Source organism: Xyrauchen texanus, chromosome 48 (assembly GCF_025860055.1).
Source record: "Xyrauchen texanus isolate HMW12.3.18 chromosome 48, RBS_HiC_50CHRs, whole genome shotgun sequence".
NCBI classification, from domain to species: domain Eukaryota; kingdom Metazoa; phylum Chordata; class Actinopteri; order Cypriniformes; family Catostomidae; genus Xyrauchen; species Xyrauchen texanus.
Window position 1 is genome coordinate 6,425,624 of NC_068323.1, and position 144,179 is coordinate 6,569,802.

At 39.0% G+C, this 144,179-nt stretch overlaps 4 protein-coding genes across 4 annotated transcripts; 2 read left to right on the forward strand and 2 right to left on the reverse strand.

Annotated features, from left to right (window-relative positions):
• Positions 1–28,564: 28,564 nt before the first annotated feature.
• timm44 (translocase of inner mitochondrial membrane 44 homolog (yeast)) lies at positions 28,565–36,666 on the reverse strand. The gene is made up of 13 exons (XM_052121784.1): positions 36,569–36,666; positions 36,045–36,152; positions 33,959–34,126; positions 33,732–33,812; positions 33,295–33,444; positions 33,076–33,212; positions 32,891–32,976; positions 31,599–31,691; positions 30,584–30,708; positions 30,445–30,495; positions 30,171–30,260; positions 29,872–29,982; positions 28,565–29,065 (listed from the first exon to the last, which is right to left on the reverse strand). Exons 1-13 carry the CDS (start codon positions 36,596–36,598, stop codon positions 28,946–28,948), a joined length of 1,350 nt encoding a protein of 449 aa, XP_051977744.1. The 5' UTR covers positions 36,599–36,666; the 3' UTR covers positions 28,565–28,945.
• A 137-nt stretch (positions 36,667–36,803) lies between these two features.
• LOC127639653 (TIR domain-containing adapter molecule 1-like) lies at positions 36,804–40,021 on the reverse strand. Its single transcript, XM_052121782.1, has 2 exons — positions 39,882–40,021; positions 36,804–39,027 (listed from the first exon to the last, which is right to left on the reverse strand). The coding sequence occupies exon 2, from the start codon at positions 38,897–38,899 to the stop codon at positions 37,151–37,153; it is 1,749 nt and encodes a 582-aa protein (XP_051977742.1). The 5' UTR covers positions 38,900–39,027; positions 39,882–40,021; the 3' UTR covers positions 36,804–37,150.
• Positions 40,022–42,896: 2,875 nt separating this feature from the next.
• On the forward strand, positions 42,897–57,228 carry LOC127639610 (E3 ubiquitin-protein ligase UHRF1-like). Its single transcript, XM_052121719.1, has 17 exons — positions 42,897–43,009; positions 44,853–45,015; positions 46,866–47,126; positions 47,228–47,361; positions 47,587–47,802; positions 49,260–49,375; positions 49,523–49,709; positions 49,872–49,995; positions 50,065–50,172; positions 50,367–50,471; positions 50,558–50,664; positions 51,478–51,640; positions 51,748–51,885; positions 53,656–53,773; positions 53,855–54,006; positions 54,078–54,176; positions 55,498–57,228. Exons 2-17 carry the CDS (start codon positions 44,863–44,865, stop codon positions 55,642–55,644), a joined length of 2,328 nt encoding a protein of 775 aa, XP_051977679.1. The 5' UTR covers positions 42,897–43,009; positions 44,853–44,862; the 3' UTR covers positions 55,645–57,228.
• Positions 57,229–58,030: 802 nt separating this feature from the next.
• LOC127639609 (lysine-specific demethylase 4B-like) lies at positions 58,031–117,686 on the forward strand. Its single transcript, XM_052121718.1, has 22 exons — positions 58,031–58,148; positions 60,195–60,630; positions 65,020–65,195; positions 65,452–65,566; positions 65,682–65,875; positions 74,702–74,751; positions 78,223–78,326; positions 83,205–83,342; positions 88,565–88,761; positions 90,337–90,566; positions 90,681–90,850; positions 90,964–91,087; positions 101,849–102,027; positions 102,201–102,402; positions 108,183–108,259; positions 108,388–108,443; positions 108,555–108,663; positions 112,688–112,873; positions 113,249–113,416; positions 113,500–113,619; positions 114,116–114,208; positions 115,630–117,686. The coding sequence occupies exons 2-22, from the start codon at positions 60,214–60,216 to the stop codon at positions 116,002–116,004; spliced, it is 3,480 nt and encodes a 1,159-aa protein (XP_051977678.1). The 5' UTR covers positions 58,031–58,148; positions 60,195–60,213; the 3' UTR covers positions 116,005–117,686.
• Positions 117,687–144,179: the final 26,493 nt, after the last annotated feature.

Consider the following 144,179-nt stretch of genomic DNA (forward strand, 5'->3'; position numbering starts at 1 on the left):
GACGGAGTAGCCCGACCGCCCGGATGCGGGGAATGGCTGCCGTCCGCGGGGCAAGTGGGGACTGGATACCCCGACCGCCTGGAGCGAGGGAGCCGCTGCCAGGGGCGGAGGAGTGCCCTGCCGTCCCCAGAGACGCGGAGGGGTCAATGGAGACCGCCGTCCGCGAGGGCAGGAGGGAAGAAACTCTCCGACCGCCCGGAGCGGTAGGGCCGCTGCCAGGGGCGGAGGAGTGTCCCCATTGCTGCCAGAAAAGCGGAGGGGCGTTCTGCCCACTGGGGGTCGAAGGTTTGACTCCGGTTCGCCCGGGGTTGGAGCGGCTGTCGTCCGCCTGAGTGTGGAGGAGTGTTCGAGGACCACGCAACGGTACATCAGAGAACCGGCTTGTCAATATAAATGATAATTTTATTAAACTCAAACCAAAAGCACAAACATAAACACACATGACGGACATGCCCGTAATTCTCTCTCTCTCGAACCATCGTCACCGGCCGCCTTTATCCTCCGACCTGGCCCCGCCCCCCTCCGCTCCACAGTTATAATTATACCTAACCTAGCATACCATCCGAGAGCATACTGAGAAATGTTTAATTTAGTCTTACAACAGGTTTCATTTGGATACTGTTCTGTTCCCCCACACATCTGCGGAGTGTGCGTGTTGTAAAACTGCTGACCTCCATGACGGGAGAAAAGAAATGCTAGTTTTATATTCATGCACTCCTGACATATGTCTGCTCTGGTGTTTAACTGAAGCGGCAGATTGTTGGCCCATCGTACATTTGATAAATGGGCCACACAAGGTTTGTAGGCGAAAGAAAAATGGGCCATTATCGTTTATAAATTGTATATCAGCTTTCCGAGTCTCGTACATCTCTACATTATTCTGATTCACGATGCGTGTCCAAAGAGGACAATCTTATTTGTCAAGGTTATTTATGTCTGGCAAAGACTCAAGTAAAATTGCACGGAGACAATGACAGAATTGTTATTTTTGAACTATTCCTTTCCAAATCTCTGTATCATTGATGAATTATCACCATAATAAATCACAATACAATGCACGACTCTGACTGGCAGTACGTAATAAGACAGATATTTTAGACCCAGCTGCTTGTTCGTAAAAATGGACGTGCCATTTTCTCTTAAGTGCCCATGTCACCAATATCTGTTGGACAGGGGAACCCAGCGGCCCTCTATAAAGACGGAGTGCTGATGAAGAGAGTGTTTTTTAAGAGCTGGACAGTCCTCACTGTCAAACGCAAATGTCTCTCATCTAGGAGATACTAAAGCGGCCTCTCAACTGCCAAGAAGACTTGCTGTTCATAATTGCTAATTTAAACGATTTAATGCTGCTGAATCTACAGTGGCACCACAAAATAATTCTCATTTGGGAATTTCCATTGTGTTGTCTTTTCTGTCTGCGCACAAACGCAAATCAATGCAATTCGCAAACAAACGACGGTGTACAAAAACATACAGTGTGACCATTTACAAACAAATTACTTATTTTTGCAATTGCGTTTGGTGACATTTGTGGTGCAGAAATGACATATTTCACTCTGCGAAAGAAATTATATTTGGGAGTTTGTATTTGCAAGTTTGCAGCCTGATTCAGGGTTAGGGCTAAACTAACCCTAGCCTAACCCTAACCTAACCCTAACCTAACACTAGCCTAACCCTAGTCTAACCCTAACCTAACCCTAACCTAACACTAGCCTAACCCAACCCTAACCCTAGCCTAACCCTAACCTAACCCTAGCCTAACCCTAACCTAACCCTAGCCTAACCTTAGTCTAACCCTAGCCTAACCCTAGCCTAACACTAGCCTAACCCAACCCTAACCTAACCCTAGCCTAACCCTAGCCTAACCTAACCTAACCTAACCCCTAACCTAACACTAGCCTAACCCAACCCTAACCCTAGCCTAACCCTAACCTAACCCTAGCCTAACCCTAGCCTAACCTTAGTCTAACCCTAGCCTAACCCTAGCCTAACCCTAGTCTAACCCTAGCCTAACCCTAGCCTAACCCTAGCCTAACCCTAACCTAACCCTAGCCTAACCTAACCTAACCTAACCCTAACCTAACCCTAGCCTAACCCTAGCCTAACCCTAGTCTAACCCTAGCCTAACCCTAATGTAATTTTTATGAGATAAAAATACATTGAAAAACAAACAAAAATAGACAATAGATATCACGTTTTTGTATTGCGTTGTCTTCACTCAATAAAATAAACAGTGCAGTCCAATTCACAAACAAATTACTTATTTTCTTTTGTTCAATTGGCCAAAAGCAATCAAAAACGTGCAAGTTATCAGTTTGACTTGAACCATCGAAGTGTGATTAAAACAAATATACAATGCAACGAATTGTGAAAGCATAACATTGGCTCAACCAATGCTGTGAGTTTGGGGACGAGATTTCCCGTTTGAGGAAACAAACATACTGAGTGACAATTCGCAAACAAATTATATTGGTTCAACCAGTGGTGTGAGTTTGGAGCGGGACTATTTGATCCAACCAATGGCAGACTGGGAAGTGTTTGGGAAACCCGTTTTGAAAGTCGTTATTTTTGCGATTACATTTGATGTAGATCATGGGGCAGAAATGATACACTTCACTTTTAGTAAATAAAACAAAATATTATGAAACTGGTTGGTATCGTTTTGTTTAGAATGTACTCACGATCAATTAAAGGGCATTTGCGGGGGTCTCCGTTCTAGTGGTTCAAGTTACGTTTTTTTTTTAAGGACTGATGGTCCTAGATCAGTCTAAACAGGTAACCACTAACCTGGAAATGTATAAATCGCTGCTGGAGGAGGAGGAAATCTATTAGCCCTCCTGACGTCTTTAATTCACATCTCAAATCAAAGCATGAATTATTAAGCGTCATGAGGGAGTGATGGACAAGGCGAGTGGTTGTAAGTGAGTGAGTGGGTTGGACATTGCGGTCCTTAGTGGGACATTCTCCACAGTGCAATGTGTCAGAAAGATCGGACACATTCGCACAGTGTCAGTCAGACGCTCCAATGGGGCTTACTACAGCGTCAACCTGTACTGAGGTCTCACTGTGCCCTGTATAAGGTGGCATAATTGATGTGGCAAAACTGAATACTGTACAGCAGCTGCCCATTGGGGATGGATGCGTCACGTCAAACCTCAGCAAATATGAGATGAAAAGTGTGCCACTGTTGGGAGGGAAAGACTGAGACACCAGAAGAGATAAAGCGATTTAAGTCAAATCTTCATAACGGCAGATTCCAGCGTAGATGTACAAGAATGGTTATTAAGAATGGATTATTAAATCACGGCAGACGAAAATGAAAACGCTGATTCCAGGAAAAAGCAACAATCTCTTTTCCAGCATCCAGATACTTCACTGAAAGCTCATATTTATCTTTTTTACACGGTAAAAAATAAAAGCTTTAGAAAAGACACAAATAGCTTCTGAGGCAGCAGCACTGGGGGGCAAAGGAGAGGACAAGGTTAAAACTTGAAATATATCAGAGACTTCTTTTTCCACAAATTCTCTTGCCTTATGGAACATCATTTAAAAGAAAAGGACACTAAACAAGCTCAAGAGTCTTTGTGCAGCTCTTTGTCATACAATGGCAATTTAAAGTGACCTCATCTGTTTAGCTCCAAAAAGGACAAAAACACAATAAAATCACAACTGAAGTAGTCCATATGACTTATGCGATATATTTAAAGTCTTCTGAATTCATACAATTGCTTTGGAACAGACCTAAATAGTCCTTACACAAAAATTATTTTCATTATTTAGAAATCAATATCTAGAAATGATCAAGTCTATCTAGAAAGTTATCAAGAAAGTTATCAAGAAATCAATATCTAGAAATTATCAAGTCTATCTAGAAAGTTATCAAGAAATCAATATCTATAAATGATCAAGTCTATCTAGAAAGTTATCTAGAAATCAATATCTATAAATGATCAAGTCTATCTAGAAAGTTATCAAGAAATCAATATCTAGAAATTATCAAGCTTATCTAGAAAGTTATCAAGAAATAAATATCTATAAATTATCACATTTATCTAGAAAGTTATCTAGAAATCAATATTCCCAAATTATCACGTTTATCTAGAAAGTTATCTATAAATCAATATCTATAAATTATCAAGTCTATCTAGAAAGTTATCAAGAAATCAATATCTAGAAATTATCACGTTTATCTAGAAAGTTATCAAGAAATCAATATCTATAAATTATCAAGTTTATCTAGAAAGTTATATCTATAAATTAGAAATCAATATCAAGAAATGATCAAGTTTATCTAGAAAGTTATCTAGAAATCAATATCTATAAATGATCAAGTCTATCTAGAAAGTTATCTAGAAATCAATATCTATAAATGATCAAGTCTATCTATAAATCAATATCTATAAATGATCAAGTCTATCTATAAATCAATATCTATAAATTAGAAATCAATATCTATAAATGATCAAGTCTATCTAGAAAGTTATATCTATAAATTAGAAATCAATATCTATAAATGATCAAGTCTATCTAGAAAGTTATCTAGAAATCAATATCTATAAATGATCAAGTCTATCTAGAAATTTATCTAGAAATCAATATCTAGAAATGATCAAGTTTATCTAGAAAGTTATATCTATAAATTAGAAATCAATATCTATAAATGATCAAGTCTATCTAGAAAGTTATCTAGAAATCAATATCTAGAAATGATCAAGTTTATCTAGAAAGTTATATCTATAAATTAGAAATCAATATCTATAAATGATCAAGTCTATCTAGAAAGTTATCTAGAAATGAATATAAATGATCAAGTTTATCTAGAAGGTTATCTAGAAATGAATATCTATAAATGATCAGGTTTATCTAGAAAGTTATATCTATAAATTAGAAATCAATATCTATAAATGATCAAGTCTATCTAGAAAGTTATCTAGAAATCAATATCTATAAATGATCAAGTCTATCTAGAAAGTTATCTAGAAATCAATATCTATAAATGATCAAGTTTATCTAGAAAGTTATCTAGAAATCAATATCTATAAATGATCAAGTCTATCTAGAAAGTTATCTAGAAATCAATATCTATAAATGATCAAGTCTAGCTATAAATCAATATCTATAAATGATCAAGTCTATCTAGAAAGTTATCTAGAAATCAATATCTATAAATGATCAAGTCTATCTAGAAAGTTATCTATAAATCAATATCTATAAATGATCAAGTCTATCTATAAATCAATATCTATAAATGATCAAGTCTATCTATAAATCAATATCTATAAATTAGAAATCAATATCTATAAATGATCAAGTCTATCTAGAAAGTTATATCTATAAATTAGAAATCAATATCTATAAATGATCAAGTCTATCTAGAAAGTTATCTAGAAATCAATATCTATAAATGATCAAGTCTATCTAGAAATTTATCTAGAAATCAATATCTAGAAATGATCAAGTTTATCTAGAAAGTTATATCTATAAATTAGAAATCAATATCTATAAATGATCAAGTCTATCTAGAAAGTTATCTAGAAATCAATATCTAGAAATGATCAAGTTTATCTAGAAAGTTATATCTATAAATTAGAAATCAATATCTATAAATGATCAAGTCTATCTAGAAAGTTATCTAGAAATGAATATAAATGATCAAGTTTATCTAGAAGGTTATCTAGAAATGAATATCTATAAATGATCAGGTTTATCTAGAAAGTTATATCTATAAATTAGAAATCAATATCTATAAATGATCAAGTCTATCTAGAAAGTTATCTAGAAATCAATATCTATAAATGATCAAGTCTATCTAGAAAGTTATCTAGAAATCAATATCTATAAATGATCAAGTCTAGCTATAAATCAATATCTATAAATGATCAAGTCTATCTAGAAAGTTATCTAGAAATCAATATCTATAAATGATCAAGTCTATCTAGAAAGTTATCTATAAATCAATATCTATAAATGATCAAGTCTATCTATAAATCAATATCTATAAATTAGAAATCAATATCTATAAATGATCAAGTCTATCTAGAAAGTTATATCTATAAATTAGAAATCAATATCTATAAATGATCAAGTCTATCTAGAAAGTTATCTAGAAATCAATATCAATAAATGATCAAGTCTATCTAGAAATTTATCTAGAAATCAATATCTAGAAATGATCAAGTTTATCTAGAAAGTTATATCTATAAATTAGAAATCAATATCTATAAATGATCAAGTCTATCTAGAAAGTTATCTAGAAATCAATATCTAGAAATGATCAAGTTTATCTAGAAAGTTATATCTATAAATTAGAAATCAATATCTATAAATGATCAAGTCTATCTAGAAAGTTATCTAGAAATGAATATAAATGATCAAGTTTATCTAGAAGGTTATCTAGAAATGAATATCTATAAATGATCAGGTTTATCTAGAAAGTTATATCTATAAATTAGAAATCAATATCTATAAATGATCAAGTCTATCTAGAAAGTTATCTAGAAATCAATATCTATAAATGATCAAGTCTATCTAGAAAGTTATCTAGAAATCAATATCTATAAATGATCAAGTCTATCTAGAAAGTTATCTAGAAAACAATATAAATGATCAAGTTTATCTAGAAGGTTATCTAGAAATGAATATCTATAAATGATCAGGTTTATCTAGAAAGTTATATCTATAAATTAGAAATCAATATCTATAAATGATCAAGTCTATCTAGAAAGTTATCTAGAAATCAATATAAATGATCAAGTTTATCTAGAAGGTTATCTAGAAATGAATATCTATAAATGATCAGGTTTATCTAGAAAGTTATATCTATAAATTAGAAATCAATATCTATAAATGATCAAGTCTATCTAGAAAGTTATCTAGAAATCAATATAAATGATCAAGTTTATCTAGAAGGTTATCTAGAAATGAATATCTATAAATGATCAGGTTTATCTAGAAAGTTATATCTATAAATTAGAAATCAATATCTATAAATGATCAAGTTTATCTAGAAAGTTATCTAGAAATCAATATCTATAAATGATCAAGTCTATCTAGAAAGTTATCTAGAAATCAATATCTATAAATGATCAAGTTTATCTAGAAAGTTATCAAGAAATCAATATCTATAAATGATCAAGTCTATCTAGAAAGTTATCTAGAAATCAATATCTATAAATGATCAAGTCTAGCTATAAATCAATATCTATAAATGATCAAGTCTATCTAGAAAGTTATCTAGAAATCAATATAAATGATCAAGTTTATCTAGAAGGTTATCTAGAAATGAATATCTATAAATGATCAGGTTTATCTAGAAAGTTATATCTATAAATTAGAAATCAATATCTATAAATGATCAAGTCTATCTAGAAAGTTATCTAGAAATCAATATCTATAAATGATCAAGTCTATCTAGAAAGTTATCTAGAAATCAATATCTAGAAATGATCAAGTTTATCTAGAAAGTAATATCTATAAATTAGAAATCAATATCTATAAATGATCAAGTCTATCAATATAAATGATCAAGTTTATCTAGAAAGTTATCTAGAAATCAATATAAATGATCAAGTTTATCTAGAAGGTTATCTATAAATGAATATCTATAAATGATCAGGTTTATCTAGAAAGTTATATCTATAAATTAGAAATCAATATCTATAAATGATCAAGTCTATCTAGAAAGTTATCTAGAAATCAATATCTAGAAATGATCAAGTTTATCTAGAAAGTTATATCTATAAATTAGAAATCAATATCTATAAATGATCAAGTCTATCTAGAAAGTTATCTAGAAATCAATATCTAGAAATGATCAAGTTTATCTAGAAAGTTATATCTATAAATTAGAAATCAATATCTATAAATGATCAAGTCTATCTATAAATCAATATCTATAAATTAGAAATCAATATCTATAAATGATCAAGTCTATCTAGAAAGTTATCTAGAAATCAATATAAATGATCAAGTTTATCTAGAAGGTTATCTAGAAATGAATATCTATAAATGATCAGGTTTATCTAGAAAGTTATATCTATAAATTAGAAATCAATATCTATAAATGATCAAGTCTATCTAGAAAGTTATCTAGAAATCAATATCTAGAAATTATCAAGTTTATCTAGAAAGTTATATCTATAAATTAGAAATCAATATCTATAAATGATCAAGTCTATCTAGAAAGTTATCTAGAAATCAATATCTATAAATGATCAAGTCTATCTAGAAAGTTATCTAGAAATTAATATCTATAAATGATCAGGTTTATCTAGAAAGTTATATCTATAAATTAGAAATCAATATCTATAAATGATCAAGTCTATCTAGAAAGTTATCTAGAAATCAATATCTATAAATGATCAAGTCTATCTAGAAAGTTATCTAGAAATCAATATCTAGAAATGATCAAGTTTATCTAGAAAGTAATATCTATAAATTAGAAATCAATATCTATAAATGATCAAGTCTATCAATATAAATGATCAAGTTTATCTAGAAAGTTATCTAGAAATCAATATAAATGATCAAGTTTATCTAGAAGGTTATATATAAATGAATATCTATAAATGATCAGGTTTATCTAGAAAGTTATATCTATAAATTAGAAATCAATATCTATAAATGATCAAGTCTATCTAGAAAGTTATCTAGAAATCAATATCTAGAAATGATCAAGTTTATCTAGAAAGTTATAACTATAAATTAGAAATCAATATCTATAAATGATCAAGTCTATCTAGAAAGTTATCTAGAGATCAATATCTAGAAATGATCAAGTTTATCTAGAAAGTTATATCTATAAATTAGAAATCAATATCTATAAATGATCAAGTCTATCTATACATCAATATCTATAAATTAGAAATCAATATCTATAAATGATCAAGTCTATCTAGAAAGTTATCTAGAAATCAATATAAATGATCAAGTTTATCTAGAAGGTTATCTAGAAATGAATATCTATAAATGATCAGGTTTATCTAGAAAGTTATATCTATAAATTAGAAATCAATATCTATAAATGATCAAGTCTATCTAGAAAGTTATCTAGAAATGAATATCTATAAATGATCAAGTCTATCTAGAAAGTTATCTAGAAATGAATATCTATAAATGATCAGGTTTATCTAGAAAGTTATATCTATAAATTAGAAATCAATATCTATAAATGATCAAGTCTATCTAGAAAGTTATCTAGAAATCAATATCTAGAAATGATCAAGTCTATCTAGAGAGTTATCTAGAAATCAATATAAATGATCAAGTTTATCTAGAAGGTTATCTAGAAATGAATATCTATAAATGATCAGGTTTATCTAGAAAGTTATATCTATAAATTAGAAATCAATATCTATAAATGATCAAGTCTATCTAGAAAGTTATCTAGAAATCAATATCTATAAATGATCAAGTCTATCTAGAAAGTTATCTAGAAATCAATATCTATAAATGATCAAGTCTATCAATATAAATGATCAAGTTTATCTAGAAAGTTATCTAGAAATCAATATAAATGATCAAGTTTATCTAGAAGGTTATCTAGAAATGAATATCTATAAATGATCAGGTTTATCTAGAAAGTTATATCTATAAATTAGAAATCAATATCTATAAATGATCAAGTCTATCTAGAAAGTTATCTAGAAATCAATATCTATAAATGATCAAGTTTATCTAGAAAGTTATATCTATAAATTAGAAATCAATATCTATAAATGATCAAGTCTATCTAGAAAGTTATCTAGAAATCAATATCTATAAATGATCAAGTCTATCTATAAATCAATATCTATAAATGATCAAGTCTATCTATAAATCAATATCTATAAATTAGAAATCAATATCTATAAATGATCAAGTCTATCTAGAAAGTTATCTAGAAATCAATATAAATGATCAAGTTTATCTAGAAGGTTATCTAGAAATGAATATCTATAAATGATCAGGTTTATCTAGAAAGTTATATCTATAAATTAGAAATCAATATCTATAAATGATCAAGTCTATCTAGAAAGTTATCTAGAAATCAATATCTATAAATGATCAAGTCTATCTAGAAAGTTATCTAGAAATCAATATCTAGAAATGATCAAGTCTATCTAGAAAGTTATATCTATAAATTAGAAATCAATATCTATAAATGATCAAGTCTATCAATATAAATGATCAAGTTTATCTAGAAAGTTATCTAGAAATCAATATAAATGATCAAGTTTATCTAGAAGGTTATCTAGAAATGAATATCTATAAATGATCAGGTTTATCTAGAAAGTTATATCTATAAATTAGAAATCAATATCTATAAATGATCAAGTCTATCTAGAAAGTTATCTAGAAATCAATATCTAGAAATGATCAAGTTTATCTAGAAAGTTATATCTATAAATTAGAAATCAATATCTATAAATGATCAAGTCTATCTAGAAAGTTATCTAGAAATCAATATAAATGATCAAGTTTATCTAGAAAGCTATCTAGAAATGAATATCTATAAATGATCAGGTTTATCTAGAAGGTACTCATTGTATATCAAACAATGTGTGTGTATATTCATAAACCCCTGCAGACAGAGATGCACCTCTAGTGGTTCAAGCGGAGCGGTGCTGCAATATGGAGTAATTTATTATTACAATTCAACTCGCAAAGTTTGTCAAAACGATCTCTTGCCAAATGTTGTCTATAGATGTGTGACACTTGAAACACATCACAGAACAAAGCAATAATTATCGATCTATCTGAATTATCATGGCAAAAGGAGCGCTGGATGTTTGATTCTCGGTCACGTAACAAACGCTTTTTTATGGGTTAAAAGAAAAGGAAACCGTTCATCAACATGTGCACGCCGAGGCCAGTTATGGTCTTAAGCCGGTATATACTTGCATAAATGTGCAAAATCTCTATTTAAAATAAAACAATAAAAAATCGTGTCGAAACTCAAATGAGAATGAATCGGATAAGCCGCCCAGTCCTAGTTACCACAACCTCTGGTTGCAATCACTTTACATTTCGAGCAAAAACGACAGAGTTAGTTAATAATAAGCTGCATTAGCAAAGTATTTAGTTTTCTATCAAACACAAACACGGGATAACTTCTCCGGAGAGGAGATTAGCAGCGAATAACAATTTGAATTTCCAATATTTATTTTTGCGTGAACAATTCTATTAAAATATTACGATGGTGATAAATGACTGAAAAACTCCTCTGAATGAACTCGAAAGCCTGTATGTGCTTTTTTCTGAGGAATTAATTATTACAGGGTTACTAATTTCCAAGTAGAATTACCTGATGCTGTATTAACAGTGACTGAACATGGTACTATTTCTGTGCTGGAAACCTCATGAATAGTTTCCGTCACACACTCGCTGACTAAGATTAATAAGCCTGAACTTTCCGTTTGAAATATGGATATACAGCTCAGAATGAGATATAAATATCTGCTCTGTACCAGAATATCTCCATTATACTATCTAATATAGTCTTCTTTCATTATTAGCTCATAACTGCAGTTTAATTTAATATTTTATCAGACTTGTCATAGGCTATATAGTTAGGGTGACCAGATTTTTAAAGCCTCAAACCGGGACATTTGTGTATTTTTCTAAATTAAAGGGATTATAAAAATGTGTTTTGATTTAGTGCTGCCCTGAAGAAGCTTTTCGACACAACAGACACTCACATACTCCATATTCCACAAGACAAAATACTGAATTTACACCAATGATCCTGTTCAAAAGTTTACATCCCCTTGGTTCTTAATATGGTGTGTTGCTTTCTCGATGATCAATGACTGTTTGTGTAATTATTGTTCATGAGTCACTTCTTTGTCCTGCCCACCTTACGACATCCAGCTTTTGACACTTCGGAAAATCGATGTACTCGTAAAAAACTATTACAAAAGGTGCAAACATTCATTGATGCTCAAGAAGGCAACACCAGATCCAAAGAGATGCAAACTTTTGAACAGGATGATTTGTGTATATTAGAGTACATTTTGTGTTATGTAGATTTTGTAGGGCATAATTACATTTTAAAAAATGATCTTTTATCTCTTATATTTGTATACATTCTAATATTGCTGTGAAAGTGTATATAAACATAAAGGGCATGCAAACTTCTGCACTTCTATAGTTGCACATACAAATTCCATGCAGCCCATTCTATCCTTATGATGTCATAATGCATGTGTAATTATGAGTAGACTTGGAACCTAACATTCTAAATACAATCCCCCCCATCTCAACATTTGATGTAAAAAGTGCAGAGACACGCTGATTTACTGAAAGACTCGATATGAAGGTATCGTCTAATCAACGTGCGACGCAACGAAATTGCAAGATGCACAACGAGGATATTAAAGAAGAAAAACATCAGTGAGGTTACCAGCTGAAACCGGGACATAAGAATTATCGTGACACACACACCTCTTCGAACCGGGACTGTCCTGGGTAAACCGGGACGTCTGGTCACCCAATATATAAGTCATGTACATTTTTTTTCATTTTATACCTTAGGTTTGTTGTAGACTACAGCTGCAGATTAGTTTTATGAATCACTAACAAGGTTGTTTACATATAACAGCATATTGATTCTCTCATTAATCCTCAATGCACTAGTATTATAATGAACTTTATAATGGCGATTGTGTGAGAAAGAGTGTAAATATTTAATGCACTGCATGATCACCACTGTAGATTGAATGAGCGTTCACCCTGACATCACTATAATGTGCTTTACAATAATTGCTGCTAAATATGTTAATATTGTACAGAATGATTACTATACTAGTGTACCACTGTTTTATATTATATTGCATTATATTATAGTACTCTATAGTAGCTTTTTATGTAATAAAACAAACATGATATTCCCTTTGTACTAAACTTGCATGGATATTGTTCATAGATCTCCCTGTACTTCATCCAACCACAACTGCGGGGGCACGAGGAAAATCTAGGGGGTCAATGTCCCCACTGGCCCCCTCTTAGACCCAGCCATGCGCACGCAGCATTATAATGCCAGTCTTTAAAGTGCATGTGTAAAACAGTACTTTTGGTTGGTCAAGATTGGCATACTCATTATACCCACCCTTTCGTACCAGCAGAAACATCCAGACATTTTCAACAACTTGAGTTAAAGATGAAACCAGCATTACTTTTAATACAATGGACGATTTCTAAGTTCATATTTAGCACCAACTCTCATTAAAATCACAAATATTTTACTCATTTACTCACATTTACTCATCTATGTGCTTTTTAAAACGCCTGTACAGATCTAAATCACATCCATGCATTGTGTAATATTCGTGAAATTAAATATAAAGTGTAAAAACTCACCTGTGTGACATGATCTGTGCTGAGAATCAGCTCCTCGCTGTCACTCGTCTGAGTGCGTTTGAGCTCTGCGCGCTCCCGCTGCAGAGACCAGTGAATCTAGCTGTGAGAGCGCGCAGGCGCGCGCTGCTCTTAAAGAGCCCGCACACACACAACAAACCATTTACAGCAGAGATTAAAAAAAATAATATTTGAATTATGATGATGGATTCATTTTAGTGGATTGCAAAATGTGCATTTGTTTTAAATATTGCTCGGTGAATACTTGGGGAACGTCATTGGGGCATGATGTCACAAGGGTAAACCTTTTTTCCTGGGCACCCAAAATGACCATGTTACCAGGACTGAGTATGTTTGTCTCATGTTCCTGTGAGCTAAACCATAATTTGGGTTTCTATAGATTAGCCTACTTATGAAGCTCACTTATGAACTTTGTCAATTAAATTAAACATCTATTTATAATTAAATTAATTATAAATAGATGTATAATTAAATTAATTATACATCTATTTAAATCATCAGGGGTTCATGTGCACTGTCAAAAACATTATGTTTTGACTGCACAGAAATAAAAACATAACGTGTCCCTGTGTGATCAGCACACCCCCCATCTGTTCAGAACAGCTTCGGCCAACAATAACAATATGTAGTCAACTACATCCATCTTTTTCAGATCATCAAAATAAAATAAAGGCGTCAAAACAAACTTGTTTTGAACAAAGCTTTTAAATTAGTTAAATGAAATATTCCTACTGCCAATAAGGACAATTTAGACGATCTTTTTGGGAAAATTGCATATTTTTGTCAGGCTACACTGCATTAAATAAATAAATAAATAAAATTAAAGGTTTTCCAGTGTTTTTCTTATCCCATTAGCAATTTATTTTTCTTATTTAAAGTATAAACCTCGCCAAATTGTGTTAGATTTCTTTGAAAACAAGAGGTTTGTCGGGTTTTTAGATATTTTGAACAGAAAATTAGACAAAAATAAAAAAGTTAATTATTATGATTTATTTATTTGGCCATCTATTTAAAATCTCCTAAGAGTTTTTAAGAGTTTTAATCAGGAAATTAAGGAAAAATGGGAAACACAGTTTGATATTAAGAGTTAATGTACAATCAGCCGGTTGATAAATAAATAAATATATATATATTATATATATAAGTAATAAATATATATAAGATAAATTATATTACTAGCATAATTGCATTGATTGCGCAGTGATCCGATAAAGTAGTAAAGACGGCCCACAATACCCAGTCTAAAATATGTGGATGTGCGGTTGTTACTCTGCAATATCAGACCACTAGATGGCGCCATTTACCAATCAGAATTGAGTATTCCAGAGAGCCGTGTAATAAACCTTTCTTAAACTATCTTAGGCGAAGTAAAAATACGACATCCAACTCTGCGCAGCGACTCTGCCATCTGTGCCACATGCTGCCATCTTGGCTATATTGTGCCAGTCCTCACATGTGCATGCCAGGCTCTCCCCAGGTCAAGCTGTCCAAAGATGGCAAAATATGTCTCTGGGACCCCTCAACCAGAACAACTTTTAGTATTATGAAAGACTTGTTAGAAATGGTCGCTGCATTGCACTGGAAGTACCTTCGGTTAGCACATTAATGCCATGGTATTACCATCCGATACCATCACTGTAACAGTACCATCACGGGACTCTTTTAGCACAGTGCTTCATGTGTTTCTTAAAACATGTCCAACAAAACAGGCCCATTCGCCATCCAACTGAAACTTGGGGGGCACAAGGAATATCTAGGGGTCAATGTCTCCGCTGGCCCCCCCCCTGTGCACCATGATAATGCCATGCCAGTTTTTAAAGTGCCACGATGCCCAATGGAAATATTCTTTGCGCTGTGTCTAGTTTTTTAGACACATTCGGTCAACGTCCTAACGGACCGAACATCTTTGAAACGCTCTACGTAGGCAGTAATTTAAGTACTCTAAGTAATCTATGAAGGCAGTACTGTTAGCTTTTTACAGCCTTCGCATCAGGACCTTGCCTATAAAGTGCTGCTCACTAAGTTTTGGACAGAGCCTGTGTGTGTGTGTCGGAAATGGACGGTCGAGATGGACTGTCCCTCAGAGGCAGGTCTGGCAGCTTGTTGCCTGTAAGAAGAGAAACTGGATGAAGCATCAGTGTGAAAGCAGGAGGTCCGATCGAATCAATAACCTTGATAATGAGATCCGTGGGGCGTCATTACCAACACCCCCCTCTGGCAGTGTATGCCCCTTCTTTCGTAAAGAGCGCTCTTTTCGCTGAGTGCAGGACACGCCTCATTAACCATTACGGTTTTCAGAAATCTTTCTGTTTGTGCTGGAGATATTCTTCACTATGTTTGTGTTATATATTGAGTAGTTAGCTGAGTTTATCTCTTTAAAAAAGTGGAAACATCTCCTCCTCCAAAGGAGCAAGCTTTGAGTTATTTGGGCAGGCCAGTCGTTTTTCTCCAGATTCTTGTCCTGGAAACAATATTTTTGACAAATGTATGTAAACGGCTTTCTGCAAGTTAACACTAATTAGCTCATCACTAGCTTGTTCTGTATGTTAGATGAGAGTGTTTTGTCATGCATGCAGTGTTCATTTGAGAAAGTTAATAAGGTCATAAACTTTCTGTACTTCCAGTACTGTCACGTAATGTCGCCTATGTGGTTGATAACATGATCTGTTTCCACAAGCTAACCATTATTATTAAAATGCTAAGTTGTGGTCGGGCACGTCTCTGCTCCAAATATTACGATAGATATGTTACAGAGAAATCCTGTTTTTGTTTGACTTTAAGTTCTGTTGATGAGGGCTTTACCAGATTGTGTTCACAGCATTTCAATTCTTGTGCAAGCTGTGGCCATCAGTAAACTATAAACAACTCAAGGGCCTATTTTTTGGTTGTCAGAAATGTTTGCTAAGGCAATCATCACTCTTCATTTTGTACATACTTGAGGATTAAACTTTGGTGCTAGAGAGCCATTCACACAGAATGTTATTGTGGCTGTCTGTCCTGTCGGCTTTAATTTTTCACTGGCAGACAATAAAACAGAGAAAAAAAATTCCCATAGATTTACATACAAAACACTCAGAACACCTTAGAAACCACTTAACGACATTCTAAAAACACTCAGAACACCTTAGAAACCACTTAACAACATTCTAAAACAATCAGAACACCTTAGAAACCACTTAACGACATTCTAAAAACACTCAGAACACCTTAGAAACCACTTAACGACATTCTAAAAAACACTCAGAACACCTTAGAATCCACTTAACGACATTCTAAAAACACTCAGAACACCTTAGAATCCACTTAACGACATTCTAAAAACACTCAGAACACCTTAGAAACCACTTAACGACATTTTAAAAACACTCCGAACACCTTAGAAACCACTTAACAACATTCTAAAAACACTCAGAACACCTTAGAAACCACTTAACGACATTTTAAAAACACTCCGAACACCTTAGAAACCACTTAACAACATTCTAAAAACACTCAGAACACCTTAGAATCCACTTAACGACATTCTAAAAACACTCAGAACACCTTAGAAACCACTTAACGACAGTCTAAAAACACTCAGAACACCTTAGAAACCACTTAACGATATTCTAAAAACACTCAGAACACCTTAGAAACCACTTAACGACATTCTAAAAACACTCAGAACACCTTAGAAACCACTTAACGACATTCTAAAAAACACTCAGAACACCTTAGAATCCACTTAACGACATTCTAAAAACACTCAGAACACCTTAGAAACCACTTAACAACAGTCTAAAAACACTCAGAACACCTTAGAAACCACTTAACGACATTCTAAAAACACTCAGAACACCTTAGAAACCACTTAACGACATTCTAAAAACACTCAGAACACCTTAGAAACCACTTAACGACATTCTAAAAAACACTCAGAACACCTTAGAAACCACTTAACGACATTCTAAAAACACTCAGAACACCTTAGAAACCACTTAACGACATTCTAAAACACTCAGAACACCTTAGAAACCACTTAATAACATTCTAAAAACACCTTAGAAACCACTTAACGACATTCTAAAAAACACTCAGAACACCTTAGAAACCACTTAACGACATTCTAAAAACACTCAGAACACCTTAGAAACCACTTAACGACATTCTAAAAACACTCAGAACACCTTAGAAACCACTTAACGACATTCTAAAAAACACTCAGAACAACTTAGAAACCACTTAACGGCATTCTAAAAACACTCAGAACACCTTAGAAACCACTTAACGACATTCTAAAAACACTCAGAACACCTTAGAAACCACTTAACGACATTCTAAAAACACTCAGAACACCTTAGAAACCACTTAACGACATTCTAAAAACACTCAGAACACCTTAGAAACCACTTAACGACATTCTAAAAACACTCAGAACACCTTAGAAACCACTTAACGACATTCTAAAAACACTCAGAACACCTTAGAAACCACTTAACGACATTCTAAAAAACACTCAGAACACCTTAGAATCCACTTAACGACATTTTAAAAACACTCAGAACACCTTAGAAACCACTTAACGACATTCTAAAAACACTCAGAACACCTTAGAAACCACTTAACGACATTTTAAAAACACTCAGAACACCTTAGAAACCACTTAACGACATTCTAAAAACACTCAGAACACCTTAGAAACCACTTAACGACATTCTAAAAACACTCAGAACACCTTAGCAACCACTTAACAACATTCAAAAAACATTCAGAACACCTTAGAAACCACTTAACAACATTCTAAAACACTCAGAACACCTCAGAATACACTTAACAACGCAGCCAAGCACCGCTCAGTTTAGCCAGATTAAAAAAACAACCCCAAGTCTTTGATGAAATCCTATCCTTTTACAGAATATTCAAACAATGTTCACATTACTAAACAGCCAGCCAAAAGGCTTCATTCAGACACGATTTTATGAGCATGCTGTGAACATGTTCTTGGAGGTTTATAATGTCCTGCTGTGAAACATTGTGCCGGCTATCAGATCTCTAGGAGTACTAAATTGAGTTGGACTAATGGTCACTCATTTCCTGTTTCCTGAAGGCCAGCAGGTATTGATCAATATCACACAGACATTCATCAATCCCAATACTCCAATGGGAATGGTTCTATTATGAGTGAAACAGCCAGAAGATAAACACATTATGTCTCGCAATGATCTTGGGAGTGAGTTTGGAGGATTTATGCATTTCCTTGAGCCAAGGAACAAACCAAGGCACTCGTTTGAAGGCATAGAGCTGGCGTAGCTCCATTATATATGCATAAGATCTTAATATTGCATGAATGCTTAATAGAGGTAAACAGTCCATGCCTGCAATAACAATAATTGGCTTTTGTCATTTGTAGAAATTAAATTAATTAAAAACTAGTAGTTGGTTGTGGGTTGCATGTGCAGAATAATGCAGAAGTACATCCAGTATCAGTAAAATAAGCTGCCTTGCAGTCAACAATACTGCCTACATAGGCAGCTACCTTTAAAGGGGGCTCGATTAAAACCATCTGAAAGCAATTTATACCCCAAACTTTAAACAGTCCAGTGAAATAATGAAACAAAAATGTCTTGGTAATTAGCACTCTGAGAGCAATAATGCACGAATCCTTCGCTTACGAGGAGCGTGCCATTAATCCACATGGATTTCTGTACAAACTCAGTTATGCTTTATATTGATTGGCTCTTATTTAATTACATAAGAAGATTCATTGACTTTTGTTCTCAGAGTGACATATGGGATTCCTTGAGTTTAAACAACAAGTGAGGATATGTAGAGGTTAAATATAGAGGTTAAATAAACTTCAATTGGTTCAAAATGCAGCAGCCAGAGTGCTGACGAGAACCAAGAAATATGATCATATTTGCCCCATTTTATCATCGTTAACGGCTACCCATTATATTTCATATTAACTTTAAAACTCTGTTATCTACATGCAAAGCATTGAATGGTCTCCGCAGTACTTAAGTGACCTTCTACCATGCTATATCCCATCACGTTCATTATGATCACACAATTCTGGCCTGTTAATAGTTCCTAGAATATCAAAATCCACAAAAGGAGGTAGATGCTTTTCATATTTGGCTCCTAAAATATGGAAGAGTCTCCCTAACACTGTTCGGGGCTCAGACACACTCACTCAGTTTAAGTCTAGACTAAAGACTCGTCTATTTAGCCAGGCATACACCTAATTTATCCTACAAAACACAGTTAGGCTGCTTTAGTTAGGTCTGCAAGAACCAGAGACAGTGATTATGATCTATAACTCTATTATTTTCTTTGTTTCCATGTCTTAACCTCGCAACTCCTATCCTGAGGCCAACATAACCGGTGGGATCCAGCTCCATTCCTGCTTCGTGTTGGACTCCACTGCTACGTGTCGCTGAGTGATGACTACTAAATGCAGCCTGTGCCAGCCAACCATCACCTCAGTCAATTACGATGGACTTCAGAGGATGAACTGATGCCAACACCAACCATAAGACATGGGATACTTCATATGCCATTGTCTGAACCTTGGATTTAGGATAGACCACACCGAACCTCTCCAAAATGACCTGCCGGTTGGACTGCGATACACCTCATTAATCTCTGCCTGCATCACATTGGTCTAATGATGGACTACACTCTTATAATGGAATACGTCGACTATCAATTAATTGCCAACAAAACCCTTCATGAGCCAATTAACAAGGACAATTGCATCTATGTGAACTTCTGCAGTTAATCCAGGATGGACTTCAAAGACATTGGTCATTAATCTTACAGCTCCTACAAAATCGTTAAGCACTGACCCTTAACACTTACTTAGTTTAATAATTTTAAACCATGACTTGCACTATGCATAAGTAATATTGTCATTATATTCATGATGTCAGCCAGAGGGGAACTGGCCCCCACAGTGAGTCTGGTTTCTCCCAAGGTTATGAGTTTGTGTTCCTTGCCACAGTCGCCTTCGACTTGCTCACTGGGGTTTTAAATACAATTATTATTTAATTACTTATTTTTAAATTAAAACACAATTCACAATCATATGAAATGATGACTCAAAGACATTATAGATATCATAGTTTTATCTTCTGTAAAGCTGCTTTGAAACGATGTGTGTTGTGAAAGGCGCTATACAAATAAATATGACTCGACTTGACTAGCGGTTACAAATCCGAACGATTTTATGATTACAAAGCAGATCTTTATTTAGCATCTACCTGGACGTGGTGCATTAAAAATTAAAATGAGATCTGCTCCTTTCATCAGTCGTTTATCAAGAGAAAGAACAAGGGTTGAGTTTGATATTTTTGCCTCGGTATTCATTTCCTACCTTTTCATATTTTAATTCTGGCTTCCTAAATATCCCAATCTCCCCCTCTGCCTCTCCATCTTGTTATCTATCATGCGATTCTGATTTAAATACGCTTAGCAGAAGACTATAAATCAATTATTTTTAATATAGAGCAGGACCTTGCAGATTTCATAGGCCAGTAAGCGGCACTCAGTAATGCGCTTTTTATCCCGCCGGGTGCGCCAACGTGCAATCCGTCACTCTCCTCCTCATGCCCAGAGACACATGCACATACTCAATAAACATTAAGACTAGTCCTGATGAGTTTTACGCCTGGAGTGTGTGCTTGAATTGGGGTGAGCGAGGGCAATGCGCTTTACTGTGACAAAATGCATTTTGAGTACATTTTTATATATTTGATCTTAAAGATGTGCACTAAAGAGGGTCTCAATGTCTAATTTTCCCAAATTAAAGGCCATGCTTTACAGTGGGTTCACCCTTTTTAAGGGGGTTTAAGCCCTTTGATCATGGTCAAATCACTGTAATGCACATCCTCAAAATGCCTTTAGCTTTAAAGGAATGTTCTGGGTTCAATACAAGTTAAGCTCAATCGACATGTTTGTGGCATAACGATGTCACCTATACCAATTAAAAATTCTTCCATTAGTCTGACAATCCACAGGGGATCTCAGAGCTCAAGCCCCTCCGTTATGGTCAGTGCCCCAGATCCGTTTACCTTAATGTGCTCCAGGACTATATGAACCAGTGAACTTGTAAAATTAATTTCTGTGGTACATTCCGGTACATTCCTTTAAAAGGAAGTGTTGAGAAGATTGCAGATTATTACAAAAATGGCTAATTTAGATGGAGAAATTTTCCAAAAATGTTGGTAGCATCTGTCCTTGCCAATACTTAATATTGCCCATGGTTGCTAGGGTGTTCTGGGTGGTAGCCAAGGTGTTGCAATGTGGTTGCTAGGGCAACAAGCCATATGATTGGATGTATCATTCATATCTGTAGCACAGACAAAGTTTAATAGTGTTTGGGGGTTTCGAAAAATCCCTAATGCAACCTTCAAGCATAGTGCTGTAAAAGACACACTAACAACATTAAAAGACCGATTCAGAGGCTCTTAATACCATTTGATGGAAAGTAAAGAAAACAAAACAAAAAAACAATGGTTTTATTATAGAAACAATAATTGTAGTAACATTGGAAGAAACTCCATTACCGTTGAAGTGACATCGTAAACTTTGTAAGTGATTGTCCAATTCAAAGTTTGAGACAGCTGGTAAAGTTCTTTAGCAGTTTAATGACTTTAATTAAAGCACGATATTGCTTAAACGCAACTATTTAAATGCAAGAAAGCAGGCTTTCATTTGTCAAAAGGACAGTTTATTACGCCTACAAGTTTCTCTGTGATGGCTCTCTGTTTCCATTCTGATAATTACCCAGTCATACTCAAGACTTCAAGCCGTGCCATTAGCAGATTTTTTCCTGTGAAAGTTTCTTGATTCCCTTTTAATCTTAAAGTTCCTGTTCCTGTATGTCAAAAATACTCCCATAGAAAATCAAAACACAAATGAGATTTCTTCTTTAACAGCAATGAGATTAAATGGAGAGCAAATGGAGTCGTTTTCCTAGATGTTTCTCCGCAGATGGTCCAATGGCTGAACGAACGATGCAATGCTTGATTTAATGCAACCTGAAAATCATAATAAAAAGTAAATTGCTGCCAGGCAGTGAGAGTCTACAGAGACTTGTGTTACGGTTTTCAAAACCCCCGTGTTCTGATTAACACGTATAGATTATCTGTCACTTCGGTCGAGCAAACAAATGCTGGAGCTGGCGTAAGTAACTGCCCCTGGGGGCAGATGGGAGGCAATCGGTCATCGTGGTAGCTCAGGGTGATCTCATTCTGCCTTCAAGTGCATCTGGAAAACTCCTGTACTCGAGTCTGGTCTCTGTTATTAATACAAGAGTTTTTGGAAATAAAATACAGAAGAAGCCAAACTTAAAAAATACACAAAATGGGGGTCTTGGTATCTTAGCGAGTATTGACGCTGACTATCACCCCTGGAGTCGAATCCAGGGTGTGCTGAGAGACTCCAGCCAGGTCTCCTAAGCAACCAAATTGGCCCAGTTGCTAGGGAGGGTAGAGTCACATGGGGTAACCTCCTCGTGGTCGTGATTAGTGGTTCTCGCTCTCAATGGGGCGTGTGGTTAGTTGTGTGTGGATCGTGGAGAGTAGCATGAGCCTCCACATGCTGTGAGTCTCCGCGGTGTCATGCACGACGAGTCACGTGATAAGATGCGCGGATTGACGGTCTCAGAAGCGGAGGCAACTCCTCCGCCACCCGGAACGGGGTGAGTAACCACGCCACCACGAGGACCTACTAAGTACCACAAATGTCGAGTCATTAATTGAGTGTCATGTATAACAAATTAATACTATTAAAATAAAGCACTGTAATTGAAGTAACTTTGCAAAATCATTGCTTTCCGTTAGCATTCGTGTTGACATGCCCCTTCTAACGTCACGACTCGGGGATAATCTAGAACTTGTAATTACGATATTTCTGACTCCAATTGAAGGTGCATGATTTGTGTTTGTACATAGTGACCGGACAGGCACTTAAGCATACAATATCAACAGCATGTACAACTTTACGACGCACAAATCTTTACAATACTGAGTGAAATTATCACAACAACAAACTGAAATCATTATGAAGTCAAACTATGTAAATGCGTTGAAAGGTGTTAAACATATTTAGATTAGGGTCGTCAATCGATTGAAATTTGTAGTCAAATTAATTACATGAGATGCAGGTTAATAAATTGAATTTCTGTCGGGAAGACACGCAGGTTTGAGTGAAGTTTAAGATGCCATTTATTTGATAAATGTGAAACGGGAGGTGATGTCTCTCTCTTTGGCGTAGGCCCCGTCCGGCGGTCCGAGGGAGTTGTACCCGGAACCGTCATGTCCTGTTGGAGATAGGAGGCAGGGGCGAGGAGCCTACCCCTATGCGGGACAGGGCTCAACTGGTGGTGCTGGGGTGGTGGAGGTTGCCTGTGTTAGCACACTGAAACAGCAATGTGATAGATTGTGAGCAGACTTATAAAGCAATGGCTTACATGCGATTGGCTAGGAGTTACCCAGCTAATGGTGCGATGATGTACAGCTGCTAGTGGATTGGGATAGTGCATTATCCAGTTATTACAAAGCCACTCTTCCAATTAAAGGGACTCTTAAAGTTTGTAATTAGCAAAGTGTTTTACATTTTGTTTGTTCAAGGTCTTCTTGATGTTGTGGTGGTGATTAGTGGTTCTCGCTCTCAATGGGGTGTGTGGTGAGTTGTGTGTGGATTGTGGAGAGTAGCATGAGCCTCCACATGCTGTGAGTCTCCGCGGTGTCATGCACGAGGGTGGCCGAAACGTCATGCATTTTTAAAGAAATAAAGTTGTAGCTGGAAGAGTGAGTGTCGCACCTCCTTCTTATGAGAGTATGGCATTTTGATTATTGGTTGCACCTCCGGAGGCTCGGTTGTGTTAACATTTAAATATGAAGATTAGGGAAGATGTATGGGCATCCTTTAAAGATAGTACAAAGATGTTTACATGTATAGCAAAAAGCTGATAACCATTAAAAAAAATGGACAATGCAAGAAAACTACATTTACATGAGATTTTAAATCAACTGGTTATTCTCTGCTTTTGCATCAAAACGTAAACAGGCATGTGCACAACACATGCGCACATTGGATAAGCCGGTAAGAATGCCTGGAAAGGTGTTTACAAGCCATGCGAAATCGGGACAGTGTGCATAAGTCTTGCTAAAACCAATTATGACTTTACCTAAAAGAAATGGATCTTAAGTCATTGTCTGCATAATCAATATAAGAATGTGCATGTAAATGCACTCATTCACTGATAAGCATAAGAGAGCGCATGTTACACCACTCCTTGTCTCTCTCCACTGGCTGCCGGTTGACGCATGTATTAAATTCAAGGCTCTGATGCTGCATACAGAACTGTCACTGGGTCTGCTCCAGCATATCTAAAATAATTTCTGCAGAGCTACGTTCCCGCCAGAAGCCTGCAGTCAGCTAAGGAACGTCGAAAGTCTGTAGGGGCTAGGGGTGTGTCAGTGTCCATGGCATGGGTAACTCGCACATCTGTGAGAGCACCATTAATGCATACGGATATGTACAGATTTTTGAGCAGCATATACAGCCATCCAACACCGTCTTTTCCAGGGATGTCCCTGCATTTTCAGCAGGACAACTTCAAACCACATACTGGCCAAATTAGCAGAGAATGCGGTGTGGGATTGGCCCGCCTGCAGTACTTAACATCTCCAATTGAGAATGTGTGGTGCATTATGAAGCGCACAATACAGCAATGAAGACCCCGTACAATCGTGCAGCTGAAGAACTGCATTATGGATGAATTTTTTGGAGTGTGTTGCAATCATCTGAGACATTCACAAGGTAAAACATCATATAATGTGTAGCTGTAGTGCTTTCAACATAGCAAAGGGTGAATATAATTAACAAATCACTCCTTTTTGTTTTTATTAGCATTTTCCACACTGTCCCAACCTTTTCAGATTTGGGGTTGTATTTTAAATCATTTTTAGAAAGCGTCCTCAAGTTGAACAAGGTTTCGACAGCCTAAGAATCTGTTTGCAATGTTTTAGGGCTGGAAATTAAATTTTACTCCTAAACTCTAGGCCAGTCGAAATCCCTGACAGAGACAAGTCTTCCTCCGCATTAAACCCAGTGACAAATTGCCTTCCTGAAAGCCACTAACAGGGAAACCGCAGGCAGAAAACTTGCTGATCAATAAAAAGCGGATTTGCCATTGTTTTCTTCCTCTGAAACCCAGCCATAGATTCTCATAAGGGATCTGCCGTTGGGTAGAGGTGATGGCCGTGTCAGCAGTGATCAGTCATTTAATTTCGAGCGAGGATACACCAACACAGCCCAAGATGACCCTTTAAAACCACTGTGCTCACTCGCTCCAATGTACCAATCAATGTACCGCTAATTTCGTCTTGGAGTTTTGTACATCTTCTTTACATTCCATTGTAGATATCAATCTTCAACAATAGTCATCCTTACACAAATTGAGAAACCCATGTAGCAAATTTACTACTTATCCTTATTTTCATGCAAATAAGCTTTGAGGTAAACTCTTTATTGTTGCCACAGGTTTGCCAGAGAAGTGTTTGCCAGCAGCAGCAAATTGTTCATTGTTACCAAAGGTTTGCTGCAAACGTCTGGGAATAATTTACAGCAAATTGCAGGTTCATTTGCATGTGAAAATAATAAGAGAGACTTCTAGATTTTTGTAACCATAGATACTTTTAAATACATTTGTGTTTATTGTTTACAAGCTACTGTCTTACATAGGCCAATCAAACTACTCTAGTCATGAAATAAAGGGATCACTATCGCTGAGGTGTTTTTAGCATGTTGCTATGCTAGGACGTTGCTTACTGGCCAAAGAAATTAGAATGTTGTTAAGTGGTTTCTAAGGTGTTCTGAGTGTTTTTAGAATGTTGTTAAGTGGTTGCTAAGGTGTTCTGAGTGTTTTTTTATATTGTTAAGTGGTTGCTAAGGTGTTCTGAGTGTTTTTTAGAATGTTGTTAAGTGGTTTCTAAGGTGTTCCAAGGGTTTTTTAGAATGCTGTTAAGTGGTTTCTAAGGTGTTCTGAGTGTTTTTTAGAATGTTGTTAAGTGGTTTCTAAGGTGTTCTGAGTGTTTTTAGAATGTCATTAAGTGGTTTCTAAGGTGTTCTGAGTGTTTTTAGAATGTCGTTAAGTGGTTTCTAAGGTGTTCTGAGTGTTTTTAGAATGTCGTTAAGTGGTTTCTAAGGTGTTCTGAGTGTTTTTAGAATGTTGTTAAGTGGTTGCTAAGGTGTTCTGAGTGTTTTTTAGAATGTTGTTAAGTGGTTGCTAAGGTGTTCTGAATGTTTTTTTTTATATTGTTAAGTGGTTGCTAAGGTGTTCTGAGTGTTTTTTAGAATGCTGTTAAGTGGTTTCTAAGGTGTTCTGAGTGTTTTTTAGAATGCTGTTAAGTGGTTGCAAAGGTGTTCTAAAGTGTTTTTATGAATGTTGCTATGCGGTTGCTTGGATGTTTGTGGTGGTTGCTAGGTAGTTGCTAGGGTATTTTGGGCTCACCAGCCCATGTCAAAAAATCCCACCATCAAGTCTCTATGAATACAGTTTGCATGATCAGAAAACAAAACTCATTTTGGACATTTGATTTTAATACCAGATGTATTGGGGTGAAAACTGAACTTGTTCTGAAAGGCTGCATTTTTATAATTTTTTGGTGGGACAGAAACGTAGATACACACTCACAGATGTAGAAAATGTCCAGGAAGACACCATATTTACAGAACTGCACACCTCAGCGCTCAGCTCTTGAGATTTGTCATTCAACAGGCGGGCTTCACTGGCATGAATGAACGATTGAAAGAGAAGATCTGTATATCAGGCCTTCTCCATGTTTGGAGAGTTCAAGCTATAAATCTGACCGTGTCAAAACATAAGTCCTTTTAAACCATTCGATTGAATCAAACCGTTCAAAAATCGATTAATCAGTTTTTACATCGTGTTGTCATCGCTGTATAACATCGCTGTATAACATGCTCTCTGTCCTTTTCTGCATATCGCAGCGCCGTTTTGTGGTCCGTTCTGCATAACGCGGCGGCTCATTTGAGCTTATCGCCCATTTGGCACATTTCGCGGCTGACCCACCGGCCTGCTCAGTTCTCCCGATGGCCAGTCCACCCCTGATCGCCCCCAAAGTGAGACGGCCCACCAGGAAAATTAATTAATTAATTAATTTAACTCATTAAAGATTCAATTAATTCGATAACCGCTCAAAGCGTTAAGATTGGCGAATGAAAGCCCTCAGCGATTCAGTTAATTGAAAAGCACCCGCACAAAAGAACAATTCATGGGTGAAAATCCCAGAAATACTCAACTAGTCCATGTGATTATCTAATCAGCCAATCGTGTGGCAGCAGTGTATAAAATCATGCAGATATGGGTCAGGAGCTTCAGTTAATGCTCACACCGACCATCAGAATTATTCATTACTCAGAATGGTGCCAAAAACAAAAAAACATCCAGTGACAGTTCTTGGACACATGCCATTATGAATAACGAGGCATAAATCCGAACTCAGTAGCATAGATTGGGAGAGTGCGCGAGATGCCCTCTGTAACACATTGGTATTATAATTTATTATTACATTTCATAATGTATGCATTGAATTGTAAGCATAATATTGATGCATTTTACACCCCTACATACTATAAAGCGTAAAACATGCATTTAATTTCAGTTAAGTGAGCACGGTCACGTTTTGGGTGGCAGTTGCACACCCTGGCACACCCGTTGCTACGCCACTGACGTGTGCTATCTAGGTAGCTAGATAACAGGTGACCATTCAAGGCACCAAAATCATATTTCAACCCCTCAGTCTACGAGTTTTTAGCTTTTTTTTGTTGAAGATCTTCCTGAGATATCTTTCAGTTATGTGGAGTGTGGAATACTTGGCATTTATATGATTCATCCAAATGGAAAAATCCATATAAGCAAGTTATACATCAGCTAACATCATCGGGCCATTTCAAAGTTAACCTCCAATTATAACTCAACATAATTGAGGCTGAACTGGAAAAAAACCGATTTGATGGCTTGATAAACAATCTGTTGAACTCTTCAAAGCACTCTTAAAGGAGACATTAAGGCCAACCTTTAAGGTACACTCTGTAATTGATGGGTTGCAAGACCGTTTTTCGTCCACAAGTTTACACATGATGACAAATAAATAGAGGCATGTGTATCACACTACTCTTGACGTCCCGCTGGTTGGAAAAAATTAAGTACTTTTATTATAATTATTATATTAGTGATAGCTTTGCAGACTTTGACCATTTAGATGGCACTGGGTAAACACTCAACATGACATTCCTTTCAGGACAGTTAGACAGATGATACAAACACAACATGAGTCTTTTCTTAGTATGACTGATGGGGTTTCGGTCCAGTGGCGTGCTTCCAACCCGTGTCAGTGTGGTCGGCCCGAACAACCCTGCGGTCAAGTCAGGGTTCTTCGGTGAGCTCTGGAAGTAACCACCAATGGGGTCGGGGTTATGTAAAACAAGATGATGTGTGAGGCCACACCCCCTGGCTGAGTCACACCCCCCCCTGTAACCCCTTCCTCAAGTCCCCTGGGGTTTCTCAGCATCCCTTTCAGAGGATTTGTTCAGTGCTGGAAGCAGAGATGTCTAATAGTCTCCAGGCGGCGTACGGGTTCAGCTCTTCCTGGTCCCGGCACAGTGCCCACACGTACATCATCCTGAGAACCTTTTCCTGTAAAATACACACACACAAATGCAATTGAGACCCATTACTAGTGTTGGGTAAGTAACTAGGGTAAAAAAAATAAAAAATGTTTTTTTGCATTACAATACTGAAAGTCATGAGTTTGAATCTAGTGTGTGCTGAGAGACTCCAGCCAGGTTTCCTAAGCAACCAAACTGGCCCGGTTGCTAGGGAGGGTTGAGTCACATGGGGTAACCTCCTCGTGGTCGTGATTAGTGGTTCTCGCTCTCAATGGGGCGTGTGGTGAGTTGTGTGTGGATTGTGGAGAGTAGCATGAGCCTCCACATGCTGCGAGTCTCCACGGTGTCATGTGATAAGCGAAGGCAACTTTAATCAGACACTTTGCAGAGGAATCTCTCTTTAGGAACCGAAAATTAACCTTCCCACCACCAAATTTAATCAAACGCATGACAGTTACTACAGCTGCGTAAAATAAAACAGCATTTGTCAATAGGAAAACCCAGAAACTGTTTGAAGATGCTCCCTCCAGGGCAACAGACTGTGATAATTACCACAAACTTATAACTTCGACAAATCCCGAGTGTACCATTACATTTATAGATTTATTACCGGCCATTTTTGTAAACTGTCCACTCACAGCCTCTCCGGGTCACATCGGTTCTTTAGGAGTGAGTGAGCTCATTTAAGGGCCCTCAAGAGGGGCCAACAGAGGCGAATCACACCACTGATTCACAACGATCAACCATCTTTGACTCAGCACTTAAAGACGTTAATGGCTAATGGTGATGATTTGTATTATGATGTGTCGCAGCCACCACATGGTGCTTACTCACCGGATTTCCCTCCACGACTTCACCCTTCACGTTGCGAATGACCATCACCAGTTGAGCTTGAAAAGTGATTATGAGCACGGGGCCTTGCTCCATCATCTTCCCCATCGCCAACTAGAGAGAAAAGACGTGAAAGAGAAATGAATGTGGGTCGCACTATTAGAGAAATGGCGAAATAGTCTTTCGCTTTTCTTGATTACATGAAATGGCATTGCAAAGAATTTCGTAAAGTGACGCATATCTAAACTAAACAGCTTATTAGATACAAATAACATGGGTTTGCTCAAAAGGAAGATACTTACATCAATATTATCAATGTCTAGTATCTTGGAGTTGAACTGTAGACCCATTGCCTTTGCCTGCTGGATTGGGTGAGCCAACTGACTGTATGTCTAAAAACCAAAGAACAAGTCAAAACATTAGTCAATGTGCCATTTTTCTGTCACATCGGTTTTCTCCCCCCAAGGATCACCAAACGAATCAATCAAACACCAATGTCTGTGAAGACTCTCAGGATAGGTCATCAAATATCATATGTTACTAAAATAACTCCAAAAGTGTTTCCAGTACACTCACAGCCTCATAACACCAATCTCTGAGCACGTCCAGTTCTCCTTGAATCATGGCCTACAAACAGAGCAGAAGTTCAGCCACTTGTATTTCTGTCGACGTCTCTTGACATTCCCAATTGACACTGCTCGGAACGCTTTCTCACCTCTAGGACATTGGGAATAATGTCTCTTTCACACTGTTTGAGGAAGGAATCCTTGTCGAAATTCGGATCCACCTTCAGGATCTCTGTCAGAACCTCAGACATCTCTGTTTTGGAGAACAGCCCACCTGAGAAGAGCAGAGGAACTTTATAGTGATCTGCAGTCACATGCATTGAATTTAAAAATGAAACCGTTTCTCTATTGGCTGCAAAAGCCTTCTTGGTTCTAGAAGTATTTTTCCCATTCATTTTGTTCCATGGGGATTTCATAAACGTTGTAAACCATGAACCCAACCAACAAGCTCGGAGGTGAATGGCAACATCACAAACTTTGATTTGAAGCAGGAAAGTCGGGCAAAAAGGCAAAAGCACAAGACTGTGTACTTACCGTCTTTAATGAGGGAATGGACTACAATCTCATGAAATATTGCGAACTGTGAAATTGAATTAAAAAGTAATCTTTGATTGAAAATGGTTGATTATAAACATAGAAAGAATATATTTAATGTTTGTGGCAAAATATTTAGATATAAAAGTAGTTTGAGAGTGTAGGGAGAGCGACTTGATTGCGTCATGGGAGTGTGCGTCCGCTGAAGGGCTCTTGTGCGACTCTCTGATTGGTGGATCTCTCTTCAGGATCACGGGAAGCGTAGTTCTTCAGCAAATAAAGTTACAAATAAAGCGAACAAATGGTTTAAACAGAAGAATATTCCATTAACAACCTCTGAGATCACGGCAGGTCAGTCTTTAAGATTTATAAGTTATCGTTAAAACTTATTTACTCTAAGGAGAAAATGAATGGGTTTTTACTTCTGGAACCAGACTGATGCGCTCTACTACCTACCTACCTACCTACCCATCCACCTATCCATCCATCCATCTATCCACCAATCCATCCATTCATCTACCCATCCACCAATCCATCCATCCATTCATTCATTCATCTATCCCTTTCAAATTCAACAGTTCAATAAAATCATTCTCATACTTTTAGTGTGGTAAACTTTATTGGTTTTACCAATGATGTCGGTCATCTTGTCTGTGACGGCGCGGGACGCTCTGATCAAGGCATTGTCGCTCTCGTCATACTTCATCTTCATCTCAAAAAATCCTGGGAGGGGGAACCACAGGAAGTGATTAGAGTGTAAATATGCAACAGCATAGACTATCACCACTGGAGTCGTGAGTTTGAATCCAGGGCGTGTTGAGTGATTCCAGCCAGGTCTCCTAAGCAACCAAATTGGCCCGGTTGCTAGGGAGGGTAGAGTCACATGGGGTAACCTCCTCGTGGTCGTGATTAGTGGTTCTCGCTCTCAATGGGGCGTGTGGTGAGTTTTGCGTGGATCGTGGAGTTTTATCACGTGGCTTGTTGAGCGTGTTGCCATGGAGACAGCGCGTGTGGAGGCTTCATGCCATCCACTGCGGCATCCATGCTCAACTCACCACGCTCCTTACCGAAAACGAACCACATTATAGCGACCACGATGAGGTTACCCCATGTGACTCTACCCTCCCTAGCAACCGGGCCAATTTGGTTGCTTAGGAGACCTGACTGGAGTCACTCATGCCCTGGGATTTGTACTAGCGAACTCCAGGGGTGATAATCAGCATCTTTACCACCGAGCTACCCAGGCCAGAATTTGAATGGGAATGACAATGAGGCTGTGAGGGATGAATGTACCATCTCTTCAACGGGCTGTCCTGCAGTTTAAAGTGTTTTTGGATCATTCCGCAGACAAAACATTGATACAATATCCGTCCTAGAACATTCAGTATACAAAGAACTCCAGACAACATGAGATGTGGAAAATCAGATGTGATCTATGAGCTTTATACCGTCTATCCCTCACAGCCTCGTTTTCATTCCCATTCAAAATTAAAGATGGCGCTATCCCGAATAAGGTCTATATGTGGAGCGTAGCGGCATCTACTGATCAAGCGTGTGCATTACACCATGCACTGACCAGCTGTTGAAGTTGCTTTGAAACAATTTACAAAGCAACCTGCTACTTATAATTTAAAGTAGTTAAACGAGAGTCAAAACACCCTTTTGATAAAGTAGTTAAATATAATCTGGTGATATAACTTCTCGATTTTAAGCAGTTTCTATTGGCATAAAAACAAGGATCTTGAATAGAGCAATGACCTCAAATTACCGTAAAACTCGCTACTGCAAATATTTTACTACGAAAACGATTCGACTTTGCTACGCTACTTTTTAGGACATTTTAGGGGGAAAAACATGTTTGAAAATCGCTTCAGCTTGTCTGTAATACTGTGTGCACAATACATCATGACAAAAGCACTCACTGTTGAAAACAACATTGTTGTCCTTGAATTCCTTCCATTGCTGGTACCACTTGGAGTCCTTGTGTAGCACAACACCCATCGCTTCCCTTTAAGATATGGAAATATTTACTACACTAAAACATTTTTGATTTCAGATGCACAAAATCAGACATCAGCCAGCTAAATGATAAGAGTAGATGTCGTACTCATTGGCCTCGTAGACTTTGGTGTCACTGCCTCCTGCTTTCGATGAGAAGTCGCTTCTCTTTCTCAGCGTGGTGGGCGGTCGATACGGGCCGGTCTGTCCAAGATCACCGATCTCTTTCTTAACGCTCTCTACGCCCTGAGGAGAAGATTTCAGAAGTGTAAATACTGTTCAACCGTTACCCCGTTCAGTCTGGAAATTCACGACGGCTTGTTCTGACCTGTGAGATCGCCCGAAACGCTCCGGTCTTTCCGAATTTCTCTCCACTCTTGGACACCGTCTCAGCCGAATGCTTGGCGGTTTTGGTAGCTTCTTCCACTCCTTCTTTAATTTTCTTTCCGATGTCCGAGCGACCCACCTCTTCCAAACCCTACGAGAGAACGCATGAAATCAGCGCCTATAAAATTCTGAAGGACTTCAGAAGGATAATATGTCAAATTTTAAGGTAAACGGAGGCAATATAACTCTTCAATACTGCAACATAAAACTTCTGTGAACATTCAACCTTCAGCAGTTATGTTAATGTAATATAATACATCACTGAAATTCAAGTCGGAATAAATAAATGTTTTTCGAAATGCTAATTAATTGTGGATAAATTGCACGTGTCAAAATGTGCCACAACACCCAAAATCTGGTCATTAATATGCGACTCACCTCCTTCACGGTGTCTGATAGTGTGCCGAGAGTTTTCTTCAAAACTTCAGACGTTTTAACGGTTTCCGACTCGATGGTTTTCTGGAAGACATCAAACAATGTCGTGACTAAGCTGATGTGCCGTTTTTTAATTAGCAACATAATGTTGACAATTAATATCAAAGCTCAAAACACTTGTCATGTTTTGCTAATAATATGGCCGATTATAAAACTGATTATGTGCATACATATTTCCTCCTGGCCTGTTTCAGGGCTTCTGATTCTTCCAGCTTTTTGGCTTCTTCTCGAAATTTCTTGATGTTCTCTGTCATCTCTTTGTTCTTGCTCAGTTCCTGCTTCAGATTGTCCAGAAACTCGCCCAGGAATCCTTTCCGACCGCCAGACATGAACCGCACCTGCATGACACACACACACACACACACACACACACACACACACACACACACACACACACACACGAAGACTTAGATGGCAAAATTCAGACTGGCTCTCAAAACCTAGTGAGCTTCCCACTCAGACAGCATTGAGGTCATCAAAATGTAGTGAGTTTTCCACCTAGACAGATTTGATCGAAACCAAGTTAGCAGCCTATCTATCTAGACAGCATTTTTGGACACTGAGACCTAGTGAGCTGCCTATCTAGACAGGATTTTGGCAATGAAATCTAGTGAGCTTCCTATCTAGACAGCATTTTGGCAATGAAATCTAGTGAGCTTCCTATCTAGACAGCATTTTGGCAATGAAATCTAGTGAGCTTCCTATCTAGACAGCATTTTGGCAATGAAATCTAGTGAGCTTCCTATCTAGACAGCATTTTGGCAATGAAATCTAGTGAGCTTCCTACCTAGAAAGCATATTTGGGCATCAAAACCTAATAAGATACCTATCCAGACAGCCTTTCAATCATCAAAACGTAGTGAGTTTCCTACTCGGACAGCATTTTTAGCACCGATACTTAGTGAGCTGTCTATCTAGACAGCATTTCGGTCATCAAAACGTCAGCACAGCCTATCTAGAAAGCATTTTTAGGTCACAGAACACACTGAGCTGCCTACTTAGACAGCATTTTTAGGCACTGATACCTAGTAAGCAGCCTATCAAAATCTAGTGAGCTGCCTATCTAGAAAGCATTTTTAGGTAGCAGAACACACTGAGATGCCTACCTAGACAGCAACTTTAGGCACTGATACCTAGTAAGCAGCCTATCAAAATCTAGTGAGCTGCCTATCTAGAAAGCATTTTTAGGTAGCAGAACACACTGAGATGCCTACCTAGACAGCAACTTTAGGCACTGATACCTAGTAAGCAGCCTATCAAGACAGCAATTTTAGGCACTGATACCTAGTAAGCAGCCTATCAAAATCTAGTAAGCTGCCTATCTAGAAAGCATTTTTAGGTCGCAGAACACACTGAGCTGCCTACCAAGACAGCAACTTTAGGCACTGATACCTAGTAAGCAGCCTATCAAAATGTAGTGAGCTGCCTATCAAGACAGCAATTTTAGGCACTGATACCTAGTAAGCAGCCTATCAAAATCTAGTAAGCTCCCTATCTAGAAAGCATTTTTAGGTCGCAGAACACACTGAGCTGCCTACTTAGACAGCAACTTTAGGCACTGATACCTAGTAAGCAGCCTATCAAAATGTAGTGAGCTGTCTATCTAGAAAGCATTTTTAGGTCACAGAACACACTGAGCTGCCTACTTAGACAGCATTTTTAGGCACTGATACCTAGTAAGCAGCCTATCAAAATGTAGTGAGCTGTCTATCTAGAAAGCATTTTTAGGTCGAAGAACACACTGAGCTGCCTACTTAAGACAGCAACTTTAGGCACTGATACCTAGTAAGCAGCCTATCAAAATGTAGTGAGCTGCCTATCAAGACAGCAATTTTAGGCACTGATACCTAGTAAGCAGCCTATCAAAATCTAGTAAGCTGCCTATCTAGAAAGCATTTTTAGGTCGCAGAACACATTGAGCTGCCTACCAAGACAGCAACTTTAGGCAATGATACCTAGTAAGCAGCCTATCAAAATGTAGTGAGCTGCCTATCAAGACATCAATTTTAGGCACTGATACCTAGTAAGCAGCCCATCAAAATCTAGTGAGCTGCCTATCTAGACAGCATTTCAATGTAGTGGGTTTCCTACCTAGACCTAGAGTTTTTGGGACATCAAAACCTATTGAGTTAAGACATTATTCTGGGCACAAGTGAGCAGCCTACCAAGACGGCATATATGATTATTCAAAATGTTATCTAGTTAGGCAGCTCACTACTTTTGCAGGCTCAATCGTCCCACACATCGGACACTCACCTGTGCTGCACTGGCGGTGGAGCCACATATCCTATAGACATGAGATCTGTCATATAACGATGCACACTGACGAGTGGCAAACAGCACACAACCTCTCCTCACACACAGCTGTGCAGAGAAAACACATCACATAATAACAGAGATGTCTTCAGCTACTCAAGAGTCCAGTAGAAAAAGCACAGTGTTATTATTATTATTACCATGCTACATACCCAAAACACAGTTAAAGTGAAAGCACTGCAATGCATTTTTTGGTATTTGAAAATAAATAACGCAATGTCTCATCTCAAATCACAAAAGCAGAGAGTTTAATCAGTGATATGATAATATTTCATAATTTGTTTTATTTTCCATCATGGCCAAAAACATGCTTCACCAGCATGACTAATCAATGTAAACACACAGAGATCTCGTGAACCGCTCACGTGCTGGTGCTGCATTAATCGCGAGCATCATGCCTATCGCGGTTAGATTAAGTGTGCGGTTAGTTTTAGTTTAATAAACAGTTTAAAGGATCAACTCACCTGGTAATACTGACACAAGGAGGCCACCATCGTGCCTGCGCTGCGAGTGACCTGTTTGGCTGGTGACCTTGTGACGCACTTCCGGGGGAGGGGCAGCGACAGGGGACAGCCAATGAACAGGCCTATTATATCTCCATGGCTACAGACAGCGCCGTGCCATGTGCTTTTCATTTTGATCGCGCTATCTAACTGTTTTATAAAATAATTGATTACAGTTTGTTTTGAGAAGACAAGTAATACAAGATAGTAGTAAAGAAAGAGTAATCATCTTTATTTGCTCAAATAGTAATGATTCATTTGCAGTTTAACAATTAACTTTACAGTTTCAAGACCAAGATAGTACATTGCCATGCCATTGTAATTGTCATTTAACAGTCATTTGAAGAGACAGTTTACCCAAAAATGAAAATCCCGTCATTATTTACTCTTCCTCGAGTTGTTCCAAACTAGCCGAATACAGATCTGAGTTTTCATAGCGAAATTACTGATAACTGAGAACCACAACCATCATCATGAGACATACTGACATACTGATATCCTTTATTGAAGCTAAAATGTACTTTAGAATTACATTCAAACATCTCAATCCTCTGAACTATGTTCAGAATGATCAATAATCATGGTCGAGTTGTTTCCGATTATTATGTTCTGTGAATTCTCAATATGGATGCATGATGGTTGCCATGCGGGATGTTGTGGAGCCATTTGCATTGGTCCATAATTCAGAGGTGGTCCTGCATAAAACGTTCCATCATGCTGCTTTTCGGATTCTAGCATCATCCGCTCTAATCTTTCAGTCTGTCGTCGTAGCTCCACATTTCTGCTGTTTTCTTCTAGCAGTCGTCTCTGTTGCTCGATTGCCTTCTTATTACGTTGCTCTTTCATCCATTCTACCTTTTGAGATGCCACCTTATTAGGTGCCATGACCTTCAAGGCTTTACGTTCGAACGCACTGTTTTCATCAAGACAGACCTTTGTGCGAAGAACCAACGGAAACCTCTGCCTAGGCAAACGGTTATCTCGCGGTAGCAACGGAATAACCGAATTAGTTTTGTGACATTTTTCTAGAGAATTCATGAGCGCTGAATCAGTGGTAGTTGCGCTGAGGTTTGTGTCGAAGTTCTTGGTGAGCAACAGTAGCGTGAACGCCGAGTTGTCGATGGCGTCTTCCATGCAACGCAACGCTGACCTTCCAGGTTCCTCAAAGTCCTCAGAGAAAGTCGCGCCTTGTCCTGACGTTATACTCTCCAGTTTATCTCTGAGTCTTTGCGCCTCGTCCGCATCTTCAGGTCCATGTAGGATCACGAAGGCGTAAAATGTTTCGTCTTCTTCGCTATAACTTGGTTCTGCTGGGGGAACACTCTTAGCTTGAGTTGGCGGTTTGCAGTCGTTAGCGCAATGGCTTGAGTTTACAGGATGTGCTTTTAGTTTGGTGCCGCTATTTGGGGCGGATGAAAAATCAAGAACATTTTCTGCATTCGTGCTTTCCGATGTCACAACTTGAGAGCTTCCGTTATGATCGAGACATGGTTTGGGTGCGTCATTGATGTCCTGCATTTTAAGCGTCTTTGGTGAGGTAATTGCACAACTATTTGATGATCTGTCAGGACAATGTGGTGTTTGGTCTTGATTGGTTGTAGTTTCGCTCTCTTGGGGGATGTGCAGAGTCATTGGCTTTGATTCTTCGGTATTGGACTCTGGGCCTAGAATCGTTGGCGAGCTAATTTCGAGACTATGTGAGATACAGATCGAACTGGTCCTTAACGGTGATGGACAGCTAATGTTTGTCCCCGATATGTCTAGAGAGGTCAGACAGTCTGTTATGGAAGCCATTTCTGTGGTAAATCTTGGGAATTCGTCAATAACTTCAGCCCCGCAAACTTGTCGAACTTCCTCAAAGATGTCAACATCTGTAGATTGTGAACCAGCGTTCTTGCTCTTCGCAAGAATTGTGCGGTACGCTTGATCTCGGAGCGACTTGTCACATAATCTTTCTTGCACCAATACCGCAAAAATCCGTGCAATGTCCAGTAAAGTCTCCGTGTCTGATCTTGATATCGTAAAACCACCAAAGTGGCTACTGTTCAATCCTTCTCCATGCATCTTCACCATTTCGGCCAAGTGGTTCGCGACACTGCTGTTGCAGTTAGCCATTAGCTTAGCATTCGCATCTTTGTTTCTCTTCAGGAGAATCAAGCACATGGCGTGCACCAATTCCTCAGCCCGCAATTGGCCCATTTTGCAAGTCAAGCTGACCAGTCGCTCCGGGGTGGCTTTAGAGAGAACTTCAATGGCCATGGCGAGACCCGGCTCCATATGTTCTCTCTCCATAAGCTGTATAGCACCTTCTGCCTTTGTTTTAAGTATGTATAGGTGATCATATGTGAATATGTATTCTTATACGTTATGTTCAAGCCATTCCATACAATATGAAGTCACTTCGAGAAGCATGATTGCACCTAAACAATGAAAGAAAAAGAGAGTTACATGGGTGTATGTGGATCATGAATCAGTCAAATCGTCACCAGAAACCCCACACAAAACTATGAGCTTATTCATTGTTTTATATAGTATGGGGCATAGTTTCCAGGGGGGATGGGGGGAGGTAACCCCCCCAACAAACAAAACAAGCAAGTACAACCCCCACCTCCTCCCCTCCCCAATGATCAATGGACTCATGTAGATGCTTCACACTGCAAACCCCAATATTTAAGCCAAATCTATGCCCTTGTATATAGTGTTTGGGCTCTTTTTAAACATTTTCACTACTGTAAAGTGGTGTCACTGACGGAGGTTGCAGTGCTAGTGCAAGATATTCAGCTAATCATAATTGAATTCACTGTTTATTATTATTTCATCTTTGATTTTAATCATTTAAATGATATTTAGATTGTATTAATTAGTTATTGACGCCCTCTGAGAGTTTAGATATGTAGCCCATCACATTACCGCATATATTTATTGTAATATATATATATATTGTACTTAATTTAGCTGCATTATGAAACACATTTGCCTTAATTCCACTTATAACTCCAACACATTGTTCCTTTGTTGTCGTGTTTTGTCTCCGTGGAACAGTCATTTTGCTACTCCTGTCCTAACTAAGTTAAGATACCTCTTAAACAATTTAGGAAATGAGAGCAAATCTTAACACTTATGACCCTTAATGAATCACACTCATTCTTAAGAGTAGGAATAAGAGTATTATGACGTCATTCTTAGAATTTTGACACGTAAGACTAAAATGTTTACTCTAAACGGCCCAGAACTCATTTAAATAAAATGATCATATGTGGAATAAATCTCTTACCTTTGGTAATAGTTCTCTTCAAAACAGGAACAGGCAATATATATATTTCCCTGCCTTATATTTCCCTTGTCCCGTAACTTATTTTCCTTGTCGTGTAACGCGGAAGAAGGAAAACAAATATGTTGATTATTAAATGTCCAGTTGGTGGCAGTACAAAGTTCATATGTGGGAATTCTTAGGGAAGACAAAACTATGGAATCAATTCCATGCCACATATATTTGCAAAAATATAAAGTTTTGCAAAAGACAAAAAGTATTGAGCAAACCAAAAAAAAATTTTTGAAACAAAAATTAAGTATCACAAACGTAAAATAAAGTATCGAGAGAAAAAAGAAAGGTTTGCAAACAAAAATAAAGAATTGCAAAATATAAATAAAATATAGCAAAAACCAAGATGTAAGTAATTGCAAAAATCAATGACTGTTGTAAAAGAAACTAAAGAACTTTGATCCTTTTTTATCTCTGCAACAGATTTTTAGGCAGCAATGATTTTGCCACACATCTTTTTCTTTGCAATGCTACTAATTATTTTGCAACGCTCCTTTTAATCTGCATTTCCATCACGTGTGAGCTCGTGATACCGTTTTGCCTTTGCGCTTCACTTTTCTCTGCGTTTCACTTTATGGCACTGTTTTGACGTGGGGGTGGAGTCAGGGGATTGGGGCGTGTACAACGGGCTCAGTGATGCCTCCCTGGAAGCATAGACGTTGGAACAGGGGGGGTGGCGCCCATCGCGCATACAGCCGAACTAACGCGATCGTTATAAAGGTGTTTAAACAACAATACACTTCCACTTGCATGTATTTGACAATCGGAATATCAGATATTTCATGCCATAGCGAACACATTTGTGAATATTCTGAATAAAAAAGGAAAAATGACATAAAAGCAGATCATCATTCATTCAGCGCTGTTGCTGCTGCGGTGTGTCACGTGACAAGCAATGATGCGTCACCATGGAAACCATAAAGTGACACATTCTAAATAACGGTCGCCTAGAAAAACTCAAGCTGGGGGGGTCAGTTATATGTTGTATGCGCAGCCGCAGCGGAGACATAATTTAAGGACGCGAGTCCCGGAAGAATATGATTTTATCCTCTTAGTGAAGAAAGCAACATTCCGGTAATGACACAAAAACAGATTTTAAATTTCTTTTCAAAAGCTCCCACAGCAAAGCGAATAAGAGAAGGGGGGGACAACATCACTGGATCTGACATCCGATTCATCGTTATGTGTCTCAACGCACACATAAAGCTTGCCACAAAGAACCGGCCTATGCATTAAACATTTAAATTGTTTATTAATAAACTAGTGTTTTCTGTCAGTTTTCGGTTCATTTATGAGACGCGCTCCGGTTCACGCGCCGGCGCCTCCGTGTCCTAATTATATTGTCTACTATATTTGCTTCTTATTTATTAATCCAGTCAATTTGTTGATGAAAACATTGATTAAAATGAAGATACAATTTATACAAAACGAAATTCACTTAAAACAAAACAATAAGTGGTCAGAATTATGTCTGACCCATTCCAAATGTTTTCCGATATATGGTGACTGATGGAACAAAGAGCATTTCGACATTTGCAGTAAAAACTTGAAATATAAATTCTCAGAAAATGCATTTAATACCAATATATTGAAACGTCTGTTTATATACTCCATTAATAAAGGAGTCCAGACATTGGAAAAATATCAGTCCACATGCGTTTTATATTTAATATTTAGGTACTTTTAGGTAGCAAAATATTTTTTAGAAAATATATTTTTCACAATATAGTTCCCACGTCCCTGCCTGGAAGTTATTTATTTATCTATTTATTTATTTATATATTTTTAAATATGGAGTTTACATTTTTTTTTAGAAGACAACATACTATGGTATAGACAATTATAATCTATAAAGTAAACATAAGAATCGATCAATAGTCCAATCAATTGAGAGAGAAAAAACTGCAGATGCTGGCTATGTTAGCGAGTATGGCTAATAAATCCACCGCTTTAACTGATCTCTAACTTCTTTATCTGAAGCAAACGCTGTTAAAGCACATTTAATGCTAATAAAATAAAAGGAAACAATCAACTTTATATACCTGAGATCCACCTGCATGCCTGTGCTCAGCCATGATGTTTGATCCGTGTCTCAAGCTAATGACGTAACTTCCAGAGAGGCATCACTGAGCCCGTTGTACACGCCCCAATTCCCTGACTCCACCCCCACGTCAAAACAGTGCCATAAAGTGAAACGCACAGAAAAGTGAAGCGCAAAGGCAAAACGGTATCACGAGCTCACACGTGATGGAAATGCAGATTAAAAGGAGCATTGCAAAATAATTAGTAGCATTGCAAAGAAAATGATGTGTGGCAAAATCATTGCTGCCTAAAAATCTGTTGCAGAGATAAAAAAGGATCAAAGTTCTTTAGTTTCTTTTACAACAGTCATTGATTTTTGCAATTCATTATATCTTGGTTTTTGCTATATTTTATTTATATTTTGCAATACTTTATTTTTGTTTGCAAACCTTTCTTTTTTCTCTCGATACTTTATTTTACGTTTGTGATACTTAATTTTTGTTTCAAAAAATTTTTTTTTGTTTGCTCAATACTTTTTTCTTTTGCAAAACTTTATATTTTTGCAAATATATGTGGCATGGAATTGATTCCATACAAAACATCCTTTAGAAAAAGCGCATGTATACAATTTGAATAGCTTGTGACTTCAAATAATTTGTAGTTTGTTGCAGATTTGAGATTATAGTCCATATATATCATACCATAAATTAAATGATATATATAAACTAAAAATAAATCCAAAAGCATACTCCTAATATAAGAGTTATTCTATTATATCTCGCGAGATTACAGGAAAGGCAAGCGAGTGCGATAACGAGAGTAGAATTTCGCGCGCTGAGCCTAAGCTCCGGCAGTGGGCGTGATTAGCGCGCCTCCCAACCAATCAACGACCGGATCTGAACTCCCCTCAGCCAATCAGCAGCGCGGCAGGATGGGAAACACGTTGTTGGAGACTTTTATTGATTCGCGAGCTCAGTTTCGCGGTAACGTTTTCACACTTTTATCATATTTATTGTATTAAAAGCACGTCTTCGTTTTCCAAGAGGAAGTTAATACAGGTAAAGAGCTGCTTTTAACCTATATTGAGGTTGATATTTAAAATTGTTGTGTTTAAAAACGTGCACGCGCCTTTTTATTGTATACATGGTCGTATGTTTGCATATTTATGATGTGTATGTTAATATTTAGGCAATAATTAATGTATATGAAATGTTTGCTTCTTTGCATAGTGCACTATTTAACTATTTAATTTGAAGATCCAAATGAAGTCATATATATATATATATATAAAAATAAGGGGTTATGTGATTAAACCTGCTGTACATTTTTACATTTGGCTTTTAATGTTAAATATGTTAGAATAAGCTAGTAAAACAATCTAAAACGACCACATTAGAGGCTATTAAATGTTTGTTAATGTTTGACTTGTATTAGTGCAGGATTGTTGAAGGGGTTAAGAGTTAAATCAACATATTTTACTATAACAAAATGTTAAATTGTGAATATTTTAGTATTTTACGTTCATCTTTGTTTATGTTTTGACATTTTAAGAGCCTTTTTCAGTGCTGGGTATGAGTCTAAAAATAAAGTAATTAATTAATTACTTACTACAAATGACATTATACATTGTAATTAGATTACTGTACTAATTACCCTGTTTGAATAGTAATTGCATTACGTATTACTAATTACTTACTTTCTAAAAACCTTATCAACCAGATGAAAAACACAAGGATAGACTTGAAACTGTTCTTTTAATTCTCTCAAATAAATCATATAAAATCAAATATAATATTTACTAACTGGCCAAAGAATTGAAGGGGGCAGCGCTAAATTGGAAAACATACATTATATCGATTTTAGATGTATAAATTGTTCTATAGTCTGTACAGTCTTTAATGCAATTACATCAGAAGTAACTGTAGTTAAACTGCTGAACAATTAAGAGTAATCCATCACATTACTTTTCAATGAAAAGTAACTTACAGTAATTAATTACTTAATAATGCATTCCACCCAACACTGCTTGTATTATACAATACCACCCAACCGACATGCAAATACTCATACGAACACATTTGTTTAGTTTTCCGTTCAAACAGATTGCTTTTAACATAGAAGCGCTAACTAGAGTCATATATGATGATATATTATTCTGTTTTTGGATTGACATAGAATATTTTAAAGACTGATCTTACTTTAATGTTGCAGAACCTGAGTAGTAGATATGGGGCGATGGAGTGTATTTCCGGCAAAAATAGGCGTGGTTTGAATAGCTGAGATGTCAACAAGGGCGTTTTACACCATTGCATATGATTACTACTCTTAGGAACGGATACAAATATCTGCTACCCTTTTGAAGTTCAATCCGGACATGTACCGTGGTAAAACCATGGTGTATTTAAAATTACTTTTGGAGTTCTGGTTAATTTAAAATGGCATCAAAATAAATATAATTTCCTAAATGCATGGTTATAAAAACTTCAAAATAGTTTTAAATCATGTATAGCAAACTGTAGGAAGTCAACTTCCCAAAAGCATTTCAACTACCCATATTAAGTACCATGGTACTACCATCTGATGTCAATCACGGTAAAGCCACTGCACTAATGGTAGCTTGACCCCAATTCGATAAACTTTATTTCGCACAATGCCGATGGTCACAAAGCAGCAACTTGTCAGGCCTAAAACCACCAATCAGAAGGCTTCTGTGACCGTGACAAAGAAGAAACCCCTCCTCCTCTTGTTGCTCGAATCATCCTGAAACGAACACCTCCTTCCTGCTTGTGTGCAAGTTTTGGCTCTGGGCCATTGTTTAAACTCTGCCTATAAAAATAGAGGAAGGTGGAGGGAGTCATTTGTGCATGAGTCACTCACTTTGTAAACGGCGAAACATTTCAGGTTTGCCGCCATGTGGATCCAGGTGCGCACTATGGATGGCAAGCAGACCCATCGGGTCGACTCCCTGTCCAAGCTCACCAAGGTGGATGAGCTGCGTGGGAAGATATTGGAACTCTTTAACGTGGAACCGGACAGGCAAAGACTCTTTTACAGAGGCAAACAGGTAACGTATGAAGTGGCGTTCATTTCCATTTTACTTCTGGAATGTGAAACGGATACTGAATGAAAGAAATGTGGGGTGAGAGTTGATTGGATGAAGTGTGCATAACATACCAGAATGGAGCCGGGTGATTGGCGGGGGCTTAATGGAAGTCGTTTTAGAGGCGGACTGGAAAATGACACGATTAAAAAACTTGTTATTTTGATTAATGTATGCTGAATGGTTCACAGTGACCATGAACGTGTGTTAAGAAATGTAGCTTGTGTTCAGCTTCACACTAGCAATAACGCAAGACGTTTTTTTATATTGTGATTAGTCGCAGCAAAAAGGTTTAGTTCCTTATCGCTTTTACAAATGGTTCCTACGAGAAATTAATGGCACTAATTTTCAACAAATTGCTAAACAAATTTATTCAGCGGCATTTTTCCACTAGGCTTTAGTTTACATCAGCATACTTGTAAAGTTTACTTCGGTTTTCCTCGTGACACATATATCTTGTCAGAAGCGCATTAGCCGAGGATTGCACCCGCGTGCAGACTAGTTTTTCAAGAAGCGTCTCTCTAGACAGTCGTACGCGCATGCGTCTTGACTTAACTGTGCTATAGAGAATCGCTAAGCAGTACACATGCATTGAAAGTGACGAGCTCATGGACAAAAGTGTATATATACATTGAAATGTTAGTGTGCAAATCTGTGCGCGAGACATCACGGCATGCTGAAAAAAGAACGTTACAGAGATGCTTCGAGTTTTTACATTATTGATGGAAAATTATGAAGATGGAAATTTCTTTGCAATTACTTCCACTGAATCGTTCAAAAACAGACCATGAATGTAAATAGTTTTTTTAGTTTTGTGTTTACGCTAGCGATAAGTTAAGTGAAGTTGTGCTATATTGCGAATAGTCGCCTTTTAGTTCTTTATTGCTATTACAAAATGGTTAGTATATAAATTACGCGCATCGATTTTCATTAAGATGCTAAGCAAATTCACTAAGCGGTATCCTTTTGCACACTTCGGTCTAGTTATTCTTGACTCGCGGACAGTTTGCATATGCGCCTCGTAGTGCACATGCGTTGAAGGCGTCTTTACGGGTTTGTGGTCAAACGAGTTTACTTCAAAACGCTAGAGTGCTTGACTGCGCGTGAGACGTAGCGACAAGTGGAAAAACAAATGGTACCCTAGCCTGTAGTGAAAATGGTTAATTTTCAAAAATGTCATATTTTCTTTTGGATAACGTGCACTTAATCGTTCACAATTTGGATTTCATGTTGACTAGCAATAAGGTATGGGATGTGCTATAATTTGAACATAGTCGCAGCGCAAGTGCCTCAAGTTCTTTTGCTTTTACAGAACAGTTACTACATAATTAAGCGCACAACTTTAAATGCTAAACAAATTCATTAAGCGGCATCCCTCTGCTAGAAGACATAGTTCCTGACGTGAAAACCAAGGGCCAAAGTATACTTGGGTTTTCCGCATGCTGGCACATTTCACGCACTGCACTTGATGCTAATTTTGTTAGCCTACTTTTTCTGTAGGCGCGGACAGTTTGCATAATTGTGCGAGTTGAAGAATCATTTAGAGGTCGTAGTGCCTATGCATCAAACACGTCCGTATTGGCTCGTGGTCTGAAGAGTGTACTTCAGGACGCTTGAGCGTGAGCCGTAGCGGTACACTGAAAACCGAATTATACCCTATCCATTAGCGAACGTTATGTTTAAATGAAACTAAGCTTTTATAAAGATGCCATATTTATTTAGAGTAGCATAGATTGAATCGTTCACGACCTGCGTGTTAAGACATTTATTTCGTGTTTTGGTTTTATTTTGAGTAAAATATTTGTTTTTTGTAGATGGAAGACAGTCACACCCTCTTCGACTATAACGTGGGCTTGAACGATATCGTACAACTGCTAGTGCGACAGAGCGCTCCTTCTGCACCGCTAGCGAAGGAAAAAGAGGCCGAGCTGTCCGACTCTGACTCCGGTTGCGGTTCAGCCCAGAGCGAGTCCGATAAGTGCTCGACGCACAGCGAGAGCGAAGCTCAGAGCGCCGGAACCGCGGTCCAAACTGACACAGCGGACCTCGTCGACCCGGGCTTTGGGTTTTACAAGGTAAATTAGAGGATCATAATGACATTATTAATGGTTATTGCAGTTTAGTGGGAATAATATTTATGTAACTAACTAGCATAAATTTTAAATGGTATTTTCAGATAAATGAGTTTGTGGATGCTCGAGACTTGAACATGGGAGCTTGGTTTGAGGCACAGATCGTCAACGTGGCAAAGTCCTCTGGAGAAGGTGGAACTGATGGAGAAGAGATAATTTACCACGTCAAATATGAAGAGTGAGTCTATTTTAATTTAAACATTCATGGCGCTATAGATATTAGTCTGTCAATCATATTTAATTGAATCGTTCAGTTAATCACGCAGAAATTAACAGTGAACCATTAATCTAACGTGTACTTTAGAAAAAATTATTTTGGCCCAAATGTAATGTTTAAATGTTTGTATTGAATGTGGAACACCTGTATTTGTCTCTGAGCGTGTCCCACCTGTGGTCTGTGCAGTTACCCAGAGAATGGCGTAGTGCAGCTACGTGGTAATGATGTTCGACCGCGAGCGCGCACCATTTACCAGTGGCATCAGCTGGATCAGGGCATGATCGTGATGGTGAACTTTAACCCTGATGAGCCCAAGGAGCGTGGCTACTGGTATGATGCTGAGATCCAGAGGAAGAGGGAAACGCGAACCCAACGTGAAGTTTTCGGCAAGATTCTGCTTGGGTACGGTGATTAAACATCTGTTTGAGCTTCATGAAAAAGCTGCCGCAAGCATAAAGATGGCTACGACTAGGCCCTACGTTTTCAGGAGCTAACTGGAGTGTCGACGATTTAACGCAAATTTATTGAAATTCTAAAACTTTTGTTCGTAAATTTGTTAAAATATACAGCATTTTATTTTTGTACATTTTGCATAAATATGTACAGTTTGTTCATATATTTGCACAAGAAACTTTGAATTTGTTTAACTTTCTAAATCTTTGTTCGTACATTTTCTTAAAACATTGTAAACTTTCATTTGTAAATTAGCGAACTTTTTTACATTTGTTCGTACATGTATGTAAAACTTCGTAATCTTTGTTCGTACATTTATGCAAAACTTCGTAATCTTTTGTTCGTACATTTATGCAAAACTTCGTAATCTTTTGTTCGTACATTTATGCAAAACTTTGTAATCTTTTGGTCGTACATTTATGCAAAACTTTGTAATCTTTTGTTTGTACATTTATGTAAAACTTCGTAATATTTGTTCGTACATTTATGCAAAACTTCGTAATATTTGTTCGTACATTTATGCAAAACTTCGTAATATTTGTTCGTACATTTATGCAAAACTTCGTAATCTTTTGTTCGTACATTTATGCAAAACTTCGTAATCTTTTGTTCGAACATTTATGTAAAACTTCGTAATCTTTTGTTCGAACATTTATGTAAAACTTCGTAATCTTTTGTTCGTAAATTTTCTTAAAACATTGTAAACTTTCATTTGTAAATTTGAGTAAAAAAATGTACATTTGTTCATACATTTGTGTACATCTTTGTAAAAAAAAATCTGTACATGTGCGCAAAACGATGTATATTTGTTCATACATTTGCACAAGAAACTTTCTAAATCTTTGTTCGTACATTTTAGTAAAACGTCGTAATCTTTTGTTCGTACATTAGCGTAAAATTTTTTTTCGTACATTTATGTAAATCATTGTAAACATTAATTTGTAAATTAGCGTACTTTTTTTATATTTGTTCGTACATTTATGTAAAACTTCGTAATCTTTTGTTCGTACTTTTTCTTAAAACATTGTAAACTTTGATTTGTAAATTGGCGTAAAAAATGTACATGTGCTTAAGAAATTGTGAATTTGTACTTTCACTTGATATAAATTTGTTTGTATATTTGCTCAACTTTGTACAATTTTGTTTATAATTGTTTGTTAAACCATGCTTGCGTACATTGACAAACAATTTGCACATTAATTCCGCTAGTGTTTCAGGATGGAGACATATTGAAAACAAATTCTATTAAATGTGCTGGACTATCATCCCTCACAGATCTGTTTTTAAAATTGCTTCAAATTTAAATATGGGATCCGTTCCAAAGTCGTTAACACGATAACTGTCTTGCTTGCCTTTTTAAAATTTTTTTATATGTAATCGGTGTAAGTTTAACTGTGATTTTACAGGGATGCTGGCGATTCTCTGAACGACTGTCGTATAATGTTCGTGAATGAAATCTACAAGATCGAGGAACCAGGAAGTTCTGAGGGACTCGGAGCCTCTTCCGACAGCCCTCTAAAGAGTAAGTCCACCTTTTTATTGATATTTAATTTAATCTTTTTAATGATGTTTCCATTTTAATTTTCAAGTCTGGTCCAAATAAATGGCCTATCCGAAATGCATCACAAATATTTAGGTGCATTATTTTTCCTCGTGTGTCTGCAATCAGGGGCAAATGGACCGGAGTGTAAAGTTTGCAAAGACGATCTGAAGAAGAACTGTCGCACGTGTAATTGTCACGCGTGTGGCGTGAAGCAGGATCCTGATAAACAGCTACTGTGTGACGAATGTGACATGGCGTTCCACATCTACTGCCTGAACCCGCCGCTAACCACCATCCCAGAAGATGAGGACTGGTAAAGGAGTTCGTCTAATTAGTACTGTTTGCTATGGAACCACGCATCTCTTATTTTTAATTGTCCTTTGTATTCATTTTAATCTTGTTTTAAATGCTAAACGGCAAAAATGCATTTCTACCATGTTTTTTTTATTTTTTATTCTTTACTTCAATTTTGCAGGTACTGTCCAGAGTGTCGCAATGATGCCAGCGAGGTGGTTCTGGCCGGAGAGAAGCTAAAGGAAAGCAAGAAGAAATCCAAGATGGCATCAGCGAGCTCGTCTAGTCAGAGGGACTGGGGGAAGGTGCGGTTTGATTAAATTGCTAATAAACCAATGAGATTTCTCACCTGATTTAAACACCTCATTTTGTAGGGTATGGCGTGTGTGGGCCGCACCAAACTGTGCACCATCGTCCCATCCAACCATTACGGTCCCATTCCCGGGGTGCCAGTGGGAACTCTGTGGAAGTTTAGAGTGCAGGTGAGCATCTCCTTTTTGTTCCGGTAAAAATATTGTTTTCTTAATTTGTTATTTAGTAATCTTGGACAACTGGAAAAGTCATGGAAAGCCATTGGATCCATTTTTGTTTTGGGGTTGTGAATCGAATGACGTGATGTTGACGAGGATGTGTTTGAAAGGAATTAATATGAAGGTTTTTTTAATGTAATTATCAGGTGAGTGAATCTGGAGTTCACAGGCCTCATGTCGCAGGAATTCACGGCAGGAGTAATGATGGTTCGTATTCTCTCGTCCTAGCCGGAGGCTATGAAGACGACGTGGTACGTTAACACCGACTCGCCCCCAAAGCATCCGTTCAAGAGTGCAAACATTCCCTTCTGTTTACCTACGACTTCTCTCATTTCAGGATGACGGTAATCAGTTCACATACACGGGCTCTGGGGGTCGCGATCTCTCTGGAAACAAGAGAACAGCCGAACAGTCCTGCGATCAGAAGCTCACCAACATGAACCGGTCAGAAACTTCAAGTGAACTCATTTAACTTCCTTAATGTTATGTATAAATGAGTGAAGGAGATGGTGGAAATGTTGGGTGGAATTTTCAGAATTTGATTGGATGGTGAATTTAGAGTCTATTTAATCTTGTTGGCTTGATGAATCCAACATACTGTTAAGGTGGTCGCACACCGCCGCCACTCGGCGTCTGACGGCAGCGCTCTGCTACGACTCCAGAGGCTGCTCATATTTCTGCCGTGCCGCGGAGTGCAACTTGCCTATTTCCGTTAAATTCAACCCAAATCATTATCAAAGGACATAGATTATCTACTTTAGCATTCTGTGTCATAGCCGCCAACGTGGCGCTTCTCATCCGGTGTGCTTTTTTTAAAAAAAAAATTTATGAAGACTAAAATGCTAACTACTCCAAGAGCTTTCGTGCTGCATCCACCGAACTTGGTGTAGACCGTCAGAATGTTCTGGAACAGTCTGCCATGTTTGTTTCTGACTGATTGGACTTACGGTTTTTGCACAGCTGACAATCAAAAACCAAAAAAGCTCAATAGACTCATTGACGGAATGTTCAAATGGGCAAACGGAATGTTCGTTAATTCAAACGTCTGTCAATAATTCTAATGTAAACAAGCCCACAAAAAGCCTTTGATCTGCTTTAAGTTGGTCTCACTCTTAATGTACAATCATCTTCTAGTTGTTATTGCACATAAAGTCCACAATATTCTCCATGCATAATGACTGAAATTGAAAGCTTCAAGCTTGGCTAGATTTCGTGGCATTTCCTGATTTAAGTTTGTTTTTGGCGGTATATTTGTAGGGCGCTAGCTTTGAACTGCAACGCCGCAGTGAACGAGAAGGAAGGGGCGGAGGCCAAAGACTGGAAGGCGGGGAAACCCGTGCGAGTGGTGCGAAGCTCCAAGGGCCGCAAACACAGCAAGTACTGTCCCGAAGATGGCAACCGATACGATGGAATTTACAAGGTGGGAAATTTACAAGTGCTTTTGTTTTTGAGAAAGATGGGACTTGAGCAAAGACAAGGAATATTGTTTCAGAACACTTTGGGAAGTAATTCAGTTTTGTTTATAAGGTGGTGAAGTACTGGCCAGAGAAAGGCAAGTCTGGCTTCCTTGTTTGGAGATACCTACTGAAACGAAACGATGACGAACCGGCGCCATGGACGCGTGACGGAAAAGAGCGCATTAAGAAACTGGGGCTCACCATGCAGGTAACATCAGCGCAGATAGTTTATGGGACTCTTATCTTGTTTGTACATTTCTGTTGAGACCACCATCCCAGGACAATAAGATTTTTTGCATTGTGGCATCACTTTACTGGGTCTTGAAAATCTGTCTTTACTGAAACGAGTTTTTGCTCCTGTTTGCATTTCACATTTAAAAAAATATTGTGTTTGGACACTTATTACAGTAAAATTGTTGTGCTTAAATGTAGATGATGCATAATAGGGGTGTGCAGCGAAGCCATTATCTGTTCATATGACAAAATTTTCTATATCTGTCGGATAGAACCGGGGGTGGGCGGTGCTTAAACCACAAGTCAAGTCATTTTATTTATATAGGGCTTTTCACAACACTGCAGAAGTTCTTGTTAGTTGGCTGATGAAGGTAGTTGGTAATTAAGTGTTGGTAATTCATTGATAGTCGATGTATTCCATTATAAGAGTGTAGTCCATCATTAGACCGAGGTGATGCAGGCAGAGATCAGTGAGGTGCGTCGCAGTTCAACTGGCCAGTAATTTCGGTGAGGTTCGGTGGGGTCTATCCTAAATCCAAGGTTCAGGCAATGGCATATGAAGTATCCCATGTCTTATGGTTGGAGTTGGCGTCAGTTCATCCTCTGAAGTCCATCGTAATAGATTGAAGTGATGTTTGGCTGGCACAGGCTGTAGTTTGTCATCACTCAGCGACACGCAGCAGTGGAGTCCGACACCAAGCAGGAATGGAGCTGGATCCAACCGGTTATGTTGGCCTCAGGATAGGAGTTGCGAGGTTGAGACATGGAAACAAATAAAATAATGGAGTTATAGATCATAATCACTGTCTCTGGTTCTTGCAGACCCAACTAAAGCAGCCTAATTGTGAGTTGAAGGATAAATTAGGTGTATGTCTGGCTAAATAGACGAGTCTTTAGTCTAGACTTAAACTGAGGGAGTGTGTCTGAGCCCCGAACAGTGTTAGGGAGACTCTTCCATAGTTTAGGAGCCAAATATGAAAATGATCCTCCTCCTCTTGTGGATTTGGTATTCTAGGAACTATTAACAGGCCAGAATTTTGTGATCATAATGAACGTGATGGAATATAGCGTGGTAGAAGGTCACTTAAGTACTGCGGAGACCATTCAAAGCTTTGCATGTAGATAACAGAATTTTTAATTAATATGAAATTTAAGAGGTAGCCAATGTAACAATGATAAAATGGGGCAAATATGATCATATTTCTTGGTTCTCGTCAGCACTCTGGCTGCTGCATTTTGAACCAATTGAAGTTTATTTATTGATCTTGCTGGACATCCTCCCAGTAATGCATTACAATAATCTAGTCTTAAGGTCATGAACGCATTAGATTTTCGGCATCAGCAATCAGATTGTGCAATATTTCTGAGATGGAAGAATGCTGTTCTACCAACATTGGAAATGTGATTTTCAGAGGACAGATTGGGATCAAATGTAACACCCAAGTTATTTTAAATGCGGTGTTATGGAGGTGAATATGGTTCAATGAAGTTGTCGTGTTACGACACAAAGTCTACGGACATTGCACAGTCTCTGATATGAGGCATTAAAACTGAATACAAATGAAAGAAATGGCAAAAATATGGTTTTAAGTCGTTTTAGTTGGGCATTGTCAACTTTCCACAATTATTTCATCTCAACTACCTAATTGTCATGAAAACGATACACAATGCAAAACGTCTTAATGGTAATTTCTCATATTACACCCCAAAATCTATCACCTATATGTTTATTTGTGCAACTCAGTATCCTGAGGGTTACCTGGAGGCTGTGGCTGCGAAAGAAAAGGAGAAGGAGAACAAAAATGAAGAGGACATCGAAGAAACACCCACCAAGGGCAAGAGGAAGCGGAAATCTCAGACCGGTATGTGACATGCACAATTTGCCACATGTGCTTTTAGACACAAGATCTGCGTTTTTGTTACACTTTTCCATTTTTCTGTAGTGGATGAGAAGAGTTCTCCAGCCAAAGGCACACCCAAGAAGATGAAGGTGGAGGCGTATACACTGAGTAAAGAGCAGAAAGCTTTGATCAAAGAAGATGAGCTGAATAAGAAACTGTGGGATGAAGCCATGGAGTGTATCAGTCTCGGACCGGTACGTACTGCGACACGTATCTGTTGCTCTCTGGCCTCTGAATAGTGTAATTACATTGTGTTTGACTTTAGCGGTTCCTGAATAAAGTGGAGGAGGTTTTCCTGTGCATCTGCTGTCAGGAAGTCGTCTATCAGCCAATCACGACAGAGTGCCAACACAACGTCTGCAGGGTAAGGCGAATACAAATGTTATCCGGGGCGTTCACAACGAATGCATAGTTGCATCCATTTGCAATGTAAACATGCACAAGACAGACATTTGACCGTTGCGCAGGTTCTCTTTTGTGCAGGTTAAAAAGAGCTTCAATCGGTCTGAACGGCCCCAAATTATATGGAGTAACAATTAATTCATTTTTTCACAATCCGATTCATTTGACATTCATTTTGGTTTGGGTTGTTCGTTTCATTGGAACGATTAAAACAACTCGCTGCGTTATTCCTCAAGTATTCCCAGGTGTCCCCGTCTCCCATTTTACGTTTCATGGAACTAGCGGTTATCGGCAAAAATCGGTCTATTTTCGTTTATAATTATTTGTCTGTGGCTGGATCTGGAGGATGCTACAGTTAAAACAGCTTGCATCTACAGTATCAGTGGCCACTAGAGGTGAAATAAAAACAATCACATTTGCTGCATCTTTCATCAATGCCAATATTCATCCCCATTTCTATCCTCACTGTCACCTGTGGTGGTGGCGGTGTAGTGGTCTACAGCACATAACTGTTAATCAGAAGGTCGCTGGTTTGATCCCCACAGCCACCACCATTGTGTCCTTGAGCAAGGCACTTAACTCCAGGTTGCTCCAGGGGGATTGTCCCTGTAATAAGTGCACTGTAAGTCGCTTTGGATAAAAGCATCTGCCAAATGCATTAATGTAAACTTGAATGCTTGTGTTATTTTGATGAGATGGTGTTTTATATTGAAGCGATGGCATGCAAAGACTAATATATTTATACGGGAATGTTCCCCATCAGCACGTGCATTGTGTCTCCAACTTAATATCTTAATTTCTTTAACAATAATGAAGTTTATTTCTCATTAAACCCTGATATATGTTCTAAAAAGCTTGATTTGTTATACTTAAATATAGAGCATTGTAACTGAGCATTGCATCGTCTCCATTTCCAAATAAGAATCCTTTTGTGTGTTTTGGGCTTGTTTATAATTAACTCTCATCGTGCACCAAATAGTCCCTTTTTTTAATTTTTTATTTTAAAAAATTGTGTCTGGTTATTGGTATTTTATTCATTTTGGATGCTTGTTTACCTCTATGTCTAGTAAGGAAAAGCTAAGATATTTTTTTGTTTTTGACAATTTTATATGAGTTGATATTAAGAAAACTGTCCTCTGATTAATGGTACTTTTCCACTACCGTAGTTATTGTATTAGAAGAATCCACCATCGGTCAACCTCCGAATATGATTGTTTTTAAATAAGACGGGCACAGCATTAAAGGCCAGATAAACTTGAAAATAAAGCATGTTCTCCCCAAAGGAATGCCTTCAGCGATCTTTCAAAGCCGATGTCTACACTTGTCCAGCTTGCCGACACGACTTGGGCAAAAACTACCAAATGGCGGTGAACAAACCCCTTCAAGCTTTCCTCACCCAGCTCTTCCCCGGATACAGCAGTGGCCGGTGATGATACTCCTGCTGTCTGTGAACTACGACGGCAACAAGACGCAATTCCACAAATGAAAACAGATTTCGTTTTTTAATATATTTAATGTATGTTAAGACGTTTCGGGTTGTAGGATTGATTTGGCCCTGTTTTGTGATCTGCCTATTGTCGATTTTTGTCCGTAGTCGTTTTTCCGAAATGCAAGCTTTGTGTTTACGAGTAAAGGTGATTTATAACGTTTTGGTCATGTTTTAGTTGTAGTTGCTTTCCTTAAGATGTATAATTACCTTGTAATTTACACCAGCACGATGAACTGTAGCTATGCACAATTACGATGTTTGCAATGTTAATCTTCCGCTTAATTATTTCTCACCAGCAGTAATTTGTCGTTTTTATTTCATGTAACAAATGTTCGTACGAATGCACTGGCTCCCATTAAAACTGACCACTTTTGCGCAGGTTTCCTATCTTTAAAATAACATCCATCGACGTTTGGCATTTAATCATACTACTGGTTTTGATAACTAACTTACTATTAATTAAAACGAACTGCGGTTATGCACAATTCCGACGTCTTTTTGACGAATTGTTTTTTTTGCCAGCAGTAATGCATCATTATAACGTTAACAAATGATTGCACTTGCTCCTGTTAAATCCGATCCCGTTGATTTCAAGATCCGAGAAGTAACGGTGACGTTATAAATTAATCTGCGTTTGGCTTTAAAAGCGTTTTTATTGTAGCACCGTTATTGAACCGCCGTTATTGATAACTAACTAAATGTAATCTATATGAACTAGTCGTGCCCAAGTATGGTGTTTTGTGTATTATAATTTTTTTGTTCGTCATTAAAGACGTTAACAAATGTTCATACAAATGCGTTGGCTCTAAAATCCCGTTTAGGGTGGCATTTCTTTTCTAGCTCGGCCTTATGAGACGTTTTAATCGTAATGTCGTTATTGGTAACTAAATGCATTTTAATCTCATAGTAATTTATGTGAAAACATTTGAACTTATCCTATTTTTTTCCCCTCATCCATTTGAAAAGCAACATTTTGAATATGCGCAGATTAATCGATATACCACCCCTCTTTTTTTGCTGTATGTGTGTCATTTTTCCACTAACCCCTGCCGTTATGCAAATAGAGGTCATGCGTATTAAATCTATAGAGTTCTTATTCAGGATTTGTTTTTCAGGTTATATTTTGCATTTTTATAGATGGATGAGTTGATCCTGGATAATGTTTTGTACGCACCTGGTCTGCCTTGACTTTGCAACGGTTTTCGAGGTAAATCCTTGAACCGTTATTCGCACAAACCCCAACAGTTTCTCATTCAGGAAGTATTTAATGTATCGTCTTGTCGCCCAATGATGTTCTTTGTTTGTTGTGAGTTATTATAGTATTTGCTAAATAAATGCCAATTGCTGCAGGTAATTGCTTTTATTATTGTGTTCATTTAGTTATACCTCAACTATTTCTAATATTTGTGTAGACTGGAGCTGTATATTCTGAAATTGAAATTGTATATTTTTAGCACTTGTATTTAGCCGTTTTTGTAGTGTTTGGTGCATGGCTATTTCCTTGCACGAGTGCTATATTTTTCAATAAACTATTGAACATTTATATAAGATAAAACCCAACAGGTGTGGTGTTCTTTCCCTAATGTTTGGAGATATTTGTACACTTATTGACTTGGTGCCTTTCAGTAAAAAAAACTAAAACAACGAACAATTACGACAATATCCTTGACATGTAAAAGACAAGTTTGATCTTGCTTTTAACTTGATTTCCATGCTTTTAACTTGATTCATTTGGGATGTTTTAGGGAAGCCTATTGACCTAAGAGATTAAGTTAAATGTTTAGTTTCATAAAACTTAAAGTATTTTGTGGAACATATGATTTATGTGTAAAATACATATTTATATTATTGTATAATAATAGTCTAATGAAGTAAACATGCTATACTACATAGGTTAATTCTGGCCTTTTTTTAATTAATTCTGGCCAAATTTACCTGAATTCACCCTATAGTCTACATAGTGTTATTTGGCTCTGTAGTGCATAATTTGATCATTTTATACATCGTGAACTGTAAAAATCTTTTTGAAAATGTGTTCTATGTTTTATATTATGAGCAATGAAACCGAAATAAATTTAAAATGGGAACAATATGGGACATAAACCGCATTAATTGAATCTTAAAAGCATTAGCCAGTCGAACGAGTGTGGTTAAATATGGCTTACCGGAAGACATACTACTATTGCGTGTAGTACGTGCTTTCCGTCATAATAGTATATACTAGCACAACACTATTGGCCACTCAAAGCATCAATCAAACACGGCAGCCAATGGAAGACTACGTTGTACATCAATGCAACCATTCACAGCACACGTCACGCTGCAGTGGGCGGAGACAAGGCCCAGCGCTGCTGATAGACAATATCGAGCCTTTGGATTCGTGAAAACGAACAGAATCGTGAAGAAAACTGCGAAAAACTAGTCAATAACGACGCAGAGCGGCAGGTAAAGCGACAAATGAGGCTTATATTGTGTTTTGTGTCGGATCTGAGTACGCTGGCGGTGTTTTTATTGTTATTTGTGGTGTTATGGAGCAGCTGTGTGTTGATGCTTGTCAAAACTGGAGTAGAAATGCTGCAAATGCGAAATAAAGCACGCGCATCTACATTCACACGCGTATTTTCTGCATAGAGCGTTGTATTAGATGTTTTTGCATTGCTTTATTGGTATAGTACGTGTTTTTCTAGTGCATTTTGTCCTTGTAGACATGATGATTTCAGCTGTAGGCTGGACATATACACAAAGGCCATTTAAACCCATTCTCAATCTGTCTCGTGCTGTTTGAACTTGAGCTGGGTTGACGAATGCAGGAAATGGGCATGTTGTTATTTATTATTTTCAAAATGTCAGGTCAGTCATCAGGCTTTATGTGGTTGTTGAGATCAAATTAAATGCAATATGGGAATTGAAAGTTGCATACTCGGCTGGGATGCATTTTGTATGCAATTGTTGATTTTTCACATTATTTCTGGTCTTTATGGTGACGTATAGGGCGTGGTGTGATTAATAAATAAATTAATAAATGTATATATTATTTTTTATGAAATAGTAATTTTTTTCAGGTGGGCTTATTTTTGCATGCAATTAATGATTATTTTATGCATGCATAATCTTTAAATTAAAGCACGCGCCATAAAGTAGTTTGTGAAATTGTAATTAAAAGTTGAAGAATGCAGTAGGAATTTGACTATTGGTTTTAACATGAGCTGGGATTCATTTTTGAAATATGAATATTAGTATAAATATTATTATTATGTTCTGAACTCCGACAAATGCTTGATAAAGCACAGAAAACATGGATAAAAATGTATACATTACAATCTTTAAATTGGTCATATTTACCTTGTTGATTTTGACAACATTGCTGCATCAAAATATGGCAGAAAAAAATGATTGGTTTAGATCAAAAAGTATGCTAATTTGAATAAAATTGTCAAATGCAATCTAGAACTGTAAACAACAACAACATGTTTTAAGTATATTGATATTTGTGTGTGGAATAATCTGTGTATAATTTATTTTTCATTGTTGTTTTTCTACATTTTTATTGTAGTTTCATCTCACAGTTTCTATGTTGTTGATAAAAGTGTGTGTTTCCAAGTTTAAATTGTGTTTTTCAACCTTTTCTCAAAAATTATTTAAAATGGGACCTTTTTTAAGTTTTAATTTGACGGATTTTAACAACTTCAATTGGATGTGTTTTTGATAAACAACCTTTATTTGAACCATTTTAAAGTTAGTTTATTAATCAAAAAGTCTTTCATGAATTTGTGACGGGTACTTTATTATAACTGAAGGGTTTAACATAATTTCTTTGCTAAAAAGCTAAAAAAAAAAAAAAGGTTATTTTAAACCAATGACTTCAGAATGAATGAACAACAAATTATATAAAGTAACATTAAAAAATAAATAAAAATCTTGTACATAAAATTAAGAAATTCAGTAGTTGAATCTTTGCCTGTGAAATGTCATTTGGCATTAAATAAAGTTTTAGAAATGCTATTTTAAAGATATGTAAAATAAATAATGAAATTTAAAGTGAAGCCTAAATATTTAAAATAGGCTAAACTAATTTTTGATTGAACTTTCAGTAGGATTTTACAAAGATAACATTATAAACATTGGTGAAGACACACATATTGCAGTTTTATTGGTACACTTGGCACTTTAATTCAATTTTTAACTCTAAAATGCTTTTCTTTTTGGTCTGTATGAACTTTATGATGTGATCTACCAATCATTGCTTGACTTCAGATGCTATCAGCAATTATAATAAAAAGTAGTCCTTTATTAATACGTTATAAAGTTTTCTTGCATAAACATTTTTGTTTGTTACTTGATGTGATGTACCTTATCAATTCAGTCTCCCGTTGTAGAAATATATGGCGCATATCTGATATTAAACATTTGAACACTGTTTGCTCACAGTGTTGTTGATTTTGAAGTTGGTTTATTGTTAATCTGTGATGGTTTTTGTATTTGCGTCCACAGCTTTAGCTGACTTGCAGTCATGGACCGGACTTCACCCCCCGACCCGAACCCAGAGGTCACGGCAGAGCCCGAACCTGCATCAGACGCGACTCTACAAACAGACGTTGCTCAGGAGTCGCCTGTACAACCAAACCTGGATTCAAATCTACTGCCATGCGAGGAACTGCTTGCAGGTCTAGACCAGGAACCATCTGCAGAACTAGGAGCTCCAGAACTAACCCCAGAGCCGCTGTTCCCAGAACTAAAACTTGAGCCATCGTTTCCCGAACTTAAACCAGAGCCACCGTTCCCAGAGTCCGTCCCAGCGCCTCCACCATCAGCAAACTCCTTCTGCAAGATCATGACCTTCAGACCCACCATGGAGGAGTTCCAGGACTTTGGAAAGTACATTGCATATATAGAGACCCAGGGAGCTCATCGCGCTGGTCTGGCGAAGGTATCAAATAAACGTTTACCTTTATATCTTGTTAAGCAACAGGCGAATACTCCTAAATTTGTCCTTTTCCAGCTTGATTATAAATAAAACATTTGTAGGTTGAGTTCCACTTAAGTTGTGAACACTGACTTTTTGGCCATTTTAAAAATATTGTTTATTAAAGCTTCCCGTCACAGCAACAGCAGCATTCTGCTTTCTTCTTTGATCCCTTGCTGACTAAGTGCCAGGGTTGCCTCCGTAGTCCGCGTGCTGCTGTGGGTGCCACTGGACTTCGAACCTCATTCATAATGCCTTTCCATGCTTGTCGCTCTATTGCGATGGCCTTGGCATCATAGGGGTTGATTCGCTGGTGTTTCAAGTCTTCTTCGATTTGCTTGTATCAGGTCTTCGGCGCATATCTTTGTGGCTGTGGCTCAGGTGGTAGAGCGGGTTGTCCACTAATCGCAGGGTTGGCGGTTCGATACCTGGCCCACATGACTCCACATGCCAAAGTGTCCTTGGGCAAGACACTGAACCCCAAGTTGCTCCCAATGGCAGGCTAGCACCTTACATAGCAGCTCTGTCGCCATTGGTGTGTGAATGGGTGATTGAGTCCCAGTGTAAAGCGCTTTGAATACCGCTAAGGTTAAAAAGGTGCTATATAAGTGCAGACCATTTACCATTTGAACCCTCCAATCTATTTGTCATTGACGCCCGAGAAGTGTGTATATAGTATCCGGTCGGTGTTCATTCGGCAGGCGTGCCCGAACCACCTCAACCGTCTCGATTAAATCGCTTATTCAGTCGTTGGTTGTTTATCACATCCTGTACGGATGGTCTCGTTTTGAAGTTGGTCTCAAAGGGAAACTCCCAGGATCTGCTGCAGGCATCGAATTTGGAAGACCTCGAGTTCGTGTAGGTGTGACTTGAGCAGGGTCCCCGTTTCTGAGCCATATAGAAGAATTGGTAGGATCAGTGTCCGGAAATGACATATTTTAGTCTTGATGGAGATCTGGTTCTATTTCCAATAGGTACCGCTTGAGTGATGCGAATGCCGCTGTTGCTTGGCCGAGTCTACTCTTCGCCGGTAGGTGCCACTTTCTTCTCCTGGACCAGGGATCCTAAATATTTCAATTCTTGGACTTGTTCAATTTGGACTCCATCGAGGTGAATGTTGGCCCACGATCCATCCTTTGGTTTTGTCTGGATTAATCTTCAGATCTTACGATTGGGCAATCCGGGTGATACCGTAGAGGATGTTGGCGGTCTCGGTCTTGGTGTCCGTGTCTGCAAATATGTCCTGTCATCGGAGAGCATCAAATTGGAACATCAAGTTGTTGTCGTCATACTGGACTCCTTGTCTGTCTTCGAATGCTTTTCTCATGATGGCATCGATCACTGTATTGAACAGCTGAGGGGAAGCAACATCTCCTTGGCAGACTCCATTTTGGACAAATTATTTGGATAGTTCGCTGCGGATCCACAAACTCCTGGACGAGCCATCATATGACATTTGAAGGAGTTGGATGATTCTGGGGCACATGTTCAGCCTCCAATGTCCTCCACTGGGCTGGCCAATGGATGCAGTCGAACGCTGATCTGATGTCAATAAGTTGATGATGGTACAGCTGAAATCAGAAGTTTACACTCACCTCAGCCAAATACATTTAAACTCAGTTTTCCACAATTCCTGACATTTAATCTTAGAAAACATTCCCTGTCTTGGGTCAGTTAGGATCACTACTTTATTTTAAGAATGTGAAATGTCAGAATAATAGTAGAGAGAATGATTTATTTCAGCTTTTATTTCTTTCATCACATTCCCAGTGGGTCATAAGTTTACATGCACTCTGTTAGTATTTGGCAGCATTGCCTTTATATTGTTTAACTTGGGTCCAATGTTTTGGGTAGACTTCCACAAGCTTCTCACAATATGTTGCTGGAATTTTGCGCCAGTCCCTTCTGCAGCAAAGCACCCCCACAACATGATGCTGCCACCCCCATTCTTCATGGTTCGGATGGTGTTCTTGGGCTTGCAAGCCTCACCCTTTTATCCTCCAAACATAACGATGTTCATTATGGCCAAACAGTTAAATTATCGTTTCATTAGACCAGAGGACATTTCTCCAAAAAGTAAGATCTTTATCCCCATGTGCACTTGCAAACTGTAGTGTGGCTTTTTTATGGTGGTTTTGGAGCAGTGGCTTCTTCCTTGCAGGTTATGTCGATATAGGACTCGTTTGCTGTGGATATAGATACTTGTCTACCTGTTTCCTCCAGCATCTTCACAAGGTCCTTTGCAGTTGTTCTGGGATTGATTTGCACTTTTAGCACCAAACTACATTCATCTCTAGGAGACAGAATGCATCTCCTTCTTGAACGGTATGATGGCTGTGTGGTCACATGGTGTTTATACATGCGTACTATTGTTTGTACAGATGAACGTGGTACCTTCAGGTGTTTGGAAACTGCTCCCAAGAATGAACCAGACTTGTGGAGATCCACAATTTTTTTTTCTGAGGTATTGGCTGATTTCTATTGATTTTCCATGATGTCAAGCAAAGAGGCACTGAGTTTGAAAGTAGGCTTTAAAATACATCCACAGGTACACCTCCAATTCAGTACACCACCTATCATATATATATGATAAAGGCACAGTTAACTTGTGTATGTAAACTTCTGACCACTGGAATTGTGATTATAGTCAATTAAAAGTGAAACAATCGGTCTGTAAACAATTGGTGGAAAAATCACTCATGTCATGCACAAATTAGATGTCCTAAACAACTTGCCAAAACTATAGTTTGCTAATATTAAATCTGTGGAGTGGTTAAAAAATGAGTTTTAATGACTTCAACCTAAATGTATGTACACTTCTGACTTCAACTGTACGCTTCCCACATCGGATTCTTTCTTTCATCAATTGACGAATGGAAAAGATTTGATCGCAGCAGCCCCGATTTGGCCTGAATTCTCGGCTCGTCTGCTCAGGATATTTCTTCAGCCTGGATTGAACGATCTTCATACCGATAATGGAGGGCTTAACAACTTGTGTTAATTTGGGGTGGGACTATCTGTTTATCCAACTAATAGAAGATGGAACGAGTGTTCGAGAAACCCAAATCAGTATTTTTGTCGCATAGTGGTACAGAAATGGCATACTTCCCCTTAAAGTGTAATAGATTTAATAAATCACTAATCACAACATAATTTTGTAACGTAATTGTATTATTTAATTGCGCACCAATAAAACTTGAAATAAAAAAATAATAATGCATAAAACATATTAACTGCATTGATGCATTTATTCTTTAAGCATTTTATTACATATAAAAATGTAATATTTGATTAAACGTAAAAATGTGTTACTTAAACAGTCAGTCTATAATAATAAACAAATTATAATTATTTGTATTATTTATTTGCATACTATTAAAACTATAAATAAATAGTAATAATAATAATATATTTTAGGAACACGAAGGATCTGAATAATATCAGACAATTCAGACTTTAATCAGGATTTTATTATGTAAATTATTTTTGTATTATTTTAAATTATTTTGTAACTAAATTATATTATTTATTTGCACACCAATAAAACTAGAAATAAATAATAATAATAATAATAATAAATCTTTAGGAGCACCAAGTATACGAATAATATCATCAATGCTGACTTTTTATCAGCCTTTTATTTCATTAAAAATTAAATGTATTATTAAATGTTAAAATTCAGTCTATTATTAAAAATAATGTCATTATTATATTGAATGATGTAAATAATAATGTATAAAATAAATTGAACAACATTAATGCATTTTTTAGGAGCACCAAGGAGGTGAATAACATATAATGCTAAGTTTTATTATCATCATTTAATTATGCAAACAAATTTATGAATTATTAAAAATAATGTTTTAAATATGTTGTATTTATTTGAAACCCTTGAAATAAAAAAATACTAATTTATAAAAAAAAAATCGAATTGTTATGATCACCATGGATACGTATAACATCATTAAATGCATTTTATTACGTAACAAATTCAACGTATTATTAAAAATAATGTCGTTACAAAATTGTATTATATGTATTTGCACAAAATAAAACTTGAAAAAAATGATGTACATTATAAAAGATGAATAAACTGTTTATATTTACATATATAGAGAGAGAGAGACTTTTTAATCAGCATTTTATTACTTAACATTATTTTTAATAATACGTTAAATTTGTAGTTACTTAATTGTATTATGTATTTGCACACCAATAAAACAAAAAACTAAATGTTTAAAAAATAAATGCAAATTGAACTACTTCATTGTTTTCTGTTAGGAGTACTAAAGCGTTTCATTCCCTGATTCATCTTGTTGTTGCTGTTTTTCTTTCTCTGTTTCTGATACTCAGGTTATTCCACCGAAAGAGTGGAAGCCGCGGCGGACCTATGAAACGATCGAGGAGATGGTTATCCCCGCCCCCATTATGCAGGTGGTGACCGGCCAATCAGGACTCTTCACCCAATACAACATCCAGAAGAAGTCCATGACGGTCGGAGAATATCGCAAGCTGGCCAACAGTAAAAAGTGTGTTTCTGTTTGATCAGAAATCATGTTGTTCATTTTATTTATCCACAGTAAAGTTGCTGATAAAACCTTTTGTTTTACCTAAAAATAGTCGATCCAATGAAGTAGTTTAGCCATGTCGATTTTGAAGATTTAGCCGTTTCGCTTTATTTTTTGTTGTTGTTTTTTTACAGGCAATTTTGCTCGACTTCATGATCCTTTATGCATTTTCTAATTTATAAAATAGCAACTTTTTAATTGTCTCGGCCGATCACAGGTACTGCACCCCTCAACACAAGGACTTTGACGACTTGGAAAGGAAATACTGGAAAAATCTGACGTTTGTGTCGCCCATTTACGGTGCCGATATCAGCGGGTCCCTCTACGATCCGGTTAGTCGCAGATTGATTTATCCGTGTGTTTACAGATAAAAACGGGCCATTTTGTATCCATGGAAAAATGGCATTTTATTAGTCATGTAAGTGTGCTTGTGTTTCCACTGTGAAGGACATTACGGAGTGGAACATCGGCCATCTGAACACTCTTCTGGATATGGTGGAACAGGAGTGTGGAATCGTCATCGAGGGTGTGAACACTCCTTACCTGTATTTTGGCATGTGGAAAACCACTTTCGCCTGGCACACGGAGGACATGGACCTCTACAGCATCAACTACCTGCACTTCGGGCAACCCAAGTCCTGGTGAGTGACCAACGCGACCACAAATGCTCTTCTCTCAGAGGACATGCTTGATCATGTTTGATTTTCATAGCATCAAGTGCTGCTGTCATTTTACATGAGAAAAACTAAACGTAGTTCATTTGGTGGCCACATGGGGGCACTGTTGTCATTCACATGTGTTGTAAGGATTCTAGATGATGTCATAGTGAAAAGAGAGAGTTACATGGCTTGTGCTTTGTCTCTCGCTCTCTCGCACGGCATTTGAACACAGAACATGTTCTTTATGATAAAACGGATGCACTTCGTTATGAAGTAACTCCACTGGCGTTTTAAGAGACGTCTGCTGGAAAGATATACAGAAAGGAACAGTTCTTAAAGCAGAAGGGTAAATTGTCATTAGTGATGTGCAAAAGTTCACATTTCCAAAACCAGCTAGTTAATGTGTGGTCTGAATGATTAGTCGACTAGTTAGCATAAGGAAGCCCTGTGTAATTGGGCTAGTTTAGGGTCATTTCCAGCAGATCTTTTTTTTTTTTTGCCATATATTGAAGATAAACGTAGCTACGTTTTAAAAGTGTAATTAAAAGCTTTTAATTGCACAACTGGCTGATTTTCACACAAAAGGCTAAATGGCTAAACTAATAAAAAAAGTTGAAATGAAATTGTTTGAATTACGCATGATTACAGGAAAGTTGCTTATAGCTTACGATTTGATGCGTGACTGTAATTGTCTAGAAATGGCAAACTATTTCCATTCTGCTCTCTAGTCACTGCTTTTCCCCTTTAAATCTTCACTACTATGGAGCTATAACTATGACAAAAGTATCTGAAAATGTATTTTGTTAATTTGATTTGTTAAAGGATTTTAGAATGAATGCTTTAGAACGGACCAATCAGAGCAGAGTAGGCTCTCTGAAAGGAGGAGTTTAGAATGAATGCTTTAGAACGGACCAATCAGAGCAGAGTAGGCTCTCTGAAAGGAGGAGTTTAGAATGAATGCTTTAGAATGGACCAATCAGAGCAGAGTTGGCTCTCTTAAAGGAGGAGTTTAGAATGAATGTTTTAGAACGGACCAATCAGAGCAGAGTATGCTCTCTGAAAGGAGTTTAGAATGAATGCTTTAGAACGGACCAATCAGAGCAGAGTAGGCTCTCTTAAAGGAGGAGTTTAGAATGAATGCTTTAAAACGGACCAATCAGAGCAGAGTAGGCTCTCTTAAAGGAGGAGTTTAGAATGAATGCTTTAGAACAGACCAATCAGAGCATGGTATGCTCTCTGAAAGGAGTTTAGAATGAATGCTTTAGAATGGACCAATCAGAGCAGAGTAGGCTCTCTTAAAGGAGGAGTTTAGAATGAATGCTTTAGAACGGACCAATCAGAGCAGAGTATGCTCTCTTAAAGGAGTTTAGAATGAATGCTTTAGAACGGACCAATCAGAGCAGAGTAGGCTCTCTTAAAGGAGGAGTTTAGAATGAATGCTTTAGAACGGACCAATCAGAGCAGAGTAGGCGCACTAAGAGGAGGAGTTTAGAATGAATCATTCAGAATGGATCATTGAGTCATTTTTGACACTGGAGAAAAAGGTTTATGCTGCAATTGAAATTATGAGCAAATGAAAGTGTTTTTCAACCTTGGATGCATGTAAATCTACTGCATGAGACCTTTAAAACAAAATTAGGCACATAATAGGTGCACTTTAATTTTACCTTCGGCCTAGTGTGTTTACGACCTGAATCTCTGAGATCTGATTAGTATTTGGAGTTCTGAATTTCTACTAATCGACCGTTCTTGCATGACTATTCAACTGTCCTGACTCATCCATCATTTTCTTTCTAACAGAGTACGACCTTGACAACAACAACTCGTCAAAGGTTGACTTAAAAACGTGTGAACCAAGCACAAAATCCTTTGATCGTAAGAGAATGGCTTTGTTGAAATGACTTGGTATACTATCAGTTGATGTTTCCTGAATTTCAGCATGGCTTTTACCTTCCTTTCTCGCAGAGAGAAAGTTTAACATTGTTTTTAGATGTTCCAGACACACTATTTTCCGGCATGTGGTGGAAACCGTTCAAATAAGCCATGAGTCACCAAAGAAATCTCTCGCGTATCTAGTAGCTCGTTTGAACTCCCTGTCGAATTTTGTCTTGCATGTTTTGTACCTTTGTGAAGGATGCACGCGTGAGGTGTGTTTTGCAGACCTGCACACTAGCCCTTGACGCCCTTGGCTTGAGTCCTCTCGAAAACCCCCTGTTGTTTTCAAACTACTCAACGTTCATTAGACGCAGCTGCTCCGTCAGTGTCTTCATCCGTTACATTGAAGGATATTCCCTCAGTCAGCGCACCTTGCATTTTTAATCAAGCTGCAAAGCAGGGGTTAGTCTAGAGTTTGTAAATTCAGAGAGAAGAGAGAACTGAACCAAGAAAGGGCTTTTGAACATAGACGATAGTTAACAAAACATGAAAGTAAAGACGTTATTTATGCACCCTCATGTTGTTTCAAAATCCTGCCTCTGATTTTGAGGATCAAAAAGAAAATAATAAAATATATAAACCTTTAAAGGAAATGTCTTGGTCATTTTTTACTCATTTTCAATGATGATTCTCATTACCGCAACGGTCATTTTTTTAACAATATTACAGTAAAAAAAGATGCTGTTATACAGAGTTATTTAAAAAATGTAAATTGGCGAAATAGCAAGGCAATAATGGAGCACTACTGTGATGCATAAGTATTTTACATCATTTGGTAATAAGAATATCATAATCATCATCTTTTTTGGCATAGCTTTTAGGACACTTAAGCACATTTTACCTCCCAATTCTCATTACCGCAACGCACCGGACGTTTGGTTTTTACAATTCCCATTGTTGCCATTGACGATTCTCAATACTTTTACCCTATTACAAGAAAATATACTATTGTACAATAATGTTTTAATATTAATATGAGCAAAAATTAAAGGCAGTATCAAGGGAGTGATACTATGTTGTAAAATTATTGTAAAATTGAAAGAAAATCATTTAAAAAAAATGTACGTTGTGGTAATGAGAATATCATAATGACCATGTCTTTTCGTATTTTATCCCCCAATTTTCATCATCGTAACACATCTGGACGTTCCATTTTCAGTGATGATTCTCATTACCGCAACGGTCGTTTTTTAAAAAAATATTACAGTAAAAAAGATGCTGTTGTACAAATTATTAAAAAAAAATTAATTTGCGAAAAAGAAAGGCAATACTGTGATGCATAAGTATTTTACAGTTTTAATATAATTTGGTAATAAGAAAATCATAATGATTTTTTGCATAGCTTTTAGGACACTCAAGCACATTTTACCTCCCGATTCTCATTACCGCAACGCACCGGACATTTGAATTTTACTATTTCCATTGTTGTCATTGACGATTCTCATTACTTTTACCCTATTACAAGAATAGATACTATAGTACAATAAATTAAAATGTAAAAAAAAAAATCCAAAAATGTACATTGTGGTAATGAGAATATCATAATGACCATGTTTTTTCATATATTATCCCCCAATTTTCATCATCGTAACACATCTGGACATTTTTACTTTTACTGTTTCCATTTTCAGTGATGATTCTCATTACCGCAACGGTCATTTTTTTACTTTACTACTGTAAAAAATGCTGTTGTACAGTGATTTTTGTAAAAATTTTTTATATATATTAAAATGAGCAAAAATGAAAGACAGTGTCAGGTGTAAAACCATGATGTGTGTGTATATATATATACTGTAATACGTCTGGACATTTGACTTTTACCGTTTCCATTGTGTGATGCTTCTCATTACCGCAACTCAGTCACAGTTACCATTGAAGTAATATATATAATGTTTTTCTTCTTCTTCCAGTAATAACATTATCAAATACCCCTAATTCAGATTAATTCAGCACCCCCCCGGCCAACCCCCAATTCAGATTACCGTAATGTGTTTTACTTTTACTATTCCCATAGTTTCAATGATAATGCTCATTTCCACTGCACAGAAGTTTATTTAATATATTACGTTGAAAAATATGCTGTTGAATGGCAGTACCAAGGGACTACTACTGTGATGTATAAATACTTTACTATTTAAATATAAAAAAACGATAGTATATATATTTTCATGTTGCGGTAATGAGAGTTGCGCTGTAATGTGTGCACGACTGTCATGAAAATGTCACCATGTAAACGATCTTAATGGCCCTAAAAATAGGCTTAATTTTCTATATTCAAAATGTAATTTCATTTTGTTTCTGTGGATTTTGGACTTAAAATTGGGCCAGGCCATTTTCATGACTTTGGGACAATCACCCTTCGGGGAAACGTTGACATAAATCGTGTGAAATGGCCTGAAGTGTCAAGCCGGGCATGGACGCGGTCCGATGCGCACAGGTGTCCGAATGGATAAGAGTTCGAAACCTTGATTGTTTAAGAGGTATTACACAAGTCCTACCCTCTCTCTCTCTCTCTCTGTCTCGGTCTCTCTCTCTCTCTCTCTCTGTCTCGGTGTCTCTCTCTCTCTTCATCTGTACCCTCTTATGCCTTTGAAATGTTTGCGCTTGGTGTCTCTAGCTTTGTGTTCTCTCGCTCACTCCGGAGGTCTGTTCTCAAGCTAACTTTCCACCACTTCTTGGCATAGCTACGAATCACACGGAAGAAGAAAACGTGCTCACCCTTCAATTCAGCTTCATGCATCTGTGTGTGTATTCGCCCCTCCCCCGCTCCTTCGAACACCCCCTTCCAGTTTGAAATTGAATCCGTTTTACTTTTCTGGTAATTACAGTATGTTAAAGTGTGTGTGGTAACTGTTTGCCGCACCCTCTGTTCAGCCACTGTGAAATTAACTTCATTCGCCTCCAACTCTCCTCCCATCAAAGTCATAATTCTCGCCGCCTCCCGAGATCTACTGTCAGATTCTTAAAGAGTGGCCCAAAGTGGCGCGCATGCTGCCAGAAATAATCGCTATGAGAGGGAGTGGCGCGGCCGAGGGGATTGCTTGATTCTTATTGCTTGTTTTCTTGTTCAAGTCCTTTTCAAGATTGACAAATAAAACCTTTGCGCCGCCAGTAGCGCGAACGCCGTTTGGCAGGTATGGGGTTTTGTGTTGCCGTTGTGGGAATAAAGCTACATCGCATCAGGAAAAGCGAGGTGCGTAATTGTTTTATGGTAAACAAGGAAAATGGGATTTGTACCTTACATAAGTACCCTCGTCTCTAAACCTCACAAGGGTTGATTGAAACAACATTTTTGGGTGTTTCTTAAACTTCAGGCACTTTTAGCACTGGGGATTTCTTAAACGTAAAAGTCTCGTTAAAACATTTTTCTCACTTAAATTTGGTTTAACAATGTCCAACAGTGTATGTACATGCATCACAGGAGATTTATGCCATTTTTGCCCCAGTGTCATTTCCAGCACATCTCAAATTCAGTTATGGAAATGACGTTTTTAACGATTTTGAAATAAATAAGCACACGATGTTGACTTGCTAAGGCTAATTACTTAGCTAACATGTTACAGTATGTATCCTAAAGACACATTCAATTATGTTTTCACACATTTTGCTTAAGTTTGGCAAAATTACAGCTTGTTTGCAAATGACGCACAAGTGATATTTACCCTGATTTTTTTCAAACATCACTTTTCTTATATTTCATCTCAAGCGTGGTCTTCGCTGACAATTTTGTCCACTTGGTTAACAATTACACAAACTTTGAGGTGCAAAATTGTTGGGTGTGGTGGAAATGACGTCACAACAGTCGTAGGACAATTGACATAATTTTTTATTTTTTTTTTTTTAAACTTTATTACAGATTTAATCATGTAATAATTTGTATTTGTATTCTGGATTGTCATAGTTTAGTAATGAAAGTCTGGGATCAAGACTAAAATTGTAAAAATGTACACATTAAGCTAGACAACGACTTGTCTGAAAGTTAGCTTTAAAAAATTGAAGATGGATTGATGGATGACAGACAGACTGTGTTTGTTTACATTTGAATTTGTGAATTTGTTTGACCGTTGGATTTGGAATATTTTTGGCCAGTTTGAACATTCCGTCAGTATTCATCTGTGCGAGTTTAAATGTCTGCTGTGTGAAAGCCGTAATTCCGATCAGTTAGAAACTTCAAAGCAACTGTCGTCAGAACATTCTGAAGGTTTGTGCCAATTTTGGTGGATGTAGCTTGAAAGCTCCTGGAGTTAATATCTGAAATGTTGGTCATGTTCTAGGGATGTATGTGTGTGCATATATATAAAACCTAAACAAGGCCTGCTTAAATGTTTCCAAATCAGTTTTAATGAGACACTCGTATATCAAAAAGAAACCAATTTTAAATTGGTTTGGAAAGTTATTAAAGTGCCCAAAGTTGAAGAAACGGCCTTAAATTGAATGCTTTTAGTTTGTTTCGTTGTCTGGCGCCACTTAAGGAACATCTAGACACCTAGAGGCATTCCTCCTAAATGGGCGTATCCTGTCAAACCACTTGAATTGGGCTTCACACAGATTCTTGTTTCCCTGGTGTGCTTTTGTCAATACCTGCCTTCCATCTCAGACGAGGTTTGATTTAATCGAGCTTCCGCAAGTTTGGGTTGCCAAATAGCATTCCTGTCAGTTTGATCTTGGGGTGAAAAGATACCTAGTATGAAGTATCAGTACCCTAATTACAGCCATCCATCAGTTCCGGCTTTTATCTGAAAGAAAAGGAGGGAAAGAGACATCTAATTATCATTGATTTGCAGTGGCACCTCATGCACCGAATCGAATTTACTTCCACCGATGTCATTAGAGTTGTTAGCAGTAGGGGCACTTTCTGGCCATGCTTCAATTTCTAGATGGTTCTTGAAGTTGTGCTTTAGGGCAATGCCAACCACGTGCAAATTTTGCAATTCGTTAGGATGGATGGTTGTTGCAGATAGGTGTGAATTGTTCTTGCAGTTGTTCAGGAGTGGATTTTTAGTCCGTGGTGGAGAGCAGCGGTCAACCGGTTCAGGAGACTATGACATTGTGCTGCTGCCATGACAACAAAGTCTTGCTTCACATAATGGGAACGCGGGAAGCATTGACTGTTTAATTAAACGATTGCTGTTGTGATCACGTCATTTTTTGTTTTTGTTTTTTGTCCACCTACTTGTCACTTTTAACCATATATTCTTTCTGCTTGATTTTCAGACCTTCTTTCCTCTGTGTAGAGAAATCAATGCTATAAAAATGGGCCTGTATTTAACTAGAATGAGCCACTTGGCTTCAAGATCCCAACGTACTCTTCTGCAACCAGTAGAGGGCAATGCAGTGCTTGACTAAACCCTGAAATAGTGGCGTTCCCCTCATTTGGATTGTGTGATTTCTGAGCTGGAGCCCTGGGGAAGGTGATGCACCAGATTTACATTTGCACTCCCGGCTCTCAGGAGGGTTCGGCTTTCCTGGAAGCTTGAGGAAATAATTAGGCTAATACAGACTATGTCAATACCAACGTGAAGCGTATTGAACCTTTAGCGGAATAGAGGATGTTGTACATTCTCTCCAGAAAATCTTTTCAAATAAGCAGCACAGCCACCATCTGTGTAATGAATTCCTCATATGCAGTTTCTGGTTGAATAATATTATCGGGCTTGTTTGAACCGATTAGGTTAAATTGCCTTTTGCATTGTAATTTTTCGAGCTTTGTACTAGTGCATGCTTTTGTAAGGCTCAAGAAGGAAAAAAATATTGTTTTAAAAAAACAAAAACAAAAACGTGTGAAACCAACAATCATCCATGCGATTATCTATTCAGCCAATCGTGTGGCAGCAGTGCATCAAATCATGCAGATACGGGTCAGGAGCTTCAGTTAATGTTCACATCAACCATCAGAATGGGGAAAAATTGATTGTTGGTGCCAGACGGGCTGGTTTGAGTATTTCTGGGATTTTCACACACAACAGTCGCTAGAATTTACTCCGAATGGTCCCAAAAACCAAAAACATCCAGTGAGCGACAGTTCTGCGGATGGAAACTATGCTATTCTGAGAGGCGTGTTGGCGCTGTTTTGGTGGCACTAGGGGGACCTACGCAATATTAGGCAGGTGGTTTTAATGTTGTGGCTGATCGGTGTGTGTGTATATATATATATATATATATAGGTGGAGCGGTAGTGTAGTGGTTAGCGCGCTGCGCTATGAACCTGGCGACCAGAGATTGATTCCTGCTCATGCCCAACACCAGTGACGATTATCTGGCCTGGGCCTCCCCTAGGTCGACTCAGCCTAAATTGAGTACCTGGTGCAGTGTGTAAAACATTGCCACTGGGGAGACAAAGGCCGTCGGGCATGGTGCTGGCCACCCACCCCATCGTGTACCGTTCCGGCCTTCATAGGTGCTCGCTAACAGCACTAGCCCCTACAGTCTGTCAAGGCTAAATGGGGATCTTTGTATATTTATTTATATATTAGCATTTCGTTTAATAGTGAGAATTGCGGCGAGCAAAGTGTGCCAAAAGAGCTCTGCGCACACTCCCATGATGCACTGCGAATGGTGCAATCAACTTGCTCTCAAACTACTTTTATCTTTGTATGTGTCTGAATATTTTGCAGCAAATATAAATATAAAAATATGTAATTTCTATATTTATAAACATATTAGATAAATTCTTCTAATCTTTAAATTAGTATTTGCATATTTTTGCCGTCGTTTTTTCCAATAGGGCGAGTGACGGCTCCATTAACCGATTTCAAGGGCTGTAGAAAGATTGTGTAATTATCAGTTTTCTCCATGCACCCCTCTAGTGTTGTTTCCTCATTTTGTTTTCCATCGATCACATTAATTGATCCCTCGCTTTTTGCCTCCCTGCAGGTATGCGATTCCTCCCGAGCATGGCAAGAGGTTGGAGAGACTGGCGCAAGGTAAGACCTCATTTCCGATCATATTCATGCCTGTTAGCCAATCACAACAGGGATATCTTGAAGGTACTGCATACTATCCCAACTTTTTCGGTATTGGGTTTATTCAATAGCCAAAACAGTATTTAACAAAAATAAAAAGTCATTTTTTCCTTCCTTGGTATCTTCTTTTTTGTCGACAAAACAAAGGGATACACTTGAATGAATTGTGAGCCAAGGTTGGCAGAACATCCTCTTCATGCCCTCCCAAAATCTTGATACTCTGTCTAAGAAAGACTTCCTGCATCTCCCTCTAGTTGTTTGGATTATGAGATGGAAAGAAGTTTCACGTTCCTCTCTGACATCTTAGACCGTTTGCTCTCTTGTTCTTCAAAACACGACTGCATGAAGAAGTACCATAACCCAAATATAGTCCTGTCCCACTTAAACAAACAGCTCCATTGAATGAGTGCTCAAGCTCAACACAGATTTCATTGATCAATGCTGAAACATCGCACAGAGAGAGAAACATCAGCAGCGGTTTGGCACCGTGACTGTATCAAGACTCTCATGTCTTTTTCCTCTTTTGCGCTCTACTGATCATTGAAGATTGTCTCATGTTGTATGTCACCCTCTGCCAACGCGCAAATGACAACACAAAAAGGCAATGCGCGGTAAACAAACCAAGCTGTAGAGGGTAAGCGAAAGAGGCGACCACTGAAGAGAGACCCCGCTCTTAAGTTCAGACCTTTCTGTCAAGATGTGAGCACAACTATTGCACTAACAAAAATACATTTGATCTCTTCTTTGCATAAGAGTGCATCAATTCTGCATCAGCTGCCTCATTTTAAGCATTTAAGTGGCTGTAAATCGTCTTTACACACCTGTGGGAATATAGGTGATCTCTTTCTAGGCATTGCATGGAACTAAATGACGAAATGTGTGAAGATATATTATCAGTCATATTTGGGTGCAAATCTCTGACGACGTTTCTTCGGAAAGTTTCGCTTCAGTTGGGCTATCGCCTTCGTTTAGCTGGCCAATTGACTTTTTCTAAGGGTTTGTTTTTATTTCACATACTTTTTGTTTTTACAAAGTTGCTGCACTTTATGTAGTTTACGAATTAAAGGACGTATTTGTGCGTCAGGTTGCGTGAGATCGTCATTAATGCCTTTCTTGCTAACAGGAGAAAATGTTCGGGACAAGAGTGTCGTGTGATGATCGTACCTTGTGGTTAACTAAAATGGCTGTAAACGTGAACTTTTAAAGGTTAAAATTGTACGCAATTGGCTTGTTTCCTTAGACCGTCAATATTCGCATCTTGTCGCGTGGCTTGTTGTGTGCGTTACCACGGAGACGTAGCACGTGTGGAGGCTTCGTGCTATTCTCCGCGGCTTCCACGCACAACTCACCACGTGCCCTACCGAGAGCGAGAACCACATTATAGCGACCACAAGGAGGTTACCCCATGTGACTCTACCCTCCTTAGCAACCGGGCCAATTTGGTTGCTTATGAGACCTGGCTGGAGTCACTCAGCACACCCTGGATTCAAACTCGCGACTCCAGGGGTGGTAGTCTCCGTCAATACTCGGTGAGCTGCCTAGGCCCTGGCTTGTTTCCTAATGTTGACTTCCTTTTGAAACAGAAAGTTGGGGTGGGACATATCAAAAGATAACTATTTACAAATATCCAATTGCATTTAGTTTACTTCAAGGCCTGGTAGAAATCTGATTTGCTACTTGCTATTGCTAATCGGTAACAAGTGGTATTATGGGGAAGGACTGTTCTCAATCTAGAGAGCGTTTTATAGGACAAACAAGTATTTTAGGCTTTTTAGAAAGACTGTCAAAATTAAGCAGTATTATTAAGCAAGTAGTATTCGGCTGGTCATGTGATCCCAGCATGGCAGCCCCCATGAGGGGACCCTCTCGATGTAGAAGAGTCGTCGTCTCACGTGAGTCACCACAATTAAATAAATATGTTTCAAAACTGCAATTAATTTCTTCAGGAGTCAAACTTTTTGTTATGAGGATAAAATGACTGAGTGCTCCCTTAAAGCTAATAAACACAGACTTAAGCCACAAAACTCTCCAGACTCTCTGGTCTCCAGATATCACCAAAAAAAAGCAAGTACCCAAAGGTTGCATCTGTGAGGCTATCATTGGAGATAGGTGTCCACTAACCAACTATCCCCCAAAATCTAAGATATCTACCCCCTAAGAAAACCCACTTAACCGTGTGTCGATGGTAATAATAGACAAGATGCATGAATCATATACATTAAAACAGGGACTGTCAGACATTTTCATGGCCCGTGTCATAATGACCCATATTGTGCTCGGTGGGCTGGAATGAGGATGATGATTATAATAATTAAAGGCTTTCAGAATGATTCAGCATGAGGATGATGTTCTGACCCACACCAGACCGGGCTGACGCACGCAGAGCTTTTACCGATAACCTCCAACTGACAATTACACGTTACGTTTGCAATCATGTCACGCTTATCCGCCGTAATGACAATCTTAAATTTTTTCACTCGCTCCCTTTTTCTGAAGCTCCAATGATGGTTTTATTGTGATTTCACAAACTCAAACAGTGTTGGTAGTTACCAAAAGTTGCAACACTACAAACTTACCGATGTTTTAGTAGCGTGACCATAGCTCAGTAGTAGCTTTTCAACTAGCATGCTACTTTTTCGACAGAGCGTTACATCTTTGTATTTTAGTTACATTGTGTCACGAATGCATCTCAATGGAAGTAAATATGTTTAGTTGTTACTTGAAATTCGCACTGTTTTTGTGCCAGATAAATATTGCTGTAATTGTGACATTTGAAACTGTCCATTAGCTACTTTTGTTGAACTACAGTCAAGCTAATCTTTTGAAAATGTAAATAAACTACTTTGTTTAAATTCACTTCTGAAGGGGGGTCTGGAGTCACACCTCACACCTGGAGTCGTGAGTTCGAATCCAGGGTGTGCTGAGTGACTCCAGCCAGGTCTCCTTAGCAACCAAATTGGCCCGGTTGCTAGGGAGGGTAGAGTAACATGGGGTAACCTCCTTGTGGTCGCTATAATGTGGTTCTCGCTCTCGTTGGGGTGCGTGGTGAGTTTTGCATGGATGCCGTGGAGAATAGCGTGAAGCCTCCACACGCACTACGTCTCCGCGGTAACACGCTCAACAAGCCACTTGATAAGATACGCGGATTCTCGGTCTCAGACGCGGAGTCAACTGAGATTCGTCCTCCACCATCCGGATTGAGGCGAGTCACTACGCCAACACGAGGACTTGGAGCGCATTGGGAATTGGGCGTTCCAAATTTGGGGAGAAAATTCTACATTTTCAAAGTAGCTTCCTCAACACTACGACATTTTAAAGTCCAAACATTTGGTTGTTTTATTTGAAATCCGACACATTTTGGACTCAAAAGATGGTCAGTATGTCGAGTTAAGTGTTCATTGAAATAATGATTCCTGTTTTCGTTTTTTGCAGGGTTTTTCCCAGGAAGTTCTCAGGGATGTGATGCGTTTCTCCGTCACAAGATGACACTCCTCTCTCCATCCATCCTGAAGAAGTACAGCATCCCCTTCGACAGAGTGAGTTGTTCAGGAATTACATCACTTCCTGTCAGGGTGGAAAAGGACACAGCGGCTCTATTATCAAAACCAACATTCATTCAAATAATGTTAAAGCTTTTATGGGATTTGGTTCATGATGTTATATAAAAATAATAATTTACACATTATATATTGCACAGCAGTGGTTCTAAGTTGACCTTCCCAATCATAAAATGAATAATGAAACAAAAAATGGACACCCGTACAAATGCAACCTGGATATGTAAGCATTCAACAACCTTATGTAAACAGCAGAACAAAAATCTACAGTTTTACAGCATGTTTGAATTATCAGCCGTCTAAATATAGCTCGGTTTATATAAGACATTGTGTGTTGTGAGGCTGGCGTAGTCGTCACCACAGTAATCTGCTGGGACTTATAGAGATCAGTGCATCCATAGCAACCAATTTATATTGACTTGGGCATAAAGACAATCTATAAAAGCCATATAAATCTGTAAGAGCTTGTCAGATATTTAAGAGGAATGGTTTTGATCCAGAGATCCGATATCACTTTTCATTTCCCATCCGATTATATCGTAAAGGGGAAGCTGACCCCAGAATTGGCAAAATGGGATTTAAACCAACACGTTCAGGTGAATTTAGACAACAAAAGAGCAGCTTTAATGGTGTTAACTACTAATTACAGCTTTGAGAGGAGATGATTGCTACATTGTATCAGGTTGTTGATGTGCTTATGCATGTATGATTTCATTTGAAACAGTTCAGCCAGTCGTACTTTGTACTTTCCGGCCTCGTTCATAAAACGTTCGCAAAACATATTTGTAAAGTTGTTCGTCAAACCATTCTTGCGTTAATCATTCCGTGAACTTTTTAATGTGTTTTTGAATGATTACGTGTTGCATGAATGAGACTCTTGCTGACCGTACACACTTTTTAAAGACTTTTGCGTGAACAACGATGATGTTCAAAATTTAAAAAAATTCCCCCAATTCGGAACGGCCAATTCCCAATGCACTCTTAAGTCCTCGTGGTGGCGTAGTGACTCGCCTCAATCCAGGTGGTGGAGGATGAATCTCAGTTGCCTCCGCGTCTGAGACCGTCAGTCCACACATCTTATCACGTGGCTTGTTGAGCGCATTACCGCGGAGACGTAGCGCATGTGGAGGCCCACGCTATTCTCCGCGGCATCCACGCACAACTCACCACACGCCCCACCGAGAGCGAGAACCACATTATAGCGACCACAAGGAGGTTACCCTGTGTGACTCTACCCTCCCTAGCAACCGGGCCAATTTGGTTGCTTAGGAGATCTGGCTGGAGTCACTCAGCACGTCCTGGATTCGAACTCGCGCCTCCAGGGGTGGTAGTCAACGTTAATACTCGCTGAGCTACCCAGACCCCTCAAAATCACAGTTTAATAAGAAAATTGTATCTTCGTTTTTTGTATATTCCTTTAATTTTATCCAGATTTGTTGAATGGTATGTAAAAATGTTTGTACAAACAGTTTTATGAACCATTTACACACATGAGTTCTGTTTGCGTGTCAAGAATGAGGTCCATTTAAGAGAAGCTAAAACAGTTTTCAACATGCAAACGTCGGTAACCTAGCTAAGCTTGTGTGAGCACACAGTTGTGAGGGTGTCTAAACACGCGTTCTCCACATCGTCCATGGCGGGCCGGAGCGCTAATGTCACAGGCTGCCTGTGGGCAGAGATTGCAGCTTTAGCGCATAGCTTAGCATACAGAGGTGGATGAGTGTGCTAAACTAAAGCCAGTGACTTCACATTAACAGTTAGTTGAGTATATACACATTCACTCATGGCCCTTCACACGGCAACAGTGACCACACTTTACACTCCAACCACGAACCCCTGCTAGCGCCGTGGATAACATTTCAATTTACTCCACTGCAGATTTCTGCGAGCGCGAATTAGTCACCACACTCGTATTTTTCTCCATGGATAATTCCCATTGTTAGAGGCCTGAAACCCTCATGGTGATTTCAGACAGGAGATTAAAAATGGAATAAATCTCTCTTAATGAAGCTAGATAAAGTTCAGCACCATCTGCAAAGACTCTTTCGCTATCGTGCTCAGTTGGGCCTCGTATTAACATATGACGGCGCTAGTATCACCAGGTTCTTTAGATGGTGGAACGCCAAAGTGAGGGTGAGGAAATGACTTTAAGCATGAATTGCCTGTATAAACGGACCGAAAATGCAACAGTTGTGTTCTGGAGCCCTGCTCAACTGTCGTTGGTCGTGATTTTCACTTCCTCTTTCAGTTTGCTGGTGAATGTTTTTGTCATTTTTGAGGTGAAGTGACTCACGTTGGATTTGGAGTGAGATGTATCGGAGAGAGAGACAGTTAAAGTGTTGATCTCAGCAGGTTACCTGTCTGTCTCTCTCTCTCTCTCTCTCTCGACATGTCTAGGGACGTGATTAGAGCCTCCAGCTTCAAACTCCTGCCAGAGAACAATCGAGAAATTGAGGACATTTCAGTCTCTTCCTCTATACCATTGCGCTGATGTTTAAGACCATTAAATGGTTACAAAAAACATGCGGAGAGACCGGATACTGGATAGGACCATGATGGGTCCATAGCATAGGATGGTGTACCTTACATTACCATTTAGTGTCAACATTAAATAAAAATTAACACTATTTACTTTATTGATGCATGTTCCTGGTCTTATTTAGTTTTATAAGTACAAATCTTCATACTCCAATCATTCATTCATTACTCTCATTTTCGTCAAGTACGCTTTGAAATTTGTTTCTGAGTCATAATTGACACACCATCAGGTGCAACATAATATACTCTCATTTAGAAGAGGACCACGTCTGAGGACTAACTCATAGAAGACACATAAAAGTGAAATATCGACTTGAACGGCGGTTAATGAATCCAACTTTCTAATGGACGCCAGCGAGACGAAGTGTGACTTCTTGGGGAGCTTCAGCAATTGCAAAGCCGGAAAATAGAGTGAAATTAAAATATTCATTTGCTAAGGCTGGCTAACCAGACGCCATGCTCTGTGGCTCCACCTTAATTGCGCTTGTACCGCCTGAAATAGCTTTTTAGCTTTCGTTTGCCAATGGGCAGCTCAGGAGAAATAGATTTGTACAAGCGGATGAATGAAGAGGCATTATATGTGTGTTGGTACGAGAGAGGAGGGTAGAGATTTCTCACAGCTAATTTCTTTTCCCATCAGGCGTTAATGGTTACAGATATTAACATTTGAAGCCAACATGTTTCCCTGTCTCGACAGATTTTCCTTCTCCAGGTTTTTTCGCCCTCTGAAGTGTCGTTTACAGCTTAATTCAACAGTTATTGGCTCTTCCATCAAAGTACAGTTCAGTGAATCCTTTAAATGTTTCCTCCTCTAAGATCCTAATATTTCAGTAAAGCTTGACAAAATGAATTGTATTTTAGGTAACAGAGCAATATCTAAATAAATTAATAAATTAATAAATAAAGGTCAGCTGCTCTTCCAACTTAAGACACGCTGGTGCGACGTCTACGCATGGGTGTAGTTGTTTAGTTACTGTTAAATGCAAACCATCTCCATAATGTAGTTATAAGCTTCAAACGAGCAATGTGAAGTTACAAAACATGATTTTTCTCATTATAATCGACAAAAAACTTCAGCATTGCGAGTGCTGCGATGTCCACGCAAGGGTATAGTTGTTCTAAATAGTAGATGGGGGGAAAAAATGTATGAAATGTAAAAAATGTATTACTATATTTAGAAGTGACGTTTTGTAATGAAATGCGCTATTTTTAAAAATAACTTTCTCCAACACTGCCACAAGAATGCAGTACTCTTCTATGCGTTGAAATGCGTTACTATCAATAATAGCCTTCCCCATCACTGCCGCAAGAATGCAGCGCTCTTATATGCGTTAAAATGTGTTACTATTAATAATAGCGTTCCCCAACACTGCCGCAAGAATGCAGCGCTCTTATATGCGTTGAAATGCGTTACTATTAATAATAGCGTTCCCCAACACTGCCGCAAGAATGCAGCGCTCTTATATGCGTTGAAATGTGTTACTATTAATAATAGCGTTCCCCAACACTGCCGCAAGAATGCAGCACTCTTATATGCGTTGAAATGCTTTACTATTAATAATAACGTTCCCATCACTGCCGCAAGAATGCAGCACTCTTCTATGCGTTGAAATGCGTTACTATTAATAATAGCGTTCCCCAACACTGCCGCAAGAATGCAGCGCTCTTATATGCGTTGAAATGCGTTACTATTAATAATAACGTTCCCATCACTGCCGCAAGAATGCAACGCTCTTATATGCGTTGAAATGCGTTACTATTAATAATAACATTCCCATCACTGCCGCAAGAATGCAGTGCTCTTATATGCGTTGAAATGCGTTACTATTAATAATAACGTTCCCCAACACTGCCGCAAGAATGCAGCACTCTTATATGCGTTGAAATGCGTTACTATTAATAATAGCGTTCCCCGTCACTGCCGCAAGAATGCAGTACTCTTATATGCGTTGAAATGCGTTACTATTAATAATAGCGTTCCCCGTCACTGCCGCAAGAATGCAGCACTCTTATATGCCTTGAAATGCGTTACTATTAATAATAACGTTCCCCGTCACTGCCGCAAGAATGCAGCACTCTTATATGCGTTGAAATGCGTTACTATTAATAATAACGTTCCCCAACACTGCCGCAAGAATGCAGTACTCTTATATGCGTTGAAATGCGTTACTATTAATAATAGCGTTCCCCGTCACTGCCGCAAGAATGCAGTAATCTTATATGCATTTAATAAATTTAATCGTATTTAAATTTGCATGCATGAATAAAAGTTAGAATAGTACCGTTATTAATTACTGATTTCTTTCTCTATACTTGTAGATCACCCAGGAGGAGGGCGAGTTTATGATCACGTTCCCGTATGGCTATCATGCCGGATTCAACCACGGATTCAACTGCGCCGAGTCCACGAACTTCGCAACCCTGCGCTGGATCGACTATGGCAAGATGGCCACCCAGGTGAGTGTGATTGAGTGTCGGGACTGTAATAAAAGCTTTGAAGTGGGTGAAGTTTAATGCGACGGCGCACACACTCTCGGTCTCTCTGCATGACTGATCATCACACTTATGAGCTGACGGATCTCTGTAGTTCAGTGGATGACCAACTACTTCTTTTCTTTACTCTCTTTCTCACACTTGATTTCTTTCGTTTGTTTACATGTTTCTCTTCTTCCTGATTTTTGTTTGTTCTTTTGGTTCTTTCACTCAAATTCTGTATTGTTCATTTCTCTGTATATTTTAATCTCAGTCGCTCTGTAACAGTAAAGGTTTCTGCATTCCTCTGTGAAACACACCGAGCGGATGCTGCATAATGATCAGAGATCTGTAAAAAAGAGACCTCAGCGATGGTGAATGTCGGAGCACGACAGGGTCAGAGTTGTTTCATGAAGACACGCGGCACACCGCTGCCTAATTAAAGCACAGAAGCGAGATTATCTGAGTCTCTGCTGCTTCAGCTGTTACACAGGAAACACAAGAGTCTCTGTAATACAGCAGATCATTAGTGACACACACACACATCTGCACTGCTGTCAACACACTCATTACTCATTTCACCATCACTCATCAGCGCCTTTTGCTCTTTTCTTCACTCGCTTTCTTCACTCTTTCTTTTGCTCTTTCTTTCGCTTTGTTCTTTCTTTCTTTTGCTCTTTCACTCTTTTCTTTCGCTTTGTTCTCTTTCGCTCTCTTTCTTTTGCTCTTTTCTTCACTCGCTTTCTTCAGTCTTTCTTTTGCTCTTTCTTTCTTTTGCTCTCTTTCTTTTGCTCTTTTCTTCACTCGCTTTCTTCACTCTTTCTTTTGCTTTGTTCTTTCTTTCGCTTTGTTCTTTCTTGCTTACTCTCTTTCGCTCTTTCTTTCTTTTCCTCTTTCTTTTGCTTGCTTTTTCTATTTCTTCTTTTTTTTCTTTTTCTATTTATTTTGCTTTCTTTTTCTATTTCTTTTGCTTTTTCTATTTCTTTTTCTATTTCTTTCTTTTGCTTTCTTTTTCTATTTCTTTTTATTTTTCTATTTATTTCTTTTGCTTTCTTTTTCTATTTCTTTTTATTTTTCTATTTATTTCTTTTGCTTTCTTTTTCTATTTCTTCTTTTTTTTCTTTTTCTATTTCTTTTGCTTTCTTTTTCTATTTCTTTCTTTTGCTTTCTTTTTCTATTGCTTTCTTTTTCTATTTCTTCTTTTTTTTCTTTTTCTATTTCTTTCTTTTGCTTTCTTTTTCTATTTCTTCTTTTTTTTCTTTTTCTATTTCTTTCTTTTGCTTTCTTTTTCTATTTCTTCTTTTTTTTCTTTTTCTATTTCTTTCTTTTGCTTTCTTTTTCTATTTCTTCTTTCTTTTTCTATTTCTTTCTTTTGCTTTCTTTTTCTATTTCTTTTTTTTCTTTTTCTATTTCTTTCTTTTGCTTTCTTTTTCTATTTCTTCTTTTTTTTCTTTTTCTATTTCTTTCTTTTGCTTTCTTTTTCTATTTCTTCTTTCTTTTTCTATTTCTATTTCTTTCTTTTGCTTTCTTTTTCTTTTTCTATTTCTTCTTTTTTTCTTTTTCTATTTATTTCTTTTTCTTTTTCTATTTCTTCTTTTTTTCTTTTTCTATTTATTTCTTTTGCTTTTTCTATTTCTTCTTTTTTTCTTTTTCTATTTCTTTCTTTTGCTTTCTTTTTCTATTTCTTTGGCTCTTTCTTTCTTTTGCTATTTCTTTCTTTTGCGGTTTCTTTCACGCTCTTTTTTTTCGCGCTTTCAGTTGTCTCCGCGTCTGAGACCGTCAGCCGCGCATCTTATCGCGTGAGTCGTTGTGCACGACACCGCGGAGACTCACAGCGTGTGGAGGCTCATGCTACTCTCTGTGATCTCTTTAATATCTTTCATGATTTTATTTATTCTTTTGTTTGTTTATCTTAGTTTGTCTGTTCCTTTGTTCTTTTACATTTCTTATGTCCATCCATCCATCCATCTTCAACCGCTTATCCAAAGTCGGGTCGCGGGGGCAGCTGCTCCAGCAGGGGGCCCCAAAATTCCCTATCCCGAGCCACATTAACCAACTCTGACTGGGGGACCCCGAGGCGTTCCCAGGCCAGTGTGGAGATGTAACCTCTCCACCTAGTCCTGGGTCTTCCCCGAGGCCTCCTCCCAGCTGGGCGTGCCTGAAACACCTCCCTAGGGAGGCAGCCAGGGGCATCCTTACCAGATGCCCAAACCACCTCAACAGACTCCTTTCAACGCAAAGGAGCAGCGGCTCTACTCCGAGCTCCTCACGGATGACTGAGCTCCTCACCCTATCTCTAAGGGAGAAGCCCACCACCCTTCTGAGGAAGCCCATTTCGGCCGCTTGTACTCGCGACCTAGTTCTTTCGGTCATGACCCAGCCTTCATGACCATAGGTGAGGGTAGGAACAAAAATTGACCGGTAGATCGAGAGCTTTGCCTTTCGGCTCAGCTCTTTTCAGTGACAACGGTCGCGATAGAGCGAGTGCAATACCGCCCCTGCTGCCCCGATTCTCCGGCCAACCTCCCGCTCCATTGTCCCTCACTCGTGAACAAGACCCGAGGTACTTGAACTCCTTCACTTGGGGCAAAACCTCATTCCCTACCTGGAGTACGCACTCCACCGGTTTCCTGCTGAGAACCATGGCCTCAGATTTAGAGGTGCTAATCCTCATCCCAGCTGCTTCACACTTCGACTGCCAAGCGATCCAGTGAGAGCTGAAGATCACGGACCGATGATGACATGAAGACAACATCATCTGCAAAAAGCAGCGATGAGATCCCCAGCCCACCGAACCGCACACCTTCCCCACCCGACTACGCCTCGATATCCTGTCCATGAATATCACAAACAGGATTGGTGACAAAGCGCAGCCTTGGCGGAGACCAACCCCACATGGAATGAACTCGACTTCGTGCCGAGGACCGGACACAGCTCTCGCTTTGGACGTACAGGGATTGGATCGCCCTAAGAAGGGATCCCCCCACCCCGTACTCCCACAGCACCTCCCACAGTATCTCCCGGGGGACCCGGTCATACGCCTTCTCCAGATCCACAAAACACATGTAGACCGGATGGGCATACTCCACATTTCTTATGTGTCTTTTTTTATTTGTTCATTTGTTCTTTGGATCATTCATTAATGTAATTGACTGTTCTGGGTGTTCTCAGTGTCTGTTGTAGGTGTGCATTTGTTCTGTAGTCGGCATGCTTGAGACCCCCGAGAATCCACTGAACAAATGAACATAATCATAATTCTAGTAATAATACACCTGCAGCACAGCGTGCCACCTTCAGCTGATGTAATGGGAACAAAATGTCTTGGAGAGTGACACACTGGCATCATTAAATCTTGAGATATGAGCATCATTTCTTTTGTGTCTTAAGAGGCCTGTGATTGTGTTTGCATTCGGATTCTCATCATTGCTGTAATGAACACAGTAGTTGTATTTTGTTGCCAAATTATCGTAGAATCTGTTGTTGCAAAAGCTGCTACCGGTCTCTACCTTGACGGCATCTGAAGACACATTTTGTGCGTGTTTCAAATGGACCGTGGCGTCTTCTCTTGTAATCTCGTATATCCAAACCGTTTGACCACCAGCGTAATGTCTGGTGCACTGGTTTCAAATGCATGCATGTAGTATGGATGTGGCCTAAATGCCATCTCAAGCATTCCCATGAGGGGTTAGTTGCAATACTTTCAGTCAGACTTGAATTTAGTTTTGCGAGGTCTGGGCAGAATATACCAAATGTTGACATTTGTGCATGAAGACTAGTGTGTGTTGTTGCAGTTATTGTGCCACACACAGATTTTGTAGCGCGCTGTTGATGCTGGCGGCCTGTCTTCACTTGCTGAAGAATGTTTCTGGTAATTGAACATCGAGCGCCGGTGCAGATGTAATACACCAAACTGCAGCTCGCAAGAAATTGAGTTTTATTTTCATCTCTCTGTTGATTGAGAGATGATGCACGAATAAACTCCCCGATTAAAACGGCATCTTCACCCCAGTCTTCATCTTCCTCCTCCATCTCATGCATCGTATCAATGAAAAATACACCATTTCCTCCATTTGATTTTTCTTGCATCGATCACAAGTACCTGATTTTCATTTTCCTCCAAGCAGATTATTTGTTTGTTAATAGTTATATTCGTTCAAACTATTTTAATTTGCTTATTTAGTTGTTGATTGCACCAAAATGGCCTTATATGGCTTTAAACAATCAAATACAAATACGCTGAAACGGCATAGCTTGAGTGCACAATTTCAAAATTATCATTTTTTTATGTTGTCAATTATATGTTTGTTTGTTTATGTCATCAGAACAGCAATAAGACACTCAAGTCTGTGCATTACAGTCATTTTACCAAAGTTATGGGATACATTGAATTGAATTAAAGCTACATTATGTAACTTTTGATTGAAGCATAAAACAAGTAACGTGCGGAGGAATGCTTTACGTCAGTTGTGATTCTCGTGGTCTGAGCAAGGACTCGGACATGAGCGGCAGAGCGTAATCATGACAAGCTATTCATGTGGATATTATGTTATTCGGTTATCTTTTATAAGCGATTATATTACCAATTTTATCCCCAATTCCCACTACTTACTAGGTCCTCGTGGTGGTGCTGTTACTCATCTCAATCCGGGTGGCGGAGGACGAATCTCAGTTGCTGAGACCGTCAATCCGCGCATCTGATCACGTGACTCGTCGTGCATGACACCGGAGACTCACAGCATGTGGAGGCTCATGCTACTCTCCACGATCCACACACAACTCACCACACGCCCCATTGAGAGAACCACTAATCACCACCACGAGGAGGTTACCCCATGTGACTCTACCCTCCATAGCAACGGGTCAATTTGGTTGCTTGGGAGACCTTTGAAATGCCACAGCCGGACCTTTTTCTGAGCTTACCGACATGACATAAACACGCAAGGAAAAATTACGTATGTCTGCTATTTTTCGTGCCAAATCCGTCCCGACGGCTCCAAAAATAAAATCTCTATTGACTTATCGTAGTGAATCGGGGAAAAGCACAATGACATGGTTTGGAAGACGGGTTGATGGTGTACTCGCGCAGTCACATTATCATATTTTAGAGCCTCAAATGATAAAACCGTGTATTTATAAAACGGTGTTTTCTCATGTTTATTTTGAACGTTATCTGCACGTCATGCATTAATCAATGTTTTTCCGCACAGTGCTCGTGTCGTAAGGACATGGTGAAGATCTCCATGGACGTGTTTGTGCGCTGCCTGCAGCCGGACCGTTATGAGCAGTGGAAACAGGGCAAAGACACCACCGCTCTGGACCACCTGAAACCCACGGTCCTCACCAGCCCCGAGCTCGAACACTGGAGGAAAAACAGAGTCACCTTCAGAGAGAAACTCCTGCGCAGGTCAGTTCTGAGACGCCATACGGGCCTTCTGTAAATCAAAGCGGACGCCATATTTAATTTGACACAAATGAAAATGAGGCTGCGAGAAAGAGACGTCCAGTCGTTTAATATTTTGTACTGTTTTTAAAATGCAAAAGTGCATAAAATACTCCTACTTGTTTACAAAAAATACACAAATTCACTCCAATAAGACCCAATAAACGCAAATGTATTTTGATCATATTTCATAAACAACAAATATCAATGTAAAATTCAAATAAAAAGTACAACTATAAAACCTTACGTAGATTCGTGAGAATAGTTTTATGGATAAAGTACATAAAAACGTTTTATGAATGATGTGAAATCGAAGGATGTTCAATAAAAAAAAATGTACAAATTTTTTTTAGTAAAATCATTCTTACGTTAATTGTCACATTCAAATCAATGCAAAAATGAACGCATTAATAGTTTACAAACAAATTAAACTTTTTTTAATAATTTCACGAATACATGCTCGTGTTTCTTGAACGAGGCCCAATAAATTATAATTTGTTTCTCTCATATTTAATAAATAATAGACATATGAAATTAAAATAAATAGACGTTCGCAAAAACATTCTTATGTAAATTGTAACGCAGCGATTGACGTGCAAATAGTTTTATGAATGATTTACGCAGAAAATTTGTTTTACTTGCGTTTCATGAATGGGACTGTAAAATGTAATGTAGTTTTAAAACTCATTCTTGCTCAAATTGTCACATTTACTTCAATTGCGCATTAATTGTTTACGAACAATTTAAACGTTTTATTTTCACAATTTCATAAAGGTATGCTTCATGAATTTATGTTTCATGAAATAAAATTTTTTTCATGATATTTCATGATTCGACATCGATATTAATTTAAAATTGAGACGTTCGTAAAATAATTCGTAACTAAATTGTAACATTCAACAACTGTCGTCCAAATAGTTTTACGAATGATTCACACGGAAATGAGTTTTGCTTCGTTTTTGTGTTTTGTGAATGACATTGTTAAATCGAATGATGTTTGTAAATACGTGTCAAGTAAATTGTTGCATTCATTGTTACGATTTGTGCATTAATGGTTTTACGAACAATTAAACAAAATAGTAATTTTTATTCATTCATACTTGTTGCTTGAATGAGGCTCAATAAACGCACATTTATTTTGTTCATATTTCCGAAATAACAGACATTATTGTAAAATAAAAAACGAAAGATGTTCGAAAAACCATCCTTACGCAAATTTGCGGCAATGAACAGTTTTACGAATGATTCACACAGAAGTGAGTTTTACTTGTTTCATGAATGGCATTGTAACAATCAAAAGTTTGAAAAATGCTTCATGCATTGTCACAATCAATTCAATATGAAAATGTACGCCAACATTGTTTTACAATTTTTTTAATTTTTTTTTTATACTTTCATGAATTTGTGGCGCTGTTTCATTAATGAGGCCCAATAAGTTTTCAAGAATCGAGAACAATAAAACCATTCATATTGCATAAAAAAGTCGGTTTTAACTGTCCATCCGCAATTTTCGCAACACTTTTATATTGTTTATCGTAGAACTCAGGCGAAGGTGAAACAGTTCCGCCGTCTGAAGCCGGAGGAACTGAAGGTTCTGGAGGAGGAGGGAATCGAGCTGGACATGACCGAGTACCTGCATAAGGTGGAGGAGCGAGAGGAGCAGAGGAGGAAACAGCGAGACGAGCGCATGGCGAGGGAGGCACTCCTCACGCTAGAGGCGCTGGAGAGGGAAGAGCAGGAACAGGCCGAGGCGGCGCTCCGCGGAGCAGGTGAACTTAAAAACAGTTAAACATGTTTTACGAATCGTGTTATTTTTTTCAGCACTTTTCAAAGCTCTGAAAGTTTGATTTCAGACGCTTTCCTTTTTCTTCGTTCTGTATCAGGTGAAGATGGCAAAACAGATTCCCAGGATTCACCAGTAAACGGCGAGCAGAAAAAGCGAAAGAAAAAGAAGCCGAAGATCCCAGAGGACATGACCTTCCAGCAGGCGTTCGAACAGTTTGCCACAACGAGCAATCTTCAGAGCCAGAATAATGTTGCGGCCGGTCTACAGGTGATGTAACGTTCTGACAAGAACTGGCCACGGCAGTTTTGAGCTAAATGATTCATGCGTTGAGGTAAATGTGAATATTATTGCCATTGCTAAATGTTTTTTGTTGTTCTCAGGCGAATCCCTTCACAAAGCTGAAGAAGAAGGTGGAGGTGAAGAAGAGCAGAAGACATCCATTCAGCAAGCCGCCCATGCGCTCGCCTCTCTCTATAGTCAAACAGGAAGCCTCCAGCGATGAGGGTTGGTACCGTTTTCATTACATCATCAATGTGAGACACTAGAATAAAGAGTAACTTGTAGAACTGAATGCGGAAAACCTTTGTTACTTTTCAATTCGACAATTTACCCAAGAATAGTTTTACGAACAATTAACGCAAAATGTTTTTCTTGTTTCATACATGTACATCAATGTAAAATTAAAATCGAAAGGTTCGTGAAAGCATTTATTTAAAATGTCATGCATCAATTTACATGAGAACAGTTTTATGAATGATTTACGCAGAAATTAGTTTTGCTTGTTTTTCATGGACGACATTCGAAAAATCAAATATATTCAAATCGAAAATTTGTGAAACCATTTTTGCGTAAATTGTCAGATTTAAAATGCAACAGTTTACATAAGAATAGATTTACGAACAGTTAAACAGTTAAGGTAAATCTGTTTTGGCTAATATTACAAAAATCAATGTACAATCGAAAGACATTAATAAAACCATTCCTTTTATAAATTGTCGCATGCGACAATTTGCGTAAGAATATTTGTACAAATGATTAACGCAAAAATACGTTTTATTGGAGTTTCTTAAAAAAAAAAAACGTTCACAAAATCGAACAAAGTTCCTAAAAACATTAGTAAAACCATTTGTTCATTAATTGTCACATTCAATTTAATGAATTTAAGAATAGTTAACTAAAAATTTAACATTTTGAAACTACAAAATTCGAAATTTGAAACAAAACAAAACATTTTTTATAGATAATATTTTAAAAATTATCTTGCGTTTCATAAATAAGCATTCCAGTGTTCCTAAAACATTAGTTAAAACCACTTTTCATTAATTGTCATGTTGAATTTGTTTACGAATAGTAAAAAAAAAAAAAGGAAAACAAAAATATTAAAACTAAAAATTTGTTTTGGCTAATATTACTATAATGATGGACATCAATGTACAATCGAAAGACATTAATAAAACCATTCCTTATATAAATTGTCACTTGCGAATAATTTATTATTAAACTCATAGTTTTACTTGAGTTTCTTAAAAAACTTTCACAAAATCGAACAAAGTACATTATTAAAATCATTTGTTCATTAATTGTCACATACAATTTAATGAACTTAAGAATAGTTAACAAAAATGAAAAAATTTGAAACAACAAAATTCGAAATTTGAAAAACAAAAATGTGTTTTTATTGATAATATTTACAAAATTCACTTGCGTTTCATAAATAAGCGTTCCAATGTTCCTAAAAACATTAGTAAAACAACTTGTTAATTAATTGTCATGTTGAATTTGTTTACGAATAGTTAAAAAAATGGAAAACAAAAATATTAAAACTAAAAATTAGTTTTGGCTAATATTACTATAATGTTGGACATAAATGTACAATATTTACATTAGTAAAACCATTTCTTATATAAATTGTCACATGCGAATAATTTACGTAAGAATATTTGTACAAAAGATTTACACAAAAATACGTTTCACTTGAGTTTCTTAAAAAAATGTAAAAAATCTAACAGTTCCTAAAAACATTAGTAAAACCATTTGTTCATTAATTGTCACGTTCAATTTAACGAACTTAAGAATAGTTAACAAAAAATGAAACATTTTGAAACAACAAATTTTGAAACGAAACAAAACAATTTTTTGTGATATTAAAACAATTCACTTGTGTTTCATAAATAAGCGTTCCAATGTTCCTAAAAACATTAGTAAAATCACTTGTTCATTAATTGTCATGTTCAGTTTAACGAACTTAAGAGTTAACAAAAATGAAAAAATTTGAAACAACAAATTTGAAATTTGAAACAAAACAATTTTTATTTTATTGATAATATTTAAAAAATTCACTTAGTTTCATAAAAAAAACTTTCAATGTTCCTAAAAACTTTATTAAAACCATTTTTTCATTAATTGTCACGTTCAATTTAACGAACTTAAGAATAGTTAACAAAAATGAAAAATTTGAAACAACAAAATTTGAGAAATTATTTTTGATAATATTTATATCTAATAATATTTAGTTCTAAAAACATCAGTAAAACCATTTGTTCATTAATTGTCACGTTCAATTCAATGAATTTGTTTACGAATAGTTTTGAAAGGAAGTAAAATTTGGTTCTTAAACTGACAGTTCTAGAAGAGTCACGTTAGGATAGAGAGTCTTCTTTACCAGCCTGGCACAGGCTTTAACTTGATGCCCGTTCATCATTACACTATACATTAGGGTCTGTCTCTCACCTATTGCTCTTTTTTCACATTTTATTCTGTCAACCTTGACTGACATTTATTGATCGATGGATCACATGCTTCCAATTATCTACTGTCAAAGGCACTTTGAGACCGCAGCAGCGCGAGTCTACAACATCCACTCTGTCTGAAATAGAGAGTATTTTATACACATATATACAATTTAATAAATGAAACGTATGTATTTATTTTCTGAAAAACACATCGACACACCTCTAGACCGCTGCTGAAACAGGCATCGCATTGACTGCGCTGTCACGTGACAAATGTTACTTTTGGCAGCGCTGTTCAGAATGGGCCAATCACAATCAATTGTTACTGGAGGATTTCAAATATATATTTTATAGATACTGCTGTGGCGGATTTAACAAGTATGAATCCTTGCAACTATCAGTTTTAATTACAATTTACTCTCCAGAGTGAAAAGATGTAAAACGATTTGAGATCTGAATGCAGATCAAAGGAGGATTCAGTTTTGCGAGTCGTCTAGCGCCCCCTGCTTTAAAGACAGCTTTGTGCTTCACAATATCAGTTATTTTTGACAACATTTGGGTCAATATCAAAATATGTTGACAAACAAGTCTGTTTAATTTTTTTGTCATGAAAAAGCTTTAAAATAGCCAAAAAAAACTAAACGAAATGTTTATAATTTTATAACCTAACTTTGAATTAAATGAAATTGACTTGACTCTGTTTTGCTAATTTTTTTGAAAATATTTTTGAAATTGTCAATTGCCTGAAAAAAATCCACTTCTATGACATGTAAAGTTATTTACGTGTTTATTTTATACTTATTTTTAATACAAGCATTAGTACAAGGCTGAACAAGTGTGCAAAAAAGCAAAACAAAATTATTAATAATTTTAATAATTTAAAAAGTGTTTGATTTCATGGCATTTGGTGTTATCAAAGTGAAAAACCTGTTTTTATTATTATAATTTTTTTTTTTAATGTAATACAAAAAGTTGTGGAAAATAATTAAGGTCAAAGTTCAGAGGCTGCTTAAATATGCATATAGTGATTTTTCCCAGCATGTTAAAAAGTTATTAATTCACATTTTAACTAATATTTTCACACACAAATATTTAACCCATTGTGTTGTTCCTATTGAACTCTCAAAATGTGGCGTTGCACCCCATCGAACCCTCAAAATGTGGTGTTTTAACCCATTGAACCCTCAAAATGTGGTGTTGCACCCCATTGAACCCTCAAAATGTGGTGTTGTACCCCATTGAACCCTCAAAATGTGGTGTTGCACCCCACTGAACCCTCAACATGTGGTGTTTTAACCCATTGAACCCTCAAAATGTGGTGTTGCACCCCATTGAACCCTCAAAATGTGGTGTTGTACCCCATTGAACCCTCAAAATGTGGTGTTTTAACCCATTGAACCCTCAAAATGTGGTGTTGCACCCCATTGAACCCTCAAAATGTGGTGTTGTACCCCATTGAACCCTCAAAATGTGGCGTTGCACCCCATCGAACCCTCAAAATGTGGTGTTTTAACCCATTGAACCCTCAAAATGTGGTGTTGCACCCCATTGAACCCTCAAAATGTGGTGTTGTACCCCATTGAACCCTCAAAAGGTGGTGTTGCACCCCACTGAACCCTCAACATGTGGTGTTGCACCCCACTGAACCCTCAAAATGTGGTGTTGTACCCCACTGAACCCTCAAAAGGTGGTGTTGCACCCCATTGAACTCTCAAAAGGTGGTGTTGCACCCCATTGAACCCTCAAAAGGTGGTGTTGCACCCCATTGAACCCTCAAAAGGTGGTGTTGCACCCCATTGAACCCTCAAAATGTGGTGTTGTACCCCATTGAACCCTCAAAATGTGGTGTTGCACCCCACTGAACCATCAAAATGTGATGTTGTACCCCACTGAACCTCAACATGTGGTGTTGCACCCCACTGAACCCTCAAAAGGTGGTGTTGCACCCCACTGAACCCTCAAAAGGTGGTGTTGCACCCCACTGAACCATCAAAATGTGATGTTGTACCCCACTGAACCTCAACATGTGGTGTTGCACCCCACTGAACCCTCAAAAGGTGGTGTTGCACCCCACTGAACCCTCAAAAGGTGGTGTTGCACCCCACTGAACCCTCAAAAGGTGGTGTTGCACCCCATTGAACCCTCAAAAGGTGGTGTTGCACCCCACTGAACCATCAAAATGTGATGTTGTACCCCACTGAACCCTCAACATGTGGTGTTGCACCCCACTGAACCCTCAACATGTGGTGTTGCACCCCATTGAACCCTCAAAAGGTGGTGTTGCACCCCACTGAACCCTCAAAAGGTGGTGTTGCACCCCACTGATCCCTCAAAAGGTGGTGTTGCACCCCACTGAACCCTCAAAATGTGGTGTTGCACCCCACTGAACCCTCAACATGTGGTGTTGCACCCCACTGAACCCTCAACATGTGGTGTTGCACCCCACTGAACCCTCAAAATGTGGTGTTGCACCCCACTGAACCCTCAAAAGGTGGTGTTGCACCCCACTGAACCCTCAAAATGTGGTGTTGCACCCCACTGAACCCTCAAAAGGTGGTGTTGCACCCCATTGAACCCTCAAAAGGTGGTGTTGCACCCCACTGAACCCTCAAAAGGTGGTGTTGCACCCCACTGAACCCTCAACATGTGGTGTTGTACCCCATTGAACCCTCAAATTTTGGTGTTGTAACCCCATTGAACCCTCATTAGAGTTAACTTGCTTCGTTCGTGAAACAAATTGAAATCAAAGAAAGAACAACAGTCATGTTTTCCTTAATGAATAAAAATAATGTCAACATGTTACATAATGTTTACCTTCAGTGTTTATAGGCAAAAACTGAACTGAACGCAACATTTCAATATTTTGTAAGTTGGAAATCAACAGTTTTTGGAGAATGACCCATTTGCAGTTCGGGTCAGTTCCTCACATAAATCTGTCGTGTGACTTTAGAAAACATGGAACACAGCGCATGAGTCATATGAACTACTGTTTACTACTGTTATTCACTTTTGTTGGAAAGTGAAGTGGATTTTAAGGGAGCACACTACAAGCGCACATCAATTTCATCATGAATGAACAAAGAATTGTTACTGTGAGAACGTGTAGTTAAAGATGTACATTGAGATATGTTGTACTTGTAATAAGTGGTTTTATAAAAATAAATTAACTGAATAGTTAAAATATTTGTATTTAAAATTAACAAAAATAATTTGTTGTAATGACATCTCAAGCATAGTCTTTGAAAACAAATAAAAGTGCGCTTGAAAAGTCCTTGACTTTAACTTTGAAGTGTGTGTGTGTGTGTGTGTGTGTGTGTGTGTGTGTGTGTGTGTGTGTGTGTGTGTGCGGTGAAGTTTGAAAGAAAACAGCCACAAACAATCGGCAGTTTATAAAATGGAGCGGCTAAAAGACAGTTTATAGATTTGTCAATGCTGTGTGTTATGAACAGACAGACAGCTGTAAAACCTTACCGCGGTACCACTGAGCGCCTCCCGCTGTCACTGTGGGGGAACAATAATAATAAAAAACACATCTGTACCCTTCACTTACCTGCCGTCTATATAAAACTCAATTGAAACAAAGGGGAGAAAAATAACATGAATACAATTTAACAATTTATATTGAAATGCTTTCTACACTTTTATGCAATTGAGCTCAGTTTAACAGACACTGTTCATTTAATACAGTCCCAGTTTTGTAGATCATTTCTATGAAGCCTCTTAGAGGACATGGAGGAAATGTATTTCTGAAATAGTTTTGAGTCCCTCACAATAGTTTATTTTGTTGGTAAAATAAGGTTTTGCATTTATTTAAATACAAACATGATATTTGTTGTAAAACCGTAGTAATAATACAGGAAAACCAAACATGTGGTAATCATGATCATTCTGCCTTAAAAACATGGTAAATACAGATTTACTAAAGTAACATCATGGTTAATTGTGGTACAATGGCTTTTAAAATGATGGTTTCTACTAAAAAAGCACATTACAAAAATTTACCATGGATTCACTATAGTAAAACTCCAGTAACCAAGATTGTACTTGCTGTGTGTGGGGGTGTGTGTGTGTGGGTGGTTATTTTAGTTAAACCATGGTGTTACGGCCCTTAATCTAATTCAGCTCGTTTAAATCACACAAAAGACAAGAACAGAACATAACAAAAATCACAGGCGATTGGGTAGCGTTTCTGATGTTAATCACACCATAAGCTTTAATGACAGAGACAAAACACCTCATGAGATGAACAAACAATAAATCATAAGTTAACCAAATAAACAACACAGGTAGGGCAGCTACAGGAAAAACAGGAAGCCATAACTAACCCTATAGTTCCAGGAGAGATCTTACCTAACTCCCGAAAAGAACTAGAACAGGTGAATCTTCCTGGCAGCTGCTTACCTTCACTGTACTAAATAAATAACAAAAAGTGTACTAAGAAAATAACACCACTACCTGGTTTAAACGAATAAACTAAAGTCAAAGAAACAATCGTTAGGATTGCTCCAGCATGGCGAGGCAAAGCAAAGAGTAATCTCGCCGCAAGGCGAGAAACCCCCAGCTGGCAATCAGGCGAGCGGGGCGGAGAGAGAGCGACCGCCCGACATCAACGCCGTCACAGCTTAAATAGCAGGAACTCCCATGACGTCACTTCACTTCCGCTGTGCAGGGAAAATCCCTTCTCAAATCTCCACCCACGAACTCAAAAGAAGGGAACGCAACACTTAACGCGAGGGAACGCAACACTTAACGCGAGGGAACGCAACACTTAACGCGAGGGAACGCAACACTTAACGCGAGGGAACGCAACACTTAACGCGAGGGAATGCAAGACTTAACGCGACACTTAACGGGAGGGAACGCGACACTTAACGCAAGGGAACGCAACACTTAACGCGGGGGAACGCAACACTTAAGGCGAGGGAACGCATTACTTAATGCGAAACTTAACGGGAGGGAACGCAACACTTAACGGGAGGGAACGCAACACTTAACGCGAAACTTAACGGGAGGGAACGCAACACTTAACGCGAGGGAACGCAACACAATGCAAAACTTAACGCGAGGGAACGCAACACTTAACGCGATGGAACGCAACACTTAATGAGAAACTTAACGCGAGGGAACGCAACACTTAATGTGAAACTTAACGGGAGGGAACGCAACACTTAACGTGAGGGAACGCAACACATAACGCAACACTTAACGCGAGGGAACGCAACACTTAACGCGATGGAACGCAACACTTAACGCGAGGGAACGCAACACTTAACGCGAGGGAACGCAACACTTAACGCGAGGGAACGCAACACTTAATGCGAAACTTAACGCGAGGGAACGCAAAACTTAAGGCGAGGGAACGCAACACTTAAGGCGAGGGAACGCAACACTTAAGGCGAGGGAACGCAACACTTAAGGCGAGGGAACGCAACACTTAAGGCGAGGGAACGCAACACTTAAGGCGAAACTTAACGGGAGGGAACGCAACACTTAATGCGACACTTAATGGGAGGGAACGCGACACTTAACGGGAGGGAACGCAACACTTAACGGGAGGGAACGCAACACTTAATGCGAAACTTAACGGGAGGGAACGCAACACTTAACGCGATGGAACGCAACACTTAACGCAAAACTTAACGCGAGGGAACGCAAAACTTAACGCGAGGGAACGCAACGCTTAACGCGAGGGAACGCAACACATAACGCAACACTTAACGCGAGGGAACGCAACACTTAACACGATGGAATGCAACACTTAATGCGAAACTTAACGCGAGGGAACGCAACACTTAACGCAAAACTTAACGCGAGGGAACGCGAAATTTAACGGGAGGTTTCGCAACACTTAACGCGAGGGAACGCAACACTTAATGCAAAACTTAACGCGAGGGAACGCAAAACCTAACGCGAGGGAACGCAACACTTAACGCAAAACTTAACGCGATGGAACGCAACACTTAATGCGAAACTTAACGCGAGGGAACGCAACACTTAATGCAAAACTTAACGCAAGGGAACGCAAAACCTAACGCGAGGGAACGCAACACTTAACGCAAAACTTAACGCGAGGGAACGCAAAACCTAACGCGAGGGAACGCAACACTTAACGCAAAACTTAACGCGAGGGAACGCAAAACCTAACGCGAGGGAACGCAACACTTAACGTAAAACTTAACGCGAGGGAACGCAAAACCTAACGCGAGGGAACGCAATACTTAACGCAAAACTTAACAAGAGGGAACGCAAAACCTAACGCGAGGGAACGCAACACTTAATGCGAAACTTAACGCGATGGAACGCAACACTTAATGCGAAACTTAACGCGAGGGAACGCAACACTTAATGCGAAACTTAACGGGAGGGAACGCAACACTTAGCGCAAAACTTAACGCGAGGGAACGTGAAATTTAACGTGAGGTTTCGCAACACAGCGCGAGGGAACGCAACACTTAATGCAAAACTTAACGCGATGGAACGCAACACTTAATGCGAAACCTAACGCGAGGGAACGCAAAACCTAACGCGAGGGAACGCAACACTTAACGCAAAACTTAACGCGATGGAACGCAACACTTAATGCGAAACTTAACGCGAGGGAACGCAACACTTAATGCGAAACTTACCGCGAGGGAACGCAAAACCTAACGCGAGGGAACGCAACACTTAATGCGAAACTTAACGCAAGGGAACGCAACACTTAATGCGAAACTTAACGGGAGGGAACGCAACACTTAACGCAAAACTTAACGCGAGGGAACGTGAAATTTAACGTGAGGTTTCGCAACACAACGCGAGGGAACGCAACACTTAACGCAAAACTTAACGCGAGGGAACGCAACACTTAATGCAAAACTTAACGCGAGGGAACGCAAAACCTAACGCGAGGGAACGCAACACTTAACGCAAAACTTAACGCGATGGAACGCAACACTTAATGCGAGGGAACGCAACACTTAACGCAACGCTTAACGCGAGGGAACGCAACGCTTAACGCGAGGGAACGCAACGCTTAACGCGAGGGAACGCAACACTTAATGCAAAACTTAACGCGATGGAACGCAACACTTAATGCGAAACTTAACGCGAGGGAACGCAACACTTAATGCGAAACTTAACGCGAGGGAACGCAACACTTAACGCAAAACTTAACGTGAGGGAACGTGAAATTTAACGTGAGGTTTCGCAACACAACGCGATGGAACGCAACACTTAATGCGAAACTTAACGCGAGGGAACGCAACACTTAATGCGAAACTTAACGCGAGGGAACGCAACACTTAACGCGAGGGAACGCAACACTTAACGCAAAACTTAACGCGAGGGAACGCAACGCTTAACGCGAGGGAACGCAACACTTAACGCGAGGGAACGCAACACTTAATGCAAAACTTAACGCGTGGGAACGCAAAACCTAACGCGAGGGAACGCAACACTTAATGCAAAACTTAACGCGATGGAACGCAACACTTAATGCGAAACTTAACGCGAGGGAACGCAACACTTAATGCGAAACTTAACGCGAGGGAACGCAACACTTAACGCGAGGGAACGTGAAATTTAACGTGAGGTTTCGCAACACAACGCGAGGGAACGCAACACTTAATGCAAAACTTAATGCGAGGGAACGCAAAACCTAACGCGAGGGAACGCAACACTTAACGCAAAACTTAACGCGATGGAACGCAACACTTAATGCGAAACTTAACGCGAGGGAACGCAACACTTAATGCGAAACTTAACGCGAGGGAACGCAACACTTAATGCGAAACTTAACGCGAGGGAACGCAACACTTAACGCGAGGGAACGCAACACTTAACGCAAAACTTAACGCGAGGGAACGCCACGCTTAACGCGAGGGAACGCAACACTTAACGCAAAACTTAACGCGAGGGAACGCAACACTTAACGCGAGGGAACGCAACACTTAATGCGAAACTTAACGCGAGGGAACGCAACACTTAACGCGAGGGAACGCAACACTTAACGCAAAACTTAACGCGAGGGAACGCAATCTATCATGAGGGAACGCAGCACTTAACGCTAAACTTAACCCGAGGGAACGCAATCTATCATGAGGGAACGCAACACTTAACGCGAGGGAACGCAAACTATTGCAAGGGAAGATGAAACATTTTGTGAGAGAACATAAATCTATTTCAGAAATGAAATTCCCTGTCCCTTTAGTACATTTCAGTCTTTGATGTGCATCTGTTTTTCAATACACTTGATACTTAAAAATGTAACATTAAAGTTTTAAAATATCCCATTTTCATATTTCTTCTTACATCCTTACCATTGCTAATAGACACTATGATGTCATTTTAATATTTGCATACTGTGTTTTGATTGGTCCTCTTGCTTGCATGCATTTGCGTATTGAATCGGTCAGTTCTTTGTCATATAATATCTTTTTTTTTATTCATATATCTTGCTAAATAAATCTCTGAAGTGTTTCTTTCAGTAAATGCAAATCTCTTATTTTGTAATAAATCTCACGTTTAATCTAAAAGCCCTTTGTGTGTCCTGTAGAGCTGTACTCTGGGCTGCCAGTTGGTGGCGGTGTGGAACAGGTGGCCAAGAAGACAGAGGAGAGTGATCTGTGGCAGAACCGCTCACCAAACTTCCTCTCTGAGAAACAGTTCAACACTGCCATGGCAACCATTGAGCCCTACTGCGCTGTGTGCATGCTGTTCTGTCCGTACAAACAGGTGATGCCCTGACCTGATTAAAACGAACTACAATTAAGTCTGACTAAATTTGACGATTTCATTTTGTAAGTTGAACAACTGTCAATCATTGTGAGCATTAAAAAGGAAAATTGCTGTAGGTTCATCACCAAGACTTCGTGTTTTTGATGTTTGTTTGTGTTTATGTGTGTTAGGCTCTTAAGGACCCCTCCAATGTTTTGGACGCACCCGGGTCGGTCTCTCAGTTTGGGACTCGCACCCGTCCTTTGATCCCGGAGATGTGCTTCAGTGCCGGTGCTGAGAACACAGAACCCCTGCCGTCTAATTCACACATTGGTGATGACGGTACCAGCGTTCTTCTGTCCTGCAGTAGCTGCAGTCTGCAAGTCCATGCAAGTGAGTACAGACAATCTGCTCTGTTTACTGTTAATGTTTTTACACTGGATATCAACGTTATCTATCGAACAGAAATGTCTGTAAAGGAATGGCTCACCCAAAAATGTAAACTCTGTTGTCATTCCCTGATTGTCTCTTTATCTCCTCAACTGGGCCCAACCAATTTACCCTCAGTCAGCCTGAACTTGAGCGCCGTTATTTATTTCGAGGGTTAGAAATACAGATGGAAAAGTGGTCCGTTTAGTTTGTTTCTCTTCTCGGCCTGAGTGTAAGCCGCGTAGCCAATTACTCCATCCATGTGTGCGAGAGACTGTGGACTCGAATGTACACAAGTGTGGAGTTCACTGAGGGGACGCTGCCCTCTGATTGGTCCGTTCTGTGCTGTGTGTTTGTGTGTAACTTGATGGTCCAGACACACACATTTCTGTACGCTTCAATCCAACATTTGAGAAAAAACAATAAAGACAATCGAGGAAGAAAAAACGTAAAATATATCCTTTAAAATATAAGCCATACTATCCTACAAGATTTTGCTTCAAGTTAATTGATCTTGTTTTAAGGATGTTTCGATGTTTTTCCCAGAGAACAAGACAAAAATCCCGTTTTACAGTGTTTGTGTTTTCTTCAAATAAAAACGACAGTTCAAACTTATTTTTAAGTTTCATGCCGATTTTTCATCAAACTAGTCCAGAAATCCATAACGACTGTCACAATCGTCCCACTGCTTATGGTTTATATCCATTTACAAAAATATTTCCATATTTACCAGTTTTCAAAAATTGTTCGGTGGTGCTGTTTAGCATCAACTAACGATATCGTTATATTGACAAAGATATTTTCATTTGTGATGTTCACGATTTTATAAAGTTCTGCTCGTGGTGTTTAGCAAGAACTAATGATATTGTTATTTACGAAGATTATCTATTAATGCAGGGGTTCTCAACCTTTTGCAAGCTGGGCCCCCCCAAAGCTGGTTCATTGCAGTTGGGGCCCCAGTGCCCCCCGCCCCGCGCTTTATTGTTGTTATTATTATTATTATTATAATTGGCAGTAGCACCAGACTTCTAATGTGAGCTTGCATTATTATTATTATTATTATGAGTAGTAGTAGGCCTATCATCATTACTAGGCTATTGCTATATAATTATATGAGGTTACATGCTTTATTGTTGTTATTATTATTATTATTATTATTATTATTATCATCATCATCAGTAGGCCTATTATCATTACTAGGCTATTGCTATAATTGGGAATTGGCACCAGACCTCTGATATTAATTTATGCTTTATTATTGTTGTTATTACTAGGCCTAATAGTAGGCATCATCTGCATTTTTTACAGAACTTGCTGGTAGGTGATGTTAATGTGAGACCTGAGCCTGCTTTGCCTTGCAAAGATCCTCAATTCTTGGCTCAATGTTTGATAAACATAGCCTCAAATCATCCTCGATTTGTGCACGATTGCGGTATTTCGTTTTGAGTGCAGTCATTTTTGAGAATCCTGCCTCACACTGCCTATGTCGACGCGAAAGGAAGGAGAATCTTCAAGGCGACGTCACAGTGTTCAGGGTATTCCTGCATCAATGCTGCCCAGAATGACGAAAGAGGGCAGGAGCTAAAGAGTTCCTTCAGTCTACTGTCACTCTTCAGCTCAATAAGCTGTTCCTGCATATCAATTGATAGCTCGTTTGCTGTGCACACAAACGGATCTCGAACCCACGCAAAAGAGCGATAATCCTCTTTAAAGTACGTCGCAAATTGTTTTCTCATTGCTGACAGGTGCTCAGACGCTGATTGAAATAGGGAGGAGAAATCGTGTGACGTGCCTGCATCAGTGATAAAGTCTGCAAGGCTGGGGAACATGTCGCAGTTCCCTCGACTGATGCGCCATGCCAGAGGTCTAGTTTTTATGTGAAGGCGTGCACTTTGTCTGCAAGGAGCAAAATATGAGTTTCGTGGCCTTGCAAAGACAGGTTGAAATCAAACAAATGAGCCGCTTTCTAAAGCCTATGAGCGCAGCACACACAAATAAACTAAATTGACATACTGCAGTTAAATTTCAAAATGTGGTGTTTTTATATTTATAACATTTGAATACAGTTCAGCAACATACATCACACCGACCTGATCGACCAAGAGAGCTGACAATTGACCATCACTTAATTTACCATCCCTCACGATTGAAAATGTGACACTGATTTCATATGACAGTTCAACAAACAAGTTAATAATATTAAGTCACTTACATTTTAGAAGAAATAATGACTGTTTTGGTCTATTTTAGCAGCGAAAATAGATCCGATGAATCCAAACAAAGATCACAGCATAGCCATAGTGCATCTCACAGCAATACTCAATCGTGTTTTGAATGATTCAGTGTTGTGAACGAATCGGTTGAGTCAAAGATTCAATGACCCATTCACAAACATCTGTCTCATTCTTGATGAATCGGCCGTTTGAACGATCGTTCAATGACTCAATGACTGTAATGAAACCGCTTATCACCTACATTTGCGCTCACTATCGACAAACCAATCAAATTTGTTCAAAACTTTTTTTTAAATCAGTCCAAACACATTTTAAATTTTTATTCAGGAGTTATGTATATACAAAACTACAACTTTTATAACAGTATTTAGTGACAAAGAAAAATGTCCCCAAATTTTTTTTTTCCAGTTTTTTTTCCCTTCCATCAGTAGCCTACTCAGCTCCCAGGTGAGAACCACTGTATTAATGTATTCCATATTATTAGTTTGCCGAAATCGTCTAGTCGTGTTTAGCATCAGCTAACATTATTATGATATTTACAAAGATCATTATTTTTACGAATATATTTCCATATATACAATTTTGCAAAGATTTACCAGTTGTGTTGTAACTAACGATATTTTTATATGAAAATATTATGAAAATTTTCCATTTATTAATATATTCCATATTTACGAGTTTTCCGAAATCGTCTAGTCGTGTTGTTTGATATCAACTAATGTTATTACGTATACAAAGATAATTTAATTTACAAATATATTTCTATATTTGTGAGTTTTCAAAAATCTGCTGTTGTACAACTAACAATATTATCATATTTATAAAAATATTCCCATTTATGGGATTTTTCCACAATCAGCCAGTCGTGTTGCTTATTTATGAAGAAATTTCAGTTTCCAAAGTCAGGTGAACTTTGTATTACCGAAAACACTTTTTTTTCTTCTTTATTTTGTAGAGTAATTAAATTAGGGTTTGAATAAGAACGTTGCAGTACGTTGACTGTCCTGTTTTCATCAATTTTAAGTTAATTATTGTGAACATGAGGCAGTTGCTGCATTTGCTTGACTGATTTATGAAGTCTGATCGTTCTCTGATGAGTCGTTCTATATTGGTCTGCTTTTAGAAACACTAATCAGTTTAACATCGGTGCGTTTCACTCTGTCAGACTAATTAAAGTCGTCACGTGTCATAAGTATACTTGCTCATGTTTTCGGGTCCTTCTGTCATACCTCTGCTTACTGCAACTTCTCAAACAAAGAAACACGGCTCATAAATCTGTTTAGATGAGCCATCAAAGCATTATAAAATAGCCGATGCTTTGGTCCCCATGAACTTGTGCTTGTGGAGCTAGCAACCAAACGCCGCCAAAATAAACACGGAGCAACCACTGGTGGCACTGTTTCACCAACTTTACCCCACTTCTAGTTATTTTTCCAGTTTGTTTTCTTTTCTTGAAGAATGAGGCGTGAAGTGAAAGACGGCTTGTTTGGTGTGCGATTGTGTGGATGCTAGCTTAGCCTCCTTATTTCTTGATGCTATATTCTGCCAACCCGGTTTCAACTTGAACGCTTGAATTCGAACGTTCTTCCAGCAGTTACGAAAATTAGTTTTGTGTCTTAATGCGCTTCTCTGGAAGATAATGCTTGGAGGTTGTGTTTGTGTCCTTTTGTTTTGGCTCAAGCACGGCTCGATTACGTAGTATGTAGTATATTTTTCAATATTCTAGTATGTTTTTATATCAAAGTACTTATATGAGTTTCCTGGCCTTTGTGTGACCCAGGAGAGAGCATATGAGGTTACTAAAAGTGTTGATGCTGCAGAGGCCACAAAGAGCACCCAGCTGTAACAAAACAATGAGGCAAAGGACCTTGAAACACAGTTGAAGATAAGGAGTAAAAACAACTAGTGGTCAAATTAATTAAAAAGATAGACTAAAGCCAAGTTTCTACCAGTAAAAAGATATCAAAAGGCTCTGTGAGATAATGGTGGCAAATAGTATCCATTGGTTACAAAAATAACGAAGGGGCGTAGAAATGAGGTAATGCCAGATAACAAACTGTATAGAAGAGGAGGTTTTGGACTAAGAGAGTCAGAACGGACAGCTGACCGGTCTCAAGTTTGTTGGTGTTTAATAAACTACAACTTTGGCATCTGGAACTCAAGACTCCGAGAGTTTTCTTGCATTTTAGAGAGGTTCGTCAAAGATTTTCCACAGCAGGTTCCCGCTGGATGAACTGTAAATATATTTGTAGAAGCAGCCATTATGTAAACCAGGAAAACTTTGAAGGCTGCATGACCTACGTGACTATGCTATGGGATAGTGTTGTCTAAAGTACCGACTTCGGTAGCAAGTCGATACTGAAATTTAAAAAAATGTGTCGCTGTTGAGCGGAATCATAAACACCTCTGATTGGCCATTGTGTTCACGCGCTCATCGGATATGTCTGTGATTGGCTGCAATGATCAGCGCTTAAAAAACATGTTGTAAATATACATCAATGACGCTCTTCACCGAGCGCTTGTACGGATACACACGGGAGAGTTTGAAAGCAGGACCGGTCCGCTGATAGACGGCTGCTTGTGCTTTCAAAAGCTCCCAAACACTTCCGTGTACTCTCAAACGCTCCCGTGCGTTGATCATTGTAGCCAATCGCAGACATATCCGATGAGCGCGTGAACACAATGGCCAATCAGAGGCGTTTACGATTCCGCTCAGCTGCGCTCCAAGCGTCACATCTTTTAAATGTCAGTACTGACTTGGTACCGAAGTCGGTACTTTTGACAACACTACTATGGGAAACCTCGAAGGTTGTACATATGCTATTTTATCTCACCTTAGCCATGTTTTTTACAGAATGCTACACAGTGGAGAAAGCATTGGACGAATATCACAGTCCATTTACTGGAAACGCGTTTAATGGATGGTTGTGCAATGATCCGTCAAACCCCAGTGCTGTTGTTTACTACTATAGTTACCAGCGTTTGTATGTTGTTGTTGTTGTTTTAAGATGAAGTTTAATAGTAACCCTAAAACTGTTTGGTATAATTGGTTTTCCAATCATAACGCTTCATCAATGGATTTTAAGTTTGCAATATTTTCTGCAAATATAAAAAAAATAAAAAAGGTTTTATACAAGTAGTTTTTGATAATTAAAGACTTTAAAGTGCTTTTGCAACCCAAAGTTCATAATTCAATGTATTTTTAAGTGAAACTGGACAATTACGTACCAAAATAACTTAGCGCAGGACTTGATTTTATCCTTTGTGATATTATTGGTTCACCGTTTTGGCCACGCCCACACGGCCTTGATTAGCGACAGAAAATAAGTCTTCGCTTCAGTGGTGGAGACGATTCGTTTGACAAAAGATTGCCATTTTTTCTTATAGCATACACTGATGAATCGCACACAATAAGACCACTAACATTTATTATGTTGGGTCAATTTTATTGCCGTGTTCTGATTGGTTCTTACGTGGATGATCTAACTTCTCATCTCGCTCATCTGTCAGGTTGTTATGGCGTTAATCCCGACACAAATCCAGAAGGCTGGACGTGTTCTCGTTGTACTGCAGTGGCGTGGACAGCTGTAAGTATTTAAAAATAAATGTAATGCTAAAATGAATGTGTGTCATGTATCTTAATGGTAAAGTGTAAAAGATAACTATCATAGGATCACATGTTTTGAATGAATTAATGGTGGGTCAATCGTTGCAGGCGTGCTGTTTGTGTAGTTTAAGAGGAGGAGCTTTGAAGAAAACTACAGATGACAGGTGTGTTATTATAAACTCGATTACGAGTTTGAGGAGCTATATGGCATCTGTTCATGCTAATTTTACAGTGGCTTCCAAGTTGAAGTCTTAAGTTGTATTTTCTGCCTGTAGGTGGGTTCATGTGATTTGCGCTGTCGCCGTGGCCGAGGTTCGTTTCGTCAACGCTGTGGAACGCGAGCCTGTGGACGTGACTGCCGTCCCCGACAACAGAAAGAGTCTGGTGAGTAACAATAGGAGGAACTGTATATAGCTGTATGTGACCTGTATGTAAACGCTCATCATTCTTCTGTTTGTTTGCTCATTCTTTCCTTCGTTCGTTCATTGTGTTTCATTGTCTTTGTTACTTTCTTTCCATCTTGTTTTTCTTTTGTTGGTCCCACTTTAAATGAGGTCTCTTAAACTACTATATACTAACGTTAAAATATATAATACATTGTATATAATACAGTGTTGTTATTGTGTAACTACATGTTAGAAAATCTTACAAGATTCGCATTTGCTGCTGCTGAGGTTGGGGTAGGTTTAGGGAAAGGGTTGGGGTAGGTTTAGGGAAAGGGTTGGGGTAGGTTTAGTGAAAGGGTTGGGGTAGGTTTAGGGAAAGGGTTGGGGTAGGTTTAGGGAAAGGGTTGGTTTAGGGAAAGGGTTGGGGTAGGTTTAGGGAAAGGGTTGGGGTAGGTTTAGTGAAAGGGTTGGGGTAGGTTTAGGGAAAGGGTTGGGGTAGGTTTAGGGAAAGGGTTGGTTTAGGGAAAGGGTTGGGGTAGGTTTAGGGAAAGGGTTGGGTTAGGTTTAGGGTAAGGGTTGGGTTAGGTTAGGGTAAGGGTAGGTTTAGGGGAAGGGTTGGGGTAGGTTTAGGGTAAGGGTTGGGGTAGGTTTAGGGAAAGGGTTGGGTTAGGTTTAGGGTAAGGATTAGGGTAGGTTTAGGGTAAGGGTTGGGGTGGGTTTAGGGTAAGGGGTGGGTTTAGGGAAAGGGTTGGGGTAGGTTTAGGGTAAGGGTTGGGGTGGGTTTAGGGTAAGGGTTGGGGTAGGTTTAGTGTAAGGGTTGGGGTGGGTTTAGGAAAGGGTTGGGGTGGGTTTAGGGTAAGGGTTGGGGTGGGGTGGGTTTAGGGAAAGGGTTGGGGTAGATTTAGGGTAAGGGTTGGGGTAGGTTTAGGGAAAGGGTTGGGGTGGGTTTAGGGAAAGGGTTGGGTGGGGTAGGTTTAGGGAAAAGGGTGGGGTGGGTTTAGGGAAAGGGTTGGGTGGGTTGGGGTGGGTTTAGGGAAAGGGTTGGGGTAGGTTTAGGGAAAGGGTTGGGGTAGGTTTAGGGTAAGGGTTGGGGTGGGTTTAGGGAAAGGGTTGGGGTAGGTTTAGGGAAAGGGTTGGGGTAGGTTTAGGGTAAGGGTTGGGGTAGGTTTAGGGAAAGGGTTGGGGTGGGTTTAGGGTAAGGGTTGGGGTAGATTTAGGGTAAGGGTTGGGGTGGGTTTAGGGAAAGGGTTGGGGTGGGTTTAGGGAAAGGGTTGGGGTAGATTTAGGGTAAGGGTTGGGGTGGGTTTAGGGTAAGGGTTGGGGTAGGTTTAGGGTAAGGGGTGGGGTGGGTTTAGGGAAAGGGTTGGGGTGGGTTGGGGTAGGTTTAGGGTAAGGGTTGGGGTAGGTTTAGGGTAAGGGTTGGGGTGGGGTGGGTTTAGGGAAAGGGTTGGGGTAGATTTAGGGTACTTTAAATATAAGTACAGTGCATTGACATCTATGTACACTGTAAGTATATTGTATCAAATGCTTAAGTAGACAATAGTGACAGACTCCTAATATAAAGTGGGTTTCTTTCATTGGTTCATTCATTTGTTCCATTTTCTTTCGTGTATTTGTTCACAATTTTAGTTGTGTTAGACCTTCCATCAATTTTTATTTTTGCTGTTGTTTGTCCATATTTTTCGTTTGTTCTTTAAGTTCTTTTGTTCGTTCATTCTGTTTTTCACTTACTGTTTTTTTCTTCCTTCCTTCCTTCTCTCTCTCTCTCTCTCTCTCTCTCTCTCTGTTGTCTCTCTCTCTCTCTCTCTGTGTTGTCTCTCTCTCTCGCTCTCTCTGTGTTGTCTCTCTCGCTCTCTCTCTTTCTCTGTGTTGTCTCTCTCTCTCAATTCAATTGAATTCAAAGGGGCTTTATTGGCATGAATGTAAACAATACAATATTGCCAAAGCAGAACTACATCTTAATGTATACATTTAGTTTAACAAATTTAACACATATAAAAATAAATAATAAAAATAAATACAAAACAGGTTCAGAACTGCTGAAGACACAGTGTTTAAATAACTGAAGAGAACTGACATATACTTACACATAAATGAATATACACACACATACTGAGGGTCACTGTGGTGAATATTGGGGTGACACACGGGGGTAAAACACATAACACAGATTCACCCGCTGTCTCTCAGACTGTGACACGTTAAAACGTATCTTGCAGCCAGTGCTGCTGTGTGTCCCTCTCCAAGTATTATGTTCATTTGTTCTTGTTCTGTCATTGTTATAAATTTGTCTATGCTGTGTGTTAATTTATGCATATAAATGTCCCTTGTATTTTTTAATTTTGGGCAGTGAAGGAGAAAGTGCACCTCTGTCTCAACCTCACCTGTCGTACAGTGAGCACACACCCTTTCTTCTCTGGGTAACCATGTTTTTCTGTGTCTCCCTCTCTCGATGGCGAGACTGTGCTCACTGAGCCTGTACTTGCTCAGGATCTGTCTCTGCTTTGTATCTCTGACAGTCAGGAGATACTCTTCCAATTCATACTTTGATTTTAGAGTCCGATAGATTTGTAATTTGCTTTGTGTTTTAGTTTCTTGATCCCAATGTTCCAGATAGGTGATTTGAGATTGTTTGATGATGTGATTTATTCTGATGTTTGGTTGTAAGGCAGTGCTGGTCTGAGGCTGGTTACTGTTAGTACTGTTAACCGGGTTAGTGAGTCTCAGAACCAGCTGACTGACGGGACTGTTTTCAGGGTTCAGTTCTTGGGTTTGTAGTGCTTTATAATGAAGCGACTCTGTAGGACTTGATTTTAAATGCATCCAAAAATTTAGAGATCTTTTTTGTATGTTAATGATCAATGGGAATCACTCTCTCTCTCTGTGTGTGTGTCTCTCTCTCTCTCTCTCTCTCTCTCTCTCTCTCACTGTGAGCATGGGGAATGATGCATTATTAATAATGTGGAATGCCTGAATAATCAGGTGTCATTCCTCACTGTGCTAAATGAAATGCATTGATTATATAGGCAGGTTTCTGCCTCTGCCACACGTTTGAACGCACACAGTCCTGCCCACGGCTCGACTAACGGTGCTCAATGCATTGTCAAAAATACAGTACCGAACAGTGTGCTAAAGAAACCAGAACGGACATCAACGAGTCTAGATGATCTCCACTGCTGTCGTTATAGCTGCCGATGAGATGAAAAAAGGTGCTTAACGTATTATGCGCTAAACAGAACGACCGCTTCATGAACCGTTCATAAAGTTTTCAGCTTCAAGTCGCGAGTTCACGTTGTTAATGATGTCATCTCAGTTTTTTGCACAGGTTTTTATTTCCGCTGTTACACAAGCACAACCTAACAATAAAGCAGACAATTGTTTGTTGTACGGTTTATCTGCTAGATTAAAACTAAGGCTCCTCTATATCCTTCCTTGTGCGCCAACACAAAATTGACCAGGTCTAGATGTATGAATAAATGACAGAGGGAGTGACATCCGTAAATCACCTCTTTTTTTTCTTTCCTTGTCCATTGGCCTGTCTTTTGATCAATCCCTCTGGAACAATAAATCAAAACCTCTCGCCCACCGATGATATATTTCCGAGCTGGTGTCACGTTGAAAGGCCATTGTACATTACAGCCGTTTGGCCACTGGGACTGAAATGAAGTATTGACGATTTAATAAAGAATTTTTATCCCTATCGATATTCCCTTGTCCATGCGGGATGTGTGTGCGTGTGTACGTGTTTGAGGGTGGTTCTGCGGAAATGGATGGAAGAGGAGAGATACTGGGGAGACAATGGGACACATTTGAAAGCCAAAAAAATTAAGATTGAATTTAAGAGTAATGCATTGTCAGCTGGTCAATATCACAAAATAAGAGAGCGTTGATTATGAGAGACTTCAATTACGATGTGTTACACTGTTTATTAGACAAAAAATTATTTATGACATGCTGAGATTCCAGAGAGCTTTTTTCCTTATTTCCATGTTTATCTTAAATTGCATCTGTCCGAATTTCAGAAGTGTGTCTACTGCCACAAGACGACCAAACAGATCCTCGGCGCGTGTATCCAGTGCTCTTATGACGACTGTTCCACGTCTTTTCACACCACCTGCGCCCTCCTCGCTGGGGTGGTCATGAAGCCCGCTGATTTACCGTACGTGGTGTCCGTCACCTGCCATAAACACAAACAGACCAATCAGAGGGTACGGTTTATTTCTATTTTTGAATGTGGATTATAAACATTTCAAGTTTTATAATATATTGTTCATTGAAAATATAATAAATTAGTTGCCATTTTTATTTTAATTCCATTATATTTAGAGTTTTGACAGTAAATTAGTTTCGTTTCAGTTTTGTTACGTTAGTTTTGATTGTGGATTATAAACATTTCAAGTTTTATAATATTTATTAAAAACAAAAATTAATAATTGTAAATATTTATTTGAGAATTTTAGAGTCGTAAATTTTTTTTTTTTTTAGCTTAGTTTCAGTTTTGTTTAGTTTTCACTTTTATTTCAAAATTGCTTTAATTTTCGTTAACAATAATAACACTGCATTGAAACGATGTTCCACGGCAGATGAAATACGGGTCTCGCGATCTGTCTCTGGGTCAAAAGGTCATCGGCAGGAACAGCAATGGTTGGTTCTATCGCTGCATCATCACTGGTATTGGCTCGCAGAGTTTCTATGAGGTCAACTTCGACGACGGATCGTACTGTGATAACGTCTTCCCTGAGAACTTACTGGTAAGCTAGAGAATATATTAAAGTAATAAAGCACTGAACGCAACTATTTGTTTTATCTGTTATCGCTTTGAATTCTCTGTCAGAGTCACGATTGTCTGCGCAACGGCACTCCAGAGCTCGGAGAGCTGGTGGTTGTGAAGACGATAGATGGACGTGTCCTCAATGCGTCTTTTGTCAAAGAACACGTCCAGAGACTCTACCAGGTAACTGTCTTTATAGTGCATCTGAACTTGTGAGACGCTTCAAGCGGCAAAACCTCTAAATGATACAAAGAACATAACGAACCACCAGTCGGCATTAACAAACCTCTAGCTTCTCTCCTCCGTCTTGTATTATTTATCAGATCTGAGTCACAGTACTCTAAAACAACAACCCCGCTGAAATGTTGACGTTCAGATACTTTGGTGAGGTCATTCAGCCTCGTTTAGACATTCCAGTCAAACTTTCTCCCACCTACCAGACGCATTCAGGAGCAGATGAGTAATCGTAACTGGATGGCAGAAAGTCTGATGGGTTTTGAAACTAAGTGCAGATGTTCTGGAATTGAGATTTGATTATCAACTTGTTTAAAGTTTGGTGCTTGTTATGGTGGTGTTGGTTGCTTTTGCATGAAAAGATGTGTGGGAATCCTTCTGAAAAGTTTTAAATAAATATTCTTTGATGCTCGTTGCTCATCTTGTGCACTTTCTTTTCTTCTAGGTGGAGTTTCAGGATGAGACGCAGCTCTTGCTGAAGCGAAGTGAAATCCACGCTCTGGATCAAGAGCTTCCCAAGAGGGTCTTGTCTCGTCTGGTAAGTGTTGTATTTTCTTCAGGCCAAGAAACGATCGTTCTCCAAATATTGTTCTGAATCAAATGGCTGAAAACATTTTACTCTTATCAATTGACCACAGGTTGGGTGTTTGTTCATAAAGAAAATGTATATTATTTTAGTAAATTGCATCTTATTTTAAGGTGAAATGTGCATTTATGTACTTTATTACTTAAAATGCAACTATATGTCACCCATTTGTAGGTTGATTCCTCCAAGAGTGCATTTAAATTATTATTTTTTTACATTTTGTGGCATGAAAATTGTAATTATTTGCGCATTTCGCAACAATTAATGCGAGGGAACGCAGCACTTAACGCGGGGGAACGCAGCACTTAACGCGGGGGAACGCAGCACTTAACGCGGGGGAACTCAACACTTAACACGGGGGAACTCAACACTTAACGCGGGGGAACGCAACACTTAACGCGGGGGAACGCAACACTTAACGCGGGGGAACGCAACACTTAACACGAGGGAACGCAATCTATCGCGAGGGAACGCAATCTATCACGAGGGAACAGAACGTGAGGGAACGCAATCTATCGCGAGGGAATGCAATCTATCGCGAGGGAACGCAACGTGAGGGAACGCAATCTATCGCGAGGGAACACAACGTGAGGGAATGCAATCTATCACGAGGGAACACAACGTGAGGGAACGCAATCTATCGCGAGGGAATGCAATCTATCGCGAGGGAACGCAACGTGAGGGAACGCAATCTATCGCGAGGGAACACAACGTGAGGGAACGCAATCTATCGCGAGGGAACGCAATCTATCGCGAGGGAACGCAACACTTAACGCGAGGGAACGCAGTCTATCGTGAGGGAACGCAATCTATCACGAGGGAACACAACGTGAGGGAACGCAATCTATCGTGAGGGAACGCAACACAACGCGAGTGATCGCAACACTTAATGCGAGGGAACGCAATCTATTGCGAAGGGAACGCAACACTTAACGCGAGTGATCGCAACAATGCGAGGGAACGCAATCTATCACGAGGGAACGCAATCTATCGCGAGGGAACGCAACACTTAACGCGAGGGAACGCAATCTATCGCGAGGGAACGCAATCTATCGCGAAGGGAACGCAACACTTAACGCGAGGGAACGCAATCTATCGTGAGGGAACGCAATCTATCGCGAAGGGAACGCAACACTTAACGCGAGGGAACGCAACACTTAACGCGAGGGAAATTTTTTTTTGTTCTTTTTGTGGCATGAAGATTTTTATTATTTGCGCATTTCATTTTGGCGCCACAATGTGGCATGGAAATCACACACTGCCCCTTAAATTTAGAATTTCTACATTAACAGTGAAGTTGAGCCCATTTTGAGAGATCTGTAGTGATGTCAGAACTAGTCCTGATGGTCCATTTTTGGGTTTCTTTTCAACAGGTAACTGTGAACCAGCAACCACCTCAGATCCAGACATCAGACGAACCCCTGGCTGCAAAACGCCCACGCTTGCCAACCCCGCCACCAACACTAGCCATTGAGCCTTCGGAGCTACCTCCAGAATTAGTCACTGCTTTCCTGCCCAATAGTATTACTCCAAACACCAGCACTGCCCCCAGCCTGCCCCCCTCTACCCAGCCTACCCCAATGCCCACCTTAACTGCCCCAGTGCCCAACCAGCCCGCCCCAGCCCCTCAGCCTCTACCCAGTGAAAGCTACAGCCACAGCTCCAGCTACGTAGCCTACATGGAGTCCCTCCTTAACTCTGACTTTCCGCCCGAGGAAGGCGAACAAGGCACGGAGCCGATGTATTAAAGCTTCGTCCTGCACTACAGGCGATTCGTCAATGCTTACAGACTCTAACTTATCCACTGCATGTCTCTCTTGTTTCATTTATTCGCTGTTGTGCTATTCTGAGTCTCACTCCTAAGAACCGGCGCGTGCGAGACGCATGTCATTTTAGACTACAACTGAAAAGGACCCAGTACATAGCCTTGGGGGACACCACCCTCTTCCGACCCTTTCAACGATCCCACGCTTTGTCTCTCTTTCTCGGACAGAGCCACCATATGTTTTTTGGATGGATAATAATTCACTGGATGTGCCGTTTACTTTATACATGATTTTCTCTAACAAGTACTAAATATTTTTCTAATTCAAGTCAAAATGTCATTCTAACCTGTCACGGATCAACAGTCTTTATCTGTACAGTTTCAGGTATTTTTCTCTGTACTCAAGGGTTGTTGGGTCAAAAGAAGGCTTTTAGCTGGGGAAATGGGATTTAACGAGTATTTAAATGTCTTTTGTCACATCTAAATTTAATATTTGTATAAAGATATTGCAATTATGGCAGCATCCGAAGCTACGATTTTCTGTTAGTGTACACATCTGTGTTACGATAGATTCTCATGTCTTTACGTATCGAATATAATCAACGATAAAATGTTTTTCAGCACCAGATGCTGCATTTGTTTTTGTAGCATACTCTGTAAACGTAGACGATGATATTGAAATCTATTCACATTGTCTGTGTTTATTATAATTACTGTTGTTGCTGTTATTATTTCTATCGATTTTTATTTTGGTGAATCTTTGCAACATTATGTAGAAAGATGGGGGAAAGTTGAATTTATAATTTTTATCCAAGAGATTTGAAGGTGCATAATTGGAACGTATAGTCATATAGTTAATATTAAACAGATACGCAAACCGCCTTCTCACGGTGCTATAGAAGTCTTGGACTACTGAGGGGCGCGATGGGTCACATGACCCATGATGTGTACATACTACATACTAGATGTCCTAATTAAGAATCAGCTCCTGTTGGTCCTCAGCGTAACTTACAGAGTACTGTCAGGTCTTTTCAAATGCCATGTCACATTGAAATAAACGTCAACGGATTTCGGATTTAGTTTCCATTGGCCTACATTTGTTTTGGCGAGGGGGGGGGGTCTTATCAGTCTATCTCATGAATATTAATTAGGTTCGGCGAGTAGTTCTATCTGATTTGCCGCAAGGCAGAAAAGTGGGTGTTAACCATCCTCTTGCGCGTTTCGTCAGTTCACAGTCAAAGCAATCAACTTGGTTGAGTCGTTGTTTTCTGCAGTCAACTACATTTTTTTCTTGTCAGCCAACAAAATATGCTAATTTTCCAAATGTTGACATTTCTAAAGGTTTAATCATTGCTACACCTCTGGCAATCACGTACAAATTGATCCTAGCTTAGCCCCAACCGTTGACGACATCTAACGTCGTTTCAAGACTGGACGCAGTGTGTCGATGGTATTTGTACTCTTCTGTTCCTGAGGATTCTGGTTTGTGTTGAGTAATGTCGCAAAGGGGCGAGTTCAACGATATAGCCAACAGAAGTTTGCATACTCATGATGGCAAATGTTTATCTGTGCAGAAGTACTAGGAAAGATTCTAATAAAATGTGAAGTGACATTGTGCTTCGTGTTTGTGTGTTTCGTCATTTCTGTTTCAGCAGCAAACCGATGGAATGCATACTCCGGGTAGGGAAGGAGGTATTGCCCCAAGTGAAGGAGTTCAAGTACCTCGGGGTCTTGTTCACGAGTGAGGGGACAATGGAGCGGGAGTTTGGCCGGAGAATCGGGGCAGCGGGGGCGGTATTGCACTCACTCTATCGCACCGTTGTCACGAAAAGAGAGCTGAGCCTGAAGGCAAAGCCTCGATCTACCGGTCAATTTTCGTTCCTACCCTCACCTATGGTCATGAAGGCTGGGTCATGACCGAAAGAACTAGGTCACGAGTACAAGCGGCCGAAATGGGCTTCCTCAGAAGGGTGGCGGGCTTCTCCCTTAGAGATAGGGTGAGGAGCTCAGTCATCCGAGAGGAGCTCGGAGTAGAGCCGCTGCTCCTTTGCGTCGAAAGGAGCCTGTTGAGGTGGTTTGGGCATCTGGTAAGGATGCCCCCTGGCTGCCTCCCTAGGGAGGTGTTTCAGGCACGTCCAGCTGGGAGGAGGCCTCGGGGAAGACCCAGGATTAGGTGGAGAGATTACATCTCCACACTGGCCTGGGAACGTCTCGGGGTCCCCCAGTCAGAGCTGGTTAATGTGACTCGGGATAGGGAAGTTTGGGGCCCTCTGCTGGAGCAGCTTCCCCCGCGACCCGACTTCGGATAAGCGGTTGAAGATGGATGGTTTCCATGGTGATGAAAAAGCTGACAATAGCAGGTATTTATTAAATAGTATTTTCTGTACCTGGAAATGTCATGAAAATATCCGAAGTGAACATGGGTAGTTTAACATGGGTCAGTATACTTTTGGAAGTTGACATGTTATCATCTGAAACGGCATTTTTCCAATTGTTTTATCATTCAAACATATTTTTTGTTGTGATTGATGCAGCTTTTATCATGGAAAAGTCATGGAAATTCTTTTTTTTCCTCCCCAATTTGGAATGCCCAATTCCCAATGCACTCCACGTCCTCGTGGTGGCGTAGTGACTCACCTCAATCCGGGTGGCGGAGGACGAATCCAAGTTGCCTCCGCGTCTGAGACCGAGAATGAGAACCACATTATAGCGATCACAAGGGGGGGTTAACCCAACGTGACTCTACCCACCCTAGCAACCGGGCCAATTTGGTTGCTAAGGAAGCCTGACTGGAGTCACTCAGCACGCCCTGGATTCAAACTCACGACTCCAGGTGTGGTAGTCAGCGTCAATACTCGCTGAACTACCCATGCCCCCCATGGAAATTCATCGTTAATACATTTAGAAACCCTCCTCTGTAAACCTCACAATGCATTTCACCTTTAAGACTGACAGCCGTTAACAAACTAAAGTAACATCACCTCATTACAAAATCTCTTATGCTGTGCTTGTAAAAGAAACCGTGAGATATTTAAGGACATAGTTGCATCTGCAGGGGCATAAAAGTGAGGAAATGTGAAATGACACCTGCACTCATTAACCGCAGTGTGTGTGTGTGTGTGTGTGTTAGTTCAAGCTCGGGTGGCTTTAACCCAATGGAGCAAAGACTGTGCGACAGAACAAGCTGCAGAAATTAAAGTCATCTTATGACGGTGTTTTGCATAAAGAGACTTGTTTGGAAAGCACACAGCAGATTTGAGTTTCATGAGTGTCGGCTGGTCTGTCTGTCTTTATCTGTCTCTCTCTCTCTCTATGTCTCTGTCTTTCTGCTGTTGTTGAGACATGATGTGCATCTAGATCTTGCTCTTTGATGTTAGTGAAAGTTGTTTTGAAGTCAACACATGAAACGGGGCCGGCGTGTCGAGAGCGCAGTTCTACGTGACCCTCGGTGACCCTGTTGCCATGGCGGGCCCATTTGATGTGAGTGCGGTCCCCCTAATTACAGCCACCAGAGCCCCCCACCCCCCACCCCCAAAGACAAATTCTGCCAGCAGAACGGAGCTGCAAGTGACCGCATCACTCTGACCTGCCTGTCTCTCTCTCTCTCTCTCTGAGCGGGTGGTATTGAAATTCCGATCACGTGTCTCTACATCCAGAACAGGGTGCTGGGAACGTGCCAGATTTGCAATTACAGATATTAAAATGCATTTAGGGAAAGACTAGTCCGCTTTGATATTGTAGATTGGGCTAATAAAAATACTAAAGGAGAATTTTGATTCGGCCAAGTGAGATCAGCCTGTCATATCGACTTTGGCCTTGTTCAGAATAGCATACTACCATACTACACTTGCAGAATGCATCATTTTATCTGTGCGTAGTATGCCTATTTTCTGTATGCATTCAGTTGCATAATGATTACTGTACCCATAAGGAAACAAAATGGCATACTACCATACTACTAATACCATTTCTGCAGAATGCTGTATGTACACTACAAAGTATGCAAAGCTAGAAGTATGCATAGAATACTCAGCTAACCAACAGTACTTAATCTGCCAAACAAAGCATGCTAGCTGCGTCTCAAATGACGGAAGCACTCAGCACTCATAGTACAAAGGTGCCTGGAATTGTTCCTGGCAGGCAGCAGAGGCCCTTAGCCCACCCTCATCCCTTATCCTAAACATAAAGAGCCTGTAAGGCCGAGTAGCCTGCGAGGAATAATGGCAGGCACCTTTCTCCCATCACAAGGATTTAGATGCTTCAATATGGGATGCAATGGTCCCCCTTGAGCGTCTCGCCGTTAAAATACGGGACGTCTTATTTTCAGCCAATTACGGAAGTTCATACACTTCGGCCAAAATACTCAAATACTAAATTCATTATGATCGTAACCCCATTGGACTGCTAAAAAGAAGACATTTTTACTCTAAATGTAATTCAAAATAACTTTCCGAGATGATAGCTGGACAACAATGTGGCGTACTAGTGTCGCTAAACGCATGTTAAATGTTTAACATCGCAGGAGGGTTTCTGATTCACATACCATTTAATAACATGCGTTCGGAATAGCGTAGCATGCTACCATTACTATATCTGCCATATCCTAACATAGCATACATGTAGCACGTATATGTTTAGCATTGTTGCAATTAGCATACAGTCCAGTTAGGATGCTAAATGTTTAGTGTTGCATAATGTGTTCAGAAATATGCATACTATGCACGGTGTACATGCACCACACTGCAGAAATAAAACTGAATAACCACAGTTTGAGTGTTTTGTTTTTTCACTTAATGTGTGCTTGTTTTGGAGAAAGTATCGTTTGTGTGTGTGTGTGAGATAAGTTGTCCTCCGAGTTTAATGAAAAACAGTGTCGTGAGTTACTGGCATGTTAATGAAGTGCATCTTTGTCCAGTCATGGACGACAAACAAATCGCTTCTCTCCTCCAAAAGCTCCTGAACGCTCCATTAGCTGAGAAGAGGATAAGGGATCTATTACTGTGAGCTCAACTCGATTTATCAGCGTCTCCACACACACACACACACACACACACACACACACATTAAGTGCATTTTTTTTTTTTTACTAATTTCTTGCACTGGATATAAAAGAATGGATAATATCAGCTTTCCGAATTTTTTTTTGACTGATAATGCAGCCCTTTACAAACATTTACCATAGTAGGTATATATATGTGGGTGTGGGTGTGGGGGTGTGGGTGTGTGTGCGTGTGTGTGTGTGTGTGTGTGTGTGTGTGTGTGTGTGTGTGTGTGTATCCACCAAACTACCCTTTGGGAAGTTCTGTGATGGCACTATGGAACAGTAATCGTATCAGATGTTAATACAACTGGCACTTCGATATTTCCTATTTTAATGTATCACTGTACCAAAGTATCTGTGATGTTCTGTGGTACTTCCAAGTATTCCCATGGTACAGTACAAGTGCAAAACCCATGTTAATAGCTAGCGCAACAGTCAGGTTTCCAAAGTAATATTCCCATTCATTTTCTCCATTGGGAAACATATAAACCTTAATAGAAAGACCTACTGTGAGCTCTGATTGTATAGTCATCAGTCCGCATTATTTTAGCGTAATCTTTAACACGCTAAACATGTTTAATACTTGCAATTGCTGCAAACAAAGTGCGGCAAAAGAGCTCTGCAGTGACCGCCCACTCCCATGATGCTAATCAGTCTCCCTACACTCCCAAACTACTTTTATAATTGTATATATCTGACTATTTTGCAATAGATTTACGCTAAATATATCATTCAATACGGTTATATTTTTACGTTGTTTTTAATTCAGTTGCGTCTTTCGTAAGGTCCGCTTTGTGGGATTGTAGTTCATTCCCTCATTAACCTTGTGCGACGCGTCCACGTGTGTAGGTTGCGTTTTGGCTTGACTATACGAAATGCATAATTTCAAAGAATTAATACTGACTGAATACTGTTCACAAGACTCAACACTGGCATTTAAGGGACAAACTTCTGGTGCACCGCGTCACATGACACAATGGTGTGACGTCGTCTTCTGTGAAGCGCTCCTAGCGGCTTTAGTTTTTTTTGACGTGCCGCTTTAAAAAAAATCCATTCATTTCTCAAGCGTCAGTGCACTGATATGGTAAATAGTCTGTACTTATATAGCGCCTTTTTAACCTTAGTGGTATTCAAAGCACTTTACACTGGGTCTCATTCACCCATTCACACACCAATGGCGGCAGAGCTGCCATGCAAGGTGCTAGCCTTCGCTAAATAGGGAGCAAGAGTTCATCCTATAGCTTTCTATTTTTCGGGCGGCTGTGGCTCAGGTGGTAGAGCGGGTCGGCCACTAATCGCAGGGTTGGTGGTTCGATTCCCGGCCCACATGTCTCCACATGCCAAAGTGTCCTTGGGCAAGACACTGAACCCCAAGTTGCTCCCAATGGCAGGCTAGCACCTTGCATAGCAGCTCTGCCATCAGTGGTGTGTGTGGCTGAATGAGTCACAGTGTAAAGCACTTTGGTAACCGCTAAGGTAGAACAAAAGTGCATTTACTCCTAAAATCCGGTCAAAGGTTCAGTTTCAGGCTGCAGATGATGTACTCAACATGTTTGGCAGACATGGGCCAATGATAATCAGAATTGTATAATGCTAAATGTTATTTTAACATGGCTGGCAGTGATAGGATGTTGCTGGCCATTACTTTTAATCAGAGTTATTTGTTCAGCTTTATAAAGAATCAGCTGTAATGTCTATAACGTCTCAAAAACACCAAGCACACAGCAGTAACACTGCTCAGGAGGTTAAAGATGATTTTCAAAAATTTCTTGCATCAAATGAAAGTTTGTAATGTTGTGATTCACCTTGGAGCTGGTTGGTTTGGTTCAGAAAATAAGGATATAAAACGGTTTAAAAATAAGGCACATCAGATGCAAAATGTAAATAAACAAATAATACAAATATATTGCAATTTTTGTGAAGGCTAACATATTTTAGCATTAACAAAGTGGCTCTGAATGATGTTGAGTTTCCCTTGCAAACACTTTGTATGTTAGAATATACCATATATAGTGTATAATGCGATTCCTATGCCATGGATTCTTTATAGAAACAATAATGTGATTTTAACACAGAGAGAGAAATACTGACAGTCGTACAGACACATTCAAGCGTTTCTGCTTGTCATTTTAAAACGTATAGCTTGTCATAACTCTAGAGTTTGTCCGTTTTAGTAGTCAGAATGCTTTCAGATTAGCTAAAGAAGCTGAAGTGTCCTCTGACCTCGGCTTATTCTGCTGCTTAAAACCTCATTTCAGACACAATTAGCCTTCAACCTGAGAAAAACTTTTAAAGACGTCACGAAATAAAAATCGAAGTTCGGTGGCGTGTAGTTCATGCCTCTCGGCTCTGAGGCTAGCTAGCGTGCTAAATGTTGACAAAACGAACATTTAGCAGGTGTGCACACTTACATTTTGCAGTCTTCAAACGTCTTAGAAGAGAAATTGTTTAGTCCAATAAAATGCTCTCTGAACGGCGAATGATCAATGCACCGTTGTAAACATCACCTGATTAGCATTAGCATGTAGCATGAGTCTTCCTGTGTCGTACTGACCAATGGGCAAAACTTTTTGAATGCTAATCTTCAAACATGGACATAAAGAGAGTTTAAAAAGAAAAACTCTGTCAACTCAGCATACATTTAATTGAGTATTTTGCTGAAAGCCATTTAAGGAGATTAGCGGGAATTGTTCTAGCGTACACACAGGATTAGCTTTAGCCAGGTGTTCAGCGTTACCGACAGAGAGACATGAACTGCGTACAAATTTATACACTTTCATATTATGTACTAAGTTTTAGAATGAACAATAAGTAGGCTACGATATAGTTAGCTAGCTTGTAGCATTGCACTCATAGGCAACTGTAGTCTTTCTAGGCCTTCAGTTTTGCATCTCTGTAGTACATGTAGAGATTATAAACCTCTGTGACTGGCTGACATGTAGATAAACATGCCGTATGATCTAATTCCTGGTATCTGTGGGTCATAGTGTAATCATAACTCTAATCACACACAGTTATTACAGAAGGTGTCTGTCAGTGCCGCTGACAGAGTGAAACCCTTCCTTCTATTCCTCATAAGATTGTAATTAGAGAAGCGCTGTAATTATCTGTGGAAGTGTGTGTCTGTGTGTGTTTGCCAGCACGAAGAGGGAGATTTCATTTGAATAAAATTGAATTTAATCACCATGTAGAGTGCACGAGAGCAGGGGAAATATTCGCAGCCCTCCGGGTCAACATTACATGAAAAAGAAATTAAACAAGTAAACATATTTCTCCTGTTTGATGCCGTAGAGCTGGAGGGGGTGGCGAAATTGTATTTGCTAGCTGTGAGAACAGATTTTTCACTCTGTTCTGGGAACGCTAGCTCTTTCTACCCCCTCACCCTTTCTTGACATCTGCTGTCTTGCGTAGCCTATTGTGCACCATTTTCCTCAAATTAACAGCTAATATAATCCGTCCGCGGTATGTGGTAAGAGCGTAAAGCATTGCCGATTATAACAGGAGCGTTCCAGTAGGTGTGTTTGTAGTCCAGATTTCTTTGGCAACAGTCTAGTTTTGTCGGGTCGCTCGCTCACTGATAACCTCGTTGACTATAACAGAAGCTTTGTAGTTTTGTTTATGGCACTTTGCGCTGTCTGTACAGATGTGTTGTTGGGATCAGTGTACGTTTTCACTCAAATTAACATAGCTTCATTGTTTACATCGGGAGTGTTTGTTTTCTCGTGCACTTGCAGTGCGGATATCCCCGAGAGAGTTCAAGTTTTGTTATTTCATTTTATGCCGTGTTGCGCTCTTGCAACGTACTTAGCTTCATTATTGAGACATGCTATGCACTAGTGTAACGGGAGCCAGCTGATAGATAGCTTTGCAATGTGTGTAAACCTCAATCTCCTGACCTCAAGAGGTGCACTAGCGACTGATGCTAGCGGCTGTAGCCTTTAGCCTCCTTGTTAGCGCACCCACCTCCCATGCCGGAGACACCGGTTTGAGTCCCGTTCGGAGCAGGGCAACCAGGGCTGGTTACAATGGTGCCGTGACCCTGATGGGAGTGAGGTTTAGGGGGGTGAGTGTAACGGGGCCAGCTGGTTGATAGCTGTGCAGTGTATAAACCTCACTCTCCTGACCTCAAGAGGTGCACTAGTGACTGACGCTAGAGGCTGTAGCCTTTAGCCTCCTTTTTAGAGCACCTGCCACCCACGCCAAAGACGTTGGTTCGAGTCCCATACGGAGCGGGTAGAACAAGAGCGTCACGCTAGCAGCCCTAACAAAAAATCTAGAGTTGCCGCAAGCTTGCGGCAAATTCGCCACTTATTATTTTTCACCCGCAAATAAACGTAACGGCAAAATCTTCATGGTCGCCAAAGGTTTTGTCATATCACATGTTTATAGTGTAGATGACTTTGCTACTAGTCAAGTCGTCATTTCTATTTGTGTAGCGCCTTTCACAACTCACAACAGCATCGTTTCAAAGCAGCTTTACTGTTAAAAAGTATTTGCCCCCTTCCTGATTTCTTATATTTTTTTTAATACTAAATTGTTTTAGATCTTCAAACAGGTCAACAAAAAATACAGATTTCAAATAGATATATTGTTATTGAAGCAAAAAAGTTATCCAACACCTATATCACCCATGTGATAAACTAACTGCCCCTTAAACTTAATAGCTGGTTGTGGCACCTTTAGCATCAACAGATAACTGGAGGTCATACTTTCACAACACTGTGGTGGGATTTTGGCCCACTGATATTAGCAGAACTGCTTTAGTTCAGCCACATTGGAGGGTTTTTGAGGTCCTGCCACAACATCTCAGTCAGGTTTAAGTCAGGACTTTGACTAGGTCACTCCAAAACTTTCATCTGGCTTCTTTTGAGCCTTTCAGGGGTGGACTTACTATTATGCTTTAGATCATTGTCTTGCTGCATAATCCAGTTGCGCTTGAGCTTCAACTCACGGACTGATGACGGGACGTTCTCCTTTAGGATTTTCTGGTAGAGAGCAGAAATCATGTTTCCATTAATTATTGCAAGTCGTCCTGAAGCAGCAAAGCATCCGACACCATCACACGACCACCACCATGCTTGACCATAGGTATGATGTTCTTTATGTGGAATTCTGTGTTTGATGTACACCAGATGTAACAGGACCCCTGTCTTCCAAACAGTCCCACTTTCGACTCATCAGTCCACAGAACATTCTCCCAAAGCTTTGAGGATCATCAAGGTGTGTTTTGGCAAACTTCAGATGTGCATTAATGTTCTTCTGGGTTAGCAGTGTTTGTCTCCTCGCCACTCTTCCGTGGATGCCATTTTTGCCCAGTGTGTTTCTGACAGTGGGGTCATGAACAGTGACCTTTATTGATGCGAGAGACGACAGCAGTTCATTGGATGTTGTCCTTGGCATTTTTGTGACTTCCTGGATGAGTCATTGCTGTGCTCTTGGAGGAATATTGGAAGTTCGGCCACTTCTGGGATGGTTCACTACTGTGTCGAGTGTTCTCCATTTGGATATAATGGCTCTCACTGTGATTCTTTGGTTCTTTAGAGTCCCAGGACAACTGAAATAGCTTTGTAACCCTCCCCAGACTGATGTATTTCAGTCACCTATTTCCTCATCATTTCTGGAACTTCTTTCGACCTTGGCATAGTGTGCTACTACACGAGACCTTTTAGCCAACTTCACACTGCTGATAAATTTTATTTAGGTGTTGATTTGATTGAACAGGTCTGGCAGTAATCAGGCATAGGTCCAGCTGAACCCCATCATGAATGCAGTTTCATAGATTTGGGGATTTAGTAGCTAAGGGGGGCAAATACTTTTTCACACAGACCCAGTTGGTATTGGTGACACTGTTTGTGCTTTATTTGTCAAATGAACTCAAATGAATGTCTTACCAAATATTCTGTCCAAAATGGGATGTTTTCTCTGGTCGTCCAAACCTCCTCTGTTATCAAACCTTTTCACAACTTTCATCCTCCATTGACCACAGTTTTAATGTTCCTTGTCGATTACAAGGAAACTAACACTACCACCCGCCTCCTTCGCTTTGATCAATTTTAAAGCGCTCTTAATTGTCTTTAAACTCCCGCTTTGCGAGGTGCTTGTAAATTCATTACGGCTTGCGGTCAACGCACACATGCAGCCATTATCTGGTCTCACTACCCCTATAAATGGACTTGACGACCAGATAATTAAAACCATGGTGCTCTGACATAGTTCTCCATTAAGCAATAATGTGATAAGGATAAAGTGTGATTCTGTGCCCTCTTTAAGGAAGATAGTTTTCAGAGGCACACTGCGTTTGTGTTTGTACTCCACGCTAATCTAACCATTGTATTGGCCAGTTCATACATGGTCAGTTACAGGAAAACCGTTGGGTTGCATTTACTGATTAATGCACCACATCTACTCTACACATATACCATCAGTATAGAAATGTATAGGTAATGATACAACTTCAGGTAACTTTCTGGAAAAGACTGTGTGAAAGGGGCTATGGTAGCAGTTTGTAAACATCTAAATGGACTTAAACCCTCAAGGGGGCATTTCAGATGCAAAGTAGTACGCCCTTTAAATTTGTTTTCGATAATGGGTCAGTTAAACCATAAGAACGCTGATTGAAAATGGTTAATTGTGGTAATGGGATATTGGCATTTCACAACATTCATAAACAAACGTTATGCTGCATATTAAATAGAAGTTCATGAGGGGGCATCGTCCCCATAGACCCCATTGCCTCGTGCCCCGCCAGAAACCTCTGATGCCCCTGACCCTGGCGATCTAGAAGCACTCCACTCCCTGGGCTGATGGGGAAAAGTTGCCCCCTAACCCCCATCCAGTTATCATCTTGGAGATAAATGGTTGCCCCCCAACCCCCATCCAGTTTGGGGTAAAAATGTCACATTTTGAAATTGAAGGCCAAGTGCTCTTGTTGTATATTGCACATTATGCCGACTATGGTATGGTAAACCATGCATGTAGATACTGCATCCTGCAAAAATAGTCTGAGTATCGTAGTATGCTAGCGGAGAAAGATAGGGAGAGAGGAGGCATCGTGCCAGAGATATCTCGGGGTCAGTCGCTGAAGGACGTGTGTTGTCGGCCCCTCTGGCTGTCCTGTCCACAGCACGTTTATGTTCCTGGCCGCAGCGGCCCCTCCTGTCTCAATGTGAAGGGGGTCGCGGCCACTGCTGCATTTTAATCCTCTAAATGGAAAGTTTGGAAATGCTATTATCTCCCATCTGTCGACACCCTGCTAACGGAAGGGGTTGGCAGAGCCACGCTTCAATGGTTGACAGGATTTGCTTTCTCCTTCGACGAACAAAAACACCCATCACGCCTCCCCCGTACAGCGTTACTCTCACGAGAGGGCAGCCGAGTTCTGCTTTACCTCAAGAGCATGTCTTCAAAAGTGTGTAAAGATTGCAAACATACCAAAAAATGTATATATATCCAAGTTGGAGATCTTAAAAGGCAAAGAATGATATTTATTTCATTGATTCTGGGGAGCACAAAACAGCAAAATTGTCCTCGTTTATTCTGTCAAAATACCCTTAAAAATTTTTATATTGGTAAGTTGATACTCTAAAAACACTAACCAAAAAGTACCATCATACTACCATGATTTTTGGACATGTACATTTATCCAAAGTGGCTTACGGTGCACTTATTACAGGGACAATCCCCCCGGAGCAACCTGGACTTAAGTGCCTTGCTCAAGGACACAATGGTGGTGGCTGTGGGGATCGAACCAGCAACCTTCTGAGTACCAGTTATGTGCACCGTTATGTGCCTGGTTTAAAATAACACATCTGTATAAATGAGACGAACACAAACATATGCCGAAGACGGTCCCGGATATGGTGAAAGCTCAAGTTTATGTGTGGCGGCTTTGTCACCTCCACGGATTCACAGCGGATGTTATTCTGGAAGCTTGAATTAAAATTGACTGTAACCTAATCCCGGCTTATTGCCATCTATTTCATTTCACAGGAACGGAGGGGTGCTGCTAAGCAGTAATACACACACACACACACACACACACACACACACACACACACACACACACACAACTCATATCAGAGGTGATAAAGCTCTGGCGGGATAGTGTGTCACATTCCCTTCAAACTCAAGTCACTGTACTTCATTGTACACTGGAAATTAATATTTTAACTCTGTAGCAAAACCTTCTGATAAACGTGCTTGTGGTTTCCTGTAATAGTAGTTCCAAAATGTAAGACATAAAATACATTTTCCATGTGATTATTCATATTGTATATTGTTAGCATGCTAGTTTTATTGTGTTGTTTTGCACACTTGCAGTATTGATAGTTTTGCTCACTAAAATTCACACTATTCTCCGCGGCATCCACGCACAACTCACCACACGCCCCACCGAGAGCGAGAACCACATTATAGCGACCATGAGGAGGTTACCCCATGTGACTCTACCCTCCCTAGCAACTGGGCCAATTTGGTTGCTTAGGAGACCTGGCTGGAAGTGTAGAAAGCTTTGTTAAATATAATGAGGGCGTTTCAGTTAAGCATGTTTCCTAATTCTCTAATGAAAAATGATGGCCATTTTATGATTTAGTACAGTAAAATATGACATATATCACCTTTAAACGAGAGAATGTTGATTGTCAGATCTCACCATAGAACGAGGCTCTCGTGGGACGTTTACCATCGCTGTGAATTGAAGTTATAAAAGCAACAGTATTCAATTACAGGTTCCTAGAGCATCTGGCTTCAAACCCACCACAGACCATTTCAAAAGCGCCGGTGATGATGGGATCGGTTAGGCACATAATCTCTCCTAATTGCCAGGTCGACACAAAACATTACGGATGGTTCCTCCTCTGCCCGTGCCCAGCGAGCGCTGGGCCTTCTCAACCAGAATGGATGCAGCAGCCCCTTTTTTAAGAACTGTTGATGGCTTTATTTTTCTATTTTGCCACACCAGGGATAAGGTTATCTGAGCAATTTGTCATGGAGTTTGCAGATAATTAGCTTTTTAAAGTTTCCCTCGAAGTCAGGACCGTCCTTGCAAGGACAAACATGTCTCTGGAAAAATGATTCGGCTATAAACAAAAGGTTTGAGGTGGAATCCAGAATCTGGAAAAGTCTATCGTTTCCCATGGACCGAATTAGCCATGATGCACCCATGATTGCATCCTATACCATATGAAGGCCTATGTGAGGTCCTATGTCATCCCAAGTGACTCTACCCTCCTTAGCAACCGGGCCAATTTGGTTGTTTAGGAGACCTGGCTGGAGTCACTGAGCACGCCCTGGATTCAAACTCGTGACTCCAGGTGTGGTAGTCAACGTCAACACTCGCAGAGTAACCCAGGCCCCCCATAATCATTTATTAAATGGTACAGTCATTGGTCTAAAGGTGTGGAAACCCCTAAAAATAGTAGGCATACTGCCATAGTGTATACTATGTAGTATGCAATGCACTTCCACTCCAAGCGTAGCCGTTGGGTCCTTTGAGGGGCCTGTCCAAACTCTCTTCAAATTCATCCGGTTTGGGTTCAAGAGTTGACCCGTCCCACATCACACATCCACCACCAGCCCATGTAAATTCTCCTTTGCCATTTGGCACTCGGCTTGTTTTCATCTAGTGTGCTTCACGCTCGGCTTGTCTGGTGAGCGGAGAGCGATGAGCTCTGTCACTCTGTCATGTTTGATCCCTGTCAGCGATTTTACTCCTGATATCAAATGAAAATCAATCGTTTTCTCCTCAGAATAACAGTGCAAGCTTTCTGTCAGCAGCAACCATTCAAAAGTGTCCTCTGCAACATCACTCAAGAGTTCAACCATATGTTGACGTCCCGCTGACTGTAAATAACATATGAAATGGCTGACGCCATGGTAACCTCCAAAAAGAAGAGGTCATGTATCTTTTATATGTTGAATCGTTGTGGCTCTAGAGCCATGTCGTGGCATTTTCAAATTACACGACGAATTGGCGACAGGGGTGAACATGTTACAGAACATTTCACTATTGGCGAATCCCCGACGACTCTGCCTGGACTCCAAATTACGTTTCACAACAGAGTACACACGAGAAGTGATACGAGATACGAAAACAAATGCATGATCATACGTTATGCAGAATATGATGTGTATGTTTTTAATCATATATTTTATTGGTTACAATATGAAAAAGTATCTCCTACTGAAAAATCGACCTATTTGCTGACCTGACTGTCCAAGAGAATTGGCGATTCCTCTCCAACTCTTCTCTTTCTCCATCCGGTTGTCGTACAGTTCAGAGGAAACGTCAAATAGGCGCTGGTGCTCCTGACAATGCTCCACTAATCTATCCTCCATTTCTTCGGTCCAATGAGACTTGATACCGCAGTCATGCTAGTTGATGTTCTGTTGCAGGTACATCAGGACTCCTCCCACTGAAATGTCCCGTGCCCCATTTCTTGCTCTCTCATTGGCTGTAGGTCAACGCTGCAGTTGTATTCAGTCAAAACACATTTCACACAGCACGATTTGGAGTCGCAGACGGGTCCAGATATCTAACATCCCAGATATATTGCTGACATTGCCGACGCGTCTGCGATTCTCTCAAATCTCGTCTTTGATAATTCATACATTGCGATCGTCGTTCACGTGAACAAGCTCCGATTTGCCCACAATTTCAGACTTTTGTCGACGAAATCGACAGTTTTGAAAACTGATGGCGAGCGAAAATCGGGCTAGGTTAGGATTAGGTAGGGTTAGGGTTGGGTTAGGTTACATTAGGGTTAGGTAGGGTTAGGTTAGGCTACATTAGGGTTAGGGTAAGGGTTAGGTTAGGTTAGGTTAGGTAGGGTTAAGGTTAGGTTAGGTTAGGTTAGGTCGGGTTAGGGTTAGTTTAGTTTAGGTTAGGTAGGGTTAGGTTACATTAGGGTTAGGTAGGGTTAAGGTTAGGGTTAGGTAGGGTTAGGGTTAGGTAGGGTTAGTTTAGTTTAGGTTAGGTTAGGTAGGGTTAGGTTGGTTTGGGTTAGGTTAGGTAGGGTTAGGGTTAGTTTGGGTTAGGTTAGGTTGGGTTAGGTTAGGTTGGTTTAGGTTAGGTAGGGTTAGGGTTAGGTAGGGTTAGTTTAGTTTAGGTTAGGTAAGGTTAGGGTTAGGTAGGGTTAGTTTAGTTTAGGTTAGGTTAGGTAGGGTTAAGGTTAGTTTAGGTTAGGTAGGGTTAGGGTTAGGTTAGGTTGGGTTAGGTAGGGTTAGGTTAGGTAGGGTTAGGTTAGGTAGGGTTAGGGTTAGGTTAGGTAGGGTTAGTTTAGTTTATGTTAGGTAGGATTAGGGTTAAGGCTAGGGTTAGATAGGGTTAGGTTAGGTAGGGTTAGGTTAGGTTAAGTAGGGTTAGGTTAGTTTAGGTTAGGTAGGGTTAGGTTAGGTAGGGTTAAGTAGGGTTAGGTTAGGTAGGGTTAGGTTAGGTAGGGTTAGGGTTAGGTTAGGTAGGGTTAGTTTAGTTTATGTTAGGTAGGATTAGGGTTAAGGCTAGGGTTAGATAGGGTTAGGTTAGGTAGGGTTAGGTTAGGTTAAGTAGGGTTAGGTTAGTTTAGGTTAGGTAGGGTTAGGTTAGGTAGGGTTAAGTAGGGTTAGGTTAGGTAGGGTTAGGTTAGGTTAGGTAGGATTAGGTTAGGTAGGGTTAGGTTATATAGGGTTAGGTTATGTTAGATAGGGTTAGGTTATGTTAGGTTAGGTAGGATTAGGTTAGGTTAGGTAGGGTTAGGTTAGGTAGGGTTAGGTTAGGTAGGGTTAGGTTAGATAGGGTTAGGTTATGTTAGATAGGGTTAGGTTATGTTAGGTTAGGTAGGGTTAGGTTAGGTTAGGTCGGGTTAGGTTAGGTAGGGTTAGGTTAGATAGGGTTAGGTTATGTTAGATAGGGTTAGGTTATGTTAGGTTAGGTAGGGTTAGGTTAGGTTAAGTAGGGTTAGGTTAGGTTAGGTAGGGTTAAGTTAGGTTAGGTAGGGTTAGGGTGTAGTGTAAACTTGGCATTAGTGCAATGACCTATTCCTTGGGATTAATCTTGGCAAATTGCATTTTTCGCCACTTTATTTACATACACAGATTGTGCAAACACTCCCAACCACGCCGCCTTGCAATTTGCGCTGGCTCAAAAATTGCACTTAGAATTAGTGCTCTGACTAAAATCGGATAAGATGTTGCGTGCGGAAGTAGTGCGTAGCAGTGCAGTTCGCATGCTCACGAAAATATAGCCTGAATGTTTTTTAATAGTCAAAAATGAGTCGTTTAGATAATTCCAACAGTATGCACACACTTTATAATGAGGCATGTTACTACATTGCTTTGTAGCTGTAAACAACCTACAGTTAAGCTAATGCACTATATTATATGACGAATGAATTCTTCTGGCTTATTCTGTCTTTGGTTTCTGTCTGGTGTGCCTCAGGAATGGACTTGGAAACAGACGACGCAAATAGCTGCCATATGCCGAGGACAAACTATAAACGTTCCAGCTGCAAATGAAAGATAAAACGTTCACAGGACAATTTTCTTTTTCCTTTTCCACTCATCCAAATCCTGAAAGAGTCAGCAGAACACAAGACCAAAAACTCACGTTCAGAATGAAGAAAATGTCTCATCAGAATGAGATTCCCGCATCTCCTCTCGTAACCTGACAGATACACGGCGGGCTGGAAATTAATAGCGTGTTTTGGAGCGAAGGGGGTCTTTCTCTGTTGCGGGGGACTATTGATTTTCCTCGTCACCTGCGAGTGTTCTCGTGGGGTTTTTGTGCAGAGTCAGACCGACTTGACACAACAAAGAAACAATTAAAACTTTCCTGTAGTGGATGGCAGAGCTTTAGGCCATTGTTTAAAGGTTTGAACACACAGACTGTGGAACTTCTCAACATCGTTGAGTTTGATGATCTTGCAGTATATAAAATGTAGGGTTATGGTTATATATAATGTATGTAGTTGGTAGAACTAGTAAGAGCAAGGTGCTAGCCTGCCATTGGGAACAACTTGGGGTTCAGTGTCTTGCCCAAGGACACTTCGGCATGTGGAGTCATGTGGGCCGGGTTAGCATGTTAACAAACCCTCGCTGAGAAGTTGCATCTTTAAATTGATCCCTAAATGTATACATCTATCCTTAAAACACCTATTGTAAGCCAGGGTGGACTTCAGACCGAATTGTCACTCGGTTGTTCAGACAACCAACTAGTCGATATTTAAATATTCGTAGCTGTGTTTCAGTACTGAGGGCATTTCACCTTCAAAATGAAACATTATGGATAAGTAGCTGTTAGGAGTCATCGTAGACTTGCTTTATGCTTGAAGGAAATTTGTGAGATGAAGGAGGAGTCTTCTGTAGGCAACTAGTTCAATAAAATGGGCTTAATTGTCATTCTCATCAAATCGCAAAAATCGTAGTGTTTCTTATCTTAACAGGGCATATTTGCTAAACTGCTGTAATAATCTGCACAATGAAAGAATATATATAAAAAATCATGTTTGTATATAAAATATAATTTTATTATAAATAAGTGTGTGTGTATATATTATATAATATATATATATGTTTAAATGTAAAATGTTAATATACATGTGTATATATTTTTTATTATTATTTATTTAATTGTTTAAATATGAAATTAATATATGTGTATATATATTTTTTATTTTATTTATTTAATTATGTTTAAATATAAAATATTATTTAAATAAGTGTGTATATATTTTTTATTATTATTTATTTAATTTTTAAATATAAAATATTAATTAAATAAGTATATGTGTATATATATATATATATATATATATATATTTGTATTTTATTTATTTAATTGTTTACATATAAAATATTAATTAAATAATTATGTGCATATATGTTTTTATTTATTTAATTATGTTTAAATATAAAATATTCATTAAATAAGTATGTGTATATATATATATATATTTGTATTTTATTTATTTAATTATGTTTACATATAAAATATTAATTAAATAATTATGTGCATATATATGTTTTTTATTTATTTAACTATGTTTAAATATAAAATATGAATTAAATAAGTATGTGTATATATATTTTATTTTTATTTATTTAATTCTGTTTAAATATAATAATTAAATAAGTATATATATTTATATTTGTATTTATGTTTAAATATAAAATATTATTCAAATAAGTGTGTATATTTTTTTATTATTATTTATTTAATTGTTTAAATATAAAATATTAATTAAATAAGTATGTATGTGTGTGTATATATATATATATTTGTGTGTGTGTGTATTTATATATTAATATATAAAATTTTAATAAATACGTATTTTCATAAAAATATAATTTACAAATAATTTCAAATGTATTTCTGTTCATTTTGACTGGTTTTATGAGATTCACCCGGTCACACATTATGTTTTTATGTAAAAGGAAATATAAATGCCAGTATGCACTGTATTTATAATTAGCCGTTGTCTCTTAATGCATTACATTACTTATTCATAATACTTCAGTTCATAAAAGCAGCGATGGATTTTATACTCTTCCCATTTCCTTGAACAATGCCTTCAATATCATAACCATGTTCTTGTTCCCTGAACAGATTGTCTGTTCACATATTCACTGTTATTTGTGTATTAGGGCGAGCAGGAGTGAAATAACCTGTTCCTGTACCGCGCTCTTGACACGTGAAGAGTTTACCCTCCATTTCTAGTGCACTACAGGGGCCATGATAGTCGGCTAATGCTGTGTCTGGGGTCTGTTCCCTAAATAGGCATCTGCTGAGGCTTGCTACAGCGTGACACATGCCGACCATGGAGAAGACGTGTAGTTTTGCTGTCAGATTACGCTGGAGAAAGCTTTTCAGATTATATGTGTTTTTATTGCTACGCTTAGCCAAGAACTAAGCAAGGTCACGACTCCACAGAAAGAACGTGTTGAATTGTTTACATGAACATCTGTATTGATATTGGGATCTAAAGTATCGAGAATAAAACTCACATTTTCAACCGTATAGCCACAAGACATAAACAATGTTCATATTAGCATGATTTTAGTGTGATCAAATCACATACAAACCTTTTCTGTGTAAAGCTATAGCCAATTTACAACTTTGTTGCCATGACGATGCACCATCAAACGACTGTAAAAATGACTATTTTAACTTTCCAGCTCAAATAATATACGAGTTTTAACCGAAGAATTAATGTAAGTGCTTTAATTAAATTATAAGCTTCAAATTTCTGCTTTTAAACCGTTAAAAAATTGGCCCCATTGACTTTCATTGTACTGTAAGTGACTCTAAATCCTCGTGGTGTCGTAGTGACTCAATCCGTCAATCCGCGCATCTATTCACGTGGCTTGTTGAGGGCGTTACCGCGGAGACGTAGCGCGTGTGGAGGCTCACACTATTCCCCGCGGCATCCATGCACAACTCGGCACGCGCCCCATTGAGAGCGAGAACCACATTATAGCGACCACGAGGAGGTTACCCCATGTGACTCTAGCCTCCCTAGCAACCGGGCCAATTTGGTTGCTTAGGAAACCTGGCTGGAGTCACTCAGGACGCCCTGGATTCGAACTGGAGACTCCAGGGGGTGAAAGTCAACGTCTAGGTAGAAGCGGAGGCAAATGAGACTCGTCCTCCACCATTAGGATTGAGGGGAGTAACAGCGCCACCATGAGGACTTATTAAGTAGTGGGAATTGGGTAATTTAATTTATAAAAGCAATAAGCGACTCCAAACTGTGCGTTAGTGATTTTACCATGGTTACGCTGATTTAAGGCACTCAGTTTTGTTGCATCGGCCCTTAACTGTCATAAACACAACGTCAGCGCAACCATCAAAGCTGCACCGTGTTCACTGGGGCGTTTTTTTCATTTAAAAGTTGCCGTGTTATTTGCCTGGAATAATCTTGTCCATTGTGACAACAACACTAACTCAGTATGATATTGCAGTTTGACCTTTTCCCAGAAAGACACCTCCGTTTTTGAACCGTGCTTTAACAAAAAGTAGCTTTCAGAAGTTTCCATTAGGCACTTCACAAACTCTTATTTCATGAAAAGAAAAATCAGCCTGTTTTCCTCCCAACAATAAAGCTCAAATGCATGAAAAGAAATGTCAAATAAATGTCAAACACCCGCTGGCCAGTCTATTCCACCTCCCTGACAGGATGTATAGAAAGACAGAATTGAAAGTAGGGTTCATGATCTTGCATTCGGTACGGGACAGTTCACCGTGACACGCTGTCTGCATAGAGCAAATGCATTGACGAAGTTATGTTTCATGTGCAAAAGAAGCTTTTAGTCTGGCATGTAAGGTCTACTTTTATTAAAACACGAAAGGGTTTCCTTTGAAAGAGTCCTGTGCAGTATCCTAAAACATAACTGTCAGTCCCGCTAATGAATACCAAATTTGACTGTTGTCTTGGAAATGCAGTTGCTCAGAGTTGCCACAAGAGGCGCTAAAGTTGAAACAAGATAAGTAACGTTCATCAAGATAAACGTAGATGTTGAAAAAGCCTTGTCGGAATTGTTTAGACTACTTTTTAAAGTTTGATGTTTGAGTTATACAGAGATTATAGTAAGAAAAACAACTAGCAAGCTAGCAAGATAGTCACATAGCCAGTGTGACGTGGAGGAGGGCGTGGCCGAGCCGTGATGGAGCACGGCCGGCACTGAATCAGCTGATCGGTGGGAGAGTGAGATAAAGGGGGGCCAGAGACACCAGTTCGGAGAGAGAGAGAGAGAGAGAGACGCACGCGGCCTGTCTGTGTTTTTTTATGTTGAGTTTTATCGTTTGTAATGTTTCTGGCAGGCAGGTGCAGTATAAATACATGGACTAGAACACATGAACAAGATATCCAATCACAAGACTGAACTAATAAACAAGATAACAAGACAATGACCATGAACCAAAGAAATAACTAGAACTGATAACAACATCATGAAACAATAAACCAATGAAAACAAGACACATGAATATGGAGGGAAAACAGGACATCACATGACTAGACAAGGAAGTGAACAAATTCCAAAATAAAAGACAGGAACTAACAGAATAAACATGACATCATGAAACTTTGTTTACTGTTCGGCTGCTTCCCGCCTCCTCCATGCTCGTCCTGTTACAGTCAGATAAACTGTCAGATAAATAGAGAGAGAGAGAGAGAGAGATCAAAGGCTTTTTGAAGGTTTGTTTACATTTGAATGTATTGACATTCGTAATTTGAATTCATGAACATTCCGTCGGCCCGTTTGAACATTCTGTCAATGGAAGTGAATGGAATTTTCAGATATTTGATCGTCTGCTGTGCGAAAACTGTCTGTCGGATCAGTTCGAAGAGACACAGTACACTAAGTCAAAACAGTCTGAAGGTCTGTGCCGAGTTTGGTGGATGTAGCGCGAAGCTTTAGGAGGAGTTAGTGTTAGAAAGTCCACTTAGTTAATGGATTTAAAAAAAAAAAAAAAAAAAACAAACCTTAAAGGAATATTCCGGGTTCAATACAAGTTGAGCTCAATCGACAGCATTTGTGGCATAATTTTGATTGCCACAAAAATTTGTTTAGACTTAGTCCCTAAAATCGAGGTTACAGAGAGTCAATGGAAGTCAATGGGGCCAATTTTTGGAGGGTTTAAACGCAGAAATACGAAGCTTATAATTTTATAAAAGCACTTAGGCCTACATTCATTTTTCTGTTAAAACTCGTGTATTATTTGAGCTGTAAAGTTGTTTAAATCATACTTTTTACAGTCATTTTAGGATTTTAGGGTTTGTTGACATTACATAATCATGGCAACAAAGTTGTAAATTGGCTATAACTTTACACAGAAAAGGTTTGTATGTGATTTTATCACACTAAAATCATGTTAACATGTCTTGTGGCTATAAGTTTGAATTAAAAAAAAAAAAAAATTTAAGATTATAAAATTGGCCCCATTCACTTCCACTGTACAGAAAGTGCTTCACCGGAATATTCCTTCAACCACCAGAAGTCACCTACTGTCATGGTGGAACAACAGATTAACTAGCTTGTCCACATGTTCATAGCAAGCCACCTGAATAATAACACATCTTGTTTAATGCCACATACATTGTCTTTGTGCTAATAAAGCATTTAACACCTGGTAAAGCTGGATTTTGCCAGATTAGTAAAAAGGTTGCAAATGTTTGTGCTAAAATTCCGCACACAAAAGCGACTTGACAGTTTATGAATTAATAGGGCTTTAGGTTTTTATAGCATCAGTATTTCAAAGCTAAGGTGGTCCCTTGATACAGCACACTCAAAAGCACAAGGAAAGTGTTATCTTTAAATTAGGCTCTTCAGAGCCTCACATATTGCAGATAATGAATCATTTATAGCGTGCTCAATAACGTTAATCTAGTTCAGAGTAATTGAACTGTACATATATCGATCTAGAATCTCTCGTCACCTGTAAGAGCACGCGTCTTCGTCTTCTACTTGCACTGCACGACACGTAAGAGCATGCATGGCGATTTAGACATCCCAGACCTCCCAAACATCTGATTTACAGTGAAGCATTTACAATGGATGTCAATGGGGCCAATGCGTAAATGTTAAAACACTCACAGTTTCGAAAGTTTATCCACAAGATACAATACGTCTGTTGAATTAATGTCAGTGCTTTTATGAATATAAGATTCACATTTGCCTTTAAACCCTCCAAAAGTTGGCCACAGTGACTTTCATTGCAAGTGTTTCACTGTAACCTTGATTTTTGCTGTTGGGACGAGTCAAAATCAATTTTTATGGTAATCAACATCATGCCACCGATGCTGCCGAATGAGCTTAACTCGTATTGAACCCGGAATGTTCCTTTTAAAATCCGAGTTACAGTGTGGCTTTTCGGCTGAACATTTGTGTCGACAAAATCCACGTTTACTCTCAGAATTAAGGGGGTAAACACTGAACTGTACGGTTGAGGAAATACCCAAATGAAACAAGACATTTGGTCAAATCGTTACGCAGCTTGTAGCATCATTAGACACTGTAATGACAATTCTACCTGTTTCATAATACGCCAACAGATGTGATCACACTGCAATGTTTGATGTTCTGCTAAAGTGATGCTAGGTTTGCCCCATAGCTTCCTTCCTAACCAGTCAAACTGTTGCTGCTTTACCAGTTGAGCAACCTGAAACTGCTGTTCATGATGGACCTGTAGGGGTCAGTGATGATCCAGCAGTCTCATTCTGCATCCAGCATCATTTGTCCTCAGTGTGGCCACTCACAGATGTGAAATATTGCTCACATCATCATCGGTCATGGCAATGGCGGCTGTAAACATGTTCGGAGAGGCCGCTGGAGAGCAGAGCCAGCTAATGCAGCTGTGTGTGTGTATGTGTGTTTGTGTACAGACAATGAGGGACGGCCCAATAGAGAGGTTCCACTCTGTCTGGTTGCAGCTTGAATTTTGATCTTGAGTGCATTAGGGAGTGAAATAATTACAAAAGAAATGTATAATGAAGCCGAAATAGATTCATTTGTGTCTGTATCCCTTTTCAAATGTATTGCGATGGTGTCACGCAGTATCATTTCAGAGCATTGTGGCACCCTAGGCGAGGTCCCTGTAGTATCCAGAGTTTGACTATGGGATTAGTAAAATCATGTTAATCACTGGTAAAAAATCTCCCCTGATATTGCAGCATCTTTCATCCATCATTGTATCACGGGGGGATAGGTTGCGTTCCTCTCGTGCATTCTTCTGGGGGTGTCAGTGTTTATGAAGATTTACGGATAGGGTCGAGGTGATGGATCGGTCGCTGCCCGTTCACCGGGCCGTCCTGCGCTTAATGCTGACTTAGAGTCAGTGTATGGTAGCTAACCTTAACCCACAGCTGACCAGACAAGAGAGAAGGCCAGTGGCTTGCAGGCAAGTGTGAACATTTTGGTTTAAAGGGTGATTATGTTGTTTGGTACATGAATATCCATATTGTTGATATTGCCAATAGAAATATTAATTTAAATGCAAGATAACCAATGAATCGACTATGTGTGGCACAAACATCTATTTATCATTCAAGTTGAGTTTTATATAATGTAATGTAATTTATACAACCTAATATAGTGTCTGCAAACATCGTGCCTTACTCTTGTAAGGTTTATGCATAAAACAAGAGCAAAAATATTGCCATTGAATCTTACCTTTAAATCAAACAGTGTGACCAGTGTAGTCTGATTACCAAATTAATGACTCTAATGAGTCGGTTCTTTTGAATCTACAGTATGAAACATACAGTGTGACCAGTGTAGTCTGATTACCAAATTAATGACTCTTATGAGCCGGTTCTTTTGAATCTACAGTGTGACCACTGTAGTCTGATTACCAAATTAATGACTCTTATGATCCGGTTCATTTGAATCTACAGTGTGAAACATACAGTGTGACCAGTGTAGTCTGATTACCAAATTAATGACTCTAATGAGTCGGTTCTTTTGAATCTACAGTATGAAACATACAGTGTGACCACTGTAGTCTGATTACCAAATTAATGACTCTAATGAGTCGGTTCTTTTGAATCTACAGTATGAAACATACAGTGTGACCACTGTAGTCTGATTACCAAATTAATGACTTTTATGAGCCGGTTCTTTTGAATTTAAAATATGAAACATACAGTGTGACCAGTGTAGCCTGATTAACAAATTAATGACTTTTATGAGCCGGTTCTTTTGAATTTAAAATATGAAACATACAGTGTGACCAGTGTAGTCTGATTAACAAATTAATGACTTTTATGAGCCGGTTCTTTTGAATTTAAAATATGAAACATACAGTGTGACCACTGTAGTCTGATTACCAAATTAATGACTTTTATGAGCCGGTTCTTTTGAATTTAAAATATGAAACATACAGTGTGACAAGTGTAGCCTGATTCCCAAATTAATGACTCTTATGAGCTGGTTCTTTTGAATCTACAGTGCGAAACATACAGTGTGACCACTGTAGTCTGATTAACAAATTAATGACTCTAATGAGCTGGTTCTTTTGAATCTACAGTGTGAAACATACAGTGTGACCAGTGTAGTCTGATTCCCAAATTAATGACTCTTATGAGCCGGTTCATTTGAATCTACAGTGTGACCAGTGTAGTCTGATTACCAAATTAATGACTCTAATGAGCCGGTTCTTTTGAATCTACAGTGTGAAACATACAGTGACCAGTGTAGTCTGATTACCAAATTAATGACTCTAATGAGCCGGTTCTTTTGAATCTACAGTGTGAAACATACAGTGTGACCAGTGTAGTCTGATTCCCAAATTAATGACTCTAATGAGCCGGTTCTTTTGAATCTACAGTGTGAAACATACAGTGTGACCAGTGTAGTCTGATTCCCAAATTAATGACTCTTATGAGCCGGTTCTTTTGAATCTAAAATGTGAAACATACAGTGTGACCACTGTTGTCTGATTACCAAATTAATGACTCTAGTGATCCGGTTCATTTGAATCTACAGTGTGAAACATACAGTGTGACCAGTGTAGACTGATTACCAAATTAATGACTCTAATGATCCGGTTCATTTTGAATCTAAAATGTGAAACATACAGTGTGACCAGTGTAGTCTGATTACCAAATTAATGACTCTAATGAGCCGGTTCATTTGAATCTACAGTGTGAAACATACAGTGTGACCAGTGTAGTCTGATTACCAAATTAATGACTCTAATGAGCCGGTTCTTTTGAATCTACAGTGTGAAACATACAGTGTGACCAGTGTAGTCTGATTTCCAAATTAATGACTCTTATGAATCGGTTCTTTTGAATCTACAGTGTGAAACATACAGTGTGACCAGTGTAGTCTGATTAACAAATTAATGACTCTAATGAGCCGGTTCTTTTGAATCTACAGTGTGAAACATACAGTGACCAGTGTAGTCTGATTACCAAATTAATGACTCTAATGATCCGTTTCATTTGAATCTACAGTATGAAACATACAGTGTGACCAGTGTAGTCTGATTACCAAATTAATGACTCTAATGAGTCGGTTCTTTTGAATCTACAGTATGAAACATACAGTGTGACCAGTGTAGTCTGATTACCAAATTAATGACTCTTATGAGCCGGTTCTTTTGAATTTAAAATATGAAACATACAGTGTGACAAGTGTAGTCTGATTCCCAAATTAATGACTCTTATGAGCTGGTTCTTTTGAATCTACAGTGCGAAACATACAGTGTGACCAGTGTAGTCTGATTTCCAAATTAATGACTCTTATGAGCTGGTTCTTTTGAATCTAAAATGTGAAACATACAGTGTGACCAGTGTAGTCTGATTACCAAATTAATGACTCTTATGAGCCGGTTCTTTTGAATCTGCAGTGTGACCAGTGTAGTCTGATTAACAAATTAATGACTCTAATGAGCCGGTTCTTTTGAATCTACAGTGTGAAACATACAGTGTGACCAGTGTAGTCTGATTTCCAAATTAATGACTCTAATGAGTCGGTTCTTTTGAATCTACAGTGCGAAACATACAGTGTGACCAGTATAGTCTGATTACCAAATTAATGACTCTAATGAGTCGGTTCTTTTGAATCTACAGTATGAAACATACAGTGTGACCAGTGTAGTCTGATTACCAAATTAATGACTCTTATGAGCTGGTTCTTTTGAATCTACAGTGCGAAACATACAGAGTGACCAGTGTAGTCTGATTTCCAAATTAATGACTCTTATGAGCCGGTTCTTTTGAATCTAAAATGTGAAACATAGTGTGACCAGTGTAGTCTGATTACCAAATTAATGACTCTAATGAATCGGTTCTTTTGAATTTAAAATATGAAACATACAGTGTGACAAGTGTAGTCTGATTCCCAAATTAATGACTCTTATGAGCTGGTTCTTTTGAATCTACAGTGCGAAACATACAGAGTGACCAGTGTAGTCTGATTTCCAAATTAATGACTCTTATGAGCTGGTTCTTTTGAATCTAAAATGTGAAACATAGTGTGACCAGTGTAGTCTGATTACCAAATTAATGACTCTTATGAGCCGGTTCTTTTGAATCTGCAGTGTGACCAGTGTAGTCTGATTAACAAATTAATGACTCTAATGAGCCGGTTCTTTTGAATCTACAGTGCGAAACATACAGTGTGACCAGTGTAGTCTGATT

Coding starts and splice junctions, on each gene's coding strand:
- timm44 (XM_052121784.1), bottom strand. CDS start 36,598: ATGGTGGCCTCCTTGTGTCAGTATTACCAG. Junction 36,153..36,568: donor CCTTGTGTCAGTATTACCAG/GTGAGTTGATCC, acceptor TTCTCTGCACAG/CTGTGTGTGAGGAGAGGTTG. Junction 29,983..30,170: donor TAGACATTGATAATATTGAT/GTAAGTATCTTC, acceptor TTTTCTCTCTAG/TTGGCGATGGGGAAGATGAT.
- LOC127639653 (XM_052121782.1), bottom strand. CDS start 38,899: ATGGAGAGAGAACATATGGAGCCGGGTCTCGCCATGGCCATTGAAGTT.
- LOC127639610 (XM_052121719.1), top strand. CDS start 44,863: ATGTGGATCCAGGTGCGCACTATGGATGGCAAGCAGACCCATCGGGTC. Junction 47,127..47,227: donor CGGGCTTTGGGTTTTACAAG/GTAAATTAGAGG, acceptor TGGTATTTTCAG/ATAAATGAGTTTGTGGATGC. Junction 49,710..49,871: donor ATCCCAGAAGATGAGGACTG/GTAAAGGAGTTC, acceptor TCAATTTTGCAG/GTACTGTCCAGAGTGTCGCA.
- LOC127639609 (XM_052121718.1), top strand. CDS start 60,214: ATGGACCGGACTTCACCCCCCGACCCGAACCCAGAGGTCACGGCAGAG. Junction 91,088..101,848: donor GGAAGCCTCCAGCGATGAGG/GTTGGTACCGTT, acceptor TGTGTCCTGTAG/AGCTGTACTCTGGGCTGCCA. Junction 108,260..108,387: donor CTGCAGTGGCGTGGACAGCT/GTAAGTATTTAA, acceptor CAATCGTTGCAG/GCGTGCTGTTTGTGTAGTTT.